This window comes from Lutra lutra, chromosome 8, assembly GCF_902655055.1.
Source record: "Lutra lutra chromosome 8, mLutLut1.2, whole genome shotgun sequence".
In the NCBI taxonomy this organism is placed as follows: Eukaryota; Metazoa; Chordata; class Mammalia; order Carnivora; family Mustelidae; genus Lutra; species Lutra lutra.
Genome location: NC_062285.1, coordinates 128,630,563 through 128,774,741, shown reverse-complemented (window position 1 = coordinate 128,774,741; position 144,179 = coordinate 128,630,563). Strand labels below are relative to the sequence as shown.

Here is a 144,179-nt window from a genome sequence, read left to right as displayed (position 1 = left end):
GAAAGGTACCCAAAAAATACTGTAACAAACATCTGTGTATCCACCACCTTGAATTACTACTGTTAACATTTTATCTTATTTACTTTAAATATTTTTATATGAGTGAAATTTTAAAAATTACAGATCAAGTTGAGGTTCTCTTTTCCCTTCTTTCTCAGTCCACTTCTCCTTCCTCCTTCTTCTCCCCACCTTTCCTGCCCCATGCATTTAAAAGTGCTAGTATGGTGTGGGTTAGTGGGTTTCCTCCCCATCTTCTTTTCACAGGTGGCAATTTATTTTTAAAGATTTTATTTATTTATTTGACAGACAGAGATCACAAGTAGGCAGAGAGGCAGGCAGAGATAGAGAGAGGAGGAGGGAGCAGGCTCCCTGCTGAGAAGAGTCTGATGTGGGGCTTGATCCCAGGACCCTGGGACCACGACCTGAGCTGAAGGCAGAGGCTTTAACCCACTGAGCCACCCAGGTGCCCAGGTGGCATTGTTTTTTAAAGATTTTATTTGTTTATTTGAGAGAGAGTGAGTGAGAGGGAGAGGGAGAGGGAGAAAGAACCTGAAGCAGACTCCACACTGAGCACAGAGTCCAACATGGGCCTTGATCCCACAACCTCAAGGAGGTCATGACCTGAACTGAAAACCAAGAGTCAGGATGCTTAACTAACTGAGCCACCCAGGTCCCCCAATGTTGTTTTGAACAATAAAAATGAGAAAACAAATTTACATTTCTATACCCAATCCCTGTTCTGTTAGATACTAGGATGAGAGACCTAAAATCTCAGTTTCAAGGACTAGAATATTCTAGTAAGTGCCAGTAGGGAGAGCATGGTCTTTAGACCTGGGAGGTGTCATACAGGGCAGTGTTGCATGCTCACTGGGATTATATACCTCGGGAACCACTATAGAAATAGTGAAATATTCAGAGTTTACAACATGGTGAGTACTTTAAATATGTAACCTCATTTAATCGTTCCAGAAGCCGGTGAAGGAAGTACTTCATCCCCATTTTACAGATGAGGACACCAAGGCTTTGGGCAGTGATGAGATATCCCGGGCTACTCAGCTAATAGCAAGCACAGCTGGAACCCAGGTCTGTCTGACTCCCATGCTCCTGCCAATGAGAGAAAGCTGACTGACACAGGCTGCGAATGGACTCAGCCTTGTTTAGCAAGGCTCTTGCTCTCGGGAAACAGGGCTTCTACTTGGTGCTGTTTCCTTTTACTCAGAATTTTTCTGAAAAGCTCTCTCCTTAGGGCAACATTTTCTTTTTCTTTTTCTTTTTTTTAAAAGATTTTATTTATTTATTTGACAGACAGAGATCACAAGTAGGCAGAGAGGCAGGCAGAGAGAGAGGAAGGGAAGCAGGCTCCCTGCTGAGCAGAGAGCCCGATGCGGGACTCGATCCCAGGACCCTGAGATCATGACCTGAGCCGAAGGCAGCGGCTTAACCCACTTAACCCACCCAGGCGCCCCAGGGCAACATTTTCCATCACAAAAGGTGATTTGCTTTGGAAAAGTTTGAGTACAAACAGCTCTACATTTCTTGCTTTCCAGAGAATGGAAAAACACATGCTATTCAGTTGTGTTTTTAATAGCTACTTGAAAAAAACAACACACAGAAACTCACATAAATTATTTTCTTCTTTCTTAATCACCCCAAATGCCATCCACAGTGTTTCCAAAGAACAGCTGGGAACATGAGTTATGACACTGAGTAATTTCTTAACATATTTATTTTCCTTACGAAATCTGTATCCTCTACGTCAGGAAAATAAATGTGTTTGCTATTCTTCAACTTGGAGTTATTTAACATTCTCCGAGGGCCGGCAGGCTCCCAAGGGCTTTGGGGGAGCTTTCAAGTAGGTATGGCTCCTATCTCAGATCTAGTCTAATAAGGCAGGCAATGATATATAGAAAGATCTATGAAGGAATAAAGGCTAGGATGTGTACAGTCCTTTGCCATCTAAGAGTGAATTCATGTATGGTATTTCATCCGTAATCCTGGAGGGGAGGGGAGGACACATTGTGATTTCCATTTTGCAAAACAGGCAGGCAGGAGGCTCAGTGGACTGGGCAACTGGACTGGGTCTGGTGGCTAGTGAGTGGTAGCACCACCCCTCCCCCCAGGGCTTCTGACTCCTGGATCCATGCTCATTCGTCAGGGAGACAGACTGATGGAGGAATGCTTACCAGACGTGCACCCTTGAGAAGACACTGGAGTTCTCTACATCTCATGTTGTCATCTGCAGAGGGAAGCACCAGGATGCCCATAATCAGAGGGACGGGAGAGGAATCAGTGAGCTGAGGGGAGATGGGAAGGAAAGGATGTCTTAGATTGGGCTCAGCAAGTCACTTAAGCACAAAGGAGATTCAGTGGGAGGATCCTAGCGGGTCTTATAAAAAGCAAATATGTGCTCCCTTTCTCCTCCTTCTTTCCTTCTCCCCAATTGTCACTCCCCTGGCAATGGCTTCTCATCTCTGCTTCTCACTCTGCCTCTCTGTTTTCTTCTTGCCCTCCTCCCACAGGCTTTCTATGATTCTCGGGACACAGGATACAGAATTTCTTGTTACTGTTATACATTAGAGATGGATGAAAACCATTTGGTCCAGCGTGGGTCAGGGTTCTGGGAGAGGGGCCATGGGGATATGTGCCAAGGGGTCAACAAGCATTTATAGGCCTTTAAGTCCAAGGCATTGTGTTTATCGCCAAGACCTGCTCAAATTTTTTAAATTAGTTAGTCCAGTGTTTCTGTAAGTGAGGCACTATGCCTTGATCCATGATTTCATTTTGTCCTTACAGCAACTCTTTGAGGAAGGCATTCCTACCCCCATTTTGTTTAGTTAAAGATTTTTATTTATTTATTTGACAGAGAGACACACAGCTATATAGAGGACAGAAGTAGGGGGAGTGAGAGAGGGAGAAGAAGGCTTCCCACAGAGCAGGGAGCCTGATGCGGGGCTCGAACCCAGGACCCTAGGATCATGACCTGAGCTGAAGACAGACACTTAACGACTGAGCCACTCAGGTGCCCCCATTTTTTTTTTTAACATATGAAGAAACTGAGACTCCGAAGATTATACCATTTGCCCAAGACACGTAGGTAATAAGAGCCAGAGCCAGTGTTCAAACTGAGGCCTATTTGAATGCAAAGAGGGCACAGTGTTACCCCCAGGCAGCATTGCTGTGAGGCATTCGTGGCTCCTGGGGATGTTATGGAATGGGTGACTCAATCACCATTATCTGAAAGAAGTAGAACAGGGGAAGGTCATGTTTGATTCCCCAGCTTCCGCGGAGGCTTGTATGTTCTGATTACACATAGGTCCTCCCCGAATCCTGGTTAAAGTATGTTTTGAGCCTGTAATGGTACTTTGTTGGCTCCCCAACTCCCTCCTGCTTCAATGACAGTGACAGCCAGACCCCCCACCAAAGGTATCCTGACCACCAGTCTACACTGAATTTCTAGCTGGTTTCTTTGCACCCCTCAACACAAGGTAAGGACTTTATCCAAACAGAGCTGTGCCTTTGTCAGACCCTTATAGGATGGGAAGTCTTAGAGTTGAGGAGAGATGTGTGTTTCCTGACCACAACATAATCTAAACTGGCCACGATGTTCATGATTTTGGCCGCTGAACCATTTCTAGATCCCTTTAAAGAGCTTTGCTTGAGGCAATGGAGGTTACCTGGGTGAAGCAGTAGTAAAACCCTGGAGAAAAGGGCTGATACAGGAATTCCATGTAGGGAGAGAACCACTGTGAAAGCATTGATGAAACTGACCGGGGTGGACTCCTTGGGATGCACACCAATAGTATTAGGAACTCACCAAAATCCAGGCTGCTTTCCTTATCTAGGCTGGACACAACTTCAGAATCATTTAAAATAAGCAAAAAAGCAGAAGCTTCTGGATACTCAAAGATCGTTCTCTTGCCCTTTCATATCAACTTGGACCTACATTTGGCTATCGCCACACCACTGTTGGTCCTCTGCTTGAGACATGAATTCCTTTTTGATCTGACTGAAAGAGAACTCCTAGCTGTGGACAGACCACAAATGGATACCTGCTTTGAAGGGAGAGGTGACATTTTTACAAAGTGTCCTGGGCAAACTTATTAGAGAGATGATATTAGATCATAACTCCAAAATTTCAATTGAGGTGGCTTTAATGGGTCCCTCTTAGCAATTTAAAATTAATATTAAACAACAAGAACAGCCCAGTTATTGAATGATTATTATTTGTAGTAATATTCCAAGTACTGTATGTTCCAATTGTTAATAACCCAAAATATATATTTCTGACAAATGTGCACACAGTTCTTAGTGTGACTTACTGGAGGCATAGGGAAACAGTCTAATATAATTTTCATCTTTTTCACAAAAAATAGAGGCAAAAAAAATCTTGACATGTATGTTGAGGAAATGAAAACACGCTAGGTGTTTCTAACAGAGGGTATTTAATTCAGGGTATTGTTATAAAGATGTTAGAAGGACTGGGAAAACAAAAACGAGGAGGAGGTGGCGGGCTGGAAGAACAAAAGGGAAGACGCTCTGGCACCAGAGCTTAGCCCCCTGACAGGAGCCGCTGTCCTGTTGGGGGGTGTTGTTGCTGTGAGGTCTTGGTCAGTTGAAGGGAGGCCTCCTCAGCCCCAGCTGCTGAAATGAGTCTGCTTCTGTTAGGGTGGCTGGCATCCAGCATCACCCAACTGCTGTTGTCACTGGTGAGTCCCTGTGGTCACAACCCCTCCCCCACAACCCCTCAGCGGGCCAGTAGGGTCAGGTGGAGGAAACTTCTCAATTCCTTCTACCTGCCCACCCATCTCCCACTAGCACCTCCCATTGGTGGAACTAACCAGGAACCTCTGGCAAGGGAGCCTGGGAAATGTAGTTTGCAGACTCCTAGCCCCCAGAGACAGAACAGAAAGGAGCACAGAAAGGTAGCTGCAGGGCTGAGCATCAGTAAGTAAATTATGGGCTATCAATGGGGGATTTGAACAAGGGGTTCCTGGATCACCAGGGCTTCAAAGAAAGTGGTGGAACTTGAAAGAGAGCTGGGTGAGGAGGGTATTGGGGAGGGACACAGGGAGCTGGGGTTCAGAGTCAGGAAGTTGTCATGCGGAAGAGCTGTGACCCTTCCCCACTACTTCTGCCAGCTAAACATTTTACTTACTTATTTAGGAAACAGGGGAAGGGTTTAAATCCAGTGTGATGTCAGAATGTGCCAAGACAGCTGAGAAGGCTCAGAACATTAAAGGCAGAAATAGAAGTCATTGGTGAATGAGTCCCTGGGAATGTGCCCACGGATGGGACAGGATTCATGTCCTTAACTGTGTCTGTGCCTCCTGACAGCAGTCCTCTATAGAGCTCAAGGATGGGGGCCTCCAATTCATATCCTGATTACAAATAGAATCTTTGTTTTAAATTAGAAGACCTCGTTTGTGCCTTTGCTCTGCCTCTTAGAAGTCCTGTGACCCTTAACAAGAAACCTGTCAAGGTAACTGAATCTCTACTTAGCTCAAATTCCTCCTCTGTGAGATGGAGATAAGAATGGCTAATTTGCAGGGTTGTCCTGAAGACAAAATGAGATCATGGATGTATAGCTCCTTGTCTACCGCCCACTGAACATGCTTTGGGAATGTCTTCTCTGTCCCACCGTGACCAGCTCCTGTGTCACCTCCGCCTGGAAGCCTCTCCCACTCTCAGGCAGAATGAGACTGAATTTCTTTTCTTCTCTCACTATCCTTTATGCTTTCTTGGTTGTAGAGCTCCTGGCAAGATACTAAGTGAAGTGTTTATTTTTATGTCTACCTTCTCCCCTCTCCGCTCCGGCACCCCCTAACCGGTTTGCTTGAGCTCCCTGAATGGATTCACTTCATTCTTTTTTTTTTTTCTCCACCTTTAAATTTTATTTTTTATAAACATATATTTTTATCCCCAGGGGTACAGGTCTGCGAATCGCCAGGTTTACACACTTCACAGCACTCACCATAGCACATACCCTCCCCAATATCCATAACCCCAACCCCCCTCTCCCAACCCCCCTCCCCCCATCAACCCTCAGTTTGTTTTGTGAGATTAAGAGTCACTTATGGTTTGTCTCCCTCCCAATCCCATCTTGTTTCATTTATTCTTCTCCTACCCCCTTAACCCCCCATGTTGCATCTCCTCTCCCTCATATCAGGGAGAACATATGATAGTTGTCTTTCTCCGATTTACTTATTTCGCTAAGCATGATACCCTCTAGTTCCATCCACGTTGTCGCAAATGGCAAGATTTCATTTCTTTTGATGGCTGCATAGTATTCCATTGTGTATATATACCACTCTTCTTTATCCATTCGTCTGTAGATGGACATCTAGGTTCTTTCCATAGTTTGGCTATTGTAGACATTGCTGCTATAAACATTTGGGTGCATGTGCCCCTTCGGATCACTACGTTTGTATCTTTAGGGTAAATACCCAGCAGTGCAATTGCTGGGTCATAGGGTAGTTCTATTTTCAACATTTTGAGGAACCTCCATGCTGTTTTCCAGAGTGGTTGCACCAGCTTGCATTCCCACCAACAGTGTAGGAGGGTTCCCCTTTCTCCGCATCCTCGCCAGCATCTGTCATTTCCTGACTTGTTAATTTTAGCCATTCTGACTGGTGTGAGGTGATATCTCATGGTGGTTTTGATTTGTATTTCCCTGATGCCGAGTGATATGGAGCACTTTTTCATGTGTCTGTTGGCCATCTGGATGTCTTCTTTGCAGAAATGTCTGTTCATGTCCTCTTCCCATTTCTTGATTGGATTATTTGTTCTTTGGGTGTTGAGTTTGCTAAGTTCTTTATAGATTTTGGACACTAGCCCTTTATCTGATATGTCATTTGCAAATATCTTCTCCCATCCTGTCAGTTGTCTTTTGGTTTTGTTAACTGTTTCCTTTGCTGTGCAAAAGCTTTTGATCTTGATAAAATCCCAAAAGTTTATTTTTGCCCTTGCTTCCCTTGCCTTTGGTGATGTTCCTAGAAGATGTTGCTGCGGCTGACGTCGAAGAGGTTGCTGCCTGTGTTCTCCTCGAGGATTTTGATGGATTCCTTTCTCACATTGAGATCCTTCATCCATTTTGAGTCTATTTTCGTGTGTGGTGTAAGGAAATGATCCAATTTCATTTTTCTGCATGTGGCTGTCCAATTTTCCCAACACCATTTATTGAAGAGGCTGTCTTTGTTCCATTGGACATTCTTTCCTGCTTTGTCGAAGATGAGTTGACCATAGAGTTGAGTGTCCATTTCTGGGCTCTCTATTCTGTTCCATTGATCTATGTGTCTGTTTTTGTGCCAGTACCATGCTGTCTTGATGATGACAGCTTTGTAATAGAGCTTGAAGTCCGGAATTGTGATGCCACCAACTTTGGCTTTCTTTTTCAATATTGCTTTGGCTATTCGAGGTCTTTTCTGGTTCCATATAAATTTTAGGATTATTTGTTCCATTTCTTTGAAAAAAATGGATGTTACTTTGATAGGAATTGCATTAAATGTGTAGATTGCTTTAGGTAGCATAGACATTTTCACAATATTTATTCTTCCAATCCAGGAGCATGGAACATTTTTCCATTTCTTTGTGTCTTCCTCAATTTCTTTCATGAGTACTTTATAGTTTTCTGTGTATAGATTCTTAGTCTCTTTGGTTAGGTTTATTCCTAGGTATCTTATAGTTTTGGGTGCAATTGTAAGTGGGATGGACTCCTTAATTTCTCTTTCTTCTGTCTTGTTGTTGGTGTAGAGAAATGCAACTGATTTCTGTGCATTGATTTTATATCCTGACACTTTACTGAATTCCTGTACAAGTTCTAGCAGTTTTAGAGTGGAGTCTTTTGGGTTTTCCACATATAGTATCATATCACCTGCGAAGAGTGATAGTTTGACTTCTTCTTTGCTGATTTGGATGCCTTTAATTTCCTTTTGTTGTCTGATTGCTGAGGCTAGGACTTCTAGTACTATGTTGAATAGCAGTGGTGATAACGGACATCCCTGCCGTGTTCCTGACCTTAGCGGAAAAGCTTTCAGTTTTTCTCCATTGAGAATGATATTTGCGGTGGGTTTTTCATAGATGGCTTTGATAATATTGAGGTATGTGCCGTCTATCCCTACACTTTGAAGAGTTTTGATCAGGAAGGGATGCTGTACTTTGTCAAATGCTTTTTCAGCATCTATGGAGAGTATCATATGGTTCTTGTTCTTTCTTTTATTAATGTGTTGTATCACATTGATTGATTTGCGGATGTTGAACCAACCTTGCAGCCCTGGAATAAATCCCACTTGGTCGTGGTGAATAATCCTTTTAATGTACTGTTGAATCCTATTGGCTAGTATTTTGTTGAGAATTTTTGCATCTATGTTCATCAAGGATATTGGTCTGTAGTTCTCTTTTTTGATGGGATCCTTGTCTGGTTTTGGGATCAAGGTGATGCTGGCCTCATAAAATGAGTTTGGAAGTTTTCCTTCCATTTCTATTTTTTGGAACAGTTTCAGGAGAATAGGAATTAGTTCTTCTTTAAATGTTTGGTAGAATCCCCCCGGGAAGCCGTCTGGCCCTGGGCTTTTGTTTGTTTGGAGATTTTTGATGACTGTTTCAATCTCCTTACTGGTTATGGGTCTGTTCAGGCTTTCCATTTCTTCCTGGTTCAGTTGTGGTAGTTTATATGTCTCTAGGAATGCATCCATTTCTTCCAGATTGTCAAATTTGTTGGCGTAGAGTTGCTCATAGTATGTTCTTATAATTGTCTGTATTTCTTTGGTGTTCGTTGTGATCTCTCCTCTTTCATTCATGATTTTATTTATTTGGGTCCTTTCTCTTTTCTTTTTGAGAAGTCTGGCCAGGGGTTTATCAATCTTATTAATTCTTTCAAAGAACCAGCTCCTAGCTTTGTTGATTTGTTCTATTGTTTTTTTTTTTGGTTTCTATTTCATTGATTTCTGCTCTGATCTTTATGATTTCTCTTCTTCTGCTGGGTTTAGGGTTTCTTTCTTGTTCTTTCTCCAGCTCCTTTAGGTGTAGGGTTAGGTTGTGTACCTGAGACCTTTCTTGTTTCTTGAGAAAGGCTTGTACCAGTATATATTTTCCTCTCAGGACTGCCTTTGCTGTGTCCCACAGATTCTGAACCGTTGTGTTTTCATTATCATTTGTTTCCATAAATTTTTTCAATTCTTCTTTAATTTCCTGGTTGACCCATTCATTCTTTAGAAGGATGCTGTTTAGTCTCCATGTATTTGGGTTCTTTCCAAATTTCCTCTTGTGATTGAGTTCTAGCTTTAGAGCATTGTGGTCTGAAAATATGCAGGGAATGATCCCAATCTTTTGATACCGGTTGAGACTTGATTTAGGACCAAGAATGTGATCTATTCTGGAGAATGTTCCATGTGTACTAGAGAAGAATGTGTATTCTGTCGCTTTGGGATGAAATGTTCTGAATATATCTGTGATGTTCATCTGGTCCAGTGTGTCATTTAAGGCCTTTATTTCCTTGTTGATCTTTTGCTTGGATGATCTGTCCATTTCAGTGAGGGGAGTGTTAAAGTCCCCTACTATTATTGTATTATTGTCAATGTGTTTCTTTGATTTTGTTATTCATTGGTTTATATAGTCGGCTGCTCCCACATTAGGGGCATAGATATTTAAAATTGTTAGATCTTCTTGTTGGACAGATCCTTTGAGTATGATATAGTGTCCTTCCTCATCTCTTATTATAGTCTTTGGCTTAAAATCTAATTGATCTGATATAAGGATTGCCACTCCTGCTTTCTTCTGATGTCCATTAGCATGGTAAATTCTTTTCCACCCCCTCACTTTAAACCTGGAGGTGTCTTCGGGTTTAAGATGAGTTTCTTATAGGCAACATATAGATGGGTTTTGTTTTTTTATCCATTCTGACACCCTGTGTCTTTTGATTGGGGCATTTAGCCCATTAACATTCAGGGTAAGTATCGAGAGATATGAATTTAGTGCCATTGTATTGCCTATAAGGTGACTGTTATTGTATATTGTCTCTGTTTCTTTCTGATCTACTACTTTTAGGGTCTCTCTTTGCTTAGAGGACCCCTTTCAATATTTCCTGTAGAGCTGGTTTGGTATTTGCAAATTCTTTCAGTTTTTGTTTGTCCTGGAAGCTTTTAATCTCTCCTTCTATTTTCAATGATAGCCTAGCTGGATATAGTATTCTTGGCTGCATGTTTTTCTCATTTAGTGCTCTGAATATATCATGCCAGCTCTTTCTGGCCTGCCAGGTCTCTGTGGATAAGTCTGCTGCCAATCGAATATTTTTACCATTGTACGTTACAGACTTCTTTTCCCGGGCTGCTTTCAGGATCTTCTCTTTGTCACTAAGACTTGTCAATTTTACTATTAGGTGACGGGGTGTGGACCTATTCTTATTTATTTTGAGGGGTGTTCTCTGAACCTCCTGGATTTTGATGCTTGTTCCCTTTGCCATATTGGGGAAATTCTCTCCAATAATTCTCTCCAATATACCTTCTGCTCCCCTCTCTGTTTCCTCTTCTTCTGGAATCCCAATTATTCTAATGTTGTTTCATCTTATGGTGTCACTTATCTCTCGAATTCTCCCCTCGTGGTCCAGTAGCTGTTTGTCCCTCTTTTGCTCAGCTTCTTTATTCTCTGTCATTTGGTCTTCTATATCGCTAATTCTTTCTTCTGCCTCATTTATCCTAGCAGTGAGAGCCTCCATTTTTGATTGCACCTCATTAATAGCTTTTTTGATTTCAACTTGGTTAGATTTTAGTTCTTTTATTTCTCCAGAAAGGGCTTTTATATCTCCCGAGAGGGTTGCTTTAATATCTTCCATGCCTTTTTCAAGCCCAGCTAGAACCTTGAGAATCATCATTCTGAACTCTATATCTGACATATTACCAATGTCTGTATTGATTAGGTCCCTAGCCTTTGGTACTGCTTCTTGTTCTTTTTTTTGTTGTGAATTTTTCCGCCTTGTCATTTTGTCCAGATAAGAATATCTGAAGGAGCAAGTAAAATACTAAAAGGGTGGCAACAACCCCAGGAAAATATGCTTTAGCCAAATCAGTAGAGATCCCGAATTGTGAGGGGGGAGAAAGGGGATAAAAAGGGGTCCAGAAAGAAAAAAAAAAAAAGAAACTATTAAAAAAAAGAAAGCTGATAAAAATATAAAAAGGAAAAAATATATATATATTAGATAAACTATTTAAAAAACGTTAAAAAAGAAAATGGTAAAAGTTAAAAAAATTTAGCAGAAGAAGAGAAAAAAAATTAAATTAACTGCAAGGCTAAAGAATCATGGGGAGAAAGCCATGAGTTTCATGCTTTGCTTTCTTCTCCTCTGGAATTCCGCCGCTCTCCTTGGTATTGAAACTGCACTCCTTGGTAGGTGAACTTGGTCCTGGCTGGGTTTCTCGTTGATCTTCTGGGGGAGGGGCCTGTTGTAGTGATTCTCAAGCGTCTTTGCCCCAGGCGGAGTTGAACCGCCCTTACCCGGGGCCGGGCTGAGTCATCCGCTCGGGTTTGCTGGGTTCGCTTTCGGGAGCTTTTGTTCCCTGAGCGCTTTCTGTAGAGTTCCGGAGGGCGGGAATGAAGATGGCAGCCTCCCGGTCTCCGGCCCGGAGGAGCTGAGAGCCCGGGGCCCCACTCCTCAGTGTGCCCCCAGAGAACAGTGCCCAATTACTCCCGTCACCCTGGCCTCCGGCCGCACTCGAGCTGACCGAGGCTGCGACTGGTTCAAGGTAACCCCGAGCTTAGAGCTCACTCCTCGGCTCTGTCTCTGTAGCCGGCTTCCCCGTTCTAATACCGGTAAGCTCTGCGACACTCAGACACCCCCGATCCTTCTGTGACCCTGCGGGACCTGAGGCCGTGCTGACCCCGCCTGGGCTTCACCCCAGTTAAGCCTCTGGAGCGATGTCCCTCAGCGGAACAGACTTTTAAAAGTCCTGATTTTGCTCCGTTGCTCCGCCGCTCGCCGGGAGCCGGCCCCTCCCCCCGTGGTCTATCTTCCAGTCGCTTTGGATTCACTTCTCCGCCAGTCCTACCTTTCAGATAGTGGTTGATTTTCTGTTTCTAGAATTGCTGTTCTTCTTCTCTTCAATCTCCCATTGGATTTGTAGGTGTTTGCAATCTTTAGATAAGCTATTTAGCTGATCTCCCGCTACTTGAAGTAGTCTCAGCCTGCTACTTCTCTGCCATCTTGACTCTATTCGATTCACTTCATTCTATTCATGGTGTCATTCCTCTTTAGGAATAGAATTTTTACCTGGTCACGTGGCTGTGCAGAAAAAAGGCTCCACTTCCCAGCCTCCCTAGCAGCAAATGTGGCCTTGTGATCAGGTTGTGTGACCAATGGGATGTGGCTGGAGGTGAGGAAGGAGGTCTGTCTGCTTTCCCCCTTTACTTTCTCCTTTGTACTGGCTGGAATGCAGACATGGCCTTGAGCCATTTTAGACCGTGTGGTTGAAAGCCACATCTCCGTGTTAGTTTTCCAGGGGCTGCTATAACAAAATAGCATAGACTTAGTGGCCTGAATAACAGAATTTATCATCTCACACTTCTGGAGGCCAGAAACCCAAGATCAATGTGTCGGCAGAATTAGTTCCTTCCGGGGCTGTGAGATGGAAGCGGTTCTGTGCCTCCTCCCTAGCGGTGGGTGGTTTGCCGGCAATCTTTGTCATCCTTTGGCTTGTGGAAGCATCACCCCAATCTTTGTTCTGCATGCCGTTCTCCCTGTGTGCACCTCCATGTCTCAATTCCCCCTTTGGTAATATGTCACCAGTCATATTGGATTAGGGGTCCACCCTATTCCAGTATTACCTCATCTAAACTTAACTAATTACATCTGCAATGACCGTATTCCAAATAAGTTTACTTTCTGAGGTACTGCGGGTTAAGACTTCAACATATGAATTTTCTTGGTAGGGGCACAACTCTTTAACACATAACAGCCTCATAGTGGGGGCTGTGTTGTGCTGCTCAGATCACTTTCAGGACCAAAGGGCTTATGCCCACAGATGCCCGCCTTCGGCCATCAGCCCATGTTGAGGATTGCTCTCAGCTGAAGAGAGCCTTCGGGCCCAAGGTCATAGCCCTTCCCCAGGGGCAGCCAGTATCCAATGGCTAGTCTCTGTGTGTATAAAGGTCTGGCTCCCTCCCTAAATTTGGACAACATTGAAGGGACATCACAGTTTCAGGGATCCCCAAGGGGTTGGCTGAGGCTTGGCTATGGCTACATCACAGCCTAACTCCTCCCTCCGCTCAGTCCCGCCCTTTTCCACAGGTGTGGATCCTGCCCACTAACCTCCAGTGTGGAGTCTGCTTCCCGGGGAGCCCAAACCACAATACACCCTAAAAATTCAAGCAGAGGAGTCCTGTGTCTGGAACCGTAAGGAGCAGCCCTATTAGTCCTGGAGCATTATGGGAGGAAGAAGCAGCTCCTGCATTCGAGCCTTGATTACAGCTGGTCTCTGTCACTGTGTCAGAACCTACGTCCTCAGTAGTCGCGGACACTGCAGAGGAAGGATCTGCCCTGGGCAGGTGGTTGCACTCCATGAACTCAGCTGGTCCTTCTAGCCTGCAGTTTCCAGGGTGCCCAGATTCTGTGCACATGGCGTAGTGGGCAGTGGTCTGTGCATCACTAGGGAGACTGAAGAATACAGATTTGCAGTAACATCCAAGTCCTCTAACATCATCTCTGGGCAGTCATTTGCAGGTGGCATTGGGGATGCCCTGGTGTGGGGAAACACATTGAACTTTGCTTAGGGGACTCCGTTCCTACTCTGGATATCTCTTTTTTCACCTCTGTTACTTTCTGATCTCCATTTCCTGCATTTCTTTCTTTTTTTTTTTTTTTTTAAGATTTTATTTATTTATTTGACATACAGAGGTCACAAGTAGGCAGAGAGGCAGGCAGAGAGAGGGGGTTGGGGGGAAGCAGGCTCCCCACTGAGCAGAGGGCCTGATGTAGGGCTCGATCCCAGGACCCTGGGATCATGACCTGAGCTGAAGGCAGAGGCTTTAACCCACTGAGCCACCCAGGTGCCCCCATTCCCCTCATTTCTAACAGAGGACTAAGTTATTTGAAAGTCCCTTGTTTTGCCTACTTCGGAGAGTTTGCATGAGGCCAAATTGAGCCCAGATGAAGGGCTTTGAAGGGTCAGTACCACTGTCTAAATACACAAGATGCGATGATTGTGATTGGTATTGACACTGAAAGGCTGTTGTGGTCATAGGTTGAGCAAGTGATGCTTGACAGATGGTGTTCCCAGAATGCTCCCGGGGGCCTTGTTACTGGGGGATTTTCCACTGAATGTGGTTCTCTTTCGAGTTTTGTTTTGAAATCAGAGAGTCAGTGAGGAGACTTGGTTAATCCTGGGCGCGGGCTTCACAGCTCCACTAGCTGGTGTGGGGCAGGTCTTTTCTCTGGGCCAGGACCTTTGGTTGACCTGGGGAGAGAAGCTCTTTCAGTCCCTAAGACAGGTGGCCACAGTTGACCTAATGTGGGCTGCCGGTTTATTGCAGTTCACAGAAGCCTGTGGATTGAACTGACCCAAAGTCTGCCTTTGTCTTGGTATGTGTTCTCTGGGACTGGCATATGTGTGTGTGTGTGTGTGTGTGTGAGAGAGAGAGAGATAGAGAGCAGGAGGGGGAGGAAGAGGGAAGGGCAGGGGACATCATAGCTTATTGGAGCTGGAGGAGACCCTAGAGCCCCCTAACCTCTTCATATTGCTAGCCATGACACAAGGCTCAGAGAGGTTTAGTATTTTGCCTAAGATCACATAGCAGGTTGGGAGCTGGCTAGGGGAAGAATCTAGGATGTTTAAACATCTGGGCTTGGGTCTGTTTACCACCCACAGAGGCTGTTAACTACAGCTCCGTCAGAGGGTCCACAGGGCCGGGGAGTAGGGCAGAAGGGCTCCACACACTTGAATCCAGTTTCCCATTCAATAACTGTTTCCTCCCGCTCAGGCTGCTGGATCCTTATTAGATCAGCTTCTCCTCCGAGGCAACTGTGGGCAGTGACCTGGGGGATCCGGGTTGGGCCTACTTTGAAATGCAGCGGAAAGTTGATTCTGATCTGGTGCAAGGCCAGTGTGGACCCCCTCTGGTTCTCAGCTGGCTGCCCCAACCACTGCCTAAAATGCCTCCATGAAAGGCCTTCTTGAGGCTTGTCTTTCTAGAATTCCCTTATTTAAAATGTTCGTAACACTGCTGCCCTCCTGGGAGTGGCAGCTCGTGTCCATTTGACCTGCTGTTGTTGCCTGAGAGTGTCTTGGATCTTGGGCAGGACCTGAGAGAGGACTGAAAGAAACTCCCATGGGGGTGGGGGTGGGGGTGGGGTGATGGGGAGAATAAGGAAATGAGGACCTGGTCCCTGGGACACACATTTTTCTCACGGCACGACTCCCGTGAGGGCTTGTGGGTGCTGAGGGCTTGGCCTCTACCTACAGAGGGGTTATTTGCCTTTCCTGTCCTGACTCGTGACTTCATCTGTCTGGGACGTCCAGGGTCTCCTCCCACAGATGGAAAGCAGGGGGCTGGGAAGGCTCCTGGGAGACAGGGGCCCAGGCAGCGGGCTAACTGATACTTCTGGTCATTTTGGAGGCATGGAAGGGATCTTAAGGGCCTTTCCGAAGCCCAAGACCTCAAGGCGGGCAGGAGACCCTTTCCCCCAGAACCTGCTCCTAGGTTTGTGCCATTCAGAGGAAGGGCCCAGAGATTCCATGGCTGTTTCTTCAGAGGTGGGCTCAGAGCTCCGTGATGGCCGTAAGAGGGTTGGGGAGGGGTCTTTGCAGAGGCAGTGGAGGCCTCCCTCCCTGGTGTGATTTCAAGGGACACAAGTACTTTGCTCCCTATTATATTCACAGCTGCCTGCCCCACCTTTGGCTCTGCCTTCCCATCCATGGACCAGCATTTCTTTGAAAACAGAAAGAACACTAAAAAAATTTTGAAGTCATGAGTATCACAGAAAATCTAGAAAAGCATTACTAAAATAATCCCCTATAATCCTGTTGCCCAGAGAAAACCAGTATGAACATTTTGGCTGTGTTCTCCCAGTGTTTGAGGGTGTGTGTGTATGTGCATGCATGTACATATGTACGTACACGTGTTTATGTGTGTGCATAGACATGCACCTGTGTGCACACATGTACATATGTGTATATGTGTGTGTGCGTGTGTATGTGTGTAATGTATATATCTGTGCCTGTGTTTGGATGGGCCAACAGATACAGCAGAGGGATTCGGTTTGGAAAAGCCATAGCCTTGGAGGGGGCTATAGAGCAGGATCCATGGGCATAGAAGGATATAGAAACTGCCAGCAATAGGGGACCCTCTGGCCTTTGCTGGTCCTTCTATTGCCTATGCCCTTGGAGAGCCAGAGGTCAAGGGCACCCTGGGTGGTATAGCCTGCAGGGGTCAGCCCTGGGGCTCCCTTTCCCGGAGAAAGAGCACAATGGATTGGTGATGGTGAGAGATGCAAATAGACAGACAAACGGAAACTTCCTTTCCAGGGGAGAGGCTGATGAGGAGCTGGAGGAAGCTGATTTTGAAGGTGTAGCTACTCTATGATTAAATGAGAGTCAGGAATGGAGGAAAAGCTCCTCCCTGCCCTCTCCAACTCCCTGTCCATCCATCTAGCCATCTGTCCATCCATCCATCCAGCCAGCCAGCCATTCATATATCCATCATGTACATCTGTCTCTAAGTTCTTGTAAGAGAGTACAGTAGGCGAGATAATGTAGCAGCTAAGTGCAGGCTTAGGATGCAGAGCATGTGAGCTGGAGTGCTGGCTGGCCCACTGCCCAGTGCTGAGAGTCTGAGCTCGTTATTCCACCTCTCTGAGACTCAGTTTCCCCATCTCTCAATGGGCCTAGTGGTGGTTGGGAGCCTTAGATGAATGAATCTGTGTAAGGTGTTTGGAACAGTGCCAGGCACATAGTAGGTGCTCAGTTTGTAGCTCTGCCAACAACTCATTGTATTACGAACTAGGAGTAGTTGGATCATATCTTCTTATGGGAAAAGAAACCAGTCACTGGGTTATGGGGTTGGGGGCTGGAGTCAGCTTGCCCCCCTTCTCTGGTTGGCTCACCCTAGGTTAGATTCCACTTTCCTAGTCAGGTCCCCAGGGGTGACTCTCCAGAGGGTCTGTTGGGGCACTTTTCTTCTAACTTTATGCCTTTGAACATGAAAATCCTCCTGGGAAGGAAGCTATTCTCACCGAGGTGCTAAGAATTTATCAGATCTTGGCTGGCAGACAGGAGACATTTAGTGGCTCCAAATCAGAGAAGAGAGCCGGGAGAAAGGAAGGAAGTGAGAGGAGGAGGGAAGTGTGACAAAGAGGCACAGGGAGTGTGTGAGACACAAAGACCAGCGCTCCCAGGGCCAGGTGGGCACCGCTCCCCTCCCCCCACCTTCCCATAGAAATGCAGAAATGCAGCTGTGGCTCAGTGAGGTCAGCCAGGCCTCCTGGCTTTGCTCTCTGGCACTTTGTAGACGGTAGGTCTTAAAGGGAGCCTGTTTCCTCTCCCGGAAAATGGGAATAATATTTCCAAATTTGCTTGTGTGAGGTTAAATGCAATACAATAAGACACCTGTGGAGGAGCTTCCTAGAATGCCTGGCACAAAACATATGGTCATGGAAGTAGCCTATAGTCATGAAAAATAAAGCCAAGGGTCTTGAACAGACATTTCTCCAAAGAAGATCCACAAACGGCCAGTAAGCACATGAGAAGACGCTCGACAGCACTCATCGTTGGGAAAATGCAGCCCAAGACCACAGTGAGCTACCACCTCACACCCAGTTATTAAAACAAACAAGCAAACCCAAAAATCAGCGTTGTCGAGGATGTGGAGAAAAGGGAACCCTCGTGCAGTGCTGTGGGAATGTACAATGATGCACTGGGTGTGGTTCCTCAGAAAATTCAACATAGAGGGGCGCCTGGGTGAATCTGTCATTATGCATCTGCCTTAGGCTCAGGTCATGATCCTCAGGTCCTGGGATGAAGTCCTGATTTGGCTCCATGCTCAGCAGGGAGACTGCTTGGGATTCTCTCTCTCTCTCTCTCTGCCCTTTCCCCTGCTTGTGTGCACTCTCTCTCTCAAATAAACAAACAAATCTTTAAAAAATAGTAAATTTTATATTATATATATTTTCTTACCCAAAAGTAACAAAACCAAACCAAGGAAATTATAATAATTGTTAACAGCAATCACTATTGATTTTATTTTATGTCCTCAACACTCTTGTCTTCCTTAGCCAGCACAATGCCGGGTCCTCTGTACATGAAAGCCTCAGACCTAACCAAAAATTGCTGGTAGTTATAAGATCTTCTCTCTCTGTCCGTCTTCCTTCTGCAACTCCTTCTTTTTCTGGAAGGCAAGTCCTCCATCTTTTCACTAGTTTACTGCCCCCACCACTACCCGCCATGCCAGCATGCAAGGATTTTTTTTTTTTTCAATGAACAAATGACAAAATTACTCCTAGGAAAGACTTGTCTCTGTCCTACTACTTACGCTGCTAGAAATGCACCTTCAGATGACTGGCGGGTTACATGAATTCAGCAGAGCAATGAAGGAGCTAATAAAAAAGACAGCTCCTCTTTGTCTGCGTGGTCAGAGCTATCTGAGTTTTTTGAGATAGGGCCCGGCAGGTGAAAAATCAAAAGCATTGGGGCAGAGGAGCCAGGACTTATGAGAGAACCGCAAAGATCTCATCCCTTTCTACAGACGCTGAGTCCTTTGTCACTAACCAGAAAAATGGAGAAGTGTCCTCTTCGAGATCCAAGCCCTTCCAGAGGGACTGGCTTCACTCCCTTTGAATTACATAAGAGGCTTTCCTGGCACTTTGCTTGATTCATTGAACATTCCTTTGAGATGTTCTAATTCTGGGAGACACAATAATCGCCTCTTGGTAGAGTCAGATTTATCGTAGGGTTTGAGAGCTAGTGCGTTAAAATCCTGGGAGCCTGGAGTGAAAAACCTGTTTTGTTGCTGGACATCTTTTCACAGAGCATTTGGAACCCTTGTGGTCCTTTCTCACCTTGCAGACCTTGTGACTATTTTTGGAGTGAGAAAAAAAAAGGAAGAGGCAGAACTGGGGTCTTGGACCAACCGACAATGGGTCATTGCCCCATTTTGTCCTTTACAGGGTCTGTGTGCAGTTACCACACCTTTCACTACCCATCCTGTGCACACCAGGGTTGCCCACTGTCTTAGTGTACCGATGACTTTAGAACTGAGCGGCTAAGAACAATGGCTGTTTATTTAGCTCACAAGACTGTATGTGACTGGTGCTTTCACTTCTCTGGGCAGGTGGGACTTAGGGCTGTTGGCTCATGCATGGTGGTCAGCTGCAAGATGGTCTGGGGGTGGACTGGTCTAAAATGGTGTCAGTTGGGTTGGCTTGTGTCTGTTCCATGTGGCATCCCATCCTCTTGTCCAGTCTTGTTCCTGTGGCAATGGCCCAAGGCCTCGAGAGAGTTAAAGTGGACAAGGTCCCTTGAGGTCAAGCTTGGAACTACCTGTCATTACTTCCATTGCATTTTATTGGCCAAAGCAAGCCTTAAGGCCAGCCCAGATTCAATGAAGGGAATGACTGAGGCTTTTTTTCCCCCCCAAACAACTACCATTCTAACTGTACAAGTTTGCTATCATCTGGGCTATCACGTGAATGGGAGAAATAATGAGATAGCACTCAGCACAGTGTTCGCCATTGGCCATGCTCAGGAAATATTGAATAAATACATAGAAGCATCTTATTAAGCAGAGAATATAGTAGCAAGAATAAGATATTGTTCTTGTCCTGGAGAATCTCAGAGCCAAGAGGAAAGACAGACTCATAAACGGCTCATTATAATGCCATGTGGTCAGTGTGGTGATAACAGTTTGTGGAGGGTGTTGCAAACACCAAAAAGACAAGGGCTGCCCTCATCCAGCTGGGTGTGGTATAGCGGAACTGAAGGCATTAAAGTGGAATGGTCAAGGTCATGGTTCCCAGCCATTTTGCCCAAGTTGAAATCCAGTGCTGATCTAGCTGTGTGACCTTGGGTAAGTTACTTGACCTCTCTGTGCCTCAGTTTCTTCATCTCTAACATGTGAATGTTAAAAGTAGTTCCTACCTCACAGTGTTTGCCTGACTTTTAAATGAACTGATGTTTGAAAAGCATTTATAACAGGGACTAGCACATAATAGACATTATATGAGTGTGAGCTATGATTATTAATTATTTCTCATAATTAGTAGCTGGTAGTCAGATGTGGGCCTGGGAGAAGTCAGAGCATTGTCAGTGTTGGGGGCTTGGTGAGACCCTACCCAGTTCTCCCCTTCATATCATGTGCCAACTGAGAAATGAATACAGCAGTCAGAGAGAGGTGAGATCAGTTTCATATCAGGAAAGTCAAGCTGGAAATCTCAGCTTGGGCTTGTGGCTGGTGTGATGGTCCTGCCTCTCTGCTCCCCTAATAGACTGGCTTCCTCACCCTTTTGCTGGGGCTGAGTCCTCCTCTGGCGAGTTTATCACAGGGCAGGAGGAGAGGAGAAAATCAGCTTGGGTAGTATGCAGGTAGACAGGTTTCCTGGGAGGGACCCCGCATGGGACCGTCCCTATCTTCCTACCTCCCCACTCAGGCAGCTAGGGAGTGTGGAGGGAGGAAGTGATTTTTCAATGCCCTTCTTTCCCAAAGGATGAGGGAAAGCCCCCTTGATCGCATGCAGACACGGTAAGTGGTATGGACTGTATCTTGATCAATCAGATTTTCACTGTCCCCCTACTTCTCCATGGGAGGAGGGCACACTCTTGCCTCATGGATGTTTGCTCCCCAGTGTGACTTGCACCGGCCAGTGGAAGGGAGCGGAGCGATGTATATCACATCTGGTCTGAGGCTGGAAATGCACTTCTGTTTGGCTTGGCCCCCTGAGCGTCTGTCTCCGTCTTGAGATCAACATACCCCCTCATACTTCTCTTTCAGCCTGGGGCCTGCGATGAGGAGACACGTGGGACAGACTTGCACCTGGCCCGTGGCCTGGGGCTGAGCCCAGCTGGGCCCAGCAGAGCCACAGAAGACAGGGAAGCCCAGACACAAGAAGTAAACATGTCTTGTCGTAAGTCCTTGAGATTTTGGGGGGTTGTTTGTGACTGCGGAAAAGTTGACGAGTCAAAGTATGTAATTGGCCAACATCCCTCAATCACAAAATGGGAGGAAGAGCATGAGCAAGGACAAAAAAGCCACAAACACCTCAGGGATGCTGGAGCTACATGATGGGATTCATGGCTGGAAAGCAGGCAAGGGACAGTCTAATGAGGATAGGCCTCAGCGGTCAAGGTCTTTGGGGTTAAACTGTGGGAAATGGGAGTTATTGATGGGTTATTTAGGACAGTGATGTGAGTAAAATTTGAACTTTAATTCATCTGTCCGTATAATTAGAAAGGTTCCTAAAATGCATTGGAGCTTCTGAAGCTCCTACTTTAAGTAGTGGTGGAAATTAGAGGGGCCATGATCAGACTGGAATTTAGGTCCTGAACCCTGTCTTATCTGTCTTATCTATCCATTGGAAAGGAAAAGGGAGAAGGAGAGAAGGTTTTCAAGTCAAACTATGAAATAGGTTTGCTGTAGGAAGACCACTGGACACAGAATTAGAGAAGGGGAGTCTGTTCTGTCACTTGTTTAATGTTACTAGTCTCATGGCATTCTTTTTTTTTTTTTTCCTTTAAGATTTATTTGAGAGAGAGAGAGTGCTGGAGGAGGGGCAGAGGGAGAGGGAGAGAGAGAATCCTCAAGCAGACTCCCCGCTGAGCATAGAGATTGGCGGGGGGCTTGATCCCAGGGCCCTGAGATAATGACTTGAGCAAAGATCAAGAGTCGGATGCTTGACCGCACCCCCCAGGTACTCCAGGTCTCATGCATTCTTTCGAATGCTGTTGGCAAGTAGCAAAAGCCCATTTGAACTATGGAAGCAAAAGGAGGAATTATTGTAAGGATCCAGAGATGCCCTACAGAACTTGAGAAAGATCTATAGCTGGGCCTTAGGAAGAGACTAGAACTAGGAGTGTGGAATTCACCTGGGACCATACAGCTTGTCTCCGCTCATCTGCTTCATTCTTTTTCCACCTACTGACTTTCTGTGCTTTGGTCCTTCTAACTTGTGGAAGATGGATACCCCATAGCTCTTGAGTTTACATCTTCTCTGTTCAAGTAACCAGCCCAGACTGATCTAAAATCACTTAACTCTCATTTCGGATAACTAGAAGAGAGATTTGATTGGCCCTCTTGGGTTTGTTGTCCACTCCCATGGCCATGAAGTCAGGGTCATTGAGCATAAACACTATGTTCTTATTTTTTATTTTTAAGTTTTTATTTTAATTCCATTTAGTTAGCATACATTGTTATATTAACTTCAGGTATATAATATAGTGATTCAGTACTTCCATATATCACCCTGTATGAGCCTGTGTATGGAGAGGATGGGCTAGAGGGGTGATGGGTATTAAGGAGGGCACTTGTGATACCCACTGGATGTTGTATGTCACTGATGAACCACTGAATTCTACTCCCGAAACCAATGTTGCACTGTATGTTAACTAACTAGAATTTAAATAAAAATTTGAAAAACAAAAACAAAAGAAAGAAAGAAAAGGAGACCCAGATCCTGCCTTCAAAGAACTCACAGTCTGGGGAAGAACAAATAGATAAACAGGTGATTTCACATAATGGGCAGGGCAGTGATGGTATCGAATTACAAAGGAGGGGAACCAGCCACATGGTCGAGGTGGGGGAGAGGGGAGGAAATCAAACCGGGAAAGAGAGTACTTACTGGACCCCTACTACGGGGTGTGTAGAGTATATGAGTATATATGCTTTTAATTGGAAGTCCCAGTTCTGGATCCAACACCAGCACATGGGGCCCGTTCCCTCCCAGCAAGGACCAGCATCTTTTCAGCATCAGCATATTAATGCAGCCTAATTTATACAAGACAGAGAGATGGGTGAGGAAAGAAGAGTCAGCATGAGCACTGTTAATCAACGCAACTAGGATCAACATTTTAGAGTTTGCTTTTTTGCATATAGCCAATTAGAGTGAATAGCAATACCCCAGGGAAACCAATCACAGAAAAGGGGCCCCTCACTACCAGGAGCTGAACTTTCATAGTTAGATGCCGTTTTTTTTTTTTTTTTTCGTGGCCCTGCAGGGGGCTCTGCTGGGCATGTCTGCACCCCTTCCCCACTGTCCTAAGTAACTCTGAAGGTCTATGGCCAGGAGCTCAGGGCTCATGCCCTGACAAGAACTCTTGTCCCAGATCCAGCCCACAGCGATGGCTGAGACAGCTGTTGAGGTGGGAGAGAGGACATCCATTCCTACAGGTGAGCAGTTCTGACAAGTACCGTCCTGGACGTTAAGGCACTGATTAGGTCCTTTATCCCAAAGGAACATATGTATGCACCTTAATAGGAAGGCTTAGTCTAGGCAGTTTAGATAAGTTTATGTTGGAAGATTTTCTTTTTTTTTTAAGATTTTATTTATTTATTTGACAGAGGTCACAAGTAGGCAGAGAGGTAGGCGGGGGTGGGGGGGTGGGGGTGGGAGAAGAAGGCTCCCCGCCGAGCAGAGGGCCCAATGCGGGGCTCGATCCCAGGACCCTGGGATCATGACCTGAGCCTAAGGCAGAGGCTTAACCCACTGAGCCACCTAGGTGCCCCTGGAAGATCTTTTAAGGTTAAATAATCTGAATTGTGTGTGTGTGTGTGTGTGTGTGTGTGTGTGTGTAATCTGAAAAGCAGCCTCTGATAGGTTTCTACTTATGACAAGGCCAGTGGAGTGAACGAAACACAATTCACTGTAGCCTTAGACCCCTGTGGCTCTGACAAGTGCTTGTAAATGGGGACTATGCCACATGCTTCTGTTAGAGGAAGGAGCGTGGATCTCGTGGAGACCACTATCTCTGCAATTCGGTCATCTGGAGGTTTTGCTCAAGAGACCGTTGTCAATGCTGGACTCTATGAATCCAGGAAAACACCCTCAGAGGACAAGGGCACCCTTGTCTTGGCCATCATTGCCACAGGCCTCTTATTGGCACAAATAATGGGCAGCTCTCCTTTACCTGTGCTGATACTTCTCAAGCTTCTCTGATTCTATAATCAGAGTTTCACCCTTTTGGCTAAATTGTGTTTTATTAAAGTACGCTCCTTGGAAAGTGAACCTTTACACTTAATAACCACAAAAAGGAAGTTTTCCCATTGCCTCCTGTCTTTGGTTGTCCTTAACAATCTGGTAAGATAGTCTCGACAATGTTTAACTGATGAGGAAACAGAGGTCCCAACAGAAGCCAAAATTTAAAACCGTAGCTTGGATTACAAATTTCTATGGATGATGTAGGCCCTTGGGCCCCACATTGTTCATCAGTAATTTGGACACAATCATGCGATAGCACAACACTCCTGGATGTTATCAAGAAGACAGAATGAAGCATCCGACTTTTTCCTTGTCAGTTCCTTCATTCATATTTAGCAAGTGGTTCCCTGTATCATGACCTGAGGGACAAAGGGCTACCAAGATGTCTGAGGAGAAATTGGGGCCACAACAGTAAAAACTGACAATGCTCCCCTCCATTGGAACCGTTAAAGTGTGATCCTCTTTAAATTATATTTGTTAGGTATTATTCCAATTTTGTAGATACAGAGGAGACTGAGGCTCAGAGAAGTTAAGCAGTTTGCCCAAGGCCACACAGCTAGCAATGGAGGGGCTGGAGACATGACCCATATCTGACTGAGGGGCTTTCGTTCTCAACATACACAGCCACTCCTGCATTGGGCTTTCTCTGTAGTTTATTCCCTTCGGCTTTGGCTGGGCCCGTTTTAGAGAGATGCTGCTGGGTGCTAGGGAGCCACACAGTCCAGTGGAGAGCTGAGCCAGCAGGTGGACCCATGCCCCAAGCAACTTGGTGAGAGCTGCTGGGACATTTTAGGTAAAGGTCTTGGGGCCCAAACTCTGGGCAATTGCTGTATTCTTGCCTGTGGACGGAGTGGGTTGGTCACCATCTCCTGCCTCAGCAGCCAGTCCTTGCTTCCCTTCCCCAACTACCCAGGTGGCGGCCGTGGTCTGCTCTGACCGTGTTGGGATCTGGTCCCTTGGGCCGGAGTCCACGCATGAGCTTCGGTGTGCCTGCTCTGAGCGGCTGGTACCACAGCTGAGGAGAAAGCCTGCTGGTAGCCTGAGAAGGCCAAGGGTTAGAAGCAGAATGTAAGGCTGGAGACGACTGCGTGGTGGAAATACCCCAAGGCCACATTAATTCCCCTAAATCCCTTCCCAGCACAACAAAGGTGCTGAGAATCCAATCAGCTTCCCTTTCCAAGGCTCCCCGAGCCGGCTGCTCTTGTGGAAAGGGCGCGAGGTCAAGCTGACGCCAGGCTGGATTTTCTTGTCCCGTCCTCTTCTCGGTTCCTCAGTTTGGCTTCCAGTACTCTAATCTGGATGCTGAAAACTCATGGCATTGTTTCATTATAAACAGGAGATGGAGATACGGCCAACCATATACAAAGTATTTTATGAGTAGCTTTCACAAACATGCTCTTTTTAAAAAAAATTTTGACTCTGTCTATATGACGAAGGGTATCATTATGCCCATTTAATAGAAGGGGAAACCAAGGCCCAGAGAGACTATGTGACATAGTTGAAAGTATAGAGGACCAGGAGTTGGAAGATCGGGATCTAAACCGACTCTAATCTCATAAACAATAGTAGACAAATGTGGAGCCTTTGGCACTGTGGGAAATTTTTGCATCTAGTCTTTTAGCTCATGCACACAACAAACTGAACAAATATTATTATTATTATTATTATTATTGATGCTTGAGAATAAGTAATACATAATTTTATTTAATACTTTTCTTTTGTAGGAACAGATTAATTAGAGACATTGAGAAGCACACCATCTTAGGGGAAAGGAATTATAGGGAGTTTTATTATTAACTCCCATTTTGCAGATCATACAGTGACAGACCTGGTCCTCTAGCTTCATATTTCATTTTTTCCCTATCATATTACCTTTTTTTTTTTAAGATTTTATTTATTTATTTGAGAGAGGGGGGACAGCAAGTGCAAGAGAAAGAGAGAGAGCATGAGCAGGGGGAGAGGCAGGCAGAGGGAGAAGCAGGCTCCCTGCTGACCAAGGACCCCGATGCAGAACTCGATCCCAGGACTCTGGGATCATGACCTGAGTCGAAGGCAGACACTTAACTGAATGAGCCATTCAGACATCTCTCCTTGGGTTTCTCAAGTTCTTTGAGTCTTTATCCCAGGAGCTGGTCATTTTTTATAAAATGCCGGCTAGTAAATATTTTAGCTTTTGAGTCATATAGTCTCTGCCAAGACACTCACTTCTGTTCTTATAGCTTGAAAGCAGCCATAGATGGACATAGATACATGGGAGGGGTTGTGTTCCAATAACCCTTTATTCATGGCACTGAAATCTGAATTTCACATAATTTTCAGATATCATAAAATATTGTTCTTATTTGATTTTTTTCCTCTTCTATCTTTATCCATAAAACTGGGAGCAGTAATTCCTCTCTCTTAGACTTGCAGGGATGAAATAAGACTGTAATGAGCTTTGCACAGAGTATAACATCGCCCTTATGGCACCCTGTAAGAGCACGAACTTCCCTGGGCCTTAGTTTTCCCATCTATAAAAAGGGAAGGGTTGGCCACTTGCAGCCATAATTTCTTAATTTCTGCCCAGTTGCTTCTTGATGAAGGAGTTTGGCTGCTTGCCTTCTTCCTGTCATGAGGGCATCCTTGTCTCCTGGATTTCCACTGAGTTTTTCCATCCCACTTCAGTTTTGCCAATTTCTTTTTCTCGCTTCTGGTTCTTAGATATTTTGTGCCTTGGCTCACTGGAGCGAGCCACTGTTGGATGGAGTTTTTAATGGGCAGAGACTCAGCCACTTGGTGGTGCTGTGGGGAGATTTTTTTTTCCCCCTCGTAAAGGCACCTGGATGTTTCTCCCAGAAGACTCCAGGAATAAAGGTAGGGGTGCCAGAGATGGAGCTGGGAGGGGGGAAGCAGGTGTGGTTTATACCTACGCGTGCGTTTCCAGCATTTGTCCATACCGTGTTAATTTGGGCAGTCGGGCTTCTTTGGTTAGAGGTTTCAGGAATCCTGAGCCCAGGACTTGTCTTGGAGGAGCAAAGGACAGACAAATCTGGGGAGACTCCTGATCCATCCAAATTCCTGGTGTCCCCTTCTGTCGTGCTGGGGGAGGGAGCCTGTCTCCTTCAGCCCCATGTATAACATGGAATTCCTCTTTGGAGCTATTAAATATACAATTAATTGGCCTTTGTCTTTTAGTGAGCTGTTTGTGACTTTTTTCTTTTTTAAGATTTTTTATTTGATAGAGAGAAAGAGAGCATGAGCGGGGGGGGGGGAGCAGCAGAGGGAGGGGGATAGGGAGAGGCGGACTCTCCACTGAGCAGGGAGCCTGATGTGGGGCTCGATCCCAGGACCCAGGGATCATGACCAGGGCTGGAGGCAGACGCTGAACCAACTGGACGGTCCAGACGCCCCTTTCTGTGACTTTTCTAGAACTGCTGTTTGTGAGATGCGATGTCACTTGGCTACTCCCTATGGTGTAAGCAGAAGACCTGAGTGTGAGTCCTGGCTCCTCGTTTGTGGACTGTGAGACCTTAGGGAAAGGCCCTCCATCTCTTAGTACATCCAGTGAAATGTATTGTGGCGGGGGGGGGGGGGCAGATAAAATTATCTAATCCCAAGCAAAATACCATTATGAGATTTAGGAGAGACTGCGAAGGTCTGAGTGTTTTGTAAACTGTAAAGCACCACATCATTGGCTGGTGTTAGATGCCTCCTGAGGGCAGAGGACTGGCCACTATTACCCTTTATCCCCAGCCCAGACGCAATGACGGCATTGTCAGGGACGGTCCAATACCATGTGCCAGCTGAATGAATGAACAGGTGGACGGCGAGAGTCACGAAGGGTGGGCAGATTGAAGATGTGCCTGTTAAATTCAGGATTTCAGAGGATGAGGCCGGAAAGGGAGCAGGAGAAGCAGGCTCTTGAGAGGAATCTGGGGCTTGTGGCTCCTCTGCCGGGAAGGTGGCTAATGGATCCCTTACCAGCTGGCCATCTGGGCCCAGCTGCCAGGCCCTGGGCCATCTAAGGCCTGGATGACTGCCCCTGAGCAGGTGGGCCAAGAGTGTCTGTCGTCACAGGCCGGCTGGTGACTCGCGTGGAATGCCCGGCCTCTCGTGCCTGCTTGTCGAGCCTAAGTCCCTGGTGACAGCAAACAGAGCGCCTGTGGACCTGACACGGAGTGGCCCTGGGTCTTGGCAGGGCAGGGCCAAGGGACCCGTATCCCAGCATTAGAAATACAAATACAAACAGGACAGGTAAATATGGCAATTGTGCAGAAAATCTAGATCCCGAGACTATTTTTCCCTGACCTATTTTTTTTTTTTTTTGTTTGGGACAGAATTACTTGGGGAGTTGAAATTGCTTTACCTTGTTGGCACAGGCCTGAGAGAATGAATCCAATGTTATTATTTAAACAGAAGAAGATCAGCTACATTTTGTCAGTGCCAATGTAGGTACTATGTTAAATGCTTCAGAGACATCGTCTTCGTCCTAGAAGATAAAGCATGAATCCTGTAGGATCATATCAGACGACTTTGTAAGGTGAATATTACTATACATCTGTTTTATAGACGAGGGAACTGAGGTTTGATTATTTAATTACTTACCAGGATCATAGAGCTAGCAGATCAAATAGCTGGAAATCAAAAATTATTCATCTATCCATTTATTCATTCCATGCATAATTATTGAGCACCTGTTATGTGCCAGGTACTGGGGATTTATGAGAGAATCATGTAGATAAAAATCCCTGTTTTGTCCAGGCAAACACAACAAAGAACCGGACTGTGTAACGTATTACGTGCTGGCAAATGCAATGGTGAAGAGGCAGACAGAAAAAGGTAAGGAGGCTGAGTGTCACGATGGAGGAAGAAAGGATGGGATGCAGTTTTAAACAGGATGGTCAGTAAAGACCCCATTTTGCTTTGACACCTAAGCAAAGGGTTGAATGAGTTGCATGGATCAGAGAGCAGAACTTTGATGCCTTTGAACTTTGTCCCCTGGGACAATTGAAAAAAATTGGAGATCAAGGAAGATTTTGATGGATTCAACTTTCCCTGCATTCATTTCCAGAGTAAGAAATAGGAAAGTAAACTAGGGAGGGTGGATAGTTAGTAAAATCCATCCATCTGTCCATCTGTCCATCCATCCGTCTATTTATCTGTCCTTTCAGTGTTGATATGTTACAAGCCACATCTATACTTCTATTAGAATAAGGAATAAGATCTAGATCTATACTGTTGGAAACAGTAGCCACTAGTCACGTGTGGCTATTGGGCACCAGGAATGAGGCTCTGTAACTGGGGAACTAAAAATTTTATGCAATTAACTGAAATTTAAGTTAAAAACCCTGGAGCTGTGTAACATTTTTCTGCAAAATATAATTTCACTGTTTCGCTAGGGTTTATTTCAGTTTCATCATTGCAAATTCAGCTCTGAGTTGAGGTTTCCTATAAATGTGAAATATGGCAATGGATTTCAAAGATTTTGTGCAGAAGGAAGAATGTAAACTATCTTGTCAATGGGTTTTTCTATTGATGACATATTGAAATGATCACATTTGGGGCATATTTGGTTAAATAAAGTACATTAACAAGATTAATTTCTCTCTCCTTTTTTAAAACTTGTTTTGAATGTGGCTGCTAGAAAAGTTAAAAATGCCATACGGGGTTCACATTATATTTCTGTCGGACAGTGCTATTCTCACACTGACCATCCTGGAGTTCCGGGGCAGCTGGGCAGAGCTGGACACATAACTGAGTCATTGTAATACCATGAGGTATGTGCTGTAAGACACCCAGGGGACTGAGTGTCCTGGGGACAGAGAACTGAGCCTTTAGTTCTTTCTAGCACCGCATCAGAGGGGAGGTGACATCTTAAGCTAGGTCTCTGAGATGAGTGGCAGTTTGTTCTCCGGAGGGCAGGAAAGGGGGCATCCCAGGCATTGGGCACAGTGTGGGCAAAGGTGGAACAGCATGAAATGGAGGCGTCTCCAGAACACATATTGCTTGGCAGGAGGAGGTGGCACAGATACGGATCAGGAGGGTACCTTTAGGGTCAGACCACATGGGGAGAGGACAATGAGCAGGAATCAGCAAGACCAAGGCGCCATTGCTGGGTACCAGCCATTCTGCCAGATGCTCTCTCCATTCGCTGACTCCATTGACATTTCTTGAGTGCCTGCTAGGTGCTAGGCATTGTTCTGGGTATTGCATATACAGCAAGGAACAAGACAGACAGAGTCCCAGCCCTCATGGAGCTGACACGCAGGTCAGGAGGAAAGACAAAGAGGACAGAACAAGGAGGAAAGAGAACAAACAAGTCAGAGACCTCCAGCAATTTGGGCACGTCACACAGCAGGTGAGCGCTCAGGCCAGGATTCTAATCCAGGTCTTTTTGATGCCATGGACAATGCTCTGCTTACCCTGTGATGCTTTCCCCAGCGAATCTCAGGCTGAGAGTTTGGACTTTGCCCTCAAGGGCACAGGTGATCAGCAGAATCTTAGGAAGGGGAGACACAAAGTCAGATAGATCCGTGTTTTAAGAATGAACCATAGTGAGCACAAGGGGAGGCACTGAGGAGGCTGTGGTGTCTTTGTAGGCACCTCTCCTTAGCCTTTTTCAGAACCCCGGGCCCCCATCACTCCCTCCCTCCCCAAGTCTATTTTTAATACAATGGCTGGAGGGAGACTTTTCAAATCCAAGTCTGAGGATGTCACTGTTCTAATCAGAATCTACCAGTGGCTTCCTGCCTGCTTCAGTATAAAACCCAAAGTTCTGCCATCATTCCACAGAGCCTACAGGATCTGGTATTCAGGTAACTCTCTGGCCTCAGTGCCTACTATTCTCCTCTGTTTCACGAACATGCCAAGGATATTCCTGCCTCAGGACCTTTGCGCTTATGAGGCTCTATGTTGGGGAGGCTCTTCCCTGAGATGAGCATATTAGCCCTCAGATACCCAGACTGTACACATGCTTGTTTCCTTAGGGCCTCTGCTCACATGTCACCTTGTCAGAAAGTCTTCTCCTTACCACCCTCAACATGTTCTGCCTTTTTTAACTTGATTTGTTCTCACCAGCCCTTACCATCACCCAATAGGCAATACATTTATTTGTCCATGGCTCACTGTTTATCTGTAAACCTGATGAAGGTGGGGACTTCATTTTTGTTCACTTTTGTATCCCCAGTCCCTAAAATTGTGATGGGCCCACGTTAAGCACTTAGCTAATATGGTCAAGTGCTTTCGCCCCTCCAGGGAGCAACATATAGAAATGAGCCCTTTATATCTCCCCACCTCTGCCTAGAAATCCCCACCCCCATTTAACCTCAATGAAACCCAAAATCTCTTCCACTGTAGCCAATTAGAGTTGTTCTCTGCAATGACCCCAGTGCGTCCCTGCATTGGACATGTTTACTCTCGATTTCCTGGCAGTCGCCCTTTACAGGGATGGAAAGGTGGTGTTTCCTGCTCTGGAGTCTTACTGGTGCTTCTGCTGTGGATGAGGAATTTATCACATTTTGGCTTCTTTTCTCCATAAGAGAACCTTCCAATGCTTCCCCACTATTTTATTCCCCCAGGGAAAAGCATGGAACTGTTAGAAGTCGTCTGCTTGCCCACATGGGCAATGAAGGGAGAAAAGGGCACGTGCAAGGAGTGTGAAACTGCCATGTCCAAAAGGAATCAAGAATTGTCAGTCTCGAGGGTCATCAGAGTACACCTCGCCTGGTGATTTCATTCCACAGAGGCGAAGATATCTGCCCAAGTCGGCATCCCCCAGGGGATAGCTGGGGCTAGAAACCCTGTCCTGACCTGTTGGTTGTCCCCGTACTGTGGTGGATGCCCAGACTGACGCTCTTCCTTCCCAACGAGGTCCTCTGCCCTTGCAGTCACGAAGTAGATGAGACAGGGTGCAAGGGAATGCTCAGTCTGGATTATTTCGGTTGAACCCTTGTCATAGCAACTGATTCCATTCATGATTCTGTGCCTGGCCTTCCCTTGTATCCTTGCACACACCAAATACAATATAATATAGAATAGGGAAGGTGGCAAATCATATTAACAGCTAATATTTATGGGGTGCCACCGCTACCTCCTGCTGACCTTAGTGCTTTCTATTGCATTAACTCAATCAATCCTCAACAAAACCCCTTTGAGTGGGGGTATTACTAATGCCCCTATCTGAAAGGGGAGACAGTGGAGAAACAAAGACCAAGTTTCCCAAGATCGCACACCTGGAACATGATAGAACCAGGATTTGGACAGAGCTGGTTTTGATTCTGGAAATTAGGCTCTTAACTACCCTTCTAACTGTTTCTCTAGCTACTCAGCAGGGGAAGAAACACCGCTTTCTGTTTTGATCTCTGATACATGTAATCCAGGAAAAACTAAAAGAAAAATTCTGGCCTGAAATAACCTGCTTTCTCCTGAAGCCAGCAAGTAGACAGCACACATGCATGTGGCATCTTTGGTTCCAACTCTTTGTTTGGTTGTGATTGTCTTCCATTTTGCTTTTCCTGCAAAAATACAGACGTAGTGTAAGCTGTATGTATTAGGGCAGTATTAGCTGTTGTAACAAACCAACCCTCTAATTTCAGGGACTTAATAGAAGGTTATTTCTCACTCTCGGACCAGTCCAATGTCCTGCTCTGAGGGCGGCTTTATTCCTCAAGGTGATTCAGGGACACAAGCTTCTTTTTTTCTTTTCTTTTCTTTTTTTTTTTTTTAAGATTTAGTTTATTTATTTGACAGAGATCACAAGCAGGCAGAGAGGCAGGCAGAGAGAGAGGAAGGAAAGCAGACTCCCCAGTGAGCAGGGAGCCCAATGTGGGGCTCGATCCCAGGACCCTGAGACCATGATGTGAGCTGAAGGCAGAGGCTTTAACCCACTGAGCCACCCAGGTGCCCCAACAAGCTTCTTTTATCTAGTCACTCCACCACCCTCTGGTGCCTTGGAGTCCTCAGCTTCTGGCTAGGCACTTTTTAAACACCCAGGCCTAGAAAGACATGAACATCACTTGGCTTGTATTCCATTGGAGAGAACTAGTCACATGGCCAGGCTTGGAGGCAGGGGAGGCTGGGAGATGCACCCCCAGCTGAGCAGCTGTCTGTCAGCACCCTGTGGAAGGACAAGTGTGACTATCTGGTGGTTAGTTAGCAGTCTTCTGCCCCAGGGAAGAATATGTACCTTCTCGGGTTGTACCTTAGTGTAAGATGTCTAGCAGACGATATACTTACATTAGAAATGACACGATCTGGGGCATCTAGGTGGCTCAGTCCATTAAGCTTCTGACTCTTAGTTTCAGCTCAAGTCATGATCTCAGGGTCGTGGGATCGAGCCCCGCACTGGGCTCTGCACTGGACTTGGAGCCTGCTTAAGAGTCTCTCTCCTCTGCTCCCTCTGCTCCTCCCCCACCACTCACATGCTTGCGTACACATGCTCTCTCTCTTGAAAAAAAAAATAGTCACAATCTTAGGTAGACTTTTAGAACCTCATCTAGACAAATGGAAGATGAGTGTCAGCCAAAGCACAGCTATTCATTGATATGAACTAAGATGTCGGGGAGTTTGGAATAGGAGTCAGAGCAAAACCTGAGTCAGAGACTTGGGTTCCAGTTCTGACCCGGGCAGTTACCGCCTGGTCATAGGCACCTTAACCTCTTGAGACTCCCTATTCTTAACAGCCAAATGGGGCTCACAACGTCCACCTTCCAGTTTTATGATGATGATTATAAACAATACATATAAAGGTCCTGGCAGACAGTAGATGGCAGGATAACTGGTATTGTGATGTTTTCTGAACAAATATTCCTCAAGAAAGCAAACATACTTTCTTTTAAATTGCTTTGAAAATATAAAAGTATAATAAAGAACAAGTAATGAGCCTTAAGTCAATATGAGTTGAAGGGCAGTGCAGATGTCACGCTTCCAACTTTGGATGTTATTATTACCTCTGTCCCGTAATGAGAAGGAAGCCAGGAATCAGAGTCTAATCAAGTAAGTAATATGATTAAATGGCTTTTAATTGCCTCAATGCCAGTAGCAGTCATGCAAGATGAAGAATAACTATAACAAAATCAAGTATGATATCAATAGCCACGATTTACTGAGTGCATATATTATATCCCTTAATCCTCACATAAGCCCTCACGCATATTATTGTTAGCACCCTTCATACCACCTGCCGTTTTGAAGATGAGAGAAGGGAGGCATAGAGAGCGAAAAGAACTGTCCAAGATGGTCAGTTACTAGTGGTAGAACAGGGATTTGAACCCGGGCAGTCTGACTCTAGATCTCATGCTCTTAATCGAGCAGCCTGGGATCTTGTCAGAGGAAATGCGTTATCTACGTGAAAACACTTGAGCACAATGCACGATAACATTGTGCTCAAGTGTGGCTCAGATTATAAATGCTATAGGAATTCAGTCTGGAGAGGAACTCCCAGTGCCTGGGTAGGACTGTGTGCCAGGCATTGTACTGGGTGTTTCCATCCTTCCCATTTAAGGAGACATGGCATGGCATGTGTAGAAAGAAGAAGAGCGTGAGCTTTGGAAATGCACAGGTAGGGTTTAAATCCTGGCCTTGTGATTCCAGGCAAATTACTTAATTGAAAATAGGGACTATCACAGCCACCTTCCAGCAGAGGGTTTACTATTATCAAACAGTATCAGATACTATGATAAAACAGTATCGGAATAATATCATAATTGTATAATATCGTAATCGTATCAGAATGCTATTCATTCAACAAATACCAATGAAGTCCCAAGCATTTGGGAGCAATGCTGTTAGCCAGAATAAGCTACGTTATGCTGTTGTAACAAACAAATCCCAAATCTCACTGGTTGAACATAACCCAAGTTTAAAATCTGCTCACACTACTTTTCTAATGCAGGCTAGCTAGGCCTGCTCGGCCGTCTTTGCAGAGCCCCACACTTGCTGGGAAAGGCTCTGTTATCGCTGTCATCTTCCATGGCTGAGAACGTAAGAGTGCCAAGATTGGATTTTTGGGATTGCCCGTTGGCCTTTAACAGTTTCTACCTGAAAGCAATGCATAGCACTTCTGCTCTCATTTTACTGGCCTAAGTGAGTCATAAAGGGTAGTGGATTCCTACCACATCTCTCAGGAGGGAAAGAACCAGGAAATATTTGGTGAAGAGTTTCAATTCCCACTACAGACTCAGTCTGTTTACCTGTAACACTCTTCTGCTAATCCATATATTAAGGAGAAGAAACAGAGGTTCTGAGAGATTGAGTCCTTTGAGCAAGGTCATACAGCTTACCCACCGGGGAGCCAGCATGGTGCACACTTTGCTCACCCGGACTCTTTAATTTACACACACAATGTCGTACAACGCCCATACAATGTGGATGCACCATGTCCACAGACTTTATAGAAAAAACAATACGCTTTCAGAATGGGGTCAGGGAGGCCCTGCAATTGTGGAGAACAGCATAGTAAGGAACAGACATGGCCTTTGTCTTTGTATCATGCAATAACCGGTGTGCTCTTGGGGAAGGCAGGAAGGGGCCGAGAGGGGTTAATGTCAGCATCCCTAGGAGAGAAGCTTGGACAGATAAGGGCAGATAAGGACTGGACTGGGGCAGAGGCACAGGTATGGGGGATACGATGATGGAGCATTTTAGGCCACTTCTCTTGCAGCAGGGAGAGGGCCCAAGGGCAGGACAGGCTGTTGCAGGAGTCCAGAGTAAGATGATAAGTGAGAGACAGGAGTGAAGACAGCAGGAATGCAGAAGGGATGGACCAGAGAGTTGCAGAAGAAGGTCGAGGGGGACACCCTGGTGAAAAAGTAAAGACCAACCGGGCAGACAGTCTCCCTACCTCACTCTCCCTATCCCAGTCTACTGCACCATTATATATAAAAAAAAAAAAATTCCCTAAAGCCTCTTTTTCTCTGGCCTTGCAGCTTCTGAGGAGAAGGTGTGTGTGTGTTTGGGGGGGGGCAGCTTCTTGGATGTCTGAAGTCCTTCCTGCCTGAGCCTCAACTTGTGGGGTACAAGCACCAGTTACCAACTTCAGGATCTGGTCTTTTCAGTTCAAGGAAAACTCCCCAAGGCCCAAGGGGGCCAAGAGGCCTGCAAGTCGCCTCTTGCTCAGAAGGCTCCCAGCCCTGCTCCCTCTGAGGTCCCCGCTTCGCCCACCTCCCACCTCGGAAGGCAGCAGTCGAGGACAGGGTGGGCGCCCGGCTCCGTCCCGGCCCCCCTAGCGCCCCACGTCTTCCACGCCCCCAACTCTGTCCTCCCCTCCAAGGCTGCCGGAGTCCTGGCTGATTGTCGGCAGCCGGCGGGCCGGCGGCGGGCCCCAGGTTCAGCCTCCGGGCCTCCCTTCTTCCCGGCCTCTGCCTTTTCTCGGCGAGGGAGCGGGGCCGAGGTCGAGGCGCCCCTCTTGGAGTCCTCCGCGGAGCACAGCCGGCCCGGCCGGAGGAGGGGGCCTCGGAGGCGGGGTGCCAGCCCCGGCTGGGCGGGAGGGGTGCGCATTGCGGCGGAGGGGCCGTGACTCACCGCCTGTAACCCAACACCCGCCCTGCTCCCCTCCCCCAGCTTCTCCTCCGTCTCCGGCCTGGCGGCCGCGGCGACACCGAAAACAAAATGAAGGGGCGACCGGGCCCCTGGCGACCTCGGCCGGATCGCGAGCGAGCTCCGGCGGCCTCTGGCTCGGAGCGCTCCCGCTTCTCCCGCCCCGAGGCTCGGTCAGGGGCCGCCGCCGCCGCCGCCGCCCGGGCGCCAACAGGCGGGGAGGCCGAGCGGCCGGAGCCGGAGACGGCGGCGGCGGGCCCGCGGTAGCTGCGGCGGGCGAGCCCGGGGAGGGGGCGCCCGGGCTTGGAAGCCTCCAGTCCGGGTTCCAGCCGAGCGAGGACAAAGCCCCCTGGCCGCCGCTGCGGCCTACCCCGCGCGGCACAAAGGGCGAGTCGCGACACGCACCCATCCCCCTCCCAGCTCTGGTGGCCCCGGGCCCCGGGTGGCGGCGGGGAGGTGGGGAAGCCCCGGCCACGCCGCCCTAGCTCCCCTCCCCCGGGGGCCGGCCGAGCGCGCACCGCCCCCGCCCCCGCCCCGTCTGCGCGTCCTCCCGGGGAGGGGTCGGGGGGCGCGGCGCCCCACATAACACTCCCCCGCTTGCGCTCGGAGCCACCCCTCTCCCCTCCCTCCTGCAAACACCGCCGCCTCCCCTGCCACCGCCGCCACCTCGCCCGACGCTCCGCAGCTCGCCGCGGCCGGGGGGCGGTGCGCGGACCGTGCGCGCCGGGGGCGCCAGATGTGCAGTCCGCGCCGCCGCCAGTGACCGAGCCGCAGCCCGAGCGGGATCGGGCCGCCTCTCCGATGCTGCGGGGGCGACCTTGAGTGCGCCCCGGCTTCCTCGGCGGGGACCCCGACACCGCGAACGCTGTGCCCGGTCCAGCCCTCTCCAGCCCGGCTCGCCCTGTTTTCCGACATGGAGGGGGCCGCTGCTCCCGCGGCCGCGGACGGCCCCGACTTGCGGCCGGGGGCTCCGGGCTCTCCCCCGGAGGTGGTGGCGGGGGCGACTGCAGCCCCCGCGGCGGCGGCGGCGGCGGCCCCGGAGCCCAGGAAACCGCACGGGGTGAAGCGGCATCACCACAAGCACAACTTGAAGCACCGCTACGAGCTGCAGGAGACCCTGGGCAAAGGCACCTACGGCAAAGTCAAGAGGGCCACCGAGAGGTTTTCGGGACGAGTGGTGAGTGGGGAGCCCCCACCCCCTCCCCGGAGCGAGGGCCAGACGCGGCTGCTGACGGAGGGCGCCCGGGCCGGGGGAGGGGGGCGGCTGGAGCACTGAGACTCTTGTCCGAGAGGGGCTTCCCAGGAACCCCCAGACAGACTCCTTACTCTCTCCCCAGCTCCCCGTGACTCAGGCGTGTTTCTCTCTTGAAACACTTGTTACATCCTGTCTGCGCATATTTTGGGGGTTTTTCTCCCAGCAGCAAAGTAGTGTTTATGATTTGCAAACACTTTGCAGCGTTGGGACCATGGAGGTCTCCCTCCCGGGCACGCATTCAGACCAAGCCCTGGAATGCCTTACTGCTCTAACTCCGAACAGACCCACATTCTCATCGGGGAGCAGGTCCCCGGAGTCCCGTGTCCTGTACGTGAGGGCGACCCCCCACTCTCCCACTCCTACTCTCCATCACCCGGGTGCTGCTGTGAGCTGCAAGGGAGGGTGGACTCCTGCCTGTTTTTTAAGAGAGAGGGTTAGGGAGCAAAAGTGAAGGCTGCTGCACGCCTGAGGGTGGTGACAGTTCGAAATGCCCAGGGCATGGGTAGCCGCACAGATGCTGGATTGCAGCAGACCCCACTGCATTTCAGGTCCTGGTTGGAGGGCTGCTGAATTGCTTTAGGGGACTGGGCCAGCCTCCCCACTCTTTGTGACAGCTGAATCCCTGCCAGGGTCCCAGCCCCATTTGGAAGACATTGTACCTTGGGGTCTCTGCCTCATCCCTAACTTGGCGCGCTGTCCTTTTCCTTTCTGTGGAACAGGCCCTTGAAATGCACACTGCTTGTGGCCAGAGGGTTGGGTTCAAAGTGACTGACTGTTGCAGAAAGATTTTTGTGTGGTGTGTGGCAGAAAATTAACATGGTTCTTGGATTTGAAGCATATCAGATGTATTTTAATCGATTTAGGGCCCAAGTCAGGAACTAATTATGGTACGCCTTGTGTGCAGTTTTGGGGGGGTGTTTTGGGGCCCAGGGTTGCTTATAAACTTAACGAATGACCCCGGGGTAAAAGCAAAATGAACTGTTGAATGAAGTGGTAGGTGGGTTGATGTTGCTATTTTTCTTTAAGTCTGTACAGGAGAAAATGGGGCCCCATTCAGAAGGTTTAGCCCCTGAATTCTCAAACACTTGGGTCCCTGGATAACTCCCTCATCTAAATTCCATTGTTTGAGTTGATCCAAATGTATTCTATAGCTTAAAAAAAATGTCTGCGATAGGTTAATTGGAAACTTGAGACATTGTACATTGTATTTTTAAAGCTGTCTCCAATAAACAAATCTGATAGCCGGCAAGTAGTTAAGAATTCACTCTGGGCAGGTGACATTTTTTCCCCAGAGGTTGAACACGTTAAAGAGGGAGATTGTAGAGATGTCCTCTGAGGAACACACTTTCAAGTCTGCGGAAGAACAGACTGAGAAACGTGCACTTCATTCATGCTTTTCTTCTGAGGTGATATTCCCCAGGCTGGATGTTGAATAAGCAAGGACTAAGCCTGGCTCCTTGCTCGGGTTGTCTTAATAGCTGTTGAAGAATCGCGCTGGGAAGTTGGAAAGCGGAATAATGAAAAACAGACCCGGTCGGAGCTGCAGGTTGAGGATGTGAGCTCGAGAGGGGCTGACTGCTAAGGGTGTGTCTGGGATCTGCCAGGGGACCCGGAAGCCTGAATGCTGGGGACCTGCCGTCAACTGTTTGAAAGAGTGAAATCTTGTCTTAGGGCCGACTCCTTTGTGAGCTTCACTGAGGCTTCCTGTCGGGCCTTCGGCTCGCCGTCTGATCCACAGATGAGGTTAGAGTGGAAGGGATTGCATCAGTAGCCGGGAGCCTGCCTTTCTCTTTTGGTGGGTGTCTTTCCCTTTATTTGCAGAAACTCTGAACATTCCGGCGGGATTTAGTCGAATGGCCACTAGGGGGCGCCCTGAGAACGGGAGAGGCTCGTTTCTCCGTCTGGAGACTGGAGTCCTGCTCCGTTATTGTCCAGCCCTGATCAGTTCCCATTGTGCTATTAATTTCAGCTAAACCTCTTGTTTTACTCAAACATTATGTAAAGATTTTGAATCTGGTAGCAGATTCAGGCTCAGAAAGTAGCAGTCCTCAAACTGCTTTCTATTCGATAGATAAACTGAGAACATTAGCAGAATCATCAGGTTCTGAAAGGCTTGCATTAACCAGATGGGAAAACTGAGGTTCGGGGATGGGAAGTCCTCCTTGGCCTTGGGTCCTCCCCCTGCGGAGCACAGTGCTCACAGATGGTGTAAGAACTTAAGTGAGAAACAGGAATTGTCAGGTGGAAAATTCCCTGTGCCTGGCTGAACAGAAAATAAAGCAAACACACAAAAAAATTGGTTAGCAAGTCGTTGTCGCCTGCCTCTACAGTGCTTGGTGACTCAGATTCTGTCAAGAGCAGCAAGACATTCTCTTCTGAAGTATGAACTTGGAGTTTGCTTCTGGTTCTAGGGATGGACTGAATAGCTACAACTTGCTTTTGGGGTGTGGTGGAAGAGATTCGAGACAGGGCTGTCTCAGGTCTGCCTGTTCGGGCTTTGCGTAGAATTCCGAAGTGATGTTTTCATGTCATTTGTACCCCTGTCTTTTATGGCACCTCTCAAGAGGACAGCGGCTTTAAGCCGCGTTGCCAGCGCGGGTGGCTGGCGTCCCAGGCATGAGACACTGTGGGATCAGCACTCGTACTGAAAGCAGCTTAGAGACAGAGAAGTGTTTAAAAATGAAAATGTTGTGGCTTTTAATTGCACATCTGGAAGGGCCTTCTGAATCAAACAGAGCACCACGCAGCATCATCATCTGTGTTCTGGGAAAGCCACTTCTGAAGAGGACTGTAGGACCGGGAGCTTGGAGTGGCCCTCGGCCTGGCCTCGTCCAGGCACGCTCCCTTCTGAATTCCCAGATGTGGTTTGTGGCCACGGCCGGAGGGTGTCCATGACACAAGGACTCCAAGTGGCTTGTTCTAGAGATTAACACACCCCACAAGGATGCACTCTTGCAGAAGGGCTAAGAGCCCTGGTGGACATTTGGATCCCAACTTTCTGGTAGCTTCGTGAGCTTGTGTGAGCTCTGTAACTTTTTGAAACCTCAGCTTCCTCATCTGTAAAATGGGCTACCAATAGTACCACATTCGTGGACTTGTGTAATAATTGAGTCAAATAATCTATGGAAAGCCTCAAAAGGTGAAATTAGCCAGTTTAGTTCCTTCCGTGGACTTTCCCTTAGTTTTAAGACCACCAGGGAGACCTGGAAGCTCAGACAAACCAGTGTGCTATCACTCAGAGAGTGGTAGGGGAAAGAATCCACTTTTCAGATTAATTAGGGAAGGCAAGATTCACAGAAAAGTGTGCCCATAAGAAGCCAAGACCATCACCAGCTTCTGATAGGATCTGAATGCATTTCTAAAGCCTTGAATTTGGGCTTTGTTTCTTGCACAACTTTTGTTTTGCTACAGTTCTAGGCAGGGCTGTTGAGTGGAGCCCCTGTGGCATAACACGGCATGCATTTTCTTTGAGCCAAACTGCCTGGACCTTCAGGCTGCACAAACTATTGCCAAAACACCCAAACCCAAAAACAAACACCATTTTGAGAAGTGTCTCCCCACCAAGGGCCAAGTTCAACTTTCCCTCTGCACCAGGTTGTCTCTTGCAAGCAGTACGCTGTGTGGGGTGGGCAGGAGGCAAGGTCTCTGGGAGGGGTCTGGCATGGGAGCAGCAGGCCCAGTGGGCAGAGTGTGCCCCCATTTGGTGTCCCTGGGTGTCCCAGAACTCCAGCGTGGGTGATGGGGGGGTCCTCACTCAGCAAAGGAACTGAGTTGACCAAAAATAGGTGTTTGAAGCACTGGCTCAAAGTTATTCCTTGTCGGTGCTAGAAAACTGCAAATGAGGGGTGCTGTCATATGGCAAGCTGGCCTGCTGGGCCAGATGGCTGTCATCTGTGGTGGCTCAGGTGCCATGTTGCAACGAAGGCCCAAACCCAGTTTCAGGGAGTAAGGCTCGTTGGCCAACACATGGGCCAAATTCCTCATCCTGAGGATGGGAAAAATAAAGCATGGAAGCGTTAAGGGACTTCTCTGGGGTTGCACAGCTGGTAAGTGACCGAGCTGGGTCCAGGCAACCTGATTCTCGGTTTGGTATTTTTTGCATCCCTCTTTTAATAAATCTTTACTAGAGCGGGACATGATGCTCACTCTTAAGGGGCTCGTAGTCTAGTAGCCAAGATAAAACGTACTTACAGATATTGAACTAGTTCTGTGTAGGTGCGAGATTTATAACTGTCTCCCGAATGCTGCTTTCCATGTTAAAATGCTGGGACCCAGGTGTGACCAAGGCCCACAATACTACCCATATGGTGGAAGAGGTTCTAAGCAGTTACAAGGTCTGAGTGCCTCTGCTATACGGGACTGGGTTGTGTCGAGTGATTTTCCAGTTGGAATGCAGCTCACTGAAGCTTAGTTTTTTCAATCGAGTACCATTCTGGACAGGAACACCCACTCCCCATATTGCCACGGGTGCTGTGATTGCTACCAGCTGACATTTTTGAAAGGCTGGTGTGTGTCACGCTGGGCTAACCGCTTTCCAGATATCTTCTCTCATTTCACACTCAAAACAACCCTGAGAGGTGTACACTCAAGTTAGACCCATTTAACAGATGGGCAAAAGGATGCATATGGAAGTTAAGTAACTTGCCCGGGGCCATACAGCTGGGGGGTCAGGTGGTCTGTTTCAAAACCCACTGCTGCTAGAGAAATGGAGAACCTTCCTTATATTGCACAACGGGTGACCTCTGGATTTGGGCATGGTGCCCTGCTCATGGTGTTGGAAGACTAGCCGTGGGGTTATTCTTCTCCTGGAGGAGGGGGGTGGGTTCCGTGCAGTATTCAGGAAAGGGATAGAGAGAAGGGGCTGTGACATTCTGCAGGATTAGGAAAGAGAGTTGATGTCGAAGATGATTCTTGATTTGAGTTTCAGAATATTGAGATACGGGGCATTTCAGGCAAAGGGAAAGTCTAGGGTGAGCAGGTCAGATTACTTAGAATGGAGGGTTTGTGCTGGGATGCAGTGGGAGACAAGATTGACAAGATAGGATGGGGTCGTAATAATAATATTTAGTAATAGTAGTAGCAGCTAATGCTTTCTGAGTGCTTATAACATGGGCCAGGTGCATCACCAAGTACCTGTTAACTGATTTAATTCTCATAATGCGCCTGTTATTATCCCATTTTCCAGATGAAGAAACTGAGTCACAGACCACAAAGGTCACATGCAGCAGCGGCGGCGGGGGTTTGGACCTGGGCAGTGTGAATGCAGAGGCCTGGACCATATCTCTTCCTCTAGGTGGGCTGAGCTGGGTTCTGGTCTCCACTGGGCTCCGAGCCCAGGAGTCTGGTGTGCTGGCTTGGAGCAGAGAGGGGAGCCTGGAGGTTTTCGCAAGAGTTGAGGTATGAGAAGATAAGGATCGGAACCGCGGTAATAAGTCTGCTTCTGGCGAGCTGTCTGCTTCTTGGGCTATGATGAGTCTGTTTTAATGAATCAAGTCAGGGAGCTCTCCACTTGGACACACACTGAGTTCTTTGTTCCTGGAGTAGCCTCAGATTCTGGAATCCCTAGCAGGCCTGGAGAGGTCAGCTGGTTCACTTCCCTGCCTGCCGATAGAAATGCACCCACAGCGCGCAGGACATCTCACTTCCTCCTGGGAAGCAGCAGCAGGTGAGGCTTGAGGCCAGTGTCTCCTCGGGTGGTAACCCCTGTCTTGCTGTCTCAAAGCTCCTGTCGCACCTAGAAGCCTGCCTAGCACATAGTGGGTCCTCAACAAAGGCTTGTGGGATGGACACTGATGTGAATGGGGTCAGCTCTCTGACCCCAGGGAGCTCTCTGATTGGCTGGGATTGGAAAACGAGGGCTGGGGATGAATGGCGGCTTACACGGCAAAGTCTGCAAAGCCAGGCGGACTGTTCCGAGCACGGATTCTCCATCTGTTACATGCGCTCATGCACTCGTGAGGAGAGCGATGTCTGTCCAGGGCCTGTCGGCTTCCTGGCCATGGCTTCCTGTCCTCAGTGGCTCCGGAGTCAGACGGCCTAAGTCTCCTTTGTGTTTCCCACATGAAAGTCCCGGAGCATCTGTAAGTTATGATTTGTGAAGTATCTGTTTTAAAGCAGAATGCATTTATCATCGCGCTGGCCCAGACGACACTGTACAGCACAGGAATGAGAGGATCCCAGGCCCCAGAAGAGGAGGGGCTCGGCCAGATGACCCACCCGTGAGTGGAGTCTGGCCGTATTGATAAAATTCTCTGGAAACGGCCCAGGAGCAGGCAGATGTTGACTTCACGGCGGGGCTCTTAGGTAAACTTGTAACTGCCTTTTAAGATGGGGATGGGCGGTTCCCCTCCCAGGCCAGCCCAGGAGAAATGCAAACATACGTCCGCACGGAGACGGGAACACAGATGTTCCTAGTGGCGTTCCTCCTAAGAGCCCTCAGTAGGAGCAACCCCAATGTCCATCAGCTGATGAACGGATAAAGAAAATGTGGCATGCTCAGTTTATTTATGGAATATGGCATATGGAATATGATCCTTTCCATAATTTTATTTAGGGAATATTTAGGGATTATTGTTCCGCAGTCAAAAGGAACAAGGTGCTACGGACACGCTACAACATGGGTGAATCTTGAAAACGTGACACTAAGGGAATGAAGCCAGTCACAGGAGATCACATATTATATGCTCCCATTTCTGTGAAATGTCCAAATTCGCAAAGCTGGAGAGACAGAACATAGATGAGGGGTTGCTTAGGGCTTGGGTGGGTTGGAAGGAAATGGGGAGTAGCTGCTAATGGGGGTGGGGTTTCTTTCGGAGAGATGGAAATGTTCTAAAATTGATTGTGGTGATGGTTGCACAGCTCTGTGAATATACCGAAAGTCCCCGAATTGTATATTTTGAATGGGTGGATTTTGTGATATGTAAATTAGATCACAATAAAGCTGTTATTAAAAAAAGACAAACAAAAAAACCAAGGCGGGGCTCAGGGGAGTGGGTGGGGAGTGGGGATGGGAATGGAAGCCCATATCAGTCAGGCCTTCAAGATTCCAGTCTGTGGGTCCCCAGAACTCTCATGCTCATTTTGTGTCAGAAGTGGAAAGCAGTGTCCTGTGTGCCATGGTCAACCAGTGCTGCTAGTGGCCTTCATCATTCTTTTTATTAGGCACCACTCATCCCTGCTCTATGGCTGAGTAGTAACATTCAGACACAACATACTAAAAACACACAATAAACACCCAACATATGTAGAGGGTTGGCGTACCTTTTCCTTCTAATCCATTGGTCAACCAGATGTATGGAATAAGTGTTTCCTTTGTGCTCAGGACTGTTGGCCATTTCAGAGAACATGACAAGTCCTGTACTGAGATACGGAGACTTTAGTTGGGGCATGTGAGTCATACATCTGGAATAATCTGGGAACAATGCAAGGTAGTATCTAAATGAGGTGTAGGGGAAGAAATCATGGCTGTAGGACCAGATGGATTTGGGTTCAAATTCATCCCTGCTACTTGGCAGCTAGATGGTTCTGAGCAAGCTACACATTTTCTCTGAGCTTCTGTTTTCTCACCTAGAAAGTGCAGCTCCCTCCCAGTACCCTACCAAGTGGAAATGCCACGAGAAATAGGATTTGGAAGCTTCCGACACAGAGCCTGGTTGCCTAGCAGGCTTTTGAAAACCAGGGTTGGTGTTATTATTTATTTTGGTGAGAAGTACCAGCAATGCCTACCTGGTGGTCTTTTATCCTAGAACATGAGTCTCCCTGCTTGAAACCCTGCCATGGGTTGTGTGGGGACTAAACTCGGAATTTGCCACATCCTTCAAAGCTCCTTCCAGGGTCCAAACTCCCACTTCTTCATTCTTCTATCTTGGAAGCCTTTGTCCGTTTCCTTCAGAACACGTGAACTATGCGGCTTTGATGATTGGTCTGTGGTCCCCTCCCCTTCCTCCCACGTTAGAAGGGCAGAAGGGGTTCTGTCTTACTCCTCACTGCTTTCTGGCCTATGGCCCGGTGCCCTGCGGCCCAGTGCCCTGCCTACAGTAGGTGCTCAGTAAGTATGAATGAATGAATGAATGAATGAGAAGTGTAGGAGCAAGCCTGAGAAGGGGATCTCTGTGATCATGGAGGCAGCAGGAAAGGAAGGCCCCTTGGGTCCACACCCTCTTCCCTTTCTGGCTCACCCCCCTCCTCAGTGCTGTGTGGACAAGTGTGGAGAGCCTAGCATTGTTTGTTTGTTTTAAAGATTTTATTTATTTATTTGAGAGAGAGAGAGAGCATGAGCAGGAGGAAGAAGGAGAGAGAGAATCCAAAGCAGACTCTGCTGAGCACAGAGCCTGATGCGGGGCTCAGTTCCACCATCTTGAGATCATGACCTGAGGCAAAACTGAGACGGGAGTTGGATGCTTAACCGGGAGTTGGATGCTTAACCGACTGAGCCACCCAGGTGCCCTAAGAGCCCAGGGTTGGGAGCTGCAGCTCTGCACCCCTGCCAGAGAGGAGGAGGGAGCCTGTTTCCCACCCTGGACGACTGCTCCCACACTTTCATATCTTCCCGGGAGACCCCAGCCCCCCATCTGAGAAGCTCTGGTGATCGGCTCTGCAGGAGTAGGCAAGCTTTAGATGCAAAGTACGTCTGCAAAGATTTTCAAAACATTTTCTCCCTGGGTTGTAAATCAAATACTTTAAGAATTGTACACCGGCTGGAGTTCAGAGTTAATGTATGTCTGGAAAAAACACTATTATGATTTGCCTTTTAAACTCAAGAGAAGAATTCCACGTGGCTTACTTTCGTGAGTGATCCTGAGACAGCAAGAGGTTTCTGGGTGGAGGTGCTGGGAGCAGCTGTGGTAGGGTCCCCTGTCCCTGGGAGGGGAGGGGAGTGGCAGTCAAGTGGCTCAGGGCCTGAGGGCAACTTCCCAGGGAAATAAAGGGGAGTTGCTTGTTTGTCTTGGTATGTCCTGAAGGCCTCATCCCCTCCCCGTTGTCCCCTTCCCTACCCCTATGCTTGCCTCAAGCCTCCTATTGCTGTGGCTCCAAAGCCACAAAGACAGCAGATTGCTGTGGGTTTGGGAGTTCTTGTTGGCTCTTGTCATTTCATCAAGAATTGGGTTTCGCTCGGGTATGGTTCACAGGGATGTTCTCGTGTCTTCTACAAGACAAAGGTGGAAGGGAAGTGGGTAATCCCACCTATGGATCTGAAAGGGAGCGTGAGGGTGGGTGCTGAGCATGGCCTCTGAGCCAGGCTGCCTGGGTTTGAGAGCCTGCCTGAGCCCCCTGGGTAACCTTAAGATGGTCAGCCTGACTCAGTTCCTTCATCTGTGAAATGGGAGTAGCTGTGAGGATACATGCACTGGGTGTCAAGGTCTTAGAAACGTGTGTGGTCCACAGCGAATGCTCTTTAAGTGTTACTCTTAGAAGGAACCCTCCTGGGAAAAGCAGGACATCCCGTTGGCTGACATCATGTATTGTAGGTACCCCGGTGTTGAACCTCCTTTCCTTACCTATAAATCGAGGAGCCGAGACAGACTGGTCTCCAGGCTCACAGGAAGAGAATCTTGGGATTCATGAATGAAACGGGTGAAATGTAGATTTCATTTCCTGTTGCCTGGTTTTTGGCAGAAGGACGCATGTTGCAGGGGAAGGGAAGTATCTTTATTTCTCAAAACTCTTTTCAGGTTGTCTGGTGCAGGCTTTGACAAGTGTAAGGAGAGTCTCTCCATGTGGAGTGTCAGCCTGCCCTGGGGAGGCTGTCTTACTCCCAGGCTCCTGGTCCCGTTGGATGCCCTTCAGATCAAGGCAGGCGGTGCTTTTTTTAAGCACGTCTGTGAGGTGGCTTCTGCGCTAGATTCTTTGTGAGAGAGAAGACTCTCCCCTTCCAAGGACCTGTCCGTTTTCTCATGTGTGAGATGGGATGGTGAGAGTAGTACATGCCCCCTAGGTGGTCCTGTGGATTCAGGGACGGTGCCGAGAGCAGTGTCTGTCACGTAGCCAGTCCTTGACAAGTGCTAGCTGTGATCATTCAAGGTTTGGAGGTGGGCTAGCTCATGTTCTGTGCAGTTTCTTGGAGGGAATATTTGCTTATTCCTAAAATACCTAGCATTTCTAGGGCTTTCCATGGGTCCCCGTGAGGCCAGAGCCCATGGCTGCCTCTGCTTTTGGTTGTGACTTTGGCTTTCCCTGGAGACAACATTTTTTTCTCCCCGTGGCTCTAGCAATGATGGGAGTATTCGGCATCCTGGGGGGCAGGGGAGGGGGTACGGCTCAGCTCCTTCATCCTGGAGGCAAGACTCGAGGGTTGAGGAAAAGACGAAGGAAGGTCTCTTCCCAGGGCAAGAGATGTTTTTGGCAGCTTCATTTAAAAGGAAGACTGACTCATGGGTTTACTACTATTTCATCCTTAAAGAGGAAGACGATCAATCGATCAAACTCCTTTTTAGGGAGCACTTCATTTTTGCCAGGCCTCGGGGTAAGTGCGTCATCTGCTCTCCTCGCTGACGTCCTTGTCATCCTTAGAGCCATTCTATGGGAGAGATGCTACAGCTATTCCCACCAACCGTGGAGGGAACTGAGGCCCAGGGCCCCACTCTTCATCACCTGGGGATGATGGTAGGAATTTAACTCATTTCTGTCTCAGCTCTCAGCTATGAGCCTAGACAGCTTACCAAGAAGGAATGGAAACATCTGCTGTCATTTTTCCCTTGTGGCAGGTGTTCCTTCTGCCTCTCCCACATGGCATTTAAATATGTATTCAGATAGTTGATGAACGTGTATGCCAGGCACTGTGCTGGGCACCGGGGAGACGATAAGGAGCATGACACAACCTCTGCCCGAAGGGGGCTCAACCACCTCTTGGCTCTAGAACTTTCAGCTCTCCCTGGTTATTTCAGATTCCAATTTTTGTGGCCTCCAGTTACCCGTCTTAGCTGGTCTATTTAAGGAGACTGATTCCCTGGTGTGTGTGTGTGTTGCTTTAGTCTGTTGGAATTTCATCCCTTGGCCTCAAGTACATCCCTCATGCACCCTTGACTTTCTCAGAGTCAATTAAAAAAGTCAATTAAAAAAAAAAACTTAGAGAAACTCTCAGTGGTCCTAGACGCCAAGGAATTACCCTGTAATAATGGTTCTTGGTAGAGCTGAAAGTGAACTTTTCCTTCAACTAGCAGAAGAGGCGGGAGGGAACGGGCCAGCCCTCCATTGATTGGGTGAGCTCCAAGCCCAGCGTGTGAATGTGTCTGGATGGAAAGGCAGGGCAGGGATGTGCTCACTCTAGGGAGAACCCTACCTTGTTTCTTCCTCATGGTCAAATGGTATCTCTTTCCCAAGAAGAATCAAATGGGATGTTCAGGGAGGGAATGGGTTGGTGTGCAATGGGTATGCAAGCAGCTGGGAACAGAAATCCTAGAGAGGAGAGGAATTAAGGGGAAATCTCCCCTGAGTCCTGTGCGTCTGCTTGAGTGTGTCATCCAGAATGGATGGAGGGTTCTTTCCCTAACGTGTTAGTAGCAGGAAACCTTTATTGAGTGACCAGTGGATGCCAGTTGCTGTTCTGAGAACTTGACAGGCCTTCTCTCCTTCTCTCCTGTAACATTAGGATGTTCATTTTGAACATGAGGAAGAGGAGTTTTAGAAAGTTCAGGTGACTTGCCCAAAGTCTCAGAGCTGGGATTTTGGGGCTGGGCTATCTGATGCCAGGGTCATGGTCATAACCACTGGGTTCCTTTAGCCTTTCGTGGGTCTGGGACCTTGGAAGCTTAGACAACCCTCCTTCTTGGCTTTTTACTTGCACGCTGGATGGTAGGTACCCATTGAACCCAGACTTAAGGCTCAGAGAAGTTGTCTCCAAGCTTGTGAAAACAGTAATTGGAGGAACTCTGTCCCAAAGTCTCAATTATTCTGTGTCTTAGTCATTTACGTCCTCCCAGTGCCAGTTCAGGGCCTGGCCCACAGTAAACGCCGTTAATACGCTGAGTGGCTGTGGGGCATCTTGAGTTTGGGGGTGGTGTCAGGAGACTTGGGGTCAGTCCCCTCATGGCCACAACTTGAGCTGCATGAGCTGGGGCAAGATCCATCCCTTTTATAGCGTCGCCTAACTCATCTGTGAGATGAGAGTTCTGGGACCGATTTTGGTGTCAGGCTTCATTATTCACTCAACAAATATTTGTTGAGGACCAGCTGTGTGTCAGACGTTGCTCTGCTCTGGGTGAAAGGGGAGAGGGACGGTCAGACGACGGGGTTCCTGCTCTCCCAGAGCCCCCTGTCCCGCCTCTTCCAGAGACTGTACTTGGCGAGTCTTCAGGTCCTGTCCCCGCATGACTCCGATGCAGCCGTCACCGAATCCTCCCTTGCTCGTCTTCTCGCGCTGGAATACACGCTGCCCCCGGGCAGGGGTTTTTATTGCTTTCACTTGTCCATGTATCCCAAGTGCCTGGTCCAGTGTCTGGTGAATCAGTGTTGCCGACACATATGCATGCGTGCCTGGGTGAATGATTCGGAGATCCCTCTTGCTCACGAAATCTCTGGATGTGAACATTCTGGGGCTAAAGCCCAAGAAGAAAAGGAAGGAGCAAAAGTCCCCCTTTTTCCAGGAAAAACACCGTCTTTCAAAAGCGAGATGCAGCCAGGACTGGGAAGGAAGGTTTATTATCTCCGCTAGCTGCGGGACGAGGGAGTGTAGCAGGATTCCCCCCATTTGTCATCTGGTGATGCTTTTTGCAAACCACAGAGAAAACAAAACAAAAACAAAAACTCTCCCCTTCCTCCCCCCGCAGCTCTCCTCCCCCCATGCTTGCTTTATTTCAAGCAGAAAGAGCACTTGCTTCTTAAAACAGCTCACGAAGGAAAAAATTATAACAAATATCTTCCATTTCTCTGGTGGCGGCACAGCCTGAATTCCTTTCAGCCCCACAATGAGTTCTAATTTTATGAAATGTTTGGATTAGCCACCAATTTTCCGGTGGAATTTAGGAGGCTTGTATTCGTACTTAGGCTTGAAGCGGAGAAATCTCATAAAATCCATGCCGTGTCTTGGGCCCAGTGGGACGTTCTAGCCAAGGACAGAATGACCGACCATCCGCAGAGCGGCGGAGCCGAAAGAGATCTCTCTGGCAGCTGTGGGCAGGCTTTGCGAACCACGGTCCCTGGGGCTTGGCCGGGCTGCATACCTCTTCCAACTGATCATGGGCTATAAAAATTCCAGCCCAAGTACAATGCCTTGTACCTGACCTTGTTCTTTCAGTCCTTGGAGCTAGAGAACATCAGGGCATCTGGTAATTGGGTGAGAGGCATTTGATAACACATGGTGCTCTAAGCACACTGCCCGCCCCCCCCCCCCCACCCGCCACCCGTAGGAAATAATGCCTGTGTTATCATTTCCCATTTCCATTTCTTCTTCTGCCTCTAGACCTGCACTGTCTAACAAGGACATGACTGGCTGTTAAAATTAATTACAATTAAAATGAAAACTTCAGTTCCTTATTTACAGTAGCCACATTTAAGTGCCTGATAACTCTTTGTGGCCAGTGTCTTCCTACCAGTGGGCAGGGCTGAAGAGGTCTTTTCCATCTTCATAGAAATTCTGATTCGAGCTGCTCTCGGTGCTGAGTTTAATGACAGGGGCATGCTGCCCTTTACTTCGCTCTATTAGTTCCGTTCGCAGCACTTTTCACTATCTGTAATTAGCAATCCCATCTATCATCTTTTCTGTATCTGGTGTCTAGAACACTGCCTGGCATGTTGTCAGCATCCAGTAATGATGTTTAGAGTGAATGAATGAAGTCTGACTCAGCATTGCTTTGCACGGGCCTTCCACAGAGTGGGCCTTCAAAACACTGAAGGAACACTTCGAGAGTCACCTAGTGTTTGTCAAGCACCTGCTGTGTGTCAGGCATGGTATGAGGCTCTGGGGGATACAGACACAGATCCTCTAGCTTAGCCAATCCAATGGTTCTTAATTTTGAGGGGACTTGTGGCTCTCCTGGGTGTGCGAGTCAAAATGTACCATCTCTGGCATCTGCCCCAGAGAGTCTGATCCAGCTGGGCTGGGGTGGGATGTAGGGAGACCTGGGAATCGGCAGCATTTGAAGCAGGCTACTCAAGTGAATGTGATGGGATTGGTCCATGGTCTGCACTTTGGGAAACACAGCTGTGGCTGTGGGCACCTGGGAGATGCAGTAGGGTAAGCGCCCGATCTTGGTTCTGGCTCAGGTCGGATCTCTAGAGCTCTTGTGAGATCGAGCCCTGCGTTGGGCTCTGTGCTCCGCGGGGAGGCTGCTTAAGATTCTGTCTCCCTCTCCCCCTGTCTTCCCTCCTCCCCCGCTTCTCTCTCAAATAAATAAATGAATCTTAAAAAAACCAAAAAACAAAAAACAAAAAACTCATCTCTGGACAACGGGAAGCTCATTGCTGTATTTATCTGGGGATAGAGCACCCCACTTTCTTTAGTCCACACCTTCTTTCGTGATAACCAGAGGGCCCTCACACCTTCATAGAGTGGTCTGAAGTTCATAGAGGGGTTCATAGAGTGGGCCTGAAGCGTGAGGTGTCTTTGTCTCCTGTCCCTTCTATGGAGTGATCATAATAGCAAACAATTGCATAGCAGTGATTGTAGCTGGCTGTAGCTTATGTGTGTTAAATCATTGACCTAAACTCATCCTCATTGTAACCCTGAGATGTGCACACCATGACTATCCCCATTTTACAGTGGATACACTGAGGCATAGAAAATTAAGTCACTTGCCCACACCTGCTGTGCTCATAGGCAGGATCCAAATCCTGAAATTGGGTGACATTGCTGCTCACGGTCACTGGGCTTTGAGTAGCTGCCTCCTGTGAGTGTTGGATGGACCTTCATATCCTTTTCTGCCAGTTCCTTGGAATCAGAGTTTAGGTGTGTTTATGCAGTGCCTGTTTAGAGAATTAACACGGATGGACGTTATGAGCTCTGTTGATCTACACATGCCCATCCCTGGCCTTAAGGAACAGAATTAACTCATTCGTTTGGCAGACATTCCCTTGGGCCCACTACGTGCCAGCTCTGTACAGAGAGACTGGCCTTTGGCCTGATCTGCCCACAGGTTCAAGGCTGCACCTGCGTTGACTCCGGTCCATCCGATCCCGCTGAGGGCAATTCCCACTACACTGCTGGTTCTCGGTCCTGGCTGAGCATTAGAATAACCTTTTAAAAGCTCTCTGGGGATGGGGCCCAGGCACCCGCATTTTAAACCATCCCTTAGGTTACTGGCTGGCGCATGCTGAGTGTAGAGGTCCGAGGTCTGCACTCCTGAAGACGCCTCATCGATGCCTGGCCAGGTGGGGACCTCACCCACGGGGAGGCAAGGCCCCCCCCTCGCCAGCCCCCAGCCTTGCCCCCGGTATGCTTGCTTTCTCTGGGGAGGACTGGTGTGTCCAAAGCCATCCGCCTGGATCTGGGCCGGGACCTTTTGCTCCTGTTGCATCAGAGGCTGCCCGTAAATGCAGCAGCTGGCTTGTTTTCTTTTTAGGCCCCAGTTGTAGCGACCTTTGTGTGTCTGTTTATTTCATCGAAATAATTCCATCCTCCAAAATCAATTCCCTGGGGGCTACAGAAGTACATTTGGAGGGACTTCTTTCAGTGGGGTGACCTGAAATGTCCTCTCGAAAGCGGGCCCAGCTGCTCCCCTTCTCCCAGCCCCTTCTCATGCTGCCCCCGACACTGTCCTCTCAACCTCTCAAGATTTGGAAGGTCTCATTGGAGTCGTTTTCTTACTTATGTATCTCTCTGCATAAGGCCTCTTTGTTAACTACAATCGTAAAAGCATTTTGGAGCACTTAGCATTGTCGGGACCCCTGTGGGGTATTTTCTGTGTTATCTTCTTGCATTTTGCCTTTTCTTAGCAGTGAGAAATGAAAGAAAAGTCTGAAATCTGGGGCTTTTTATCCTTAGGCTGGAAGGGCTTACAATCATGTCACGGTTTGCTAGCCTTGCTGGAGGATGAGGAGTTCCATGGGCTGTAGAGGCTGCCATATTGGGGCAGTTGACTTGGCTGGGATGATGGTGGGTAGATAGTCGGCTGACTGGACAAGAATGCTGTAGGGAAAGCAGAGAGTAGCTGAACAGCTCCTAGCGTTGAACCTGCCATGAGTCTCAGTCAAAGAAATGGATTTATTTTGGAATTCTTTTTCAAGTGTACGTACACTTTCTTTCCTTCTTAAAACAAAATACATGAACATTAGACTCTCCTTGATGTCTTTGGGGAATTTCTCCTAACTGGTCCTCAGAACTTTATTTTGGGGTTCTCATTTCTGCTCTAGTCTGTCTGTCTTCTCCCTCATCAACTTTCATTCCTTTCTGTGACCCTTTTAAAGGATAGAATCCCTCTTTCTCGATAGCAGAAATAATGCCTGCCCCATACTGAAAAACCCACAAGACATGGGGAAGTTAAAGATGGAAGGTAAAAATCAGTTGTCCTGTCTTGGTTCTGTGAGTGAGGCTCCCTCTGACGGCTTTCTCCTTCCATTTTTCCACTTCCCCAAAGATTTGCTGTGACCAAGCTTATTATAAATATTAGTAAGAAAAATTGTGGGTTGCCGTCTGTGGGGACTCGGGGCATGGATTCAATGACATTTCTTGGGTGGCTTTTCTAACAGTTTATTTCCTTTCCTCTTATAATCTTCACAGCTGAACGGGCCCTGACCATGAGTCTCGTGAACTTCCGTTTTTCTCATGTGACAGGATGAGCCGTTGTGGGGGGAGTAGGGCCGGCCAGGGTCACTTGGGGAGTACATTTTCCATTTCCCCATCTCTTACCTGTGTTTTCGAGTGTGGCTTAGAGGGTAAGTGGCGTTGGAACACAGGAGACACCACTGTATCTGAATGATGAAAACCAGGAAAAACCTACCTTTACCTCAAGGTGGCTCAGATGACCGATTTTTTGAAAACTTCTTCCTTGTGGGAGTGAGAAGCAGGACGTGGCCTCCTGTTCAGCAGGCCAGACCCACTCTCTGTTGGAACATCAGTCTTCGATTAATTCGGAGATGGACTCAAAAACACACTTGAAAGCAACTTGTGTTATTGGCCATACATAGCTTACATTTTATGACCTGCTTAAAGATGCAGGGAGCATAAATCTTGGGGAAGACTGTCTTATTTACTTGTTCGTCTTTTCTGCAGATGGGATGCTTACATCAGAGCCGGGCTGGCCTCAGATGTCTGATCCTGGGCATTTTAGCTGAACTGTATGAGTCCATTAAACAAATGTAAGGGTTTTTGGGAAAGAAGGGCTGTGTCTCAAACCAAATGTCTTACATAGAGAACATCTGGGAATATTGGTATTTGTGTGTACAGTACATCAGAAAGCAGCTTGGTGGGGCTCGGCTGGGATGTTTCTGGCCTGCGGTTGCTGGGTTTGACAGTTTTGTTGTAGGGGAATGGTTCTTATGAAGTGTTGCCATAAAGGCGGTGCTCGATCCAGGAAGGGGTGTCCTTGTTTAGCCGCACATCCAAATTGTTCTGATTAGCTCCCCGGCTGGATCGTCCACGAAATTTGAACAGTCTGATATCTGAGCTAGTTTCCCCCCAGGCCTAACTTCCCGAGGAAAGAAGCATCCCAATGTCGGGACGCAGGGTGTTCCTTCCTTATCCTGCCGTTCTGGGGATTTGATGGAATCGTGGGAACAGTTGTGACCCCACGGAGGCAGCATTGGCCACAAAATCCAAGTACCCCCTTGACCATTGGGTATGGCCTTTATGACTTGTGATGTGGGGAGTCCCTTTTTCTCAGTTTCTGTTTTCCTTTCCTGAAACACGAGGAGCCTGTCTCAGGGGCTGGTGGGGCAAGTACAGTTAAGTGGGACGAAATTGTATGCATAGTGCCTGGGGGTCATTTACCCATCTGGGTCTTGCATGCCTGGGTTTGCCGTCTTCCCCGCAAGGATAGAGATGACGTGGACTAGAGTGGAATCCGGGGTATCATCTGGGTAGGTCGTCTGACTTTAACAACTTCAGGTACTGGGCCAGGTTGGTGGCCTGAGTGGGTGGGTGTTTTCATTCTTACGAAAGTGAAGACTTGATTATTATTATTCACTTGATTCGACTCAACAACTATTTATTGAATGTCTGCTGTGGTGCCAGACTCTTTTGTAGATATTGGGGACACAGGGATGAACAAGGCACTGTAGGCTCTGCTTGTTATGCTTGGTATTGACTGTGAATGACCCTCCCTTTGGTTGGATTATATGTTGACTGTGATTTAGGTCAATTGGACAAGGAGTAGAGTATTAGTGTGCTCTGGCCAGATAACAGAATAGCACACACCGAGTGGTTAAATAGCAGAAATTAATTTCCTTACAGGTCTGGAGGCTAGAAGTTCAAGATCAGGCTGCCAGCAGGGTTGGTTTCTGGTGAGGCCTCTCTTCCCAGCCTGTAGACTGCCACCTTCTGGCTGTGTCCTTACATGTTCTGTCATGGGTATGTGAATGCTCCTGGTGTCTTTTCATCTTCTTCTTATTAGGACACCGGGCCTGTTGGATCAGGGCCCCATCCTTATGGCCTCATTTACCCTTAATTACCTCCTTAAAGGCTCTGCCTTCAAATAGAGTCACATTGGGGGTTAAGGCCTCAACATATGAATTTGGGGGGGACACAATTCAGTCTATAAGAACTGGTAAATATAGATATGAACATTATTTGGCAGAGAATATGGCTAGACTTTCTCTACTTTCCTGCAAGATAGGTAAAAAATAACCCTACTGAACCCCCAACCAGCCCGGAAAAAAAAAACCCAAAAACAAAAACTAAAACTAAAAGCAAAACTCCATAACAATTTACTATGGTTTTATTTTGATGCAAGAGGAAATTATTGTAAAAATTACATCTGGATGGTCCCTGAAGATTGGCATTTTGACTTGTACTAGTCAAGTGAGACATGGCCCATTTCGTGGAGGAGGTGACTGAGTGTAGAGTGGAGGAGGTGACTGACTGTATGTAGGTGACTGAGTGTGAGCAAAGGGGACAGTGCAGATATGTCCTTTTTAGGGATGGAAAAATGAATGAGCAAAGTGAGACTCAATTTTGGTCTTATTTAGGACTGTGAGTGAAACACAGAAGTAGAAATGGCAGGGGGTGATGCACAGAAGGACTTCTTAGGAGGCCCCAACTCTGCATACCTAAAACAGTTCACGATCTCCCCAAAAGACACTTTGCTGGAAAGGGTCTTACAGTCCTAGAAAAAGCATCATCTTGGCCAAACTCTATGCTTATGTGTTTGCCTGTTGGCTTGAGGAGGGTGAGATGTCTTGATTGGTAGTCTCCTTGTCTGTGCCAAAGACTGTGTATTTTCTGGTCCAGTCCCCCATCCCACCTGCTCCCAGGAGCCTGCCCTGACTTCTCTAGCCCCAAACATAGCAGGTGCTTCCCTGCTCAGTAGTCTTGTTCTGTCTTCCTACGCTGACCCATTGACGTCTTCTGGTAGAACTTAGGGGTCTTGGTTGCTAGTGACAGAAATGGACTCTGTGACTCATGAAGGAGAAAGTGAACTTGGAAAGCCTGGTGTATCCCAGAGGATGAGGCTGGGGAAAAGACAAAACCCAAGGAAGCCCCAGGGAACTAGTTCTTTTCAGAGATTGTTGTTGGGATGAATGGCCCAGCCATTCTCAGACCACTCAAAACTCAATTCTGGGGAAACAGCCTCTTCTTAGCCCAATCCTAGGATCATGGGCCCACCTGTTGGCATTGGGAGAGTGCTTTAACTTGACTGACATTCTCTTTTAAAACTGCATGTGGTGGGATCCCCAGAGCAACGTCAGAGTGTTCCTATCAGTAGAAGGGTGAACAGGTGCAGGGCAGGGAGAAGCTTTGATGTCCACCGCCCTTTCCAGTAGGATTGTAAGCCCCTTGGAGGGAATGTCTGGATCATGTCCTACAGGGCGTAGATCAGTGCCTTGTCCAGAGCGGATTTGCCCAGATTGCTTGCTGGAGAATTGACTCATGATTGCATCATTTTTAAGGACACACCTCTCAGACCCCTCTCCAGCTCCGCCTTTTGTCCAGTTGTGTGGGCTGACCTCACAGAGAAAAGCAAGCAACACCAATGGAGGTGCTTTTGAAGATGGAAGCAGTTTAAAAACCAGCTTAAAACAAGACTCAGGGCGGAGACAAGGTGTTATCTCCAGAGACTCGAATTCAGCCCCTTTTTATCAAATCCCCGCACTGAGCCAGGCGCTATGGCACCTGCTTCGTGGGTGTGGTCCAGAGCTTAAGAATACTGTTATTGGGTTTTGTGTGACCCAGCTTCCCTACTTGTGAGTCGTGTACCCTGGGGCAAGTTACATCACCTGCCTCAGACTCAGTTTATATTCATGGAGAAGCAGAAATAATGTTTCTGCAAGAATTTAACGAGGGAAAGGTTGAGCAACAGGATGGTGCCCAGTGCCTGGCTCACAGTCAGGGCCTGATAGCCTGTAATTATTAGCATCACTGTTAGCTGTTGTTGTGAATTATCTCCCAGCCTTCCGCAGTGGGTGCTATTCTTATCTCCATTTTATTTTTTTAGGAGCTTATAAATGATGGAAATTTATTTTTTATAGTTTCGAAGGGTGGAAGTCCATGATCAAGCACCCAGAGGTTCTGTGTCTGGAGATGGCCCCCTTCCCGGTTCATAGATGACCATCTTCTCACATGCCCTCACTTGGCAGATGGGACAAGGGAGCTCTCTGGGGTCTCTCTCCTAAGGCCACTGATCCCGTTCATGAGTGCTCCAACCTCAGGACCTAATCCACCCCTGAAGGCCCCATTTCTAAACACCATCATATTTTCTCCGTTTTAGAGATGAACAAGTTTGGGCTCAGTGATTTCAGGGTAAGTAGGGATTCAACACTTGAGAGATGAGTGAGTAAAAAAAGACCCAGTGGCAGGTGGCTATGGAATAATAAGATGTTCTCCTGAGGTTTTCCAGTTTTTTAAGGGTCCTTCCTCTCCAGCCCCAGCTTGAGATATTATTGACATAGGATGTTTGTCAGTTTAAGGTCTTTGGTGCAATGATTTGATACATTTCCATATATTTGCAGTTTGGTATATTGCAAAATAATTACTACTATCAGGTTAGTTACCACTTCTATCCTTTCACCTAATCGTCATTTTGTGTGTGTGTGTGTGTGTGTGTGTGTGTGTGTGTGCACATGCGTGGTGATAACATTTAAGATCTACTTTCTTAACTTTCAAGTACCTCAGACAGTATTTGTTAACTGTAGTCATTATGCTGCACCTGAGGTCCTCACAACTTAGTCAGCTTAGAGCTGGGGGGTGTGGTGCCCTTGGACCCACATCTCCTATTTCCCCCACCCCATAGGCCCTGGCACCCACCAGTGCACTCTCTACCTCTATGAGGTTGGCTGTCTGAGATTCCACAGGTATGTGAGATCATACAGAATTTGCCGTCCCCGTCTGATTTATTTCACTTCGCAAAATGTTAAGGGTCCTTTTAAACACTTGGAGTCCATTTGAGCCATAGCTTCTTGGCATCTACTATGACAGAAATGGTCTCTGTGTGAATGGTGACCAAGGTTAGGGATGTGGACCTGTACGTGCGTCATGGGGACTCCTGGGGGGGGACAGATAAGGAGGAGCTGTCAGTTGACAGTTGCAGATGATTGGGTGTGGAGGGGTCCCGGCAGAGAAAATGACAAGCACGAATGTCAGGGAGCGCCTCACTCTCCACCCAGGCCATTCTTTGGGGTTCTCATAAGAGCCACAGACCCCTGCTCCGAACTCCGTGAGGGTAGGAACTGAGTGGGTGTTGGATGAAGGTCACAGAGCTAACCTGCCTCATGGGGTGGCCGGAAATGCCCGCTGGGGACTGCGCATGCTCCTTGGGAGTCCGGCTGGCATCCCCTGGGACTGTGCCTGCGAAGCTGGAGGAGCTGCTGTGACAAGCCAATCCGGACAGGTTTGCAGGGCAGGTCATTAGTGGGCTGATAAGCATCAGGGATGGGGGGGTGCGGGATTTTGCCCTAGGGCTCTGGAGCAGGGCCCAGCCTGTTAACTCTCTGGGCAATGGACAGTGAGAGCTTCCTTTGGAAGGAAAAGAAACTCTGGTTTGTGATGAGATGCTGAAGGAGGCCTCCAGGGGGACAGATCACAGCCAGACCGTTGTTCCTTACCTGTCCAGTGTGTCTTCGCACACTCTCATTGCCACGAATCAGCTTTCCCAACAAGGGTTTCGTCGGGATAAAAATAACATCTGAAGAATCTTCCCTTTCACTTATTTATAAAATCATCCACAGTTAAAATATGCAATATAATTTAAAGCCACACTTTTTTTTTTTTTTGCATGTTCCTATATATTTTACCATCTTAAGAAATTTAAAAAAACTTTTTTTCTTTGTTCTGCTCACCTGGACCAGCTAAATTCAATGGACTAATTTTTTCCCCCTTTGGAAAACTAATTTTGGGTCTTAGATCTTCTCAGTCCCTTGTTCATTGTTCCCAACGTCAGTGACTTAGTAGCAGCCTGAAGTTAATATTTAAAAGCAGTGTTTTCAGTGAATTAAGAAATAAGGGGATAAAAACTCCCCAAGTATGCATACTCACGTGTGATGTTTGGGCTGAATTGGAGTGAATACCATGTCTCTGGCATGTCTGTGGGAGGACGGCCCCTGGCATGCCAGGGAGGTGTCGTGACGAGAAACGAGTCATAATTTGCCAGCACGCCTAGGGGTTTCTGTCATTCTCCATGTCGTCTTGTTCACAGTGCGGCAGTCCGGGCCCCTGGCTGTGCTGGGGCTGGGCCTTCCAGCTGCATGGTAAATCTTCGGGTGGCAGTTTTGGTCCTGCTGTTAGATGTGGCTTGGGAGTTGGTGAGCACCCCTAGCCCGGAGTATCAGTCCCAGACTGGGGGTCCAGTACTGCTATTAACTCCGTGAACACGGGCCTGTGCTTTAACGGTCCCAGGACTCAGTTTCCCTACCTACAAAGTGAGGGGTTTGGGATAGACCATCCCGAGGTCCTTGCAGCTCTAACATCTGCTGATTATCATACCTTGTACCATACGACTGTTTGCCTTCTCCACCCTCCATGCTGCAAGCAATCTATGATCCCCTCCCCCCATCCACCTCATGGGGCTGGCACTGTTGACATCCTCATTGGCAGAGGAGGGCACTGAGCCTCTGGCATGCTGGCCTGGATACCTCCACACAGGGGCACCTGGCCAAGTTGCTGTGAGCGAGGACAAGGCCAAGGTGCTGATGTGGTCTCTCAGCCGTTCTGGCCGGGGCTCAGCTGGGCTTGGAAGTTGATAAATAAAAATTGCACAATTCTGTGCTTATCCAGGCTGGGTTATGAACCGCGTCAGAGCAATCAGATGCTACCAGTGGAGGCTGTCCAGTGTCGACCCTCAGGTCCGGCCCTTCCGCTCCCATCCCCAGGACAGTTGGAACCTGGAAAGAAAAGCAGCTGCACTGTAGAATTCTGAGTCGGTGTTGCATTTGGCTTTCGGAAATGTGAAAGTCCAAAAGTAAACAGCTGCTTGGCCGCTTGGGTTCCAGCTAAACAGCCTTACGAATTGAGTCCCTCTGTAGGCACTGCTGTTGCCTGGGTCCCATCTCTTGTGCTTCCAGAGGAACTTGGCGTGCCATGGGCCTTGGGGTCATTTATTGTGGGGGATGCCTGGAGAGACTTCTGGAGGATCCTGGTAAGAGGAAGCTCCTTGAGGTCCAGCCAGATAGATCTTTTGGTCACAGAGCCGGCCGGACAGGAGGCTCCAGGGCTCACTTCCTCTCTCTTCCTTTGGAGATATTGACGTTTTTCTTCCTTTGGAGACATTGATGAGGGGGGCCCTGGGTTGAGTGCAGAGCGTGGGGAGGAGACCATTATCAGCCAGGTTTTGGGGCCTCACAGCAGCCACAGGCCCACACGAGCAAACTGTCCCCATTTGGGGACAAACCTCCCATTTGCCAGGATTAAATTAAAAAACAAAATAAAAAATAAATAAATAAAAATAAAAAAATAAACAAACAATAAAATTAATTAATTAATTAATTGTCACAGAGTCCCCCTCAGGGAAACAGCTTGTTTTTAATTCCCCTCTCTAGGGATGGACAGTTCATTAATTTTCATTAATCATCTCATGTTTAATACGACTGCGCAGTGTTTAAGTTATAGAATAAGAAGCCATCATGCCGCAATTTCTCCGACGGTTCGCAAACATCAGAGTGCAGCAGAGTCCCCTGGGAAGCTTGTAAAAAATGCTGTGCTGGAATTCAGTAGATTATTGGGGGGGGGTCAGAAGCTGCATTTGACAATCAGCAGCCCCAACCCTCAGATTGATGCAGGCCGTGAGCTCAGCACTCTTTGAGGGAAGGACTGCTCTCCCAGAGAATCAGATCATGTGCTTTGAGCTGGCTCACTGCTTGCTTTTGGCATTGACACTGTTGTGAAGTTTTCATGGGCCTTTTTCTTTTTTTTTTTTTTTCCTGCCACTCCTTTGATTCCTGCCTGGTCAGCCGTGGCCACTGTCTGGTGTTTACAAACCCCGGCTTTGTACAGGGAGTGTAAATGTGCCCACAGTTTTTGAGCCATGAATTCCACTTCCCTTGTGGCATCACCCCATGCAATAATGATGTGCTTAACCCAGGTCTTGAAGAGGGGCTGTGGGGATAAAGATAAAGATGTCCCGGCCTCTCTGAGGTCCTCCTGAGCAGTCCCGTCAGATAAAAATCTGATTTGCTATTCAATTCTGGAAATAGAACACATTAAAAAAAAAAGATTTATTTATTTTCGAGAGAGAGAGAGAGCAGGCAGAGGAGAAGTGCAGGGGTGGGGGAGAGGGAGAGAGAGAATCTCAAGCAGATTCTCCGCTGAGCGTGGAGACTGACGCGGGGCTCGATCTCCAGACCCAGAGAACATGACCTGAGCTGAAATCAAGAGTAGGACGCTTAACTGACTGAGCCACCCAGGCGCCCTTGAGATAGAACACATTTTTCACGGCGGGAGAAGAACCAGTCAGGCCACATCACCTCTGATGGGGAGTTTTGGGAAATCGAGGCTGGAGAACCACCTCCAACAGAGGATTCTCTTTTCAGAATCTTTGATAAGGTCCAAGGGCTGCTGGTGGTGCACGGTAGATGCCGTTCTTTGAAGAAAAAGCTCTTTCTTCCACACGCCGCACTTCCTGGCGTCGGGGTGCATCTCCTCCGCGCCTGTTTCTACAACTCTTGGCTCCCAGTCTGCTTCTGTCTAAAAAAACATCCATGTAATGACATGAATCAACAGGCCGGAGAGGAAGAGGCCCCTGGGCCCCGTGGAGGAGTTGGCTTGGGTCCCTGTGGGGTCGGTTGCATCATGGCAACTTGCTTGAGTGTTGTCCCGAGTTGGCCAGGCTCCTCGCAAAGAGCTGGAGGTCATTTAATTAATTAGGGCTTTGGCTGCAGGCTGGCCTCCTGGGTGGCATTGCTGCGGTCATGGCCACGCACAGCCTTTCTTGTGTGGCTGGTGTGGAGCTGTGTCCTGCCCTGAACTCTGACCGTCAACCAGACGCGAGCAGGAACCCCTCCACCGGCCTCCAGCCTCATTTGGCAGCTCACCTCCGCTGCAAGTGGCCTCCGGGCCCCTCGGTGTGCAAAGATCCCCAAGCTGCCTCTGCCTCCGTGCCCCGCAGCTCCCGTGGAACGTGGCCGGGGGTGAGATCACACCTTGTGAATGGCAGGGAAGCTGCCAGCTCCCGTTGCTGGGATTAGAGTGCAGACTTGTTCCTACTAAGTGATGCTAATGCTGTGTTTCCTGCATTTCTTCGCTGCTACTCAGACCCGAAATGCTGCCTCCTCGCACCTCACATCTGACCCTATAAAACTTCACCTGCTTTGGAGGGGTTCCCATCACAGCGAGTTTTGGAGACTCTTTAAGATCCATGGAGAGATTCTGTCACTTGCCCTGTTGCCATCCATGCCAGCTTCACCCAGAGCTGCTAGAATCAGCAGCCTCCGTGGAAGTCTTAGCTCTGTCTTTCACAACCTGTTTGAGTTTGGGCAGTATTTGTCTTTTCTGTATCTCAGTTTCCTCCCCTGTAAAATGGGGTTGCAGTTAGGATTAAATGAGATAAGCTCCACTGATGCATAATTGACGCTTAAGAAATGCTAAGAATCTTGCCGCTGATTTTAAAATGTGGCTATGTCCTGGCCAAAGACAGAGCACTAAGATCTCGCCCCTCAGACCGGCTTCACTGTTGTCACAGGAAACTTGCTAGGAATGCAGAATCCCAGGCCCCCTGTTAGACCTTTGGACTCAGAATATGCATTTTAACAAGGTGTCCATGATCCCTGTTTGAGAATCAGGGTTCTAGGATGCTCCCCGCAGGCTGAGAGATGGCAGTGACTAAGCCTCGTGGGAGGAGCTCTGGAGGGAAGAGGGCTATGCTCTTGCTTAGAGGTAAACACACAGCCTGTCCAGAACTACCCCCAGGCCCCAGAGCAGGCCAGGAGGATGGCTGGCTGCCCCACTCTCTGCCGGCAGACAGGCAGGCAGGCAGGCAGGCAGAATTTTAACCCGCTCTGGCCTCAGTACAAATGTGGGGAAGGAGAGGATGTGTGTGGGGCATGGTGGGGGCGAGGCCTATAAGATGATTTTCTGGGGCTCATCACCCCTGAAACGCGGTCCAGGACCCCATATCTTCCAGGCCTCATCTATCGTCACCACCGTTCAATAAACACCTACTGTGTGCTGCTTTACTCACATCATTCCCACTCCTTATAACAGCCCCAGGAGGGGGTGGGGTGGAGGTGGGGGTTAGGAGGGGGTTGGGGGACCATACTTCCTAGCCCCCTTTTGCAGATGAGAACAGATCTGTGATGCTCCGGCTCCCCTGAGGTCAGCTAGCTACTGCCTCCCAGATCCCTGCCCAGCCACCAAGCCCTTAACATTCCTGGCAGCCACAGTGGCAAAGGACGCCAGGCAGGGTGCAGAACAGGTGATTCTTCCAAAAAGGAAAAAGTGCCCTGTAGGGAAGAGGAGGCAGGGCCTGCTCCCTTTCAGGAGGGCTGAGGGCTGGCTGGGCTGAGCGCACCGCTTAAAGAGGCAGGGCAGAATTCACAGGTCCCCCGCCAGACCTGCTGGTGCATACGGTTTAGACATTAAACTCTAGGGTGGCCTTATTTAAAGGCAGACCATTTTATAAGGTGCGCGGTGCTGTCTAGACTTGGGAACATTTATGAATGCGCTGTACTGCGTGCGAGTTCCCGTCACTTTGCAGGCAGGGTGACATCTCTTTGGCTCCTGCGGCAACAAATTGGATTTTTTTTTTTTTTTTTTTGGAAGGTGTATGATTTCAGACATTTGGTAATCTCTTTCTGCTGGGCCTTTCTTTCCTTACCTCTATCTTTCTTTGTCGATGTGGGTGAGGACTGAGGAAAACTGAAGAGGATGTTTTCTCCAGAATGCCCATACCTCTCTGTGTCTGTTCGGTGGCCTTTGGCCACGAGGAAAATTATGTAATTATTTGTGTAATTTTTGCCACCACCCCTCCTCCTCCCCCTAACCTTGAGGGCTGGGATGGAATCTTGTTGGTTCTCTTCTGGGTCGTGCCAGTGCTGTGCTTGGTACCTGGCTGGTGTTCCAAAGAAAGAAGTGAACAAGCAGCCCAAATCCAGAGATGCCGAAGGGGGTATCTTGAGACAGACTTTTGATTCGAGTGGGAATCTCTTACTCCCCTCTTCACTTAATCCTCACAGGAGTACCTCCTTGGTGGTTGAGGAAACTGGAGCACAGAAAGGTTATGCAACCTGCCCGGGGTCACACAGCGGCTAGTGGGCTAGTGAGTGAAGTGGGCTAGTGAAGTGAGTCCTTCGGGCAGGACTCAAAGCCGTGCCCCTGTGCCCCTGACCGTTAGGCAACCCTGCTTCTCTGCGCGCTGGCTCCGATTTTCCCTCAACCTCATGAAGCAGGTGCTACCTTACGTTACAGCAGCTACATTTATAGATCTGTCTCCTTTTATAAACGACTCTTTAAAAATATGACAACCGTTCTTAACTTTCTGGGTCCTCCAGAAACAGGCCACAAGCTGGATTGGGTCGCAGGCTGAATATGCAGCAAACAGAGAAGCCAGAGAATTTCATGTGGTGCGACAGGCCCCCAAGAAGATAAAGTGGGGGACGGTGTGGCGAGAGGGGTCAGGGAGGTCCGCGGAAGGCATCCCCGAGCTGGCGCCTGAGCGAGGATATGGCGATCTGGGGTGTGAAGGGCCGGGCTGCTCTTCTTCCCGGTGGTGGTACAGTGTCCGAGGTTTGCCACTGACGGGCTCTGCAGCCTTGGGCGCGTCAGCTCCCTGCTCCTGGGAGTCGAGCTGAGGGTCTCGCCCTGGCTTTGACAGTTACATGGCTCTAAGAGATTTCTAGCATTTGTCTCCGACTGACTTCCTCCAACCCTTTGAGAGCTTGTTTGGAGGTCCTAGCAGGGGAGCGCAGCTACTCGTATACCCTTGACCGAAGAACAGTCTTCTCCTCTATCGGGGAAGGTCGTCCTCTTCGACGGAGCGCGCAGCTTCGGGAGGGACGCACATGGAGCGGTGAGGGAGGAAGGGGACACCCGCCTAGCCAGCCAGATCAGCCGAATCAACCCTGGCGATCAATGGGGTGACAGATGTCGCAGCCAGATTGCCCTCACATCCCCTCCAACCCTTTGAAAGAAGGGGCAGAATGAGCCCTCTTTTACATTGTCAATAGAAGATTCATTGCAGGAAGAGGGAAGTTTTTGTGGAGGGGCAACGACCATGGTTATTACCATGGAGCCCTTTTAGTTCCTCAGCACCGAGTGGGGTTTTATTAGAATGTGAACACTTTCCTTTTCATACTGGGCTGGAAGCATCCCCCTGGCAAACGTGCCCCTGCTCCTCTGTTGGGGGGAGCTCACTGACAAGTGAACTTCTTTTCTTACCCATCCTGTCACCAGCCTCCCCTGACCCTGGAAGGGGAAAGAATTTATGCCTGTTGTTATTTGACAATAGGGCCTCCTGGAGGCCAAGTTCAGCCTGCTGCATAATCCAAGGGGTGGTTTCTCCCCTAGCCCGTCTTCAGTTCCTGGAGGAATGCAGGAGCCGATCCAACAGCCGCCCACATCCTCCAAGGCCTGTGTGTGTTCGCTGTCTGCTTCCTTCGAGAGCAAGCTCCCGGGATCACAGTCCCAGCTCAGACAAAATAAAGCCTGCCAGTCATATCTTTACATTCCACTTCAGCACAGGGAAGCTTTTCTTGCTGCATACAGAATGGGGCTCCGGGAGGGGCTAGAGGGTGGCTTGAGCCCGGCACCCTAGTGAAAAGGGCCTTGAAGCTGGAAGCTCATTCATCTCTGGGCAGCCTCCTTTTATGCAGGTTCAGGAGGCTGAGGGAGAACGGTGCTGGCCCCTGGGTTTACAGCCCAGCGTCCCGTGTTTCCGCTCTGCTTTATCCATTCCTCGGTTCTCCTTGCAGTAGGATGCCAGAGAAAAACTAAGCAGTTTCCCAGGGTGCCTGTCTAAGGGTGATGTCTGAGTAGGGTGGTCCTTCCTTTTTTGCTCCGGTTCCACCATCAATTCAGGCATCTGGGCTCTCATAACCTAACAGCAGACATCACCCCAGCTTCCTCCTCCCCTCCCTCCTCCCTTGTCCTCCCCTTTCTGTCTACCTAACACCTGCCCACCTGCTCACACTAAAGCTTTTCTCAGGCCTACCTTGTGCCAACCCAGAGTTACACACTGGAGATCAATGTGTGAATTAGATCCCCAATTAAATCCTCGTAGAGCCAAGTGACGACGTGAATACTGATTTCATTACAGCTGGGGAGGGTTCTGCAGAGGAGACGTATGGGGAGCTGCCCATCCATTTCCCCCATTTGTTGGGAGGTCAGCAAGCAGCAAAAACAATAATAATAACAATGATGATGATAATAGCTACCCAGTTCTTACTGAATTATAGATGGACCGACTGTATTTTAGAAATGTTTCCACGTATTGTGCTTGGCGGCGACCTGGTCTAAGCCAGGAGATGCTAACGATCACAGATGGGAGTGCGTTCCCTGGGAGGCTGATAGGAACCTGTCTTAATCCAGGTGTGACGGTGGCCTGGTGGTAACAAGGAGCACTTCATGGCTTTGTGGTCTGGGGGATGCTCTAAGAGCCTTTCATCTAGGAGAGGGTGGTCCAGGTGGGAGCTGACATCACAGGAGGACCACTTCGGAGGGGACTAAGCAGGCTTTTGGACCTGGGCACACACTGATTGGCAGGCTTCCTTGTTATCCATGGACACCTTCCCCTTCCAGAGTACTTTTTGCCTCCCTTAGAGCCCATAGTGAATTAAATTACGAAGCAACTTGTTTATGAGCGAAGATGAATCCATTGGCAAACTCGTTCTTCCTTATTCGATTCCCATTGTCATTTAATGCTATTTTGTGTATGTGTTTCTTTTGAGTAAATGCTCTGTGCGTTGGCCCAGGCAGCTCTCTGCAGTTCAGCTTTGCAGACACTGGCACGGGGATCAGCTGGGCCTGGGCAGGGAGTCTGTGTCCCTCCCTTTGTTTTATCCTGATTTTTCTACAGCAGAGACTTTTGGTCTCGTCATGTGTATCCAAGGTCCTTGGGCAAGAGGAAGGGTGAAGGAAGGATTTGGCTGCTGAGCAATTGCACAAACACAATGTAGGCTGGAGTCTTAAAACCGAACGTTTGAGCAGAACTGGCCTCGAGAAGCCCCATGCAGGAAAGCTCTTGTTAGCCTGCACTGTGGCAGCTGCCCGGTGGAGCAGAGTGACACTGATTTCACCCACCCATGTTTAATCATCGATACCTTGTAAACCGAGCTCTCCCTTTCCCTTTTTTTTTTTTTAAAGGATCAGGATTCCTAGAGTAAATGGATCTGGCCAAGTGAAGCAGCCTGTGCTTTATGGAAAATAAAAACAAAAACAAAAACATAAAACCCCCTCAAAAACAAAAAAAACCAACCCAGCGTCCCAAACCCTCGGCTGTTGAAACCCAATGTTTTCTGTTGTTGGGAGAAGGGTGTTTTTGCTATGAAAGAAAGATGTGCCGGGGGTATTTCGAAGCTTTGTTTTGGTTATTGTCGGTTCTGCCAACAAGTAACATCTGTATTTATTTTCCAAACTCCCCCAATGGCTGATTTGCATCTGTTTAGTTCTCTGGGTAACATTTCATTTCCTGACTTTATAGGTTGCTATAAAATCCATTCGTAAGGACAAAATTAAGGATGAACAAGACATGGTTCACATCAGACGAGAGATTGAGATCATGTCATCCCTCAACCATCCTCATATCATCAGTATTTATGAAGGTCAGTGATTTTTTTTTTTTTTTTCACCCGCGTATCAGTTACCATTTTTCATACCATGGGGCCTGCCAAGATTTTTAGGTAATTGCCCTTCTGGGCAGGAGCCAAGTATTTTTCCTCATGATGCAAAAATAGCTGGTTGTTATCTCTCATTTGGTTACCTTGCATGCAACCAGACACACGTAACACAGCTCACTTTGGTCATAAAATAGCTCTGGCTGGTGCCTTCTTCTGCCTTCTTGCCAGTTCTTGGCGGTTGCTAAGCAACCTGCCTTATTAAAAGCCGGTATTCGAGACAGCCACTGTTTCTGAAAAATGGCAGTTTGCTGTTGACCAGGGTCACGGTGGAGCCATTGTCAATGTCGCTCCCCAAGGCAGATGCCCCAGTGGTGGAGTCATGAGTTACTCCAAGTGGAGGCTCTTTGAGTTGGGAATTATCTTTGAGCAGGTCTGGGAAGTACCAAGAAAGAAGAGGGATCTCTTGGTGGGGCAGATGCTTCTCCACTGGAATCCGAGTTGTAGTCAGTGTTTGTAGGAGAGGGGGGCCTGGAGAAAGTTACAAAAGCTCTCGTGCTTCAACTCGTTACTCCTTCCTGGGAAGAAATAGCGAGTTTAAACTTCCTCTAGCCTCTCTTTCTCTCTTTTTTAATGTCTGTAAAAAAATTTACTCAAGCAGTATGTGTTTATTGCAGAAATGATTGAGATACACAAGTTAAAACTTCAAAATAGGGGCGCCTGGGTGGCTCAGTGGGTTAAATCCTCTGCCTTCAGCTTGGGTCATGATCCCAGGGTCCTGGGATCGAGCCCCGAATTTGGCTCTCTGCTCAGCGGGGAGCCTGCTTCCCCTTCTCTCTGCCTGCCTCTCTGCCTACTTGTGATCTCTGTCTGTCAAATAAATAAAAAAAAAACAAAAAACTTCAAAATAATTTCAGTTCTAACCTCTCCTGCACCTTTTCCTATGTCAATAAATATTCCCTGTCAGGACATTTTAAAAGGTTTTAGAGCCTTCCACTTATGGATGTACCATAATTTATTGGATCTAATTCCTTTTGTTAAACATTTAAGTTGTTTCAAATTTCTGGTGATTATTAGGAGGGCTTTTGTGACCCTCCTTGTAATCATTTTTATATTCATTTCTGATAATTATTATTTTTGTCTTACAAAAAATTTTCTAGGCTTGGACTTACTGAGTCAGAGTGTTTCTCCAGAATATTTTTAAATATATGGTTGAGTCAGAAAATGAACCTATTTTTAACTTGGGCTCATCATAGTATTTTAAATTATGGTCTGATCATAATATGTTACACAGTAATGGCTAAGAGGAAACCAGATGGTAACCTACAAGTTTTTCTGTTATCTATCTTAACTTCTCCTTCTGGTTCCCTGCCGTTTTTGGCCATTTTTTCCCCCCTGTTGCTTCTATTTTTGATCCTCATCTAGAAGTAAATGTTGGTGACAATTTTTAGCTTGATTTCTCTAAAGCTCATTTTTGGAGCCCTTGGGGAGAGGGCGCTCCAGGGAAATTTTCATTCACTCAATCATGTATTCATTTCACAAACATCTCTTGTGGGGATTCTCAAAGTGCAGTCTCTGAACCAGTAACATGCATATAAATTGAGATTGATAGAAATGCAGATTCCAGGGCCTCACTGAAGACCCACTGAATCAGCAGCTTCCAGGGTAGGGCTTGGTCGTCTGTGTTTTAACAAGTGTGGGGACCACTGGTCTACCAAGTGACTGTGTCTGGTTAAGCATCGTGTTCAATGTGGTTAGAAACTGAAAGAGGGGCGCCTGGGTGGCTCAGTGGGTTAAGCCTCTGCCTTCGGCTCAGGTCATGATCTCAGGGTCCTGGGATCGAGCCCCACATTGGGCTCTCTGCTCAGTAGGGAGCCTGCTTCCTCCTCTCTCTCTCCTCCTCCTCCTGTGATCTCTGTCTGTCAAAAATAAATAAACTCTTAAAAAAAAAAAAAGAAACTGAAAGAGACAACAGGCTATGGACCTGTATGTCATACAAGGCATGACAGAAGACTGTTCTGTAGATAGGCAAGCAACGTATTGGACCATGGAGTTCTGGAGCTCAGGAGCTTACAGACTGGGCCTTGAAGGAGTTATTTTGAGGAAGAATTGGAGAAAGCAGAATTCCTGGTTGAGAAAACAAATCCAAATATGCCTGCAAATGAGGGGAACGTCTAGAGGTTAGAAGTGAGTGGAGATACACAATGCAGGAGGACAGTGAGTTTTATAAAATTCCAAGTGGTTTTGCCCCCTGTGGCCTGGTTACCATGGGCACCTGAAGGTACTTGTGAAGGATGACCTCTACAGTGTAGACCAGTGTGGGTCACATGTGCTGTGAGCAGTGCTGTGTTTGGGATTTCTTGGCATAGAGAAGGATCGTTGCTTATAACTTTAAAGACAGGTACCACGTAATTTAAAGTTCTTTGGATTACTGACTAGAATAATTTCCATTGAGGCCTTAGGTAGGAGGTTGGGCCTCATTTATAAAACCCTATCAACAGGTTTTTGGAGAATCAGAAAAGAGCTTGAGTTCTCGCATCAGGCTCTTGGGATTTAGTCCCAAATCCTTCACTGTGGCCTTGACATGAGACTTTGGGGAAGTTGGGGCATCTCTTAGGGCCCTCAATAACCACACCTGTAAGATGGGGATAACAGTTCTACCTCTTTCTTTGGGTTGTTGGTAGGATTAAATTAGATGATACATGGTCTGGTAGTAAGCTCAGAAAAGATAGTTATTGTGAAGACAATTGGTTCACAATTGGTTCACAATAATTATTGTGAAGACAAGTGGTTCCTAACTTGGCCCATTGGCAAGGGTCAGTGGGACTGCAGGGTGTTTGTAAGTCCTCTGGAAAATTGTGTAATTGCTTTGTCCAATATAGAAGCCACTAGCTATAGATGGATATTTAAGTTAAAATTAATAAAATAAAATAATTAAAAATTCAGTTCTTCAGTTCCACTAGCCACATTTCAAGGGCTCCATAGCCACATGTGGTTAGTGGCTGCCATAATGGACAGTATAGATACAAAATGTTTTCATCAATGCAGGATAGGACCATGTTGGTGTATAGTGTTTTAGGTGGTGAGCATATGGGTTAATTTTTTCTGAGGAGAGGGTACATAGCTTTCATCAGATTACCAGAGAGATCCTTGACCTCAGAGAGGTTAAAAAAAAAAAAAAATCTCTTCTTCCATCAAGTATTTGTGACCTGCAGAGTACCATACAAATAAAATGCATTGTTTTTATGTAGAAAACTCCCAGGGATGTGGCTTTTTTTCCTTTCAATTTCTTAGAAATCTCTGGTTTCTGTTCTCTTCTCTTTCCCTTCTCCCACGCAAGTTCTGTTTCTCCCACATCCACTAAATAACTGTGGAGGAGGGCAGCTCGCCTCCCTTCCCGGGAGGTTTGGAGCAGCAGATCACCAAGGCGAGGTTCCAGTTCCTACACCACTAAATGTGACCCCACAGTCAGGGGTTCTGACTTTATCTGCTTTGCTGTCCAGGACCCCGGGACCTGGCCCTGAGAGTGAAATTAGATCTCCTGAGTTCATCCGTGGATTTCTGTATAGTTTACAAAGCTCCCTCACCTCGAGCCTCATTTGATCCCTACAACGCCACCTGTGGGAGAGGAGGGCCAGGTGTCCCATTTTGCAGTTCTGGAGATGGAGGTTCTGGAATGTTAAGACTCACAGGGTGTATTAGTTTGCCAGGGCTGCCACAACAGAACGCCACGTACTGGGTAGGTTCACAACAGAAATGTGCTGTTTTTCAGTTCTGGAGACTAGAAGTCTGAGATCCAGGTGTCAGAGCGTAGCTTTCTTCCAAGCTTCTCACCTTGGCTTATAAATGACCGTCTTCTCCCCACGTCTTCATATGCTGTCCTCTCTGTCTGTGTCCAAATCTCCCCTTTTTAGAAGGACACCCGTCACACTGGATTAGGGCCCACCCTGATGTCCTCATTTAACCTTTATCTTTTTAAAGGCCGTGTCTCCGACTAGGGTCTCATTCTGAGGTACCAGGCTTTAGAACTCCCACCTATGAATCTGGACGACCCCATTCAGTTCATGACACCGGGTACCATGGCTAACTGGTGGCCCAGGCACATAGGCTTCCTGACCTCATTTATTTTTTCCTCCACGGGACTTCAGCCCTGTGTTTCTGATCCTGTGGTGTTCTTGTTCTGCTGGCTGGGCAGCCCACCTGTGCGCCCCAGGCATCCCCCTCAGGCTGGCCTTTTGTCTCCTTCTTCGCCCTGAGGTGTGGGAGGGGCAGTGTGGTGGCAGCGATGGTGTGGACCTGACCGAGTCTGTGGTCTCTGGGCCAATCGCAGTGGGAAAAGGAACCTTCTCCCTGGAAGCTGATTGGTTGTGTGACCAGCCAATCAGGAGCCTTCGCTGGATGCAGCAAGGCACAGATTTTACTGAATGAAAAATAAGTGCCCAGGCATCTAACTGGCTGTTTGGATATCAGCCAAGTGAGTGGAACTGTGGAAGAACCTTATGAGTTCTTCAGCGGGCACGTCTGTGATTTAAAATACTCACATGCCCAGCAGTAACAGCAGCAAAAAGCAGCCACATGGCAAAGCAAGGATGCGTATGACCCCATGTGTTTAGGAACTTTGGGTTTTCCTTGGGCAGGAACGCACCATCTTGGACTGTACTATCCAGTGATACTGAAATACTAGTTCCAGAGAAAAGGCAATTCATTCATTTAAAAAAAAAATACAGATTGAGTGCTTATTACATGCAGGGCCCTGTTCTAGGCACTAGGGGTGCTGGGGTGAACAGGACAAACTCTGGTCTCATGGGGCGGACATTCCGTGAGTAGGCACATAAACAGTGAAGTGGTTACCGAGCTGAGACCTTTATGGAGCAGGGAGTGAGCCCCCTGAAGCCCTGGGCATTCCAGGCAAGAGGATCGGCAAGTGCAAACAATGCTCAGAGGAGGGAAGAAGCTTATGTGGGCAAAAGTGAGAGAGTCTGTGAGGCTGAGGGAGAGAGTGAGTAGGAGGGTGGTGGAGAGAGGAGGTCAGGGAGGGCCAGGTTTTGACCAGATTGGCTAAGGAGAGCCGTGGGTTTTGTACCAGAAATCGGGCAAAGCGACAGACTTTTGAAGATGAAAGTAGCTTTTATTTACACTTTAAAATAATACTAATAATAGCTAGAAGTTACTGAGTTTTACTCTGTGCTAGGATGTGTGCTAGGATATATTATCTCAGTTAATCCTTATGTCCATGAAATGCAGACTGTTGACATCCCTATTCTATGGTAAGGAAATTTTGTCTGAGAAGCCAAGTACGTTTTCCAAAGTCACACCAACTAAGAAGTAGGAGATCTGAGTGCTGAACCTAGTCACTCTGAAGTTGGTGCCCCTAAGACAGGCCAGGTCATTGGGTGGTCTGCAGTGACCCCTAAGTGGGGGCAAGCATTATTCTGGACCCTGTGATACAGAGAATTCTTGGTGTTCACGGGGGTTGTTGTCCAAAATACACGAGAGCATTAAATGCCAGCTTCATGGGTATTTTAGAAAATATTTCGCATACATCTCAGGAAGAAGCTTGGGGCCCAAATCCAGTCGACTCAAAGATCAGGTGTTTTCCACATTGCAGTCCATGGAAATGCAAGTAATTTGAACATTGTTCCCAAATGCCACAGGCTCTCGAAATCTGCAGCTTTACTGAATTAATGCTGCTGTTCACCAAATCTTAAAAATAATTCCTTTCAAATGTTTCTTTCTCGAATGAGACCCTGGGGTTACTCTCCTATTGACCTGTGGGTGAAGGTGATTAAGCCTCAAATTTGTCGACTATGTGTAAACACAAACCATAACTGGTTTCTAATGCTAAGTAAATAAAAGAGGATAGAAGTACACCTTGCAGTGTGTGATACTGAGGGTAATAACATAAGGGAGAAAGAAAAGGAAGAAAAAAAATCTCTGGCACCATCTCTGAGATGGACCCCTGTTTCCAGTCAAAGGAATTCCATTCTCTCAGCAGGGTGGGAGTTGACAATATGGAAAGAACAGCTGAAAAGGAAGTGCCCGTCAGAGCTTTCAACTTGGCTGCCTAGGATGGAAGAGATAAAAATGGTTTTTGCCTCAGGTTCTGATTTCAGGACCTGAGTTGTCTCGTTGTCTCGCCCTGGCTTCCCCTTTGAAAGCCTAGGAGACCTAATCTGTAAAATCTCCAGAATGAACTGTCTTGCCACACAACACTTTGGGGAAACTTAGCACCCCATCTGGTCACAGTCCTGCTGGGGAGGGGGGAGGGGAATGAAAAGGCATGGGAATGAGTGGGGGAGATTCCCCTGGTGCCTTCCCTCGTATACCCTTGGTTTATGTTCCTGGAAATCTCTCTTCCTGGCCCTGCGAGATTACATAGCTTCATTGACCCTTTGCATTACGATATGCTAGAATGGGCCAACCCTTTCATCCTTTCATTGCATCCCCTCTCTTAGGGAAGGCTGATCCTGGCTTTCTGGAACGAAGTGGGAATCCTGTTGGACATTGGTCAGCTGTGATCTCCCACCTTTGGAAGAGTTTCTGAAACTTAAAAAAGCCAAATGAAACAAACAAACGTACCTCCCTTGATAAGCCTGTGTGTTTGGGTGAGCCAACTGCTCTTCTGGTTGCAATTATGTGACCTTGGGCTAGTGACTTAACCTGTCTGAGGGTCTCTTACCTATAAAATGGGGGCTAGTACCTCACTACTCTCTAGATAAGGTTGGGAGGATTAAATCAGATAAGGGATAAAATCGCTAAGTGCAGTGGCAGGTACATATGCTCAATAAGTAATATTGTCCTGCTGTGATGTTTAGGGCTCCGAGAGGTCCTTAATGACTGGTGTATCACCTTCTTTGGGGAGGTGTTAGAAGAGAAGGTCATGGCCAGATTGCATACACCAGTGATTCCGAGTGCTGGATACATATTAAAATCTCATGGGACGTCTGTAAAAAATGCCGAGACCCGAGCCTTACCCCTGGGGATTTAGATTTAATTGGCCAGACTGAGAAATATGGACTTAATCCTGCAACCAGGAGGAAACGAGCCCTGCTCTTGAAACTTGTCTTGGTCCGATCATTTGTCATCAGTGAATTCCAGAGAAGAACGTGTGTCTGGCAGTGATCACCAGTGAGCAGGGAGTGATACCTTTGGGCTTGGGTTTACTTACTTGGCCATTTGGTTGCTGCCCTCATCAGGGACTCAGAGCCCCATGAAACAGTTTGTTGAACTTGGCAAAGGGGTGTATTATGCTCGTGTTTACTCTTTTGAACCCATGGCGAATCGCTGAGCATTTTAACACACTCCCCTTGCTGCCAGACCTACAAGTTCCACATGAAGTCTCTGCAGGCTCCATCCAAGAGGAAGGACTCGCCCTGGTTAATAACACAGCACCAGGAGCTCCCTTCACTTTCAGTCACACACGCGAGCTCTTCAGCTGTGAATCTGTCCCGCCACGTTTCTAATGAGTTTCCTATTAAGTTAGCTGTTTGACCTTCAAGTGTATTATTTTCATTGTTTTCATTTGATTACGCCCAAGTCATTTTTCTAGAGGCTGGAGATTAGAAATGAAACAACTGAAAACGCATGCTGCTCCCTGGCTGTCTTGCCTCGCCCTCTCGGGCTTCCTGGAATTCAGCATTTTCTAGTGCCTCAAATAATACCACTTGTACTTGAACTTAATTTTTTTAAAAAAGATTTTATTTATTTATTGACGGAGAGAGAAATCACAAGTAGGCAGAGAGGCAGGTGGGGCGGCGGGGAGGGGAGCAGGCTCCCTGCTGAGCAGAGAGCCCGATGTGGGGCTTGATCCCAGGACCCTGGAATCATGACCTGAGGCAAAGGCAGAGGCTTAACCCACTGAGTCACCCAGGCTCCCCTTGAAGTTAATTTTTTAAAGAAAAATAAAATGGAACCGTGTTGTTGTGTAATTTAGGATTGTTTTGAACTTGAGTGTGATGGCTCTGTTAATTTGCCTCAGTGGTTGACAGCATGCATGGAGGACACTTGTAGGGTATGGAAGAGGCCCCTCCCCTGATGATTTCTGACAGCAGTTCTTCTGGTAGGGGTGGTTCTGAGGTTGGGATCCATGCTTTGGAACACCACTGGGATCTAAAGAAGGGACCCTAATTAGGAGAGTTAAGCTTGCCTCCACCTCAGGCTTGGCTGCAAGTCCTTTGACATCCCCGAGACTTAGTCTACCATTTCTCTGTTTTCCCACTTCTCTGTCATTCATCAAGGGCACACATGTGGTCTCAGGTGCAGATTTTGCTAATACCTGTCCTTGATAATCCTGGATTTGATTCAGGCATGACTAAGGCTTGCTGCCTACTAATAACAGGCTAACCCACAGATACGTGCTGTGATAACCTTCACAATGAGAATAGGTGGTCTTACCTTAACAGATGAAGAAACTGAGGCTCAGAAAGTTTAGGTGACTTGCCAAGGTCACTCAGTTGGTATGTGGCAGAGCCTGGATTTGAACCCAGGTAACCTGGCTCCGGGAAGTCAGGCTCTTCATGCAACACTGTGTTGCATGATGAGATGGGCCTGAATTTAGAGTTCATCGGGGAGTCCTGAGCCATCCATGGTGGGGCAAGCAATGGTGAGAAGCAGAGCTGTGATAAGCACAGGGCTGACTTTTCCACCCTGGCTGCTGGTAAGGGTGGGATGAGCCCCTGTAGCAAAGCCTTGGGTGGGGAGGGCAACAGTAGGGCTGTCTTCACAGGTGATCGGTTTCTACCATGTTCATTGCCTGAACTGGAGAAGCCTTTTTTTTCTCAGAGTTCATTGCGTCAAGTATAAGAGAGTTAACGTCAGCCTGGGGTGGTTCTGAGGTGTTCTGATCAATTGTCAGTGCTCTGAAATTCCCATGGTGTGAGTGTGTGTGTGAGACAAAAGGCCAGACAGAGCAAACTGGGGAGACCATGGGGTGTGGCTGATGAGTGTGTGGTGATGGTCGATGGACCACATCACCTCACAGTCCTGCTTGTTCCCATGGAAATATCCCCAGGGATGGTTGTGGAAGGAGGGTGGAATCCAATGGCTCAACGAACATGGTGCCATTCATTCTCTCTCCCATGTAGCTCCTTCCTTTATCCTGGCCACATCCCCTGCCCTCCTAGGATTTGTTATTGGACCCCCAGATAGCACTGTTGGTCTTAGCAGGAATGAATGGTTCTTGGCAAGACATCTGCATCCCCTCTCCTTACATACTTTCTTACCATTTTTTCTGCCTTCTGTGGAGTCCACTGCCGGTAGTGGGTGGCCTTGTTGGCTATGGTTCTCCTTGCACATCCCAACCAACATCCAGAGAGAGTTTTGGTTTAAGAAAAGACAATTAGTGAACCAAAGAGCCTTTCATTGTCCTGACCAGGAAACACATTGATTCAACTTGGACCAACTCATTGTCAGTGGGAGAGCTGCCAGCCCAGTATAATTTTGTCACTCTCACTGCCATGGGCTTTTAGACTTAGGGGATCAGAAGACCATTTTGTGAAGCCCTGAGCCTATGAGGTGCTTGAAATTTAGTTCTGGGGAGGAAATTCTTGAAGAATGGATCTTGCATTGACTAAAGGACCTAATTAGGTTGCAGACAGTTCTTACAAAGGAAAGACCACTCATTTCTGAAATGAAAAATAAGCTACTTTCCATGAGGATCGTATGACCTCTAGAAAAGCGTACGCCTGAGGAGTGGAATGGTCCATCTGTCTGAGGTGTCAGGAAAGCAGTAAAAATGCTGTCATGTGGGGAGGCAACCCCATGGAAAGAATGAACTAACTTAAGATATGGGGTTGATTGAAAGCAAAGGCATGAGGAGAATCTTGACTGGTCCACTCTAGGCTGTTGGCCTTTTTGCTTAAAACCAACAAATGAATCTTCCTCTTCTGAGGTTACATGTAAACCAGAAAGAAAACCTCCTTTTTTTTTTTTTTTTTTTTGTAACCTGCTGTCCATGCAGCATTCTGTAAAGGGATTTCCATCCTCTCCCTTCCTAAAGCCCGTTTTTGTCCAAATAGCCTCGTGTCTTTGGTTCTAGAATGGCTGGCGGACAGTTAAAATCCCAAGATCTCCTCACTCATCAGCATTTCTCCTGGGCCAGAGCATTGTTTTGTAATCCTCATTTGCTCAAGTCATACAAATTGTGTTATTTACCCCGGGGGCAACAGGAGGGAGTTGTTAGGAGTTGGGTAATTAGCATGGTTGGGAAAGCCAGACAATCAGAACGCAGAGCTGGACCGTCAAACTGAACATCTGATGAAATTCAGAATTAATTTGGAGAAGTAGCTGTTGCTATAGGAACCAATCCCCACTCTCCCTTGAAATGGAAAATAAACAGAAAGCAAGAGAAATCGTTCAAGTTGGTGTCTGGGAAGAAGGCCTTTCTGTGGGATAGTGGAAGAGAGTAGACAGAGTCTCAATATAGGTCTATGCGGAAACAATGGTAAAACCATCCTAGGCAAGCAAAACCCGAGACGTTTTGGGTGGTTCGCTTGCATGCTTGTTTCTCTAGGAACTTTCTCAGGCCATGTGCATTATCTCACTGATTTTTCTCTCTGATCATTTGGTCCTTAAAATCTGTACCATACAGGTTAGCACTTGGTTTATTTTATGAACACTACTATGCTATCCAGCTGCACTGCAGCCCCTCCAGGGCAAAGACTCTGCCTCATGTTGCATTCTTATCCCCTTTAACACAAAGCAGAAAATGCTTCAGATTGATTAAAAAAAGAAAAAAAAAAAGCATTTTCAAAAAAACAAACAAAAAAAAACCAGTGATGCTGGTGTCTTTAACGAAGGAGACTATTGAGTATTATGCAAGGAAAGTAAACGAATGATGGAGGCAGGTGATGGGGAGTCGTGGGAAGAACAGAAGCTTTTGAGTCCCATACATTTGGGATCAAATCCTTCCTGGTTATCTGCCCAAAAGAAATATGTACAGATGAGCTTCGATAGAAAGTTTACAGCAGCACTCTTCATAATGACCCTCACCTGGAAACGACCCAAATATCCATCAACGTTAGAATGGATACAGCCTCGGCACATTCATACAATGGATTACTCTATAGCAGAGTGAACAGTCGTCCATTACACGGAACAAACATGGATTATTCTTACACTGTTGAGCCAATGAAGCCAGACACAAAGGAATATATTCAGCATGATTCCATGTGTAGACAATTGGTAGAATTTATCTATGGAACTGACTTATAATCATCCTATTCATGGTATTGGCTTATAGATGTGCTTGGGAAGATGGTTAGTGACAGAAAGAGGACACAGGGAAGGTAGGCCTTGCCGGGTGCTGACCATGTTGTTTCCCTAAGTGTTGTTCCCTATTTACAAAGCAGGGATAATGTTAATACCTACCTCCTAGGATTGTTGGGATTAACTGTGACAATCCATGGCATTGAGGAGTTGTTTAATACGTGTTACCTATTGTTACCAGTAATAAGCCTTCGGAGGAAGGAGAGATCATTGTCCAGCATGGAAGGCTCTTGGGAAGAAGGGTGCTCTGGGCTATTTCATAGCCCAGGATGCTGGGTGCTTGCTCTGTCCTTTGTTCCATCTGTTTGTTGTTCTTGGTAATGTTTGGGCCCATCTGACTCCCCGCATAGAGCTCCTTGTGGGTGTTCAAGGTGTTCAAGTGGCTCATTCATAGCTTGCCTCTCCTTGTTTCTTAGTCCCCAGCCCCTGCCATCCCCTGGTGGTTCTGCTCCTGCTTCGACCCTTGCTCCTCCTGCTGCTTCTGCCGGGCCTGCCTTCCCCTCTTTTCCCCTAGTAAAGTCTTCTCTCAGTAGCCCCAGTGCCAGGCCCATAGTGAGTTCTTTATATGAGTGTATTGTTAGAACTAAAGCCTGGATCTGCCACACATGGACATGGCCCCTGTGCTGTGGGCTCACTCACGCTGAGCTAAGTTTCTATTCAGGGTTTTGATTTTCCTGGTAGGGCCTGGCATGTCAAGGGCCATAGTTTTCCTTACCGTTCTGGAGCCACTGGGCTTCTGGGTAAAACTGTCTGGCCAAGAGACACAGGCTTTCATTTTTCAGAAAGGAAACCCTTCCCAACTGGTGGAAAATAAGCTTTTGCTTAGTGACTAATAACATAAACACAGACAAGATTTCTGGGCTTATAAATAACCAGTTGTAAAAGTGCCCAAGGGAAGCGGCCCTTTTTGCCAGAAGAATGGCCAGGAGGGTTCCTATCACCTCCCTGATAGTGACCTTAACGTGGGGAAGGAGCCTTGGGCCAAGAGTGCGGAAGGTGGTCATTCTTCAGGACAAATTCCCAAGGCCTTGCTCTTACACATTAGAAATCCTGGGCTATTCTGGAGAAATAATAGTTGATCTCTAAGGCCCTTCCTGATCGAAAACTTTGTGATTCTGTGGTAGCCACACCACATTTTTTAAAAATTTATTTTTTTAAATGTACAAGTGTTTCTCAGAAGTAGGCTTTTTTTTTTTTTTTAAAGATTTATTTATTTATTTGAGAGAGAGTGTGTGCTCATGTCAGGCAGAGAGGAGGGGCAGAGGGAGAGAGAGAAACCGTAGCAGATTTCATGCTGAGCTCAGAGCTGGGCTCCATCCCACGACCCTGAGATTGCCTCCCAAGCTGAAACGAAGAGTCAGACACTCCACCGACTGAGCCACACAGGTGTTCCAGCCACAACACGTGTTAAAGAGGGATGGCAGCCCAGAGAGAAAAGTCTTAAGGTTTTGTTTTGCAGGAGCTGGCTAAGAGGCAGATGGGTAGTTCTGAGGATAGGTTCCCATTATTGAGCGCTGGCTGGGGCACCCTGCCAAAGGAGCAGGTCCTGGGAGCTCCCCAGGTGCCCTGCATCTGACTGATGAGGAGACCCAGGTTTGGTGCGGGGGGGGGGGGGGGCCCGCGGTCCGTTTGTGTAAAATGGCACGTGCGGTCCGACTGCAGGCTTAGGGCTGCCTCCTCCTCGGACTCGCTCTCTGGCCACGGTAGTCACTAACCTGGCTGTACTCAGAATTTCTCACGGGCACAATGAGGATACTCACAGTACCGAAGCCATAAGATATAATTCAAGCAAAGTGCTTCTTAGTTCAGTGCCTGCACACAGTAGGCCTTCAGTAAGGGCCGCCGTTATCAGAAAGGACTCGAAACTTCATACCTAACACCATGGGGTCTCCTTGAGGGATCACTGGTGTACCACGTCTAGAACTGCTTTTTGCCTTTGGTTAATCGAGGATTACAGTGAGGGTCTTGACCTTGAGACTTGGCTGTGGGAGGGGTGGTGGTGGGGTCTCAGAGCCCCGTGTGGCCACTGGGATAGCTCCCTCACCTGGCTGCCCCTGAGGCCTGCCTCTCATCTCATTCACCCTTGTTTACCAGACCAGCTTCCTGGTTGTTCCTCCTGATATCAGGAGGGAGGTTGAAATGGCCAAATCAACTGGCAAAATTCAGAGTCAAAGAAGCCAGACCCTCCAAGGGCAATCAGGTATTAGCATTTTCCCAAAAAAAAAAAAAAAAAAAAAAAAAATTTTGCTGATGCGTGATCACAGGACACATTTATTTATTTATTTATTTATTATTATTTTTTAAATAAACATATGATGTATTTTTATCCCCAGGGGTACAGATCTGTGACTCGCCAGGTTTACACATTTCACAGCACTCATCATAGCACATACCCTCCCTAATGTCCATATCCCCACCATCCTCTCCCGTCCCCACTCCCCGCAGCAACCCTCAGTCTGTTTTTTGAGATTGAGTCTTTTATGGTTTGTCTTCCTCCCAATCCCATCTTCTTTCATTTTTTCTTTTCCTACCCCCCAAGCCCCCCATGTTGCATCTGCACTTCCTCATATCAGGGAGATCATATGATAGTTGTCTTTCTCTGATTGACTTATTTCGCTAAGCATCATACCCTCTAGTTCCATCCACGTCATCGCAAATGGCAAGATTTCATTTCTTTTGATGGCTGCATAGTATTCCATTGTGTATATATACCACATCTTCTTTATCCATTCATCTGTTGATGGACATCTAGGTTCTTTCCATGGTTTGGCTATTGTGGATATTGCTGCTATAAACATTCGGGTGCACGTGCCCCTTCGGAGCACCACGTTTGTATCTTTAGGATATATACCCAGTAGTCCAATCACTGGGTCATAGGGTAGCTCTATTTTCATTTTTTTGAGGAACCTCCGCACTGTTTTCCAGAGTGGTTGCACACAGGACACTTTTTCCCTGCAGAATATCTTGCAGGGCCCGTGGGTATGGCACGTGCATGTGGAGCTGTTCCCCAGCCCCTTCTAAATACAGAAAGTCAGCTGAGGGGCAGGAGAGAAAGGCAGGAAAGTAGCCAGGATGGAGATTCAGAGCAAGGGGTGCGCAGGGACAGGACATCAGCTGGGAGGACAAAATCAGGCTGCGTTTTAGAGGTGGCCTAGCAGGACTCACTGATGGAGCTCCTCGTGGAGTCAAATACCTGGTGTTGAAATGAATGCTGCTTGTCTCTGTGTGATACTATGCTGGCCAATTGGAAAGGGAGGAATCCCATCACCGAAACAGTCCTTTTGTCCGCATGAGACCAGCGAGCCATACTTTCTGGTAGTCACTGAAGGGACCTGTGACTTTGGCCTCCTTTAGGGATGCATCAGACTTCTTGGGGGTATGAGCCTCTTTGCTTATTTCCCTATCAAAGCACTCTCCTTCTTTCTTCCTCCCCTGCTTTTAAAAATTAGAAAGCCCGCTGCCCTCTCCCCGCCTATCATTCCATCGTTTTCGGAGCCTGAGCCACGCATCCCGAAGCAGCTTTCCTAGGTTCCAAAGTTTATTGTTAACGAAAAAGGCACAACAGGCTGAGATCCCTGGCAGGAGCCAAGGCTTCAGGGTACACCGAGGCCAGCAGACGCAGGAGCAGCCAATTTTATCTGGCTGTTCTCTTTCCTCCTCCTCCCTGCTCTCCTCCTTCCCCCTTCCTTTTATCAGAGAGGTTTGGCTGGACTTGAAGGAGCCAAGAAGGAACTGGAGGGCCTTGCGCTTCTAACAGCCAGTGACAAGGTGTGGGAGGACAGAGGACCCAGGCCTGGGGCATGTTCCAGTTCAATTCCATTCTCATTGAGTGTGTCTAGGAGTCTGGCTCAGGGCTACAGCCCTGGGGTCCAATAATATCAACAGTAACAATAATAGCTCATGTCCCTGCGTGCATGCCGTAAGTGTAGGCCTTGTTCTAAGCCTTTAACATACCCAATATCAATAAACACTCCCAACAGTTCTAAAAAGTACTGAGTAGTAGTAGAAGTACTAAGAAGCCGTATTATTTACATTTTATAGTTGCCAAAACTGAGGCACAGAGAGGGCAAGCAACTCCCCCAGGGTCACACAGCAAGTAAGAGGCAGATCCAGGAATCCCACTTAGGAGGGCCTGATTCTAAAAGTAAACTTTTTACACCTAAAGTTCCAGACTCACAATCCAGGCAGAAGAAATGGATATGTAAACCAGCAAATAAATCCATGTAATTTGAAAGTGCTATCATCCAAGTATGGGGTAGCACAGTGAGAGGGAGAGGGTGGCAAATAGAAGCCATATTTGAGTTCAATCTTGACAGATGGGCTGGAGTTTCCCGCACAGGTAAGGCAGGTAGTAAAGGCAGAGGGAAGGAGGTGGGAAGCAGCAGTGTGTATGCGCGCGCGCATGTGTGTGTGTCTGTGTGTGTGTGTGTGCATTTACAAGCATTTGGGAAAACAATTTCCATGGTGGTGTGGGGGTTGGGTGGGAAGGGACTGAGGCAGGGAACCCAGCTTGGGGTGATTGCTATGTCCTGACATGCCACCAGGCGGTGGCATCATGGGTCTCTGAGCCAGAATGGAAGCCAGAGATGAGCTCCGTCCAGTCTGGTGGGCTCAGCCAAACTGTGTAAGTCTCTTAACTTCTTCAGGCCTCAGTTTCCCCATTGTTTTTAGTGGTAAAATTAGTGGTATTTCTCTGAAAGTTTGTTGCAAGATCTAAATGGGTCAGTACATGTCAGGTACTCAAAACCCTACAGGAGCCTGGCACATAGTAAGGGCAAGGTAATTCTTTCCCGAATTGTCCAGAATGCACTTAGGAAGTTTTGAGTTCACTCATTTGATAATTGCGAATGGAGCCCCTCTGTCAGCCTTCTGAGTGCTGGGGAGACATCCGTGAATGAAGCAGAGCAACCCCCCTCTAGTGGGGGAGACAGACTAAACAAATACACAGAATACAGAGAATAGGGCTGGGATGGATCCACGGGCTCAAACAGGACCTGCAGGGCCACGTTTAGAACTTTGGGTTCTATTCTGAGTGAGATGGAAAATCTAGAAAAATTTGAGCAAAGAGGTGACAAGTCCAGCTACCCATTTTGGGTTCAGAGTAGCTTGTGAGGTCTGGGTAGCTGGTCCATATCGAAGGGTTCATAGGAGGTAGGTGTTATCATCCATTGTCCTGTCGACACAGGGGCCTGTTCTTGGAGGCGGGGCTCAGGAGAATGATCTTGGTGAAGGGTGTGGGGCCCTCAGGAATGAGAGGCACCTTCCTCTTAAGGTTGCCGAGGTGTGTCCGGTAACAAGAGTGGTGATGTCATTGTCCACCTGGCTGGAAAACTCGCCCAGCTCCTCGTGACGTGGAATGGCCTGACTTGTGTCCTGACCGGTCGCCCTTGGCCCCTGCTCAGTGACATCTCCGTTGTCCCCCCTTGCACCCTCTGGAGCCATAAGCGGGCTTGTTCGATAAACAGGGTTTTGTGTGTTGTTGTCTCCCCCACAGTGTTTGAGAACAAAGATAAGATTGTGATCATCATGGAGTACGCAAGCAAGGGGGAGCTGTACGATTACATCAGCGAGCGGAGACGCCTCAGCGAGAGGGAGACCAGACACTTCTTCCGGCAGATCGTCTCCGCTGTGCACTATTGTCACAAGGTACGGCTGAGCCCCGCCCCAGCTTTGGTCACCGATGGTTTTGATGGTCATGTGGTTGTTTTCACAGTATACAGGTGATACCCATTGTTGTCTGCTTGGAGAATTTATGAAATAGAAGAAAAGCACCATCATCCATAATTCTGGAATGCCGGCGTAACCCATGATGGACATTTTTGTTCGTTTCTTTCCCATCTCTACCTCCTAACATTTTTTTTATTTGAACTTCTTATTTTGAATAATTTTAAGTGTACAGTAAAGTTTTCAAGTTGGTACAGAGTGTTCCCATATGCCCCTCACTCGCTTTATCCTAATGGGAATAGCTTACTTTACTATAATACATTTGTTGAAACCAAGACACCAACATTTGGGTGGTGTTATTAACAAAACTCCGGATTTTTTTTAGATTTTCCCCAGTTTCTCTGCCAATGACCTTCCTCCGTTTCAGGACCCAGAGTACCGCAGTGCGTGTATTTTTACATTTGTATCTTGCCTTGTCACTTAGTATTTTAATCTGAACACGTTCCTATGTTACTAAAAATTCTCTGCAATTATTGTCATTGTTGGACTTTTAAGGCTGGTTCCAATTTCTTTATATATTAACCTTTTCCTCTCATTTGAGTGATTCACCTGAGGGAAATTCCAGAAGTGAAGTCACTGGCTGTGAACCTTCCTGTGCTCTTGGTATCTTTCCTTGCACAGGTCACTTCCACATAGGTTACGTACCTACATACACATTTTATCTACATACACATAATAAAGCCAGGTTAGCTTACCGTTTGTCTCTGGAGAGGGAAATGAAGTACGCAGCTAATTCCAAGATGTATATCAGCCATCATCATTGTTAATCATGTTAGTCATGATTCCCATCGTACTCGTACTTTCCGCCAGAACAGTCACACCTGGAACAGTCTTTCACTTTGAGGGTAATAATGACTTGAATCCAACATGGCATCCAAAATAGAGTCAGCTTCTTCATTCAAATGATTGCAACGCGGGGCCTTCCGGTTTGTTAAATATTCTGGTTAATCAAGAGCAGCTCCATACGTAATTAGAAGATACTTCTCAAATCTAAAACCTTTAACCCATGTGAACCCTGTTGGGCTTCTCTTTGCTGACTCAAAAGGCACTGATGACTCAGCTCATACGGTGTTTTGTATGTTATCCTCAGGCATGCATCAGCATAAAGCTCTGCAGGTCAGATTTCCATTATCTGAGGTGGGTGAATACTTGGGATTTTGTACGAATGGGGCTTTCTCAGGCTCATTCCCTCTTACTCTGAAAAGTAGGAACGCAATAATATAAACCCAAACTGCTCCCAGTCTTTAAATCAGGGACTTTAGATTCTGTATCCTTCTTCCAGGAGCCTTGGTTTGTGCCTCTCTGAGATCAAAACACATCCAGGAAGGTTTGCTTAGAGAAAGGAGTAGAGGGGCGCCTGGGTGGCTCAGTGGGTTAAGCGTCTGCCTTGGGCTCAGGTCATGATCTCAGGGTCCTGGGATGGAGCCCCACATTGGGCTCTCTGCTCAGCAGGAAGCCTGCTTCCCTCTCTCTCTCTCTGCCTGCCTCTCTGCCTACTTGTGATCTCTCTCTCGCTTTGTCAAATAAATAAATAAATAAAAATCTTTAAAAAAAAAAAAGAGAAAGAAAAAGGAGTAGAAATACAGCTTTCATCTCTTCAGCCAGTGCTTTTGGAGATAGTAGGGACTGTCAAATGGAAAGGAAAAATAAACAAGAAAGCACCAGCTGTAATAAACAGGCTGATCGTGAACTAAAGAAATCTCGATTGAAAGGCAGAAGTGTTCCAGCCCATTGGTTTGCTTGAAAGTGCAGCTTCAATCTCAGATGTCCTTTATGCCCAATGACATGGAGAACTGACTCCCTGCTATTGGTCCGCCCAGCCTGAAGGAGCTGGCTCTTTCCGTTCCACCTCTGCCCGTGCCCTCCCCTACCCCACTGAAAGATCACTGGGTTTTACCAAGATTTGTGCGTACCCGTTGTTACTGTGGGGTAGACCAGCAGGCTATTAGTTAATGACTCCTTTTCAGCCTCAGCGGGGCTGCCTGCCTGTCGGTGCAGGTTCGTCTCCAGACTTGCCAGAGTTTGCTAGAACGGAGAGGTCGCACGGTAGGGCAGTGCCCTGCTCGGGTCAGCCCGGTGGCTAGGGTATCCTCAGCCCCTCCACCTTCATCCTCGAGTCTAGCCGAGCAGAGTGGGTCTTGCAGAACATCCCTCCCAGCTGTTCCGGAAATGTCCATTGCGGGGCGGGGAGGGGGACAGGCGGGCAGACAAGTGGGGCCCGCGAACCCCACATTCTGAGTCTCCAGCAGAGAAATCTGCTTCTTCGCTGAGAAGGGCAGCACAGACAGACATTGTTTGCCCCCGCCCACGACTCTCTTGCTTTTACACAGTGGAATGACATTCCGACGAAGAATCCCCCTGCTGTTTTACAAGCTCTGGGGGAGAATGGATTCCAGTCATTTTCCGCTCACCACACAGCAAGTGACTAATGCTCTCCTGTCGCTGGTCGCTGGCTGGTGGGGAGCGTCATGACAGCGAGGGGAGCCCTGAAGGATGGAGGCAGAGACCACCAGGGCTGGCGCATTTCTTTAATCTGTCAAACCTCTCCCTTTGCTCACCCTCCCGCCCCCTCTTTCTGTCTCTCGGGCCAGCCGCCCCGTTCATGTCTGCGTCTGTCTTCTCGTTGCAGAACGGCGTGGTCCACCGGGACCTGAAGCTAGAAAACATCCTGCTGGATGACAGCTGCAACATTAAGGTAAGGCTCTTGCCTGGTGGACTGATTCCCAGGGCGAGGACTCAAGGTGCCTTAGGCTGCAGCCTCAGAACCAGGAGGGTGCGGGGAGCCACCTCAGTTCAGTCCCAGTCCTCCAATTAGACCAGCATGTTTCTGTCTCCAGCAACATGCCAGACTTCCATCTTTGTGCTGGGATAAAAAAGATGATGAAAATACCATCCCTGTCCTCAGGAAGCAGTCATCACCATAAAAACACCTACGACCGTAACATATTGCATGTGTATTTCCTATCATGTTTGCCGGCTATCGCTTACCTTTAATCTTCACAACCCTATGAGGTGGGCGCCGTTATTGACATCATTTTGCAGATAGGGAGAACGAGGCACAGAGAGGTTAAGTAACCAACCCGAGGTAACACAGTGGTACCTAAGTGGAGTTGGGGTTTGAGCCCGCGTGTGCCTGACTCACGAGGGCTTGAGTTGTCAGCAGGGCCCCAGGTTATGTAAGAGTTGGAACTGCCAGCCTTCTGTCACTGCCGTGCCATGCCTCCTCCTTGTCTCTCCAGACCCTCCCACCCCTCAAACCAGCCCAGGAACTGGGAAGCTGACTGTGGTGGTGTGTGCTGCTGGGAAAGGAGCATACCATCCGGTGACAGGGCTGGCTTCCACGGAGAGTGTTTTTGCTGGCTGCCGCTGGAGTTGAAGCAAACTCTCCTGGCCCACAGGGTTCAAGCGCCTCCCACGGGGCACTCTGGATGTCCTTTTGATCACGGCTGCAAAATAAGCAAATACAGTTTCAAAATAAACGCAGCTCATCGCATGGGTTTCATTATGAAATGGCCTCAGTACTCCTGACACCAGGGGATCCCTGTAATTGGCCACTGGTGACGTTAGTGCTTCATCCCTGGTCCCCGGACAAGGCATGGGAACGACCTTCTGTTGTCCCCTTTCCCGGTTGCTCTTGCTCTCAGTGGAGGGGGTGCATCACAGGGAGACTGTTTCCTTGCTCCGTGTTTGGATTCTGTTTGCGGATCATGGCGGCCGCCATTAGTCACCATTGTTTCTTTGAGAGGCTCCTCGAAGTCACGTTGGGGATGACCTCTTGTTTTTGCCAGAGGTTGACCTCTTTCTGTGTGTCCATAGAATACGGAGGAAACGGTTGGTCAAAGCAGTTCTTCCTAGGATCAGGAAGTGAGAGCTCAAGGTCTCTCCCTTTCTGGATTCTTCTAGCAGGAGTACTCAGTGTCCAGTCAGAAAATTCCCTCCTGTGTGGATTCCTTGCTACATGCCATCAGGAGAGCCACTTCATTGTGTTCCTGCGACGTAACACGGGGGTAGCAGTCATGCTCACAGGCTTGTGTTCAGGACTAAACAAGATACCCTGTGTTTAGCTTTGTACACTGCTGAGCACTGTGTAGTGAGTCAAGATCAAGAGCGGTGGCTTTGGAGCTGGGTAGCCTGCAATCTGATTTGAATCACGACTCTGTCCCTGACTAATGGCAGTGTTTTGGGTCAATGACTCCCCTAAGCCTCAGTTTTCTGACGTGTCCTGTAGGGATGCCAGTCCTGCCTCTGGGGGTGGTTGTCTATGGATTCGTTTTCTCAGTGAATAGTTTCCTGAGCAGTTATGTGTGCTGTGCCCTGTGCGCGGGGCGCCTGGGGAGTCAAGGGCAAATGTGGGGATATTCGTACGCGGAGCACCTAGCACTCAACTCTTAGTATCCAAGGTCCCTGTGCCAGCAGTTGGTCACCAGAGAGGACACTGAACGGGGAGTCAGCTGCTGTGAAGGTGCCTGGGTCCTTGGGAGTGGTGGCCAGGCCACGGCTAGAGAACTGGATTCTGGTCCGAGGGGCACATTTCTAATGGTTTGTGTCATCCACCCTGGTAACTTTCTCTGCAGATTCTTCCTACCACCTGCCCCCTGAAGCTCTCCAAACAAAATGTAGTCTTTACAAGGCCTGGAATGTGAGTCTCTGGCTTGGGGATTGGGTTCTACGGGACAGTGTGACCTCTTGGTCCCATGATGTAGTCCCAGAAGTGATAAGGCACATAGCTTCCTATGGAGTCATAGAATTTCCCAATGGAGGAGAAGAATAGTTAGAATTCTGAAAGCAATTGTGCTGGGAACAATGGGGCAGGAGCCCTGGGGAAGGGAGCATTTGCATGAGCAATGGGGCAGTGGTGTGGAGCCTCCCAGCTCCCAGGACCGTGTCCTTCCATCTGTGCTCCCTGTCTGTTGTATAGATAAATAACAGATACGTAGAACATTATAAAAATTGAACTTTTGGTCATTTTTTTTTCCTCCTTGTCTTTTCCTTAGGAATATCTCCTCCTGGCCTTTCCCAAGGTAAAAAGAAAACCTCTTGGGAGCACGTGTGCGCACACACAGACACACAAACACACACGTGAACAGAAACCAAACCTTCCTTATTCCCCAACACGGATTCTTCCTTCTGCCTGTTCAAGGGATAACACTAGGACCTGAGAATCCTAGAGCTCCAAGAACATTGAGGGTCATTTTGCAGCCCCCATCACTTGTTCGAGTGATGAAGGCCCTGTAGGTCTAGGTCACGTGCAGGGAATCCGTGGGCTGTGTCTCTGTTTCCTTGGGGTGTGGCCCAGCGCTTGCCACACAGTAGGTACCCTTCAGTTGTTTGGGTTTGGGGTCAAGGGATGACAGCCAGGAGGAGAACTCCCATGTTTGACTTCTGGGCAAATTCTCTTTCATCATTTCACACGCACTTCCAAGATTTTTTTTTTTTAAATGCATTTCAGCTGGTGTTGATTTGCCTTCCGGCTGTGTCTGCCTGGCTCTTCCTGACTCAGCATTTTGCTGGAAGCCTACTTAGAAAGGGCACTGTGGTGGCAAAGGCAGTGGACACATGGCCACACACCAGCCTCCGTGTTTAGGAGAACCCGTAGCATCAGCATCTGGCCCCAGGCTGGGGAGGGGAGAGAAAGCCCACGGGAGGCGGGCAGCCAGGTCCCTCTGGGAGCCCCCTCTGGTGCCTCTCTAGCAGCAGTTCCGTCTTCTTTACTCCAGGGGTGGGAGGCCTGTAAAAATGTTAACTGTTTAAACTGGTCACATGTCCTCGTAGTTTGGTGTAAGCCGTGTAGCTCATTTCCCCCCTCCTCTCGGCCTGATGTTGATTTGCAAAGAGCACATCTGGCATTGGAAACTATTTATCTGGCCAGTGTGAGAGGGTGTGGCTTCTAAAAATATTCACATAGTCTGTTGGCAGAAGGAATGAGAGCAATGTGCTTCTTTGGGTTGCATTCCGTCCTCCGGAGAAACCCACTAAAGCCTCAGTGGAGTAAGCCTGTGTCTACTAAAATAGACACCCAGCATAGCATTAATTTGCAATTAATAAAAATGGGCCAGATCCACATCCCACTCTCTGGGAGAATGGAATGCCGGCAATTCCCATAGAAGGGTCCTGTAAAAATGTCTTACAATAAGAAGAAGTCTAAGCACTGGGGTCAGCTCGCCTCCTCAAAGAGGGCTGGGAATTGGGTGAGCTCCCAGGGCTCAGAGTAGAGGGAGAGAGGGGAAATGGCCTGTTGCTCTGATGACAATGGAATCGCCACAGCTACAGACAAAAAAGGAGATTTGAATGGCCCCGGGCTAAGAGGAGCTAGAAATCTCCGAGGCCACACTGGGCAGCTCGGGATATGGCCCCTGGGCTTTGATTATGTGCGTGTGAGAAGTCTGCATTCAGGAACTAATCAACCCATTGATTTGTTTGTTCATCCATCCACTTATGTATGTGTTTGTGTGCACGTGTGTGTCCGCGCATGCCCACATTCACTCTTCTATTCCTGCACTTAACGCAGTCAGCAAACTGTGTATCTCCTGGGGGCAGGATATACTCAACAAGAGATATTTACTAAGTTCCGACCGTGCATCTGGCCCCATGCTGAATGCTGGCATTGAACAGTGAGCCAGACAGCCAGGTCCTTCTTGAGCTTGGAATCTCACAGTTGCCCAGCCAGCAGTAACACGTTGCCAGGAGAAGGATACGGAGGTGAGTGAGGAAGAGAAGGCATTTGCCCTCCAGTGGACTTAGAATTCTAGTTGGGGACACAAGCAGCAAACCAGTAAATATAGAACGTAATTGTCTGGTGGTGAAGAATAGTCAGTGCGGAGAGTGGAGGCTGGCAGGTGCTGTTTTAGCTAAGGCGGTGGGAGAAAGCAACTTGTGTAGGACTCACACTCCTCAAACCCAGTGAGCTCTCTCTGGCTTCCTGGCTTATGCACACCTGGATCCCTGCCCTTGGGATGCTCTTCCCACTGCTCTTTGCCTGCCCCCTCCTTTCAGTCTTAGCTTGAATGCCTCTTCTTCCAGGAAGCCTTCCCTGATCCTCCTTTCTTGGCAGGGCCAGAGCGGTCCTGCTCTGTACCTCATAGTGCCTTGTGTTATGTGTTCTGGAAGCTTTGAGCAGGAAGTGCTGCCTTTGTTAACTATAAATGCACCAAAAAGCCTCTGCTGAGGCAGTGGTGATTGAACTTGGTTTTGAAGGCTGGGTAGGAGTTTGACAGAAAGAAATGTGCTGACAGCCTTCTACAGGGAAGCAACAGCAAGCACAGGAATGGGGCATAGAGGCTGGAAAAGGAAAGTAACCTTTCCTGAGCCTCTGCTAGAAGCCAGAGTCCTGTGCCAGACCTTGCATGTGCCTTATCTCATTTGGATCTCAGAATGTCTCTAGCATGGTAGGTCTGATGATGCCCCATTTTATGGATGGGAAGGTTCCTGCAGCTAATTTTAACAATGGGGCTGACTGCAAACCTAAGGCCATTTGACTTTAAGGCCCGGGCACCTGATAAATTCTACCCTCTACTGCTACCACCCAAATTTGCCCCAAATCTAAGAGAGCATCACACGAGGGGATGTTTTTGGTCCTTGCTTCAGTCTGCCTTACCTTGTCTGCAGGCAGCTTGCGGACAGCTGTTCCCGGGGAGGTTTCTCCTGGGGAGGTCTCTCTGAGGGCTGATGGTGGCCGATGGTCAGGCTGCCTGAGTCGTGGTGGCCAGAACACCCACGAAGGGATGCCTGAGTCGAATGTGTGATGAGTTGGGATGGGTTGCTCATTAGTGTCCTCTGAGACGCTGCTTCGTGGAGGTGCCCTCAGTTAAGAGCTTCCCCAGATCGCTTGGGGTCTGTCATTTCCCAGCTGGTGCTGAAGCTGCAGGTCCACGGACCTCAGTGGAGCAGGGAAGGATCAATTAACTTCCTGAATTCAGTGCTGGTAAGAGGTAGGGCTGGGATTTGAACCCAGACCCTCAAACCCTGCATCCTTTATTTCTCCCATCATGCAGTGCTGCCTCTCACTCTGGGCATGCCTATTCCAGAAGTGGGGGATGGTAATTCCTCTGGGCTCTGGGGTGGGCACTGGCTCTTAGCAAACCATTGTTAAGCAGACCAAACCAACCAGCAGTGTCATGACTGCTGTCATCTAGAGCCAACTGGCATGGGAGCTGTTCCAAGGCTCTTCATGCCTGTTCTTCAGTCCCCACACAGCTTTCTGAGGTGGGTTCTATGCTTATTCCCACCTTGCAGATGAGGAGACCCAGTGGCGTGGCAGGGCCTGCCCATCATCCAGTAGGGCCAAGTCGGAGGCTAGCCCCGGGTTCTTCTTATCTGTCCAGTCCGCTGTACTTCCCCTCAGACCCTGCAAATGGCCATCATTTTGTCACTCACTACCGACCTCATCAGTATTTTCCCCCGACATTTACCCACCAGCAACCGGATACTTGCTTTGTCACCCGGTGAGCTCACAGCGATTATTCACAGAGATCGATATTAAACCCCCTTTAGGTGCCGCGTAGACGTGGGTATTTATCCTTCCGCGTCTGGTTCGCTTCTCTTAGCTCTGCGTCTCCAAGGTGCTTCTGTGTTGTAGGGAGGGTCATTGTTTGGAAGTGTGAATAATGACTTCCTACTTTATCTAACTCTGATGTTTATCCAGCAGCGCACACCTCTAGAACGGCTTGGTAATACCAAAAACTACAAAAATTAAGGACCTGAGAGTTGGCTTCTCAGATTCCTTTCCAGAGCCCAGGCGGAATGGGATATCAGCCTAGTGTGGGGACATGATTTGGAGCCCATAATGGGCAGGGGTACAATCCCATCACCAGCAAAAATGTGGAGTCGTTAGCTTTCTCCAGAGGTTACCCATGTGTCAGCAGAGTAAGACTCTCATTCAGTTGTTTTTGCCTTACTATGTTTAAAATCACTGCTTCCCAAATTTCAGCTTAGTTCAAATTTCCCTAATTTCTTTTTTTTCACTGTCTTCCTGGCTTTTGCCTTTTCCCTCAAATCTTCTGTGCTCTTTTACTCAAATATTTTTATTTAGTTCAGTTCGCTTCTAAAAAGTATATTTATTTGAGAAAGAAGCCTTAAAATAATTACCTGAAATGGAAAAACCAGTGTTGTTTCGAGTATTGTGAGGTTGATAAAGCTACTATTACGGATTTAAGGGCGAGAAGCAAAGATTTCTCGAGCCCCAACTCTGTGCCAGTGACGGTTCTAAGCATTTTACATACTTTTCATCGTTTAATTTTCACTACGACACTGTGGAGGTCAGTCCTCTTCCTCCTCCCACTTTGCAGATGAGAAGCTGAGGCTTTGAGCAGTTTTATAAGCAGTGCCCATTGCTACGCTTCTGGTCGATGGCGGCTCCCTAGGGCGTGAAATCTTAGAGCTGCCGCCCCAGTTGAAGAAGTTCAAGGTTTGAGAACCGTGTGTGTGTGTTGATTAATACTCCTTTTCTGTTGAAGTGCCGAGAACACAGACTAATCTATATTTCTATTAATCTTCTGTCAGCGGCAATGACAGTTTTACTGGGAGAGGCTGATAAACATCAGTGTGTGGGGACGGGATTGGGCCCTAACATAAACACCCTTCTCAGGACGGCTGCAGAGAGCAAGGGCGCCTGGACTGGGAGCACTCCGGGGTGAGCGTGTGCGTGCAGGGATCCGCATGCTGCGGCGGTGAGCCCCTCTCACAGGTGCATGTATTTGGAAGCCGTGGACACTGGGGGTGGGAAGGGGAAGTCTCTCCCATCCCCCCACCCTGTACTCTGCTGGGTCCTGGCCTTGGCTGTGTTCACTGAGGACAAAGCCCTGGGATGTGCTCTGGGGCTGCTGCGGCCATTCCATTCCTTTTCTGACAGACGGGGCACACTTCATAAGCTTCCAACCAACTTCCTGCAAGCGAATCAGAGGCCTTGATAAGAAAGTGGAATTCAGGGCAATTAAATGCAATCTGAGCCCGGAGAACGCGTTTTCTGAAGGCAGTTATACACCAGCTGCTTTCAATGGCATTCCATTCATTCATTCAGGGGCGACTTTTAGAAAATAGGCTTATTCTGGGGCTGCATTCAGAACAGAGCCTCAGCGCCGCCACTGGGGCTGGGCAGCTCTCTGGGCATGTGAATCGCTCAGCCTATTTATAAGCCTCCAATGGAAATCCGCTCGGAGAATGGCAGAAGCCCGCAGCGGCTCATCTTGGAAGGCTGGAGTGAAGGTTTGGAGGTGCGGCTTTGCATTGCCTCCTGCTAGCCAGCTCTCCTGAGACGCTTCCCCACATCTCCCGAAACCCCACTTTCTTGATCTGCCTAAAAAATTGCAGCAAAATAGCCAGAGCATGAAATTTGCCATCCGAACCATGTTTAGCTCTACCGTTCAGTGGTGTGATGTATACTCACGTTGTCTGTAAATGGGCTTGGATTCGAGAGGGTGAGGTGCTCAGAGCAGTGCCTGGTAATTGGAAGTTGTTTCGTATGTGGGGACCAAGTTTCTTCTTCTTCTGCATATTCTATTAGTTGTCTTGTGCTTTTCAAAATATTTTGAGTGACAGGTATTTCTTGGGTTGGAGGCAGGTATGAAGTCGTGGATAAAACATAGATGAAGGAAAATGAACGTGCCACTGCCTCAGGGGACTCAGAGTCGGACGGACAAGGAGAATTTATTCTTTATATATATGTGTGTGTGTGTATATATATGTATGCATATGTATTGATATATGCTCCATATGTGTATATGTACATACATAACGTGACACGTGTCTATGTGACATGTATACATGTGATTCTGTGTACTTATGCACCTATGCACACACGCACACCCTCACACAGGGAAGAGTGCTGCCATAAAGGATAATGAATAAAACACTTCAAGAATCCAGGAGAGAAGAGAGTGATTGCACGGGTATGCCTGTCAGAGAAAGAGGGCTAGGCAGAGCATTCGTACAGAATTTGAAGACTTAACAGATTAATATTCATGATCTCATCTTGAGTGATTGATTTTTTCCCCCCTTGCACTAATCCTGTGATCCAGAACAGGAAAGGATCCTGGGTTCCCATTTTCTGGTGGCTAAACTGAGGCTCAGAGTACCTAAGGGACCTGTCCCATGTCACACAGATGGCTAGTGGCAGAGTTTTGGGATGATATCCGGTGACTCAAAACCGGGTCTGTTTCATCTAGGATCACGAGGTTGGCAGAATGGAATTCTTGGTAGAGCGGGGGTGGATGAGAAGGGGGTCGAATTAGTGGCACTGGCCACAGTTTTCCAGAGTCACTGTGGGTATGATATGATTTTAGGGGGACTATTTCCAGATTAATAGTTGCATGTTGTCCTGTGCATCGGAAACGTCAAGCCTGTGATTCTGTGATTATTTCTCAGAGCAGGTCTAAATCGAAGGTCAGGTCTATGCAGGGAACAGTTTGGAGTAACTAAGAGAAGGTGTAGGGTGCAGATCCAGCAGACTCTGTTGTGATGCTAAGGACTGCAGCTGGGAGTCACTGGCCTGGTCCTGTGGGCTGGTTCTTTGATGGAAAATGAGGACTGGAGAAAAACTGGTGACCCAGCGGGCAGACCCACGCAGGTGCTCTAGTGCTCAGATGATTCAAGGTAGGTGCCCCCGGAATGCTAACCAGCCCCTCTGGGTCTTTCTTCTCTTTGTAGATTGCCGACTTCGGGCTTTCCAACCTGTACCAGAAGGACAAGTTCTTGCAAACCTTTTGCGGGAGCCCACTCTACGCTTCTCCTGAGATTGTCAATGGGAGGCCTTACCGGGGGCCTGAGGTGAGCAAGTTGCTGGGGTGTATGGGGGTGTGGGCAGGGAAGGAAAGGTAGCAGGGATGGCAGGAACTGGATATAAGAAATACTCCAAACAAACAAAAAAACCAAGCAAGTGAAGAAAGTTTTTCCTCATATGATTATAAAAGCCACAATATAGATACCTGGGAGAAAATTTGAAAAATCTAGAGAATAAAGTTACCTGCAATTTCCCCTACAAGAGATAACCAATTAATATTTTTGCAACTTTTGTTTTATACCTTTTTCCAGTGTTGATCTCCTACATTTCAAAAAATAAGAGCAATTATTATATATACATGTATACATACGTGCGTGTGACCTTTTATTGACTTAAAATTATATCGTGACATATTTTGAATTTGTTATTATTAAAAACGTGGTTTTGGAGGATGATATAATCTTTTATTGTATGAATATACATTAACTTAATCACTTCCCAAGATTTAGACCGATCGTTCTTAGTTTTTCCCTATTAGAACAAACCAAAAAGCCAAGCAAAATAACCCCTAACTCTGCAATGAATATCATTTTGCATATATCTTTGACAGCATGTATCTTCAATTAAGGAAATACAGGGTTTTTTTTTTTAAGATTTACTCATTTATTTTAGAGAGAGCGAGCATGAGTGGGAGGGGCAAAGGGAGAGGGAGAGAAAGAATCCTAAGCTGACTTGGAGCTGAGCGCAGAGCCCAGTGAAGGACGTGACCCCACGACCCATGAGATCATGATCTGAGCCGGAGCCAAGAGGCCCAGCTCAACCGACTGCGAGGTTCCGCTAAGGAAATACAGTTTTAATCACACCTTCTAATGCATGAGAAACACATTTCTTTATATGTCTAAAGCTCTCGGGCCACGGTAAGAGATGTGTATGTGAAAACGCTATTTTGAAAATGGGTGAGTTGCGAGTGATGACTCTCTTTGAAAGGATGGTTCTCTTTACAGAGAGAGGCCTCCACTCCTTATCCTTTAAATAGCAGCAGCTCTGTAGGTTGAAATGTCTCCCTCCAAATATTTATCTGTTGGACAGTGTTGGAAGGCAGGGCTGGAGGGTGAAGAGAAGGATGCCGAGGGGCTCTACCAGTTGCAGTGAAGAGAAAGTCTTTCTAAAATAAGAATGTACGGGAGGAATATCGGATTCAATTTATAAAACTCTAGAAACTTGACACTGTCCATTCATCATAGGTAATGAATGTTTCTTTGATCTTCGATGATCTCTTTCTGGGCTTCTAAGCTTGCGGCCTGTGATCTGGCTAGCAAGCATGCTTTATCTGGCCACGTTAGTCTTTCTAAAAGAAAATGGACAAAACATTCAATAATTGGGAGATTTCGCATAAAAGTCTGGTTTCTGACTTCCCGAAAGGATCTGGCAGTGCTGGGTCTACATTACTGTGGGGCAGCAGTTAGTCGAGGGGAAGCTACCTCTGTCAGGGGGGGTCCGTGCACTCCCACATTGTACCCCACATTCTCTCTTGCTTTGTTCATCCTGGTTGCAGGCCTGGCTCTTGTAAGCATTTGAGTTGGCAGCCCCTGATACATTTGAAGAAGGTGCTGGAAGGCCCTGGTGCCTGGATTTGGAGTGAACAGCCCCGTGTCCCAGTCTAGCACCCACCCTGGCGACACCGAGGGCCTCTGGAGAAATCATTTAGCTCTCGTGTGCCTCAGATGGGTCTGTCAAATGGGGCCAAGAATAATCCAGGCCCTCCCTGTTTCATAACATCATCCTGAGGATTTAAGGAGATTATATTTTTAAGAAAGCCTGGATTGGGACTCCCGGTCTCTGAGATGGGAAGGTCAGGCTCTGCCGCAGCCCACAGCTGCGCCACATATCAGTTGTCAGGCTTCCAAAGGGGGGAACCCATCTGCCACGTGCTAAATTCAGTTCCTGGGGTCGTTAAGGGTGGCTTCTCAGCTCCTGTATGTCCTCTCTCTCTGCTCCAGGTGGACAGCTGGGCCCTCGGCGTGTTGCTTTACACTCTCGTTTACGGAACAATGCCCTTCGATGGTTTCGATCACAAAAACCTCATTCGGCAGATCAGCAGTGGAGAGTACCGGGAGCCCACGCAGCCGTCAGGTGCGTGCCCTGAGAGGGTCAGTGGTTGAGCGGGAGAGGTTGGCTTACCCGCTGTAGCTCACACTTTTTTGCTTCTGTTTTAACATTTGTAAGGAGTCTCCTGCTTTTCCTCTTCTTTTTTCTCTCCAGATTTTTGCCTTCTGACAAAGCTGGCTTGCTAGGCTGCTTTGCCCAAACCTTCCCAAATGGAATTTCTAGAACAAATTCCTCTACACCAGGCAAGCCGAGAGGCCTGTGTGCTTGCTGGGTGAACCTGGGCGAGTCTTTACCATGTAGATTCAATTTCTCCACTGTAAATTCACATTTTGGAAGAGAGATCACATGAAGTCCTTTCTAGTCCGTGTGGTCATATAAACCACCGTCATTAGACCCAGTGCCATGAGGGGGACAACTGCTTTCTTTCACCACTGTGCCCTCAGCTGGGGCATGGCCCACGGGTGCTGTTTTATTATTCATTATTTATTGCTATAACAACTCGATCCCCCTCCTTTCCCATCTCCCTGAATCGATTTGGTGGTTTAGACAACAGCTAGGTACCCTAGCTCTCCATTCCCTGGGTTGGCTAGAGCTCTTCTAGCCTTGCTTGGGTTGCTTCTACAGTGGCATTCAGATGGCGGCTGGGCTGGGTCTGACTGGGTGACAGTTGCTCAGTGCTCCTCCCCATGGGCTCCTTCTCCACGAGCTGCCTCTCCAGGCCCCTTTTTCCAGGAGGCATCCTCGACTTCTTTTGTGGCGGCTCAGGGTTCTAAGATGGAAGAAGAAGAAGCTTCCGGGCCTTCTGTGCTGGACAGGCAGATAATGTCACTTCTACCCCGCTCTATGGGTCAAAGCAACCAAGATTATAAGCTCCATCTCTTGCTAGGAGAGTGTGATGTGTGGCTGAAAAGTGTGTCCATCTGGCCATCTTTGGAAAGTAGTTAACACAGACCTTCCTATATACACACGCAGCACGCGCGCGTGTGCACACACACACACAGCCAATTTCTCACTCTTTGCAGTAGTTACATTCCACAAAGTTCTATGAGCACGGAATGAGTGAATACCGAGGCCACACGGCTCCTAGAGCAAATACAGGGCCCGCGCTCTGGTCACAGTATTGGTGTCAACTGATCAGTACATAGCCTTGTTTTACATATATTTCTGTCCAGAGACACCTCATTTAAAATATCCTGTTGACTCCTTCACATCAGACTCACAGCCAGCGGTGCAATGGCTCGTACCTGAACGAAACCCATCTAACACATGTGTTTTCTCCGTAAGGCCCATCATGACAGCCTTCTCGAATTCGGGAACCAGAGCTAGCACTTTGGGCCATTTTACACAGTGAAATTGCCAACAAAAAGGACAAAAATGTGAAAAACATGGACTATACAGGCTGTGAAAATTACACCTGTTTACAGTATGAGAGTGGAAACAAGAAGGCAAGGTGGCGTTGTCTCCTTCGACCTTGGCTGGGAGCATACGTGCATGCTGGGGGTGACTCGGATTTTTTGCCACTTTGCAAATGGACATAAATGACAGGGAGAGTGCCCACACATTGATTTTGGGGCTATAAGTACATTTTAGTGAGCAGGAGAATTTATAATACAGAATCCATGAATAATGAATACATACGCATATAGATAGATAGGTAGGCAGTTAGATGTGTGTGTGTGTGTGTGTGTGTGTATTTTTTTTTTTTTTTTTTTGAGACATTTCAGGTGACCCACCTGGTACCAACACAGCTCTTGGCACATTGCAGGAATCTAGACAATATTTACTGGATGGCTAAAGGAGCATCCTGTTACTTTTCAGGGGCACAGCTCACCCCTGATTGCATTGCCTGACCCCTGCCAGCTACTCATTAGCCCACATAAGTGGCTGAGGGGGAGGTGGCGCCTTCCCAGGATATAATTCACCTCCTGTTGGGGGAGCACGGTTTGATCTTAAAAGTCAATTTATAAGCTGTGAGAGTCGGTTGGTTCCTGTGGTCTCCTCAACATCCCTTCGGGGCTTTCCCCTAGTTCTCTGGCAGCAAAAACGTGCACATGGAATGTCTCAGCCAGGCTGTAAGCAGATAGCGGGTCTAGATGAGCTCTGTGAGCTGACGACTTGGTAGGCTGCGGCTTATGTCAGAGAGGGAGAGGAGGTGAGCTCACTGGGCATGGGTTTTAGGACCTGGCCAAGGCCCAGGGTCAGGCCAGCCTTGGGGATGGCCCCTCGCACTGCCCACATGTGCCATCCTTCTCGTTTTCCCTCTTTGACAAAGAGCTTCGCTCTCACCGTCTCAGCCCTAGATGTCCTTTTCATGCCCACACACTTTCCCCGTGACCTTGAGCACTGCGTGTTTATACAAGACCACCTCACGGGACTATAGAAAAGCCAAGGTCATCTCCCCCTGTCTTCCCTTTTGGTAAAATGATACCCACTGAAGAAAAGGTTGGGCCCTGCTTGGGGTCGGGTCTGAAATCTGCTCCAGTTACCTGGCCTTCCCCACTTAATGAAGATCTGAGTTGACGGAGAGCTCGATAGTTCTAGGACATTCCTTTGCATGGAAAAACATGCGAGTGTGACCGTGCCCTAGCCTGTGGTTCCACGTCCCGATGATGCTTTCCGGGGACCATCTGGAAGACTTTGGCTCCTGCTCCCTAGGGTGGCAGGACCAGGTCTCCCGCCTGCATGAGCATGTCACCCCACACCAGCAGCGTCAGCCCCATCAAGGCCAAAGGCTCGCGTGATGCATCATTCTCTTTCTCTCGTGTCACAGATGCCCGAGGCCTCATTCGGTGGATGCTGATGGTGAACCCCGATCGCCGGGCCACCATTGAGGACATTGCCAACCACTGGTGGGTGAACTGGGGCTACAAGAGCAGTGTCTGTGACTGCGATGCGCTCCCCAACTCCGAGTCGCCGCTCTTGGCTCGCATCATCGACTGGCACCACCGTTCCACAGGGCTGCAGGCTGAGGCCGAGGCCAAGATCAAGGGCCTGGCCAAGCCCGGGGCCTCCGAGGTCATGCTGGAACGGCAGCGGTCCCTGAAAAAGTCCAAGAAAGAGAACGATTTTGCCCAGTCTGGCCAGGACTCGGTGCCCGAGAGCCCATCCAAGCTGAGTTCCAAGAGGCCCAAAGGGATCCTGAAGAAACGGAGCAACAGCGAACATCGCTCCCACAGCACCGGCTTCATCGAGGGCGTCGTGGGCCCTGCCTTACCCTCTGCTTTCAAGATGGAGCCCGACTTGGGCCGGACCGCCGTGCCCCTCCCAAGCTCACCCGAGGCGGAGGGGCCGGGCAAGCTCAGCCCCAAGCAGTCGGCCACCATGCCCAAGAAGGGCATCTTGAAGAAGACCCAGCAGAGAGAGTCGGGTTACTACTCATCGCCGGAGCGCAGTGAGTCTTCTGAGCTGTTGGATGGGAACGATGGGCTGGGCAGTGGCCTGCCTTCCCCCAGCCCCCCGGATCCTGCCAGGGGGACGTCCCATGGCCTCTCCTGCCGCAGGAAGGGCATCTTGAAACACAGCAGCAAGTACTCAGCAGGGACCACGGACCCGGCCCTCGTCAGCCCTGAAATGCCCACACTGGAATCCTTGCTGGAGCCCGGCGTCCCCACTGAGGGCCTCTCCCGGAGCTACAGCCGGCCCTCCAGCGTCATCAGTGATGACAGCGTCCTGTCCAGTGACTCCTTTGACTTGCTCGATGTGCAGGAGAATCGCCCTGCCCGCCAGCATATCCGTAGCTGCGTCTCTGCTGAGAACTTCCTCCAGATCCAGGACTTTGAGGGGCTCCAGAACCGGCCCCGACCCCAGTACCTGAAGCGGTACCGGAACCGGCTGGGAGACAGCAGCTTCTCCCTCCTCATGGACATGGACGATGTGACTCAGGTCTACAAGAAAGCTCTGGAGATCTGCAGCAAGCTTAACTAGCTCCCCAGGGTGTGGGGCTGGGTGGTGGGTGGGTTTGGGGGAGCCGTGGGAGCGATGACTTGTGCTAGTGAGCTGGTTACCTCTTTGCTGGCTGTGACAGTAGACTGAAGAAGGATCGGTGCCGTCTTGGTTGGCCCAGTTTGCAGCCTTGAGCCAGCACCCAAAAGGGAGAAGTGGGCTGTCTGCCAGTCCTGCCCACTGCCAGTCAGATTTTAGGTCCTAATTGGCATTTACTTTGTGGCACTTCCTAGAGGAGCAGCTGTCCAAGCGAGGTGGTGTTGGCCAGCACTAAGAGGGAGGGGGGGAGGAAGCATATGGGAGAGGGAACATATACCTAAAAGTTGTCCAAATACTCCTGGAGGAAGGGCAAGAGAGACTGGGGCCATCTGCCTGGGGTGAGCTCAGACCTTGCTTCTTCCCTCCTCACGTGAACAGGCTTGGTCTGACTACATGGGGTTGGCAAGTAGATTTCAGCCACCTGAACCTGAATCGGTGATCGATTGATAGTGGCTGCTGGGTGTGCTGGTGCCAGTACCCTAGGCATAGGGGAAGGAGTGCTGTGATTGAATAGCAACGGCTGCCTTGGGAATGGGAAGGGGAGCAGTAACATCCATGCCATGTGGTTGCCATCCCTGACATGGCTAAGCCCTGAAAGTGTTGGGTCGAGGCATCCTGTGGGATCTATGCTTGTCTTTCATGCCTCTAGTGGGTCCTTTGTTAATTTGCTACTCTACCTGGAATGAAAGACAGGGCCTTGGGCAGAGAGAGAATGCTCTGAACACCGCTAAGGTTTAAGAGTCAGCCCATGGTAATTTTTGGGCTTCTTGTTGTCTCCCACTTCTTTCCCAATGTCTGCCTTGCTCTTTGGCACAACCTCCCAAGGGTGGACAGGGAGAAGGAGGATGATGTCAGAGTTCAAAACTCTGGTGTGTAACAGAACTTGGGACCCTCTGAGGTCTTTGGGCAGATGAATGAAAATTGGTCCACACCAGCAAGAGGGCAATTTGTTGATTTCTTTAACATCTCATTATTAACTGGAATGCTGCCTCTTGGGTTCTCACCTGCATGAATTGGATGTGATGCTGTCCACAGTCTCCAAAGGAGTAACTGGCTCAACCATTTACCCTGTTTACTACTAGCAAACGGTTTCCCCATCCACCAAGTGTAGAATCCGCAGAGGCGGGCGAGTTTGCTTCTAGGGAGTTAGTGTGTAGGTGGGATATTTGGATGAGGAAAAGAAAGGTAAGCATAAGGTGCTCCCCCTATATCTAGGGATTCTGTCATGGGTTTGAATTCCTAGACTTTGGGGGAAAAGAAAGTTCCACCCATTCAAATAAATAAGGTGTTGAAAGAGCAGAGTGGGTTGGGAGGAAGCATATAGAAGAGGGAACATTTCCCAAGAAGCCATCCAGATGGTTCTGGAGGAGGCAGAAAAGAGGTATAGCAAGACTCTTATCATAAAAAGTAATATAACTAGGTATTTAACATCTAGACACCCAGATTACAGGTGATAAGATGTCAGTCCCACAATGGGACATCTTCAGATACTGGGTTTGGAAGTAATGTCTCATAGGGGAATTTGAGATGACTTTAGATCCTACTGGCTATGCAAATGGGAAGGCTTGTTTCAAGATGGTCAGCCTCTACTAGCCACAAAGATATACAAGGAGGACTAGTCTTGGGGGTATTTTTGGGAAAACCAACAGATAGTAGTTTATAGGGAGAATGCAAAAGAATTCACCGTAAGGCACTGAGAACATTCTTTGGAGTAAAACTGCCCTAAGAAGATGGCTCCATTTCTCCCCTTGCCACCAGCTCTGGGGTTGTGGCTTGTGCATGCCTTCAGGTCCACCTGGGTGGTGTGTTATGGGAAGCTTCTCTGGTTTCTTTCATTCAATCATACCTCCTTCCTGAGCTCCAGTATAGGTTCAAAGGGAAAAAAAAATCTGTAGATAGCCAATTGTGTGTGTGGGAAGTGTGGGTGCATGGAGGGCATCCTGCAGCCTCTAAGCTTCCCATTCCTTGTCTCATTTTGTGTAATCTGTTCTGGACAGCCTGTATGGCCACACTGCTGTCCCGCATGCATGGCAGCTGGCCTCGTTGGTTGCTGTCAATATGCCTAAGGTATAACACCTACCTACTTGGTGAGACATTTTTTTCCTTTTGCCAAGTGATTGTGTCCGTTTAGTATTTTCCATCCTTCTACAATGACACTATTAAGGAAAATCATTCTACTTCTCCCCTTCCCCCCGAACCCCACCCCCCCACATGCATGTTCTCTTTTGTCCATCAACTCAGACGGTGGATTGTGACAAAGACAGTCCTCCACTCAGAGGCAGAGGGTCTGAGTTGAGTCCTGGTGTGCTGCTAACTAGCTGGTGGCTTGAGACACCTGCAGTGTTTGGACGGCTAAGTTTTCCCTTTAATGAGGACTGGAGGGGTGGGGTAGCCCGTCTCTCAGGCCCCCTGCCTGCTTGTGACATTCTGCTAACATCTTCTGATCCTACGTGCTGTGTTGACTCTGTCCTTTCAAGGAAAAATCTGGAATAGAAAAGCCCTGACATGCAGCTCCCTGCTTCCTGATTAAGTCCTATCATCCCTACCAGCCAATCCCCAAACAAGGAAGTCATGCGTGGTTCATTTCCATGGAATTACAAGTGAGAGACACTTTTATGACCTGGTGGACCAAGTGGGAGATTCCATGTCAGCTCTCTGGTCCTTTCCTGGCCTCTGTTGGCCTTTCCATGTCTTAGTTTACACATTTGCCAAAGGAGTAGAATTATACTTCTTTTTACAGGTAAATTTTAAGGCATGATCAGTTTTCAGGAAGTGCTTCAAGACCCTAGGCGAAATGAAAATGCTAAGTGCTCCCTGACTTTCCATCCCTGTTACAAGGTGCTGCTTATTCAGATGATGGGGAGCACTTTTCAGGGGGAAATTCAGGGGAGTGTTGCCCTGGCCTGCTGTCTTGAGTACAAATGTGAATGATCAACTGACTGCTTTTTGCCAAACTGGAAATGTTCTGTAGGGATTTACTGGCATGGTATCATTCCTAGAAGAAAAAAAAAAAAAAGAGAGAGAGAGAGAGGGAGAGAGAAACTTGACTGCACATTTTTTTTTTTAATCCGTGTTGTGACTTTTATTTAATTTCTATTTTTTTTTTTTGTTTTGGTAATAAAAAGTTGACTTTTTTTATTTGAATTTGTCTTTTTTATTTATTGGTCTGAAAGGCATTTCAAAGGTATTATAATAATATATTGGTGTAATTTAATTGGTGCAACATGCTTTATGGCTCCAGTCAAAATTGGTTTTTGTTCATTTGATTGGTTTGAGCCCAGAACAGCCTACAGGGAGAAAAAAGCTCGATAACAACCCAAAGTGTTTGTATTTTCATTGGAAATTGACTTTTGTTTTGTTTTTCTTTTTTTTTTGTTTGTTTCCATTTTTATTTTTAAATTAAATAAATTGCAATCAACTGAACTGAACTGGGACCTTGCTTCTTTATTTGGTTGATTTCCTCTTACTTAATGAAGTAAGTGACAGAATGCGTATATGTAGCAGAAACCCCCCCCAAGCTAGTTTATACACAAAGGGGGAATTTATTTGAAGTTTTTGGAAAAAGAAATGCAGCTAGCACCACAGCTGGAACCAGAACTGGAGAAAGGGAGAGCCGAGAGAACTACAGGCCCTTTTTTCTGCTCCTCTTCGCATATTGGCTTTCCTCTCCTCCTCCTCTTGTAGCCTAGCTTTCTCTCTGATTTTATGACCCACCTTGGTTTACCCCACAGCTCCAAATTTACACGTTCTCAGTTCTGGTTCCAAAAGAGATGATGGAATGGATTCCTTCACACTGGACTAGAGACAGCATGGAAGGTTAATACCCAGTCGTGCTCTCTCCTCCTGGCTTAGCTCCCTCTGCCTGGCCTTTCTTCAGCAACCCCCTCTGTTCTCAGGGCGGCCAGACTGCTAATCTGATTGCTCAGGGTCCAAGATCAATGGGCCGTATTTCCCAATGGGAAAAGCCACTGCTCTGCCTCTGATAAAATGACATCTGGAGTCCCATTTTACCATTATTCCTTGCACGAACAGACCCTCTAGGAAGCTCTTAGAGGAATGAATAATAGGGTAAGACTGGATCCCAGTCACAATAGCAAATGACATCAAACCCTACTGTAGTATCAAACAGAGTCATGCTCTATGCTGAATAGCAGTGTTTGGGGATCCGTGCAAGAAGTCTGACTTTGCAAAGAAATTGCAACTTATACCCCTTATCTGGTATACTGGGAGAACATCTGATACATCTTGTCACATTTAGCTGGTAAAACCACAGGGCATCCAGTTAAGCAATAGATGATTTTTTAGTGTAAGTATGTTCCATGCAATATTTGGGTCATGTTTATACTAAAAAAAAAAAGAAATTATTTATCTGAAAATCAGGTTTAACTGGGCTTCCTGTATTTTATCTGGCAACCCAATCTGACGGAGCTTATTTGGCTAAAATGGCCTCGTACCTGATAAGGTGGAGGGCTGGGGAATGGATGTTCTGAGGCAGCCTGCCGAATTAGGACCTCTCTGTCCATGCCTCTGCAGCTGAGCTGTCATGGGAGGACTCTCAATTCCAACTTGGACTTGCTGATTGCTAATGAAGCAAACTGCTTTGTGTCTCTATGCCTCTGTTTTCTCATCTGTCTGATGGGTACATGGATTGCTACCTTTATTGTAAAGAAGGAATGAGAGAACTTCTATGAAGATGCCTTGAGTGTAAAACTCATTATGAATGGGAGTCCATAATCCTTTTGTTACAGAGCAACATCCACGGACATATAAAGATTAGGGAGGTAATAGGAGCAGCTGGATTGGCATGGCGAACCTGCTAACTGATAGGTTGGTGAGGTCAATGGAGGAAGACTGAGAGAACAGTATGTATGGAGCTGCTACAGGGTGCTCACTTTATCCTTATTTAGTGGTGAGTGGCAGATACCCAGCTCAGACCATATTAAGTAACAAGACAAATTTACTGCTTCACGTAACTGTGAAGTCTAAAGGTCTGTCTCAGTCAGGCATGGCTAGATCCATGCTTTAAGAGATTGCCAAGGCCCTGTTTTGCACCCACTCTCCCTGGATTTGGGTTCCATTCTTAGGCATGCTCTCTCCACATGGCAGCAACAATGCTTCTGGTAGTAGCAGTGTTACAAGGTCTTTTTAGCATGTGATCCTGGATTCAGGGAGGGATGCTCACTATTCCAGCATTTACGTGCCAAGAAAGGAGTATGATTGGCTTTGATGGGGGTCACGTGTCTTCTTCTTGCCTCATCGGAGGGGCCAGATGGAGAGACGCTCTGATTGGCCTGCCTGGATCATGTGCCCACCCTTCTGGCATACCTGAGTGACAGCGCCTTCAGAATCGCAGCAAGTCCGCGGAGGCGGCTCATCCAAAAGAAGGGAGGCAGAGCTAATGAAATAAAGTTACACGTTTTGGGTCTCAATTTCCTCACCCATAAAATAGCATTAAATAATCCCGGCTTTCAGGGGAGCCTCGTGGCTCAGTGGGTTAAAGCCTCTGCCTTTAGCTCAAGGTCCTGGGATTGAGCCCCACATCAGGCTCTCTGCTCAGCGGGGAGCCTGCTTCCTCCTCTCTCTCTTGCCTGCTTCTCTGCCTACTTGTGTTAAATAAATAAATAAAATCTTAAAAAAAAAATCCCTGGCTTTCAGAGTTATTGTGAAAATTAAATAAAATAAAGTACCTAATACAGGGCTTGACACACAGAAAAATTTTCTTTCCTTTCCTTTTCTTTTTTTCCTTTTCTCTTCTCTTTTCTTTTTTCAAGTAGGCTTCACACTCCGCAGTGGAATCCAACATGGGGCTTGAACTCATGATCCTGAGATTAAGGTCCGAGCTGAGATCAAGGGTCAGATGTTTGATGGACTGAGCCATCCAGGTGCTCTGACATTAGAGGATTTCTAATTTATACTGATAGTGTCAGGGAAGACAACAATATAAAACTATAGAAAGCAAATACATTCATTAAGAAGATTTTAGTTGTCAAATTTATTGTAATAACATGAGAAGATCCAGCTGGAACTGGTTTAAACACTAAAAGATTTTTATTAGCTCATATACCTTGAATTTTAGAAATAAGGTAGATTTCATGGTTACTTAGATCTAGTGAGAAAATGGACAATAAACAAACTAATAACACCTCCCCGAAAATTACAGATTATAGTAAGTGATATGAAGGAAATGGATAGGGTGCAGAGACAGAGAATTAAGGGAGAAGGTACCTCTTACAGCAAGAGTAGTCAGGGTAGCCATCTCTGGAGAGGTGACATTTGGGCAGAGATTTGAAGAACTAGCTGTATGAAGAGTGAGTATTCCAGGCAAAGGGAACTGTATATGCAAAGGCCCTGGGGTCTTCAAAACAGAACTTTATAGGGTTAATTTGTGGGTCCATTGGCATAGGGCAACCACGGTTCAGGAAAGGTGGTATTTTGCTAAACATATGTGGCCAAGTTCTCATGTGGACTGGCTATGATCATTTAGGACTTCTTGTACCCTTAATTACAATGACCGCTTCCTTTGACAGGTGGTCCCCAGATGAGATACATGCCATGACGTGCAATTTTAAATAAGAATATGTTTCCATAGCAGAAATTCACTGACAATTTATTGAAATTTATGGAGAAGATGTTTTTAATCCACAGAATCATGCGAAGCTTGGGGTATGAAAGTGGAGTAGCTGTGGTGCTCTATGAAGACCAGAAAATGCAGACTAAGATTTTCAAGTCACAAAACCTGCCCCAAGCTGTCACAACTATCTGATTCCAGTGGGGGCTTGTGGGGAAAATGAGCGATCAATTTTTAAAATATTGTGCCAATTATTGTTCTAGTGATGAAAAATTTATGGTGTTCATCTCCACCTGACCGGGAAGATGCATTGTGTCTCGAACTGCTGGTTTCCCCATCTACTCCCCATGCTAGTTTTCATGTGTGTAGTAGTCTGGATAGGCTCTTTGTTAAAGTAACTATCTTGCTAAAATAACAAGCCCTGAAATGGCAGTGGCTCAATGTGATAAATGATTATTTCTTACTATCACCAAGTCTAGCATGCATTGGGCAGCTCTCTTTGTCATGTCTTCTTGGCACAGGCCCTCAGGGATAAGAGCTTCCTCCATCCCATGGGTCTGCCATCTTGGGGTCCTCTGTTTCTAGCTGTGCAAATGAGGGATAGAGAGAGCACAAGTGAGCACCTTTCAAGGGTCGGACCTGAATGTAGGTATATCACGTGTACCCTCCTCCCACTGGCCACAACTCAATCCCCTGACACCAACCTGACTTCCTGGGAAGTCTTCGAGTCTGTAGGACTTACGAAGTGGAAAATATAATAGAGTCAGATGGACACATCACAATGGCTCGGTCATAGCTTCTCTCTGCTTCCCACAGGGAAGGGCAGCATAATATCAACAGATATTACCTGGGCGTTTACTGAGCTGCAGACAGTGGGCTTACCCCTTACCTGCGTCCTCTCTTCTAATGCTCCTTTCATGTTTTAATATTCTCTGATCTCCATTTTTACAGATGAGGAAACAGTGTTGGGAATGTGCAGTATCTTGCTGAAGTCACCCAACTATTAAATGTGGAGCTGGATTCAAACACAAGCCTGACAGACAGCTTCTGAGCCCAAGCTCTTAACTGCTCCATTGTGCCCCTGGAATAATCCTTAAGTCAGACTCCTTGATCATAATCCCCATCTTGTCATCATCCTTGTCCATGGAAATGACATTTTCTTGCAGGAGCTGTGGACACCATCAGGGATGATGACATTTACCAAGTCAATGCACTGTCCAAACAAATATGGTATCAGGTTCTAGAAGATTCAGTCTCGGTAGATAAAATTAATAGAGTTGGTTCAGGTTTCTTAAGCCCTCTAGAGTGGAATGGGATGGAGGAATGAGTCTTTCTCCACCCTGAGCACATGCTGTGGGGCAGTAGGGCTCCAATGGCTGGGTTTCTTCTGTCCAAAGCTGTGTACTTACACACACCTAACTGTGCTCTACACACTCTTTCCTGTGCTGATGGGTCTCAGGGGAGACCCACTTCTGGGTACTAAGAGTTCAAAGCATCAATATCATAGCCAGTCTACTGCTCTGGAGCCATATGGAAACACAGGACTGCAGCCTGGCTGTAGGGGCCCTCCTGGCATCCAGCATTGCAACAACTTCCATCACAAAAACAGAACATTGCCATGTCTTTAAAGCCAAGAGCAGGGGGATGATACAGGCATGGCCTCAAATCCAATTTCCTAAGGAACACCTCACTGTCAGATGAAACCGAGGGTGGAGAAGAGCTCATTTTCGAGTCAGCTGGAGAAAAGGGGCTCCAAAAATATAGCTACCCTGAGAAAGTCCTTCAAATAGGAATTCATGAATCACTGAAGCTGAGAAACATCTGATGTTTCTGGAGTATTCCAGAAGCTTCAGCCATCGGGCTTTGGCACCCAGACAGAAGAATGTGTGCAGAGCAGAAGGCCAGATGCAGACCTCTGAACCGGGCCTGCTGGTCAGCAACTAAGAGCCCATGCTTGTGGGTTCCATCCCTATGAGGTACAGATGGTTCCTGGCAGTGGAAGCTGCTGAGATGGCTTCTCATAAACATGTAAATCTGGGCACCATGGTGATAAAGGAAAGTCATGGATGCTTGGGAAACATTGACTCCCCTTTTCAGAGAAGCAACTCATAAGCACATGCTCAGATCCTCTTGGGATCCGGAATCATGGGATGATGCTGCCCATGGGGCTAAGTTGGAGCTAATGAGAGAGCATCTGGAAATGTGCTTCTATGTCCAGTGCACCAGTGCAAAGGGAGTGTGGGGGAAATTGATCCTGGCTCTTCACGTTTCCACTGGAAATGATAACATGGTGTGGGGCTCAGGTCTCATGAGACTGAGCAAGTCACACAGACGTATCCCGTCATTGAAGAGGGACAGGAAATGCAATCCTTTGAAGAGGGACAGGGCAATGCAGTCCAAATCTGGGAGAGTGGAAAGGCCAGGTAACCAGCACAATAGGCGACCATCTCTTTCCTGAGAGATCATTTTGGACGGGGAAAAAACCTCACTTTCTATCCTGGCGTTTACTGTATTTTGCACGCCTTTTCCTTCTTTCTTCATCACTACAACTTAGAGGTCTAGGGGTTATGATTCCATTATCCACATAATTATGAAAAAGGTGTCTTTTTAAAAATAAACCTTATTGAGGCACAATTTACATACAATAAAATATACATGAGTTTGGTTTTGGGGAGTTTGTGCCTGTGACCACCACCACAGTGAAAATCTAGGACATTTTGACCATCCAAGAGTCTTTCTAGTGCTTCTTCCCAGTTTGTCCACCCTCCGCAGCTTTGGTCTTGGGTCAACTAGCAGCCTGCCTTCTGAAACGATTTCATACAAATGAAAGCATATGGCATGTACTCCTTTGTGTCTAGCTTCTTTTATCCAGCACAGTACTTTTGAGATCCATCCGTGTGGTTACAAGTAGCTTTCATTCATTCTTTTTTATGGCTATGTGCTGTTCCATTGTATGAACACACTACAACTTGATATTAAAAGAAGGTTTCTCTCAACATCTGTATGAAAATCCTTATGTGCACATATGTTAGCATTTTCTTGAGTAAACACCTAGGAGTGGAACTGCTGGGTTATATTCTACATGGATGTTAACTTTAAAAGAACCAGAGAGTTTCCCATAGTGTTTGTACCATTTGACATTATCACCAAACACATACAGGGGAGAGTTCCATTTGTTCCCCATCCATTCCGACACTAGACGGTGTCAGCCTTTTAAATTTTAGTCATTTTAGTGAGTTTGTAGTATCTCTTTATAGTTTTAATGTGAATTTCCCTGATGGCTGATGATAGTGAATATCTTTTCATGTGTTTTTGGGCTGAATATCTTCTTTTTGTGAAGTGTCTCCCCAATATTTTGTCCACCACTTTAGAAATTGGTTTGATCATCTTCGTTATTTTTTTTTTTAAAGATTTTATTTATTTATTTGACAGACAGAGATCACAAGTAGGCAGAGAAGCAGGCAGAGAGGGAGGAGGAAGCAGGCTCCGGAGTAGAGAGCCCGATGTGGGGCTGGATCCCAGGACTCTGGGATCATGACCTAAGCCAAAGGCAGAGGCTTTAACCCCCTGAGCCACCCAGGCGCCCCTGATCATCTTTGTATGATTCATATCATGTTATTCATACAATCAATTGGATTGATCTTCTTCATATCATATTATCTCACACTGTGAGAGTTCTTCCTATATATTAGACAGAGGCTTTTGTGAGACATATATTTGCAAATTTTTTTCCCCATTCTGTGGGGTTTGTCTTTTTATTTCTTGACAGAATGACTTGAAAAGCACACAATTTAAGTCTTGACAAAATCCATTTCATCAAATATTTAACGGTTTGTGCTTTTCATGGCCTAAGAAATTTTTGCCTATACTCATGTTGTAGTGATTTCCTCCATTTTCTTCTAGTAGCTTTACATTTAATTTTTTACATTTAGGTGTATGATCCATTTTGAAGTAATTTTTGTTTGCCATGTGGGAAAAAAGTTGAGTTTCCTTTTTTTTTTTTTTTTTTAACATACAGATCTTTAGTTGTTGGAGTGCAGTTCGTTGAGAAGACTATACATTATTACCATTTTGGTTTTAAATGACCTTAAGATGATCTTTTAAATAAATAAGAGAAAAATTGAATTATCTTAAAAGTTGAAAACCAGGGAGGCCTTGGTGTCTCAGTTGGTTAAGCATCCACCTTCTGCTCAAGTCATGATCCCTGGAATCAAACCCCAAATTGGACTCCTTGCTCAGTGGGGAGCCTTCTTCTCCCTCTGCCTGCCTCTCCCTCTACTTGTGCTCTTTCTTTCTCATAAATAAATAAATAAATAAAATCTTTTTAAAAATCCACTTTTCTTTAAAAAAATTGAAAACCAGATAATATTTTTCATATTTATGCATAACTGTATGTTTGCTGTGTTTTCAGTCCTCTGTGCTCTAAGCTGCCCTTCGGTGTCATTCTTCTACTTCATAGAGAACTTTCATTAACTTTTTCTTGTAGTAAAGGTCAGCTGGTGACAACCTCTCTCAGCTTTTGTTTGTTTGAAATAAAAAATTTGTTTTGACTTCATTTTGGAAAGCTATTTTCTCTGGTTATAACACCTTAGGTGATAACTTTTATTTCTCTTGTTCCTCGAAGTTACCACTTGACTATGTTCTGGTTTGGGTAGTTTCTGATTAGAAGTCTCTGATAATTTTCCTCTTTGTTCTCTGTAACATTTTTTTATACTAATACTTTCTATTTATCATTTTTTTTTCTTTGGCAATTTCATTAATTTTTCCCTTGATGTGTTTTTTTGTGCGTTTATCCTTCTTTGGGTTCACTGACCTTACATTTTTAAGTTTATAGATTTCACTAAAATTTGAATTTTTAAAATTGCCATTGTGTATTCAAATACTTTTAATATTTATTCCTCTCCTTCCTCTCCTTCTGGAACTCCAGTTACATACATGTTAGACCACTTAATATTGTTGATAATTTTGACAATAAGGCTGTTGACATTAATCAGTCTTTTTTTCTCTTTGTGCTTTGTTTTAGATTTTTTTTTCTTGGTCTGCCTTCAAATTCACTAATCTTTTCTTTGGTAGTGTTTAATATGCTCTTAATTCCATCCAGTGAAATTGTATTTCATATATTGTGTTTCTCATCCCTCAAAGTTCCATTTGGTATACGTATGCATTCAGCAATGTCTCTGTACTCTACCTGGTGGGAACTTGAATATTTCCAACCCTGGGTGAGTTCTGAGAATTATTCAGCTTGCAGCTCCCCAGTGATTGATAGCTCTCTCTCTCTTCTGATCTCTTTCTTTGCCCAGCTTCATGCGTTTTCTCCTTATACATGAGCAGATTAGTATTTAGCTAAAGGCTCAGAGTGTCCCTACGCAGATTTCTGGAGCTCTTTGCATAGTGTCCTCCTTTCCAGTGCTCTGTGCCCCCAAATCTGGCTGCCCTTGGCCTCCATGATCTGTTTGGGTTCCTCCCTCTGGTGAGAAGATTTTCACCAGAAACTGCTCCCAGGTTAAGCTGGTGCAATTGGAGGGTTTGCCTTGTTTTCTCCTCTCTATTGAGGGTCATAGTTCTATATTGCTTGTTGCCTGAAACAGCAGTTGTTTCAGGTAATCTGTTCTGTCTTATATTTTGTATTTACAATGGGAGCAAGGGGCATTTCATAGGAGTTTCTCCTTCATGGATAGAAGTAAAAGTTGAAATTAAGCCATTTGCCCAATCACAGACCAGAAAGAAGTCAGGTAAAAACCCAATCAGTAAAACGTAAATTGGTTATCCGCTTGCTGTTAATTTCCGTAAAAAGGATTAGCTGGGGAGTGTGCTCTTATAGTTGGGCTACTTCTCAGAGGTGCCTGCCAAAGTGAGATTTCATTTATTTTTTTTCCTTGGGGAGTGAGTGGAGAAAGTATGGGGCAACTCTTCCTTTATTTACTGACTCATTCACTAATTCTATCATTTATTTATCTATTCACTTTTTTAAAAAGACTTATTTATTTATTTGACAGAGAGGGAGAGAGAGACACAGTGAGAGAGGAAACACAAGCAGGGAGAGTGGGAGAGGAGGAAGCAGGCTTCATTACTTAGCAGGAAGCCTAATACGGGGCTCTATCCCAGGACCCCGGGGATCGTGACCTGAACCGAAAGCAGACACTTAACAGCTGAGCCACCCAGGGGCCCCTCATTCACGCATATCTGTGAAACACCAACTACGTTCCAGGCACTAGGCTTCTCTTCACATTGGGAAAGAAGAAGAAATTCCTAAAGGTTTTCTTTTGCTATCTTTCCCCTCTCTTTGCTCACTCTCCCAAACCTTCAACGTGATCTTGTGGGAAGGGCCCAGGTGGTGACATTTTAGGGATGTCTCCCTGGACTCTGGGGAGCTTCTGAGTGGTTAAGGAGAAAAGTTAGGGCCTCTTTCCCTATCAAAACAAATACCAGTACCCCTGTGATGAATCACACATGAAGCCATTGTCAGCTAAACCTTAGGCAGCCGTTAATGTTTCAGGAGATATTTATTAAGTGTGAACTGGGAGTAAGAAGGGAGAACAGCACAGGCCCCTCGGGCAACAGGACAGGATGCGATGGCAAGGGAATGCTCACGAGAAAAGAGACAGAGAGAGACAGTGATTTTGCCTCACGCTAAGCTGCCTCAGAATCTGACTCTCGCCTTCTTTGGTCTGGGGGATTATAACAGCGACAAAGGTGAGGAGTGTTTTGTAGATTACAGCCCCCCGCCTCTGCCTCAACACACTCCTCTTGTCCTCCCAGGCACCTCTCAATCATCCCTGGAAGCAAACTTAATACCACTGAGGAAATGGAAGCTTGGAGGAGGAAAGTCACGGGCTCAAGTCACACAGCTGGTAAGTGCGTGGCCCGAATCTGAACTCAGTCCATCCGACTCCGGGGCTTCTGATCCTCATTCCGCTGCATCATCTTAGCATGCAAAGTCGCTTGCTTTGACCAGACCATCTCTGCCTTCATTACCCCGCCATCCATGAAGCCGTTTGCACGGGCAGCCCCTCTACAAAGCACTGTGGTTTGTGCCGAAAGTCATCTGGGCTCTCGCATGTCCTCCAGATGTTTGTGGCCCATCTTGGGAACGAGTTCTTCCCCTGCGTGGCTGGTGGGTTGGAATGGAAGTGAAAAGCAGGACTGGCCAACGACTGCCCAGGAGACCAAGAGATGACAAACAAAAGGACACAAAGATGTTCTCATCTTAAAGCTTTATGCTCCATCTGCGCAACTAAATTGGGCATAAAGTACTTTGGAGGAGAAGCAGGAACAAAGCGATAGCTGAGCCCCGGGCTTGCTGCTGCTGAACAAAATACAGTATATTTGCAGGGCGAGGTTGTGAAGCTGTTTCTAAGAGAGGCACCGGCAGGCCTCAGATGGAGGCTACGTGGGCTAATGAAATAAATGCGCTTCCTGCTTCCCCATGATTTATCTTTCTCAGCCTGCACTCCATAGTAATTCAATAAAGCTGCAATGGCAGGAATGTCTGGCAGATTTTTCGAGAATATGATCCTTGGCTCATGGTGGTGATTCAAGTTCAGTTTGGACGGGGACAGAAAGGGACACCAGAAGTGAGCTTCGTTTTTCTCTCTCAGCCTCTCCTGGGGCAGCATAGCCCGCTTCTTCTCACTTTATTCGTGTCAAAGTAGCAGGTTATGTCCTGAAGGCTTCCTGAAGATGATGGTCTATTGGAGAACGAGGAGGTTTTCTCTGCCCGCCAATCACGGTCCTTAGAATTTGCAAGTTTATCCTTCAGTTCGTGATTTTCCTTTTCCTCTTGATGTAACCAGAGACTTTAGCTGTGTCCCCCGAGTAATACTGAGATCGCTTCTCACAGCCATTTCCCTGTTAGTGCTACAGGGGCTGTTTGAAACCTTGTCCTTGTCTGCGTGTGTGAGATGAGGATGGTGGGGGGTTGGGGGGCAGGCAGAGAAACTGACAGAGGGAGGGAGAGAGAGGGATGGAGACAGAGAGAGAATGAAGGAGAGGGAGAGACAGAGAAACAGAGAGAGAGAGGAGAAAGAGAGGTATTAATCTTAGAAGGAGAAGACTTAGAATTTCCATTCTAGTAGCTCTAATTGAATAACGCCATCACTTACAGTTCCATAGTAGAAACCTGCTCTCTTGGTTGGTTCTGCACTACTTCTTTTGGGGACCTGCCCTCCCAATGCAGGATGGCTCCAGAGGGATATCTCCTGGCTGTAACTACTTTCTACCTTGTAGGAATGAGCTCTTCACCTCCCTAGCTAAGTGGATTTCTTTTTCTCCTGGTCCCAACGACTGGTCCCGGATTCACTCCAAAACCCAAACAGGGCCAACCAGTGCCCCTTGGGTGATTAGGTGTGGATGTCAGGGGCGAGGGGATTGTGTTTTTTTCCTTCTGTCTTTTCTTTCTGGAATTGCCTGAGAATGCTATAAACCTAGAGACACGAATGGCAGCAGGTTTCATCACCAGGTGAAAAGAAAGCTGGCCTGAGAAAGAAGCCAAGAGAGAACAAAACAGAACTAAGAAGGTAAATTAAAGGTGTGCCCTGGCTTCACTCGAACTTCTGGGTCCGGTTGTCCCCAAAGCAAACACTAACCCAAGACCTGGCAGTTGTGAGACTGAGCCCTTTGTTTTGTTTCATTTCGCTCAATTTGTCTGGTTTGGGTTTCTGTCACTTGCAACCAAAGGATTCTTGACTGATACAGATTCTCAGCATAACATGGAATAAAAAGCCAAAAGAAACTTGTCAGTCGTACAGTGGTGGTGAAGATAACTTGCCCTCTGCCCCTACGTTGTTCATGGTCTCAGGTGCTGTCACTTCAGTGACTCTCTCAGTCTGAGTTTTCAGCATCAGACATTGCAGACACAGTTCTGGTTCTTTTTTGCAGAAATGGAAATTATCAAAGGCTATCCAGTAAACATAGAACCTTCAGGAGGGCCAGACTTTGAGACTACAGGCGCAGAGGCCGAATTCTGTTGTAGAACTTACCAGCTGGAAAGCCCCTCCTCGATCCCCAGCCAGCCCCAGTGGTCACAAACATTGTCCCCTGCACTGCTGACATCTGACAGGGTGATGCTGGGGACAGGCCACTAATAATAGTATTTGTCCCTGTGGCTGCCTCTGAAAATTGGAGGTCGTCCCCACCACCCTTCCTGGAATAGATGCCCTGGGGGGTTTCCCTCTGGGTCAAAGGTAAGTACAGATTTGTCTAATTGGTGGGGTCTGGGTGGCATGCCTGCACTCTGGAGGCAAGGGAAGTGACCATCTAGCATCACACCTCATAAGATGGGGACTTCTTTGGATGTAGGACATGCCTTAGAAACGTTAGGAAACAGCTCAGATGAGAAATACCCACAGTGAAGGTTAAGTTTGAGCTCACACCATCTTCAGACCCAACTACAAAACCACCAAGTATGCTGCATAGAAGACCCAGATTGGACAAGCTTTGCAAAGTGGGCCTATGTGGTCGATCTCCCCACGAAGCCCACATGGCAAACGCTGATTCTTCTTGCTTGCAAATCACCTTTTAGTGGAATCATCCTAATAAACATGAGGCAAAATCAACTCCCCTTTAAGATTGATAAGGTAATGAGTCATCTTCACGTTTTCTGCTCTAGGCTCTGAGTCTAGTGAGAAACCAACCCAGGTGTTAGCTTTATTATTAGCTTTATTCCTGATAAAGCAAAATTAGAGACTATGGCTTGGACCCCAGGCCATATGGGGCTTTACTGCTCTTTCTCTTTTCAAGCAAAGCTGTGAGAGGAGGAGAGGCTGGATGAACCCAACCTCTGCCATGCAGTGTGAATCCCTGGGACCAATGGAAGGAACTGGAATTCCTGTGGGTAGGTGGTGAGCCCAAGAGTCATGCAAAATAGAGTGAGCTTGCCCTATGCCCCTTTTCTGGTCTTACCGGCCAGATAATCATGGTGCACCGTAGGAGAGAGGAATAAAGAGAAGGCCAGGATGTGCCGCTCTTAAAAATATTCCCTCCTGTGGATGAGGAAGGTCATTCCCTCTCCTTTGTCAAAATAGGAACAGTAAGTGCTCTCCTGGCACCATCATTAATTGGGGTCTCCCTCTGCCTCAGACATGCTACTGAGCACTTTATAAAAGGGATCTCATCGAATTTTCATGAAAACCTGATGAAATAACACCAGAAGAGCTAACACTTATTTAGTGTTTGTGCCAGCAAATGTTCTAAGCCCTTGGTATATATTCATTCATTCCTCACCAGCAGGGTTCTGGCATGAAATAGGAGAACTTGGGGAGACTTTAATAAAAGGACAATTTCCAAAGGGATGGGTAGGGAGTAGGCAGATGCCCGGGAACCGTGGTACCCAGGGGCGGTGGGGAAGGTGCGAGGATAGAGTGGGTCCTGGGCTCCAAGGACACAGCGGTGTCAGGAAGGCCTCCTTGACAAGAGGTGTCACCAGGTGAAGCGGCCGCCCAGAGGTGACCAGGGGCAAATGTTGTCTCCCATGCAGTTTTTCAAGCTCTGCTTGGCCATGGACAAACAGGTCTTCTTGGGCCTGGAACACTTCCTTCTTGACAGATAAGGACCTGATACAGCCTGTGCCAGGTTATCACCTTGTGTGGGAATATCTTCCCTGGTTTCAGGCATGACAGATACTCTTACCCAAAGCTTGTGTGTCCTGTGGCACTTGGCCAATCTCACTGTTAGCTCTGTCCTTCACAGGGAGGGGACAGTTTTCTTCTGCTGGGGCACAGAGGGGTACATGGAGGCCAGTTTCCCGGTATCAGCTGCTGGGAGAGACCTACTGGTCCCGAGGGACCCGTGCCCACTATGGAAGGTGACCTTTTCTGTCTCACCTCTTTGTGTCATGTGTCTTTGTGTCATGTTCTTCTTGCAACTCTGATACCAAGATGTGGTGGGCAAAAGTGTTTCAAGTCCTTGCTGGGATTGGAGCTGGTGCATGGTATTCTGCAGGGGGGAGGAGGAGGGAGGAGGAGGAGACTTGGAAATGACCACCTTGGCCCACTCATCTCCCTTCCTCTGATCTGCTGGTGGGCCCCTCAGTTGAGCTGGAGCCAGAAGGCAGGGATATGCATTGGCCTAGTTGACACAGGTCACCTTGAGCAGGTGGGCCCAGAGCAGGTGAAACAAGGTGGAGAGTAGATGTGGAGGGGCAAATGGGAGGTACCCAGCAGAGGCATAGGCTCTTTTTGTCCCCATTTTCCAGACAAGGAGACCAAGGCTCAGAGATTTTGGATTGATAACAAGCCCAACATGATATCTGTAAGAAGTGGCATAGACAGATGGCAACTCATTTCCCTCACTATAAAGCTCACAATTAGAGGAGTCAAGATGGCGGAGAAGTAGCAGGCTGAGACTACTTCAGGTAGCAGGAGATCAGCTAGATAGCTTATCTAAAGATTGCAAACACCTACAAATCAAATGGGAGATCGAAGAGAAGAAGAACAGCAATTCTAGAAACAGAAAATCAACCACTTTCTGCAAGGTAGGACTGGCGGAGCAGTGAATCCAAAGCGACGGGAAGAAAGACCGTGGGGGGAGGGGCCGGCTCCCGGCGAGCGGCGGAGCAACAGAGCACAAAATCAGGACTTTTAAAAGTCTGTTCCGCTGAGGGACATCACTCCAGAGGCTAAACCAGGGTGAAGCCCACGCGGGGTTAGTGTGGCCTCAGGTCCCGCAGGGTCACAGAAGGATCGGGGGTGTCTGAATGTCGCAGAGCTCACAGGTATTAGAACGGGGAAGCCAGCTACAGAGACAGAGCCGAGAAGTGACTCTCAGCTCGGGGTTACCTTGAACCGGTCGCTGTCTCAGTCAGCTCGGAGCGCAGCCAGAGACCAGGGTGATGGGAGTAAATGGGCGCTGTTCTCTGAGGGCGCACTGAGGAGTGGGGCCCCGGGCTCTCGGCTCCTCCAGGCCGGAGACCGGGAGGCCGCCATCTTCATTCCTGTCTTCCAGAACTCTACAGAAAGCACTCAGGGAACAAAAGCTCCCGAAAGCAAACCCAGCAAACCCGAGCGGATTACTCAGCCCGGCCCCGGGTAAGGGCGGTGCAACTCTGCCTGGGGCAAAGACGCTTGAGAATCACTACAACAGGCACCTCCCCCAGAAGATCACCGAGAAACCCAGCCAGGACCAAGTTCACCTACCAAGGAGTGCAGTTTCAATACCAAGGAGAGCAGTGGAATTCCAGAGGAGGAGAAAGCAAAGCACGGAACTCATGGCTTTCTCCCCATGATTCTTTAGCCTTGCAGTTAATTTAATTTTTTTTCTTTTTCAATTTTTTTCTCTCTTCTTCTGCCAAATTTTTTTAAACATTTACCCTTTTCTTTTTTAATGTTTTTAACTAGTTTATCTAATATATATATATATATATATATATATATATATATTTCTTTTTTATATATTTTTTTATTCGTTTTCTTTAAAAAAAATTTTTTTTTTGTCTTTCTGAACCTCTTTTTATCCCCTTCCTCCCCCCTCACGATTTGGGATCTCTTCTGATTTGGCTAAAGCATATTTTCCTGGGGTTGTTGCCACCCTTTAGTATTTTACTTGCTCCTTCATATACTCTTATCTGGACAAAATGACAAGCAGAAAAACTCACCACAAAAAAAAGAACAAGAGGCAGTACCGAAGGCTAGGGACCTAATCAATACAGACATTGGTAATATGTCAGATATAGAGTTCAGAATGACGATTCCCAAGGTTCTAGCCGGGCTCAAAAAAGGCATTGAAGATATTAGAGAAACCCTCTCAGGAGATATAAAAGCCCTTTCTGGAGAAATAAAAGAACTAAAATCTAACCAAGTTGAAATAAAAAAAGCTATTAATGAGGTGCAATCAAAAATGGAGGCTCTCACTGCTAGGATAAATGAGGCAGAAGAAAGAATTAGCAATATAGAAGACCAAATGACAGAGAATAAAGAAGCTGAGCAAAAGAGGGACAAACAGCTACTGGACCACGAGGGGAGAATTTGAGAGATAAGTGACATCATAAGACGAAACAACATTAGATTGGGATTAATTGGGATTAATTGGGATTAATTGGGATTCCAGAAGAAGAAGAAAGAGAGAGGGGAGCAGAAGGTATATTGGAGAGAATTATTGGAGAGAATTTCCCCAATATGGCAAAGGGAACAAGCATCAAAATCCAGGAGGTTCAGAGAACCCCCTCAAAATCAATAAGAATAGGTCCACACCCCGTCACCTAATAGTAAAATTTACAAGTCTTAGTGACAAAAAGAAAATCCTGAAAGCAGCCCAGGAAAAGAAGTCTGTAACATACAATGGTAAAAATATTAGATTGGCAGCAGACTTATCCACAGAGACCTGGCAGGCCAGAAAGAGCTGGCATGATATATTCAGAGCACTAAATGAGAAAAACATGCAGCCAAGAATACTATATCCAACTAGGCTATCATTGAAAATAGAAGGAGAGATTAAAAGCTTCCAGGACAAACAAAAACTGAAATAATTTGCAAACATCAAGCCAGCTCTACAGGAAATAATTGAAAAGGGTCCTTTAAGCAAAGAGAGACCCCAAAAGTAGTAGATCAGAAAGGAACAGAGACAATATACAAAAACAGTCACCTTACAGGCAATACAATGGCACTAAATTCATATCTCTCAATACTTACCCTGAATGTTAATGGGCTAAATGCCCCAATCAAAAGACACAGGGTATCAGAATGGATAAAAAAACAAAACCCATCTATATGTTGCCTACAAGAAACTCATTTTAAACCCGAAGACACCTCCAGATTTAAAGTGAGAGGGTGGAAAAGAATTTACCATGCTAATGGACATCAGAAGAAAGCAGGAGTGGCAATCCTTATATCAGATCAATTAGACTTTAAGCCAAAGACTATAATAAGAGATGAGGAAGGACACTATATCATACTCAAAGGATCTGTCCAACAAGAAGATCTAACAATTTTAAATATCTATGCCCCTAACGTGGGAGCAGCCAACTATATAAACCAATGAATAACAAAATCAAAGAAACACATCAACAATAATACAATAATAGTAGGGGACTTTAACACTCCCCTCACTGAAATGGACAGATCATCCAAGCAAAAGATCAACAAGGAAATCAAGGCCTTAAATGACACACTGGACCAGATGGACATCACAGATATATTCAGAACATTTCATCCCAAAGCAACAGAATACACATTCTTCTCTAGTGCACATGGAACATTCTCCAGAATAGATCATATCCTGGGTCCTAAATCAGGTCTCAACTCGTATCAAAAGATTGGGATCATTCCCTGCATATTTTCAGACCACAATGCTCTGAAGCTAAAACTCAATCACAAGAGGAAATTTGGAAAGAACCCAAATACCTGGAGACTAAACAGCATCCTTCTAAAGAATGAATGGGTCAACCAGGAAATTAAAGAAGAATTGAAAAAATTCATGGAAACAAATGATAATGAAAACACAATGGTTCAAAATCTGTGGGACACAACAAAGGCAGTCCTGAGAGGAAAATATATAGCGGTACAGGCCTTTCTCAAGAAACAAGAAAGGTCTCAGGTACACAACCTAACCCTACACCTAAAGGAGCTGGAGAAAGAACAAGAAAGAAACCCTAAACCCAGCAGGAGAAGAGAAATCATAAAGATCAGAGCAGAAATCAATGAAATAGAAACAAACAAACAAACAAAAAACCAATAGAACAAATCAACGAAACTAGGAGCTGGTTCTTTGAAAGAATTAATAAGATTGATAAACCACTGGCCAGACTTATCAAAAAGAAAAGAGAAAGGACCCAAATAAATAAAATCATGAATGAAAGAGGAGAGATCACAACTAATACCAAAGAAATACAGACAATTATAAGAACATACTATGAGCAACTCTACACCAACAAATTTGACAATCTGGAAGAAATGGATGCATTCTTAGAGACATATCAACTATCACAACTGAACCAGGAAGAAATAGAAAGCCTGAACAGACCCATAACCAGTAAGGAGATTGAAACAGTCATCAAAAATCCCCAAACAAACAAAAGCCCAGGGCCAGTCGGCTTCCCCGGGGGAATTCTACCAAACATTTAAAGACAAACTAATTCCTATTCTCCTGAAACTGTTCCAAAAAATAGAAATGGAAGGAAAACTTCCAAACTCATTTTATGAGGCCAGCATCACCTTGATCCCAGAACCAGAGAAGGATCCCATCAAAAAAGAGAACTACAGACCAATATCCTTGATGAACACAGATGCAAAAATTCTCACCAAAATACTAGCCAATAAGATTCAACAGTACAGGGGCGCCTGGGTGGCTCAGTGGGTTAAGCCGCTGCCTTTGGCTCAGGTCATGATCTCAGGGTCCTGGGATCGCGCCCCGCGTCTGGCTCTCTGCTTGGAAGGAAGCCTGCTTCCCTCTCTCTCTCTGCCTGCCTCTCTGCCTACTTGTGATCTCTCTCTCTGTCAAATAAATAAATAAAATCTTTAAAAAAAAAAAGATTCAACAGTACATTAAAAGAATTATTCACCACGACCAAGTGGGATTTATTCCAGGGCTGCAAGGTTGGTTCAACATCTGCAAATCAATCAATGTGATACAACACATTAATAAAAGAAAGAACAAGAACCATATGATACTCTCAATAGATGCTGAAAAAGCATTTGACAAAGTACAGCATCCCTTCCTGATCAAAACTCTTCAAAGTGCAGGGATAGAGGGCACATACCTCAATATTATCAAAAGCCATTTATGAAAAACCCACCGCAAATATCATTCTCAATGGAGAAAAACTGAAAGCTTTTCCACTAAGGTCAGGAACACGGCAGGGATGTCCGTTATCACCACTGCTATTCAACATAGTACTAGAAGTCCTAGCCTCACCAATCAGACAACAGAAGGAAATTAAATCGGCAAAGAAGAAGTCAAACTCTCACTCTTCACAGATGATATGATACTATATGTGGAAAACCCAAAAGACTCCACTCCAAAACTGTTAGAACTTGTACAGGAATTCAGTAAAGTATCAGGATATAAAACCAATGCACAGAAATCAGTTGCATTTCTCTACACCAACAACAAGACAGAAGAAAGAGAAATTAAGAGTCTATCCCATTTACAATTGCACCCAAAACTATAAGATACCTAGGAATAAACCTAACCAAAGAGACTAAGAATCTATACTCAGAAAACTATAAACTACTCATGAAAGAAATTGAGGAAGACACAAAGAAATGGAAAAATGTTCCATGCTCCTGGATTGGAAGAATAAATATTGTGAAAATGTCTATGCTACCTAAAGCAATCTACACATTTAATGCAATTCCTATCAAAGTACTATCCATTTTTTTCAAAGAAATGGAACAAATAATCCTAAAATTTAATGGAACCAGAAAAGACCTCAAATAGCCAAAGGAATATTGAAAAAGAAAGCCAAAGTTGGTGGCATCACAATTCCGGACTTCAAGCTCTATTACAAAGCTGTCATCATCAAGACAGCATGGTACTGGCACAAAAACAGACACATAGATCAATGGAACAGAATAGAGAGCCCAGAAATAGACCCTCAACTCTATGGTTAACTCATCTTCGACAATGCAGGAAAGAATGTCCAATGGAAAAAAGACAGCCCCTTCAATAAATGGTTTTGGGGAAATTGGACAGCCACATGCAGAAAAATGAAATTGGAACATTTCCTTACACCACACACAAAAATAGACTCAAAATGCATGAAGGACCTCAATGTGAGAAAGGAATCCATCAAAATCCTTGAGGAGAACACAGGCAGCCACCTCTTCGACCTCAGCCACAGCAACATCTTCCTAGGAACATCGCCAAAGGCAAGGGAAGCAAGGGCAAAAATGAACTATTGGGATTTCATCAAGATCAAAAGCTTTTGCACGGCAAAGGAAACAGTTAACAAAACCAAAAGACAACTGACAGAATGGGAGAAGATATTTGCAAACGACATATCAGATAAAGAGCTAGTGTCCAAAATCTATAAAGAACATAGCAAACTCAACACCCAAAGAACAAATAATCCAATCAAGAAATGGGCAGAGGACATGAACAGACATTTCTGCAAAGAAGACATCCAGATGGCCAACAGACACATGAAAAAGTGCTCCATATCACTCGGCATCAGGGAAATACAAATCAAAACCACCATGAGATATCACCTCACACCAGTCAGAATGGCTAAAATTAACAAGTCAGGAAATGACAGATGCTGGCGAGGATGCGGAGAAAGGGGAACCCTCCTACACTGTTGGTGGGAATGCAAGCTGGTGCAACCACTCTGGAAAACAGCATGGAGGTTCCTCAAAATGTTGAAAATAGAACTACCCTATGACCCAGCAATTGCACTGCTGGGTATTTACCCTAAAGATACAAACGTAGTGATCCGAAGGGGCACGTGCACCCGAATGTTTATAGCAGCAATGTCTACAATAGCCAAACTATGGAAAGAACCTAGATGTCCATCAACAAATGAATGGATAAAGAAGATGTGGTATATATACACAATGGAATACTATGCAGCCATCAAAAGAAATGAAATCTAGCATTTGCAATGACGTGGATGGAACTAGAGGGTATCATGCTTAGCAAAATAAGTCAATCGGAGAAAAACAACTATCATATGATCTCCTTGATATGAGGGAGAGGAGATGCAACATGGGGGCGTTAAGTGGGTAGGAGAAGAGTAAATGAAAGAAGATGGGATTGGGAGGGAGACAAACCATAAATGATCTTAATCTCACAAAACAATCTGAGTGTTGATGGGGGGAGGGGGTTGGGAGAGGGGGGTGGGGTTATGGACATTGGGGAGGGTATGTGCTATGTGAGTGCTGTGAAGTGTGTAAACCTGGCGATTCACAGACCTGTACCCCTGGGGATAAAAATATATGTTTATAAAAAAAAAAAAACACTAAAAAAAAAAAAACAACTCACAATTACCAGTCATTCTGGCCCTGGGGCCTCTGGCTACAGCTCCTTACCTCTGCCAAGAGACCCACAGGCCTGCACGCTAGACTGGAGGATGGGGACTGACATCGACTGGGTTTCTGCTTTGTGCCAGGGTGTGAGGCAGGTACTCGCCACAGGCCTGTTGAAACAGGTATCACCGATTCCATCCTGTGTGTGAAGAAGCTCAGTCTCGGGGAGGTTAAGTAACTTGCTCAAAGTCACATAGCTTGTTAGGTAAGGTACTAACCCAGCTCTGTCGGACTCCAGAGTCCACGATCTTTGCATTGTATCATGGGGCAGGAGCATGCGGAGGGAGAGGAAGGAGGAAGGAGAGCCAGATGAAGAAGTGGCTGTCGTGCGGGACGTTTGGAGAAGGTAGGCAGGAATGGAGAAGAATTCAGGTGCTGACAACCCTCTTGGGCCTGGGAAGCATAAGGCATGTGGGCAGGAATCCCGGAGTGCCATCTGGAGTGCCATTAAGTCCCAAAGCAGCATTTATTCCTACAAAATCAGGAGCGCAGGCCCGTGCTGGGATGCACCTTCCCAGGGAAGCAGATGAGCAGAGGGCTCTGGGAAGAGGCCTGCATGCACGGCACTGCCGCAGATGGGAGCCTCAAGTCGCACGTCGTTGGCATGGGGGCCACCCACAGCATCTGCCTCCGCAGTGTTGTCATATGTTTGAGCCGCTCCCCTCCTTCCTGCCTTGACTGCACTTTCTCCTGCTTCCTCCTCCCTCCCTGCTTTGCTTCCACTCTTTCTTGCTTTAGCTTTGGTGTTCTCAAGTTTCCCCAGCAGGCTCCCAGGGCTCGGGGAGGCATTTTTCACATTGATATACTTCAGGCCTCTCCAGTTCCTTGCATTCAAATCAAAATCACTTCTTCCCACTCAGCGAACCTGCTCCCAGTCCTTGTTGGGTTCCCATTTTGCTTAGGATAGAAACACAGGAAGAGCCAGTCCTGCTTTCTGCCTCTCCTTACCCTCCCCCTCTTTGTCTCCACACTGCCACCACCTTCGTTTCCACCTTCATCTTCTTTCTTGGGAGCTGATTTCCCCAACTGCTGTACCCCTTCTCTCCTCTCTCCTGCAACGCTGCCTCGGGAGGGAGTTGTCTTTCGAAAATACAGATCAGACCTCACTTCCAAACATCTCCTAGTTGACATCAACAGTCTTAGCAAGGAGGGGAATTTGACACCTTGCAAAGTGGGCTTTGGGAAAGAGGGTATGGTGGGCACACTGGGGGCCCCCTACCATGAGATTCTGACTGGGACATGTGATTTAGGTGAGAATCAGTTGACCTTAAGACAGGGAGATGAGGGGCACCTGGGTGGCTCAGTGGGTTAAGCCTCTGCCTTCGGCTCAGGTCATGGTCTCAGGGTCCTGGGATCCAGCCCAGCATCGGGCTCTCTGCTCGGCAGGGAGCCTGCTTCCTCCTCTCTGTCTCTGCCTCTCTGCCTACTTGTGATCTCTCTTTCTAAAAAAAAAAAAAAAAAAGAAAGGAGATGATCCTGGACCACCCAAGTGGGTCTGGGGCGATCACATGAACCCTTCCCAACAGCCAAGGAAGGCTAAGGGAAAGCCACAGAAATGCGAAGTAGGAGATGGATTCAGTGGCCGCCATGGCTGGCTCGAAGATGGAGGGGGCCACAGATCAAGGAAATGGGAATCCCAGGCCTACAGCTGCAAGGAACTGCGTTCTGTCAACACTGCGAATGAGCTCGGAAGTGGGTTCTTCCCTAGAGCTTCCAGAAAGGAATGCAGCTCTGTCAGCACCTTGCCTAATGCCTGGGAGCCCCTGAACACAGAGAGGTCAGCCACGTCAAGCCAGACGTCAGAACGACAGAGCTTTGAGACAGTGAATGGGTGCTGTGTTAAGCCCCTCAATTTGTGGTCCTTTGCTCTGGCAGCCCTAGCAAAGTCATGCAAACAGGAGGCCAGTTCCCAGGGCAAGGAGCGCACCCAGGCCACCTGCTGCTGACCAGGCGCTGTGGCCGGTCCTTCCCACTTTTGGGCCAGACCGGGCCCTGAACGCAGCAGAAAGGGGCTCCAGCTGATCTCAACAGAAAAGGAATTTATGAAAGAATATGAGGCAACTCCCCAGAATCTCCAGAAAGTCTGGGAAATAAGACTTGGCAAGCTAAAGGCTTAGGGATATAAAGGAAGCAAGTAGTCAGACCTCAGCCAAAATTGGACCCCAGGTCGGACCTCTGGCCATGCGGTACTGCTGCCCTAGGAAATGAGATGGCCCAGGTCAGAACAGACAAAGCAAACCCCTCCCTTACCCTACTTCTGGGGATCCTTACTCTGAGATTTGAAATCCTGTGCAGATGTGTCTGCTTGCTCTGACCTGGGTCATAGACTTAGAAGTTTCAGGTGCTGGGAAGCCAAAAATGACCCACAAGGAATGATAAGTCATCCAATGTCCTCTTATTGAATCCACCTAATGACCCAGCAGGGGGCTCTTATTATTCCCATTAAGTAGGGGAGGAACTGAGTCTCATTGGGGAGATAAAGCTGCTTGAATTCAGCTCACCTGAGTCTTGAGCTCATCACATTGGATGTCTCTGCTGACTTCAGCTGGGTGAAAGTCAAGGTTCAGATCCCCTTTGAAGAAAAGGGGAGCTAGGTGGACTCCGTTTAGTCCTTGGCTCAGAGGACTCTGGGGAGAAGGATGGAATGGGGTCCTGACCTGTTCGTTTGTGCAGCCCAGGCATGGCAGAACTTGATTTTCCCTATTTGGTGAAATATGCCTTCTAATGTCTACTCTGGATCAGTCCCCTTTTTGTTAATATTTATTGTGTAACATGGGTCTGCCCTCTGTCAACCCCACACATAGGCAAGGGATATCTGAGGCCCTTCTGGTGAGACCACCGTGGGGAGGTCTTACCATTCTCTCCACACCGCACACCACACCAGATGTCAGCTCTCTTCCCTTGCTCAGTATCCTTCTCCACCTGGCCTTGCACAGGAGGTGAGATGGAGTCCTGAGAAGCCCACTCAGCCAGGATTGTGCCTGGGCACGCCAGCACCAAATCCCAGCATTCATGGGTCCTGGTGCGTCCAGTGCTCTGAGCATCGTCTGACAACCTTCGTGCAATTATCTCCTCTGCCCTATATCCCCTTAGCTTTGAGCCAGGCTAACACCACAAAAACAAACAAACAAACAAACAAACAAAAAACAAAACAAAACAGAAGAGCCCTCATTTGGAGCCTATTTCTGGACTCAGGAGGTTTCTGGAGCACGTCCAGGCACAGGCCATTGATCAGAAGAGACTTGAGTTGACTACACTGGTTTGAGGGCCAGGCCACGTGGAAACAGGCCATGCTCAGCCCCAATAAAAGTCATCTGAGAGGGTGACTAGTAGTACCAGCAAGAATTAGAAATGACTCAAGTTCATATCATCAGTGTGGACTTGAACCCCGGCATTCAGACTCTGGAGGCTGCTTGCTTTACCACTAGGCCATTTGCCTCCCAATCAGTGCTAACCTTTACTACATTTTGAAGGTATAGGATTACCAGATCTTGCTAAACAAATACCATGTCCAATGCAATTTAAATTTCAGATAAATAAGTTTTTAGTATAAGTGTTCCCATGCAATATGGTCGTATGATAGGTGTACCAATTCTCTTAAACACCTAGCACATAGTTGGTACTCAAAAAAGTCTTGTTTCCTTCTCCAGAGGCAGAGACTACTGGCTGCCTACCAACTCCTGTTAACTGTCACTATCTTTCCTCAGTAATGGACCCCAGTTTCTAGCTGGGCATATCATCCAGAATAAGGGACGATGTTTTCCAACTTCCCTTACTGGCTTCTTATATCTAGGGGTGACCAAGTGACTAAGTTATATTAAATGAAATGGAATGGAAAATATTGTTTAGTACTTCTGGGAAGTTTCCTTAAAAGGGAGTGGACAAACTGTTCTTTCTTTTTGGTCTTTCACATTTCCCCCATCGTCTGACCTGTAAGGTAGATGAAATGGCTGGTACTCTGGCATTCATGCTGGACCAAGGAGGGACCTTGAGACAAAAGCTATAGGATGGGGTCAGTGGAGCAGAAAGATAAATGTCTGTGTCCCTCATGACCAGGGATCCACCCTCCTTGACCTGCACTGCCTCTGTCTAGACATCTTCTGTGTGGCAGTCAAGTGCACTTCATAGCTGATGTACATTTACTCCGTGAACATGTAATGAGTAGCCGTGGTTCTGGAAACAAAAGAATGACATGATGTTGCTCACAGCCTTCTCGATTTTTCTTTATTTAAAATTTAGATGTGAGCAAGGAGAAATTACTCCAGCCAATACTCAAGTCAACCCATCCATTTCACTTGATTTCATGCCCGTCCTACCTCTCCCTTCATGCTCAAAGACTCTTGTGAGTCATTCCTCTCAGCCCATAGCACATGGTCACCAATAGTCCATGCAAAGACTCTCTTGATCCATTTTTCCCCTTTTTCCTAACACCTGTGAGCTCCTCTCTTCCTACAATGGCATTCCCTCTAACTCCATCCTCAAATGGGGGTATGTCCTTGTAAAATAGTACCAGTATATGTGTTTCTAATTTTCACAAATGGCGTTATGCTATAAATCTTCTTCTTTCCTAATTTTCTCACCTAAACGATGTTATTTAAAAAAAAAACACACAAATATTATTACTCACAATAAAGCTACTGAGTAAAATTTAAGAATTCTTTGTAAAGTTCTTGGGTTGTTGTGGTTCTTAGAATAAAGCCCACTCAGGATGAAGAGTTAGGACATTGTGTTTAAAAGCTTGTTTTCCGGGGCGCCTGGGTGGCTCAGTGGGTTAAAGCCGCTGCCTTCGGCTCAGGTCATGATCCCAGGTCCTGGGTTCGAGCCCCACATCAGGCTTTCTGCTCAGCAGGGAGCCTGCTTCCTCCTCTCTCTCTGCCTGCCTCTCTGCTTACTTGTGATTTCTCTCTGTCAAATAAATAAATAAAATCTTTAAAAAAAAATAAATAAAAGCTTGTTTTCCATTTTGAAGTGTGTCTCCCCTGCCTTTTTGCTTTATTTCTTGACAATGTAAAACATAGTTGAAAAGACAAAAGCAACTTACAAATTCCACTAGAAGGTATCTGCCTTCCATTCCTCCCCCTCGATCCTATCTTCTGGCTTCCATTCCCATGAAGAGTAACCATTATTAATATTGGTTTTTCTTTGTGGTAATGGTTTTTGGCAAAAAGCAACACATCTACATATATGTATATATACATTCATATTTCTCTTATTATATGAAATGTAGTGCTTATATAAACACTGTTCTATGTTTTTTTTTTTTTTTTTTTTTTTCCACTTCATGTGTCCTGGAGTTACTTCAAATTGGTAGATCGAGATCTTCATTCTTTCTACGGTTGCCTGGTGCTGCCTGGTGCTGCCTGGTGCTGCCAGCACGATAGTTTCTTCCCCCCATTTCCTGTTGTTGGAGTTTGGGTTGCTTCCGATCTGTTTATTCGTATAGGGTTCTCCATATGTTTCTGGCTGCTTGCCTGTTTTGCCTGTTAATACTGAGCTGACATCTCTCCACCTTGGTCTAGGGTTGTCTAGTTCCTTATTTCTTTTTGCACTACTGATTCCTACAGACCATATTCATTACATTTAACTTTCTTTCCCTCCTGGCATCACCCATTACCATGAGCCAGAATTTCTCTGGGATATGTGTATGCAGCGGGACATACACACATTCTTTTTTTTTTTTTAAGACTTTATCCATTCATTTGACAGACAGACAGAGATCACAAGTAGGCAGAGAGACAGGCAGAGAACAAGAGGAGGAAGCAGGCTCCCAGCTGAGCAGAGAGCCCGATGCGGGGCTCGATCCCAGGACCCTGGGATCATGACCTGAGCCAAAGGCAGAGGCTTCACCCACTGAGCCACCCAGGCGCCCCACATACACACATTCTATTTCACTTAGGGCTGGTGGATTGCTTCCTGAAGTGTCCATAATCCTTGACCTTTCCACCAAAATGCCATAGAGTTTTTACTTTATGAATTTACCCATTTTACAGATAAGGCAAGGAGGCCTCGATGGCATCACAGAATTTTCCAGTAAGAGTCGGGATTTGAAACCCTGGGCCTTTAAGTCCATATTAATCATTGTTGACTAATGCAATATATATTTCTATGGAAATGAGTTAATTCAGCCAACATTTATGGAGTACTTTCTCTATGGCAAGAAATGTGCCGGGCACTGGAGATACAAAGAGGAGGCTATAGTCTTCCTACAGAGGGGAGATCAGTAAACAGGCAAAACAGTTAGGATTTATAGTTTCCATCTGTTAGATATGCGTATATCACATGGGTGGTCTGTGTGAATTGGACAAGACAGCCTTTTTTCCTACTCTTGCCCCTGACTGGGCAGGATGCAGGAGGCTGGTGATTCTGTTGGTTTGCCTTCTCCAGATCTACCTGCTGGTCCCATGATCATCTTATGAGGCTCTATGGGAGTGTTTCCATTTCTAGAGAGGTTGGCCAACTGGGTGGCCACAGTAAGAAGTTCTTTGGAAAGTTCAATCCACATAGAACTAGAAAAAAGAAATACATTTATATGCACACTTCTTCCTCTGACAGTGTCCTCAGAACTACGAATTTAGGAAAGTTGTATTTTCCCATTTATGGTTTTGTCCAAGTGGCTCACATAATTTCCCACCTTCATTAGGAGTAACAAGATTGGACTAGAAGAGGGTCTCACACTTTTTAGTCCCTGGGCCTTTTTTTTTTTTTTTCCTGATTCCTTTCCTTCCCATGTTTTGAAAGATACTGTCTTCTGGGCTATTTGCTAAATAGTAACCAATTTTCTTTCCAGCTATCTATTATTCAGATACAGAAATATTTCTGATTATATAATAAAATCACATTTTAGGAATTTTTATGATGACTCTGATAGCCAAATGGGGCTTCTAATCAGTATCTGGTAAGCTGTCAGCATGCCCACACTCCGAGATGGGACTCACAGACCTTAATGACATCTAGCACATTTTCTGGCTCCATATTTCTGGTTCTATTTGTCTGTCTGTCTACCTATCCATCCATCCATCCATCCATCTTATCTGGGCTTACGTCTCAGGAATTCCTTAGATGTTACCTATGATTATTATCAAATAAATTTAGAACTCAGTTGATGGAAGAAAAAAACCTAAGGATGGCATGGTGGTTAAAACTTTGGGCTGTGAAGTAAGACATACTTTTGCCCTTGCTGGCTGTGTGATCTTGGCCAGGTTACTTGACTTCTCTACACCTCTGTTTACCTATCTGTGATTTATGTCAAATATTTGTCCCTCTTATGAGGTTGTTATGAGGATTATAAAAGATAATAAATGGAAAGTGTCTGGTAACACCCAATACATGTTAGTTTGTGATAATGATGGTGACAATGACAATCTTTATTTTTTAATTTTTAAATTTTTCTTGTCAACAGAAGCATAGCATATTCATTTGTTGATTATGGAAGTTACACAAGTTGTAGACCAATAACATTGGTCTACATTAATAGATACTAATTAATGAAAAATAATTCCATTGATGGAAAATATTACTTCATTTTTATCTTCTACACATTTCTCTTTTTGTGCTTGTTTCCTAATGAGTGTAGCATATTAGAAAGTAATTCTTGGTATAATTTAATTATACATAAACAAATGTATATATAAATACATATATATTTATATATATTATACACACACACACACACACACACACACACACATTAGGGGTGGGTGCATGCTCAAAATTTTGTTCCTGATGGGGTGTGCTGGCAAAATAGTTTGGGAGCCACTGGCTTTCCAGATAAAGTCAGGCCCCTTATCACATTCCCAATCAGCCTTTTTAGTCTTATTTCGTTAGTGTTCAATCTAACACATTGTATCAAACATTCCTTTTTTAAAAATTAATTTATTTTTTAAAAAGGATTTTATTTATTTATTTGAGACAGTAAGAGGGAGTGAGAGAGAAAGAGAGAGCATACACAGAGAGAGGGAGAAGCAGACTCTCTGCTGAGCAGGGAGCCCGACACAGGGCTCATGGGGTCATGACCTGATCCGAAGACAGAGGCTTAACTGACTGAGCCACATCAAGCATTCTTAATACATTATTTGCTTCCACATCTCTGTGCTAATACTTAAAATGTGTCTTCTTCCCTGTGATAGTCATTCCTTGCTATGTGTTTGTTGAGTTCCTACTTAGTCAGACAATGACGATGCTTTAGAAACGTGTATATTTTTTGCCATATTGCTGTTCTCATCACTATCATGTAATTTGCATTTCTAAGCTGTCCATTAAACCTCCAAACTTCACACTGCTTGTGTCTTTGGAAATTGTGGGGTCTTGGGTTGTACATTTCACGACCAAGGTTACTCTCAGTGGAATGAACATTCACATCTTTGGTCTAGGTTAGTGGTTTTCAACGGAGATGATTTCTGCCCCAGGGGATATTTGTCAAGGTCTGGAGACATTTTGGTTGTCCCAGTTCTAGGGGCGCTACTGATATCCAGGGGTGGAGGCCAGAGATGTTCTGAACATCCAACAAGGAATAAGAAGGTCTCTATAACAAAGAATACCTGGCCCCAAATGTTAATTGTGCCAAAGTTAAGAAACACTGACTTTGAGGTGACTGAGGAAGGAAGTCCCTGGCTCTGCTTTGGGGCATGAGAAGGGGTGAGACCTTTCCTTCAGTGACCCGAGGATGGGAGAACTTAGTGTGACAGTGTTCAGTCGGCTGCCAGGGGCTCCAGGATCAAAGATGCTTCACAGACTCCACATAGGAGGCAAGGAACTGTAGAGACGGGCCAGTACTCTCTTTGCTTTCTATAACACAGACTTAACTTAAGCTTCCTTGAGACCTTCGGTTCAGGCTTTATCACTAAGGTGGACTCATATGAGCCTCAGGATAATGGCTTGCAGATACTGAGTGGATTCTGTGTACCAGGCATGGCTTTAAGCACTTGGAATTTACTATTAAATTAAATGCTTTATTAGTTGAAACCTTCAGTAACAGGTGACATCTTCAACTGGCTTCATCAAAATAATTTATTTATTTGCATTGGAAAAGTTTTGTGCTTTAGGTATGGCTAGATCCAGGACTTTAGAAAACGTCATCAAGTCCTAGTCTTATTTTCTCCATCGCTTGGATCTGCTTCTCATTCCGGCTGCCTGCCCCAATCAGGCTGACAAATTTTCTTCCAGCAGCTCCAGTTTTATAATCCACCCACTTCAAAATCAGAAGACATTCCCTCTTCTTAAGCGTTTCAATAAAAGTCTCAGAATGAAACTACATTCGTGTCTGTTTCTAAGCTGCTCAGTTTGGTTTTGGGCATAATGCCATGCTCAAGTTCAGGTCTCTGTCAAATGTCCACCTTGGACCTGAGGGTGAGATGGGTGAGATCAGCTTTAGACCATGGCCTGAGGAGGGGGGGGTTGGGTAGTTTTCAAGGATAATCAGGAGCCTCTTACTAGAAGAGGGGCATGGATGCTGGCTGGGCAGAAGAACAGATGCCTCACCCATTTCACAGATGAAGAAACCGAGACTTAGACCATTATCTTAAATCACAGCTGGTAAGGGAAACCACCAAACTGCTGACCCAGATCTTGAACCCCAGTGTTCCGCCCCTCTGCTATGTAGTACTGCCCCTCATCTCTCCTCCTCACACTCTCTGGCTACTTCTGGCTTGGAGATCCTTTTACTTTTAGGATGTCTGTATCTTTGTACTAATCATATTCTTCTCCCTCCACCCTAATTAATAGGGCTTCTTGGTTCATGGACCATCTTGTCATTTACTGTCTTGTTTCAGCTGGTTCTCACAATCACTTAGGGAGGTAAGCAGAGCTAAGATTATTAACTCAACTGTTACTCTTGTACCACCTACTGCTCAGGGGACCCAAGCAGAGGCCCGTGGATGATGGTGGCCTGCAGTGGCTGCCTCATAATGGCATCACACCCTTGAACATGAATTGTCTCCTATGCTATTTGTTCCTTAGGAAACAGCATGAAGTGAGCTAGCCGTGGGTCAGATGGCCAACTCGTGTGTCCTGATACTAACCATGCAACAGACAAATTTACCCACTTACCACAGGCAGCTAGGAGTACCTGCCTGGTGAGGTCAAAGCCTACCGTGATGTAGGAGAACAGAATGGATATCGCGCATGACCAACAGGGCCCTGTGGGGAAGGAAAGGGAAGGAGAAGAGAGAGGGGAGAGGAGGGAAGGGAAGGAGAGGGGCTTCTTTTCAACCTCTCTAGGCATGTTATGTCACCCCTTCTTCCCTGGAGGGAGGGGAGAGAGGGGTCCACAGAAGCTGAGAGAGTTACCCTAGGGGAGCTCCTGCACTGAATGGTGAGAAATATCAGGATTGTATATTGATGCAGAGTCCTGGGCTCTGGGAGTCATGTAAGGTTCTAGGGAGGCTGTCTTGCCCTGGCCCTCCCATTATTCATATACCACAGACGTCTGAGGGGAAGAGCAGGGGAAACAAGGAGGGGCAGGCATTTGAGGGCTGTGAAGAGGAGGGAGGAGGAGGAACCCACGAGGCCCTGTCACTGTGAAAATCCCACCTTTTTACCAAGCATGAGGTAGTGGTTAGCTGCTTGGGCTTTGGAGTCTGACAAATGTGGATTTAAATTCCAGCTCTGCCATTTGCTGCAGGAGATAAAACACATCCTGTGAGCTCTTATGTCATATTGTTGTCATCTCTAACGTGGCAATCATTACCTCAAAACTGGGTGGTTAATGTGAGGATTTAAAGAGACAGTGTCTGTAAAAGGCCTGAAACACAATAGGTGTGCTCAATAAAGCTATGAGCAACATCCCATCTCCTGGTCATGGTCTACAAACCCCACGTAATCTGGCCCTGTGTCTGTACCCTGCCCTGTCTCCTACCCTCTCCTAGCAGTTTATTGTGCACTGTGCAAAGCACAACAATCTTCTTATGGCTCCTCAAACATGACAAGCCTCTTCCTACCTCAGGGCCTTTGCACATGCTGTTCTGTCTATACTGAGAGCTCTCCTCCTGGGTTTTTGGTCTCATGGCCCCTTCTTATCACTAGGCTCTAACCTCCAAGGATATATTTCTCATCTCCTTATTGAAGTTTCTCCTTGCCCAAGCTCCTCTCTAACACATCACCTTGTCCTACCTTTTCTCAAACACATATCATCCGTCTGGAATTTTCTGAAAACTTTTTACTGTCTCTCTTCCATGAGCATGGGAATTCCACGAGGGCAGAAAGCTCCTCCATCTTGCTTATGCAGTAGGGCTGAGCACAGTGTTGGTGCTCAATGAAATCCTCCAGGAGAGGATGATGATGGTGAAGGTGGAAAGGACATTGGTGGTGATGTGGAGGACTCATTGATCTCCTTCCTTCCCAAGCTCAGACCTTTTTTTTTTTTTCCTTTTTCTTTTCTGACCTACCTCAGCTTCAGAGCCCCTCCCTGGGTCTTGCAGGCATCTTGAGGATAACAGGCAGTGTGGGTTGCGAAGAACACAACCCACGGGGGGAGCTTTTTCGAAGGAGGCGGCTCAGCTTTTGGGAGGAAGGCAGGGCCCCAGAGACGATGACGTGAAACAGTGGTGCTTTCTTGGCCTGAGGCCTGAGATTCTGGAGTGAGTTTATAGAATGCTATCTAGTTATTACATTTACATATCTCTCAACATTGGCAGGGCTTTTTAATGCCTTTTATTGAATTTGCCAAGCTCTTTACAATTTTTTTTTACTAGCTATTATTAACCTAGCAGGTTAATAATAATACCTGTGTCAGAAAATGGAACATTTGTGTTTTGTGGGAAGGGAATGTTTTTCATTCTCAGATGTCTGGGTTCCTCTCCTCCGCTGGTTGTGTAAATATCAAAGACCAAATTGTCAAGGGCAATGTTTGACCCTTTCCCTGGGCTAGCAGTGCAGGGGATTTGATATGGGGTATAACAACTCAAAATCAACCAAGAGGGCTCTGAAGGGGTCCTGGAGAAGTAAGTCTGGCCACAGCTTCTGTGGCTCAATTGCCCTTGCTAAGTATCTTTGTGTTCTTGCGTGGGTCATCACTTAAGCTCTCTCTGTGTACTGTCACTGCTCATGGTGTAGGATCTGTCATCTGTCTTTGGCATTGCGCTGTGAGCTTTTTGAGAGCGGGGACTACCAATGAATCATCTTTTGGATCCTTAACACAGGCCCTGGTGTGTGGTAGGTACTTCATTAATGTTTCTTGAATGCATCAATAGAACGAACCTAAGTTGAGTGAACACGTGGAGCCTTGCTAACTGAGACACACACCATATGCAGACAAAGCCATCAGCAAAAGTCAGGTCACCTGCTGGCAGAGGTTACCTTTTCCCTCTGTTCATGGGCTGTGGTCTTATGAGCCCTTTCCCTTTGTAACCGCAGCCCTCCTCCGGGGGCTAAACAGCGCCGGAACAGGAAGAAGAGCTAAGCTTGGTCAATGGCAAACTTGCAGGTCTCTCTTTCCCTGCCACCAAAAGCCAAGCTCAGGTCACCGGGATGAAAATGTTCTTTCGTTAACTAGCTGTCGATCAACTCCTTGTAGATCATTGTGTTGCAATATAATTTTAAGACTGTCAAAACACAGAACATTTCTAAAATAATAAAAACATTCCTTAAAATGTGTTATATATATAAGACATGCTTCTTGTAGAATAGTTAATAACTATAAAGAAAAAGAATAGTTAATAAATAAAAGAAAAAGAAGATATAAAAAAGGAATCACCTATAACCCAACCATTCAGAATTATTAGTTGTTATTTATCTATATATCTTCCTGACACCCTCTATATAATTTATATAAGTGATTTTTGACTCCAAATATGGAATCAAACTGTACTACTAATTGTAATAGCTGATATTTATAGAGGACCGTCCATGTGCAGGTGTTTTTCTAATGTCTTTGTATGTTTTAGATTGCTTAATCCTCAAAAATAATACTATAAGGTAGGTATGAATATGACCATCCCCAATTTAGGGATGAGGAAACTGAGTCATGGGGAGGTTAAATAAGGTCCCATAAGCAATGAAGCCAGTATTTGAATCTTGGCAGCTTGAACCCAAACTTTTTTCATTTAATTATAGGCGGGAATATCTTGCCATCCTAATCTTTTGTTCATAGTCATGGCTGTGAAGTTTTCTATTGTACCACAGTTCATTTAACCCAAGGGGCAGACAGGTTTCAAATCATGTGCCAAATTAAACAAAATTGAGGAAAAAGAAACTCATGATCTGATTCATTCCAGAATTTGAAAATTGAGCTACAATGTTCTGGTGTTAGGTTGCCAAGGGCTGCCGTAACAAGATACCGTACAGCGAAAGGCTTAGACAACAACGTTTGCTGTCTCATGGTCCTAGAGGCCGTAAGTCCAAAATCAAGGTGTCACCAGGATTGGTCTTTCTTGAGGGCTGTGAGGGAAGGACCCGCCCCAGATTCTCTCCTGGGCTTGTGGATGGCCACCTTCTCCCTGTGTCTCTCCCCGTCCTCATCCCTCTCCTGTGTCTGCCTCTGGGTCTCCCTTTTTACAAGGACTCTAGTTATATTGAATTAGAGTTCACCCTAATGATCTCATGTTACCTTGATTGCCTCTGTAAAGATTCTATCTTAATCCATAAGAGTTCCCAATTACCACCATAAGGACATTAGTCCAGATCATTTCTTTGTTTTTTGAAAGTTTATTAATTTGTTTGTATGTTTCAGAGGTAGAATTTAGTGATTCATCAGTTGCATATAACACCCAGTGCTCATTCCATCACGTGTCTTTAATGCCCATCATCCAGTTACCGCATCTCCCTTCCCCCTTCCCCTCAAGCAGCCCTCCATTTGTTTCCAAATTGTTTCTATTTATTTTTATTGATGAAATTAGTGATGTTTTGCAATTGTAACCTGCTGTGCCAAAAAATTATGAAATATACTAAGGACATAGAACATCAGCTAATACTTCAGAAATTCATATACAGTCGGATTTCTAGGTCAAGGAATAAGAATATTTTTAAGACACTTGACATTCATTGCAAAATTTCCCCTCAAAAGACTGGGGGCGCCTGGTTGGCTCAGTGGGTTAAACCCTCTGCCTTCGGCTCAAGTCATGATCCCAGGGTCCTGGGATTGAGCCCCGCATCGGGCTCTCTGCTCAGCGGGGAGCCTGCTTCCTCCTCTCTCCCTGCCTGCCGCTCTGCCTACTTGTGATCTCTGTCAAATAAATAAATAAAATCTTAAAAAAAAAAAAAAAAGACTGACCCATATGCTCTCATTTGGGGCAACATTATTCCTCCAGGGTTGGGATTCTGTTTTATTACTTTTGTTTACTGGATCATGCCTTGCATCTATTAGAAATATGAATACATATTTCAATATAAAACACAGTTATACAATCATGCTTCATTTTTTTAAAAGCATGGGTATGTATGTAGGGACACACTTATGCTGAACAATCATTTGTTTGTCTGAAACCCAAATTTAACCAAGTATGCTGTGTTTTTAGTTGCTAAATTTGGCAACCCCATTCCTTTGTACAGAGGAAATAACAGCAACCCCCCCTCTCATGGTCATGATATGATCACCATGATCACTCATGGAGGTCAGTAGCCCCGTGGCTGGCATGGAATGGGACCTCTATAAAAGTTAATTAAAATAGCAATTCACGTCGTCGCAAATGGCAAGATTTCATTTCTTTTGATGGCTGCATAGTATTCCATTGTGTATACATGGGGGGTTAAGGGGGTAGGAGAAGAGTAAATGAAACAAGATGGGATTGGGAGGGAGACAAACCATAAGTGACTCTTAATCTCACAAAACAAACTGAGGGTTGATGGGGGGAGGGAGGTTGGGAGGGGGGATGGGATTATGGACATTGGGGAGGGTATGTGCTATGGTGAGTGCTGTGAAGTGTGTAAACCTGGAGATTCACAGACCTGTACCCCTGGGGATAAAAATATATTATATGTTTATAAAAAATAAAATTAAAAAAAAATAGCAATTCATTTCTCTTGACACCTGCCTTTGCAGGCACCTACCACTTATTTGAGCTCTTGCAAAGTCTCAGGCATCTTAGAGACATTATTTCTAATCTTCACAACAACCAAGGTCAGGATAATTATGATTTACAGCTGAGGGAACTAAGACTTTAGAGCCTTGTGAATTTATCATTCCAGATCATGTGGAAATGAGACTTGATTCCGGGCTGCCGGGTTGCTAAGCCCTGCTCCTGGCTGCCTTGAAACAGCCGAGAAGACCACTGATAGAGATACAATCCTGGTGATACTCCTCCTTTGGTTCAACATATATTTATTGAGTCCCTAGTCTCTGTACGATAGAGAACAACACAAAGTTGATGTTTCCATTTTAATAGGGAAAAGACAATAAATAAGCAAATAAATAATATAGTTTCAGATAGTGCAAAATGGAATAAAGAAAATAAAAGTCAGGTAAAGGGCTGGGAACTGATGGGGGAGGCTGGGGTCTCGTGGGGTGAAGGACGTGATCTCTGAATGAAGGGTAGCATGATGGGAAGAATCAGCCAGTGAGAGGTCAGACCAGCAGCCAGTACAAAAGTTCTGAGGCAGAAATAAGCTTGGGAGTTTTGGGTTTTGGTGTTCAAGAAACAGAAAGAAGGCTGAAACGTGGGAGGTGAGGTTGGAGATGTAGACAGGAGCCAGATTGTGAGGAACTCTGTAAGCATGGAGGGTAGAGC

The 144,179-nt window shown here is 46.9% G+C and overlaps 1 protein-coding gene across 1 annotated transcript; it reads left to right on the top strand.

Moving 5' to 3' along the window:
• The first annotated feature begins 36,695 nt into the window (after positions 1-36,695).
• On the top strand, positions 36,696-107,419 carry NUAK1 (NUAK family kinase 1). Its single transcript, XM_047740955.1, has 7 exons — positions 36,696-37,850; positions 69,077-69,197; positions 85,969-86,120; positions 88,828-88,893; positions 97,839-97,958; positions 99,912-100,044; positions 102,791-107,419. The coding sequence occupies exons 1-7, from the start codon at positions 37,587-37,589 to the stop codon at positions 103,942-103,944; spliced, it is 2,010 nt and encodes a 669-aa protein (XP_047596911.1). The 5' UTR covers positions 36,696-37,586; the 3' UTR covers positions 103,945-107,419.
• Positions 107,420-144,179: the final 36,760 nt, after the last annotated feature.

Coding starts and splice junctions, on each gene's coding strand:
- NUAK1 (XM_047740955.1), top strand. CDS start 37,587: ATGGAGGGGGCCGCTGCTCCCGCGGCCGCGGACGGCCCCGACTTGCGG. Junction 88,894..97,838: donor ATGACAGCTGCAACATTAAG/GTAAGGCTCTTG, acceptor TTCTCTTTGTAG/ATTGCCGACTTCGGGCTTTC. Junction 97,959..99,911: donor GGCCTTACCGGGGGCCTGAG/GTGAGCAAGTTG, acceptor TCTCTGCTCCAG/GTGGACAGCTGGGCCCTCGG.